This window comes from Pimephales promelas, chromosome 13, assembly GCF_988280905.1.
Source record: "Pimephales promelas chromosome 13, fPimPro1.hap1.1, whole genome shotgun sequence".
NCBI lineage: Eukaryota > Metazoa > Chordata > Actinopteri > Cypriniformes > Leuciscidae > Pimephales > Pimephales promelas.
Window position 1 is genome coordinate 23,434,358 of NC_142781.1, and position 125,624 is coordinate 23,559,981.

The 125,624-nt window shown below is 38.5% G+C and overlaps 1 protein-coding gene and 1 long non-coding RNA gene across 2 annotated transcripts in view; both read right to left on the reverse strand.

The window, feature by feature from the left end:
* Positions 1–639, reverse strand: part of sox11b (SRY-box transcription factor 11b) — a 2,689-nt gene extending 2,050 nt beyond the window's left edge. Inside the window, exon 1 of the mRNA XM_039692792.2 lies at positions 1–639. This exon is cut by the window's left edge and continues 2,050 nt beyond it. Coding sequence (XP_039548726.1) covers positions 1–547 — 547 coding nt within the window. The 5' untranslated portion in view covers positions 548–639.
* A 14,456-nt stretch (positions 640–15,095) lies between these two features.
* LOC148976849 (uncharacterized) lies at positions 15,096–94,747 on the reverse strand. The gene is made up of 3 exons (XR_016146041.1): positions 94,674–94,747; positions 45,843–45,966; positions 15,096–16,192 (listed from the first exon to the last, which is right to left on the reverse strand). It is a non-coding gene; the product is annotated as an uncharacterized LOC148976849 (long non-coding RNA).
* Positions 94,748–125,624: the final 30,877 nt, after the last annotated feature.

Sequence of the window (125,624 nt, forward strand, 5' to 3'; positions counted from 1 at the left end):
TAGACTTGGTCACTTTTAAGTTTGTGAAAACATAGTTGAATCTGCAGTCTTGAGAAGAAGCTCTCGCTGTAACGTTCCCCGGTTTACTCGGCTTGAGCTTTGCGCACTTCTTCCCCGCAGCTTTGACACTTTTGCTGATCTTCTCCGGCGAATGCACCGCTGGTTTCGAAGAACTGTCGAGCTTTGGTTTTTTCTTCGGTCTGTATTTGTAGTCGGGGTAGTCAGCCATGTGTTGGAGCCGGAGCCGCTCGGCTTCGCGGATAAAGGGAATCTTTTCACTGTCCTTCAGCATTTTCCACCGCTTTCCTAGCCTTTTGGAGATCTCAGCATTGTGCATGTCCGGAGACTGTTCCATGATTTTTCTCCTCTCGATCTTTGACCACACCATAAAGGCATTCATGGGTCGTTTAATGTGGCCGGTGGCTGTCTTGCACCAGTCCGGTTTCGGTGGCACAGGGCTGCACGCCATCAGTTCGTTCTCCTCGCTGTCTGTGGTCTCTCGCGACATGCTGCTCTCCGTCTCGAGGTGCTCCGTCTGCTGCACCATGTTCAAAGATACTTTTCCCCCTTGATAGACTCACAGCTGCCGCACTCTGACCAAACCTCTTTTCAAAGTTACCGACTGCCTTCTTAACTAGTTCGTAGCTTTCTCATATCGATTGCGTCACGTATAATTATCCAATAGCGGGCCGCGGCTCCTCCCACAAGCCTAGACATTAACCCTTGCGATGGTGTCTAAGTGGTGCCTTCACAGCCAAATGACAGGTTTTTCTGGCACCATAATGTCATGTTTACTAATCTAAAACAAATTTAAATCTGTGGTTTAATCAATCAAAAAAAATATTAAGTGACCGTATTTATACTCATTACAAAATGAGTTATGATTTAAAGAAAAATGAACGATTTAAAATAATTGAATGCTCCATCAGTTGCCTTTTTTATTATGATTATGATTTTGGTAGCCAATATAAAAGTGCCTTCAAAAACTGGCCAGATCAAGGTATATTACTATGCACACACTGGATTCGGACATGCCTTGTTGCCATCCTACCTCCATACAGCCCAATATTTCATTTGTGCGCACGCCTGTGGGTGGGATTTTCATTACGTGTGCGAGACAGGCATATTGAATGAACACCAGTCCGTTCAGGGTGAGACACCAGGGGACAGAGATAACGTGAGAGGATCAACATTTAGTGTATCTGTTGAAAAATCAGTGCATGTCCTTGCCATGCACTATTTAGGCATTAAGCTACCTATACAATGCCTGTAACTTATATAGAACAATAATAAACTGAAAACTTGAATCTTATCATATAAAGATGAGATGAGGATCTGCAGTGTCAGTCCTGTTAACACATCACTAAACGGTGTTTCAAAGTTTCACAGACACAATCAATTTAAGACCACTAATCAGAGATGGAAAAAACATAAATACTTAATTTAGTTTTTTATAATGCAATAAACAAATGTGACTAACAATTTTTTTAAAGGGGTCTGGATCCCTTCATAAGCCCCCCACGGTTTAAACACTGCATTTAATGATTGGAAATCGGCCTAAATACACTACAGTTCAAACCTCAGGATCTGTACGATTTTTTTTCTCCTCTTTGTTCTTTGGAGAATCTGCTGGTGTCCTGCACACTACTCAACATTCACGCCGAATTCATTGATTCACATCTTGACAATGTAATGTCAGTGTTGGTGTTGACTCTACCCCCCTGTCCCACTTCCTCTATAATATGCAAGGAAAATGTATGTAGGTTACTTTAAAGCCTGCTCATAATAGAATAATGATGTTATATCTTGACCTACATATTTACCTTGCATATTTCTGTTTTATAATATGATGCGTCCAGACAGCAGACAGGAGAGGGAGTGCAAAGATTTGCTGTGTCAAGGAGGTGAGCAACTCTCTCTCTCTCTCTGTCTGTAGACCACCTTAGCCACAGCTCTGGCTGACAGCCAGCTCCGTCTCTGATAAACCTCTCTACCGTTCTCTCATTTCTCCTTCCCCTAGAGGGCAATCATTTACCCCTTTGAAACAGTCCTGCCCTGCCCCCACACATCACTTCCTCCCCCACCTCAGGCTCATGCAGTGACACATTAGAAATGCAGTGAGGGGATTTTGCTGGGCAGTTTTGCATTGAGATATTGAGATATAGCCTGAGATTAATTTTCACAGGCAGCGTCTCCTACAGACCAGACCACCCCCTTCCCTCCTGTCCCGTCACATCTTCCCGCTGAGACTGGTTGCTTTCGAGGGCTGCCTGGCACAAGCCACATGTCTTTCCAACTCTGAGCCATGGATCATACTATTCTGCTGCCTTTTCAGCTATACTTTGTCTAATTTAAATCTGACAATGTCACCTAAAATCACCAAAGTTTGACATGCTGATCTAAAGGAACAAAATGAGCGTATTGTGCACTTTATCTATTGAGCAAACCATAATTTCCAGTTGTCCCTTGTTTTCTTTAAAGGTGCAATGTGTAAAAACGTTGAGTATATATTACGTAACAGAAATGCAATATGACATCCATAACAGTGGTGTATAAAGAACTTACTTAATAAACAGTCATGTTTTTATTACCTTAGAACAAGACTTTATATCTACATAACCGCGGGCACCACCGTCTATGAAGGTCGACATATTGTGACGTCATGTTTCTACCGTAGCCGACAGCGCTACAGAGCGTGTTTCTTCACTACCTTGAAAGAAAAGCAGCAGAAAGCTAGAAGCTAGCCATAAACACCGTGAGTAATGACTTTTCCCTTGTCAGTGGTGTAAAATATGTAGTTGGATTGTTTCATGTAACTTAGTTCTTGTCCCTCGCTTTGTTATGGCTTTGCTATGTGGGGATAAATGTGCTGGTTACGTTCGTGAGTAGGGTTGGGTGTCGTTTGAATTTGAACGATTCTGATTCTGATTCCTTGTTTCGATTCCGATTCTTTTAAGAGGCAGGGTCAAAAAAGTTTAGCTAACCTTGCTAACCAACGGCCTTTCTGAAGGAAATACTCCTTCTGTAAAAATACTCCTTTTGTCACAAATTTTGCATTTTGCTGAGATTTCGTTATTTTTAGAAAAGCGAAGCCACACTTTGGATCGCCGACGTAAGGTACTCATGGTCAACTCGCGTGGTTATGCCAACACTTCCGGTAGACGCTTCTTCGTTGGTGTTGTTCAGCGGTTTCTTCTTCCGCTCGGCGGACTGTGAATATTGAAACTAGGAATCGAAATTTTAACTTTTGAACGATTCCGGGAAAATCAAAAGTTAGTCTCGGTTCCAATCGATACTCGATTCTCGATACCCAACCCTATTCGTGAGACAGCTGATTAGTACTCTTGTCATTGACCGTAAAACAGTATGTTATTGGAATCCACCAACCCGTCGATGGCGGTCGACAAGTCGATCTTGGAAGCATTTTAAGTCGATCGCGAAGAGTTTTAAAAATCAGAGAAAAAAGCCTATTGTAGTAAATGGTGTCAAGGGGATGCGGAGGCGTGTGCGCTGCTACAATCACGTCATGCACGCTTCTTGCTCTATTATGGGTTTGCTATGTGGGGAGAAATGTGCTGGTTACGTTTGTGAGACAATTAGCTTATTACTATTATTATATTATATATTAAGACCCTTTATCCTCACCTGACTATGGCTTTGTAAACTTTATCCATGATGTGGTTTATAATGGACTGTGGTACAGAAACAGTGAAAATGTAACACACTCTTGGCTTACTCTGGCTATGTGAGCCCATTCTCATCCTTTGATCTCATCCATATAGGTGATGACATATGAGATTTCGTCGAAATACTACGAAAATGGCACCCTTTAGCGTCAATATAACCCGCAGAACCCAAGGCGTCATACAGGTGACTGGCATCCTTTAGCGTCAATATGAGATGCAGACCCTACCCCAGACCTAAACCTACCCATAACAGTGCATGTTATATTGACGCTAAAGGGGGCCGTGTGCGTAGTATTTAGACCGAAATGTCATATGGCGTCACCTATATGACACCAAAGGATGAGAATTTGTTGGCTATTCTCTGCTGTCTCAGACGACGATAAGTTTGTCCAGTTCTAGCCACCGTTCTTCGAAAGGCAGGGGTGAGCAGTGGGCTGAAAAACTCGCAACCGAACTGCTAGATGTCGCTAAAAAATACACACTAAAATCTAGGTTACAGTGAGGCACTTACAATGAAAGTGAATGGAGACAATCCGTTAATCTAAAAATACTTTTTCAAAAGTATAACCGCAAGATGTATAGAAAATGCGTGTTAACATGATTTAATGTAGAAATAACTTGCTAACCTTTTCTGTGTAGAGTTATTTCTAATACAACATCTCTCTCGCCATAACGCAACACAATAAAACCCTTAAACTATACTGTAAAAATTATTTAAACAGCTTTGTAACTCAAATAATATACACATTTTAACAGAGGAATTAATGTAAGTGCTTTTATAAAATGATATGCTTCACATAACAGCTTTTATATCCTCTAATAACTGGCCTTATTCACTTTACATGTCAGTGTCTCAAACCTCGATTTTTGCATGAAAAATGAGAGATGAGACAAAATTGTTTAATTTTTTTTAAACAACATTATGTCACAAATAGTGTTGACTAAGTATAACCTGAAACATTCCTTTAAATATAAAGCCAAGAATATTTAAGAATTCCAATTGAATTCTTTATAATAGCACCCTCCCGCTCTCAGAGCAGTGCATTACAGCATATTAGATGAGGCTTGTACAGTGGTAAAAGGGACTTGGCTGTAAGAAGAGGTGAACAGAAGGTGATAGAGAGACAGAGAAGAGCACACCAGACAGGAATGACTCATCACCTCCATGGCGTTTATCTTCCTTAGACTAGAAGCTGCCACTCACCCGCTAGAGAAGTGCTAAAGCCTTGGATCGATAGACAGTCCTGACTAGGAGCTATCTGATATTGAAGATGCAGGAACGTTATACCCTCTGAATGGCCCCTGGATGGGTCTGTTCAATATGCCTTCAATCTCAACACCACACAAAAGGCCACAGTCAGATTAGGTGACTGCAGGGTTGGAGGGACACTTGCAATGGGTGGAGCACCACATTCACATAAACGAGTTAACAAGCCTAGCATCCTGGCACTTGATTGGGGATGCAATGGCTAGCTTTGGTCTTAGGGGCCGTAGCTTACCTAACGGCTGCCGTTAGATGTGTGAACTGCAAGCACTGTTAAGTAGGCGTGGAAACGGACTGTTGTCATTGTTTTGCAACACTTTTTTTTCTTTGTCTTGTAAAGCTGTGTAGGTTGGTTGGAAATATTCTAAATACACTATTTGGTCAGATACTTTTAATAATACAAATATACTTCTGTTTAGAAAGGATACATTCAATTGCTCAAAAGTGACTGTAAAATATTTATGTTACAAACATTTTTATTTCAAATAAAAGCTTTTGAACTGTCTATTCATCAAAGAGTCCTGGAAAATGTATCATGGTTTCTTCAAAAATACTAAGCAGCACAACTGTTTTTGAAGGATCATGTGATACTGAAGACGTGAGTAGTAATATCTTACAATATTACTGTTTTTACTGTATTATTTATCAAATAAATGCAGTGAGCTATCACCAGAAATCTTACCAACCCCAATTTTTTTTGAACAGCACTGTACATTTCACCAAATTCACTGTATTTGAACCATATTTTTTCATCCAAAATACACTCAAATAGGATGACTTTCAAGGTACCCTCTTCCGATAGCTATATTTTCATGTACCGGTACTCATCTTTAAACAATACATAATACTGTATGTCACTATAAAATCAATATTTACCTATAGTTAACAGCATATCTTACTATTTCTGTTATTAATAAATGTTTCACAGAATCACTCTTGCAGACCCTGGTTCAAACCCTCCTGGTTAAACAATTCTCTGTTGATTTATAAACTAACCAGATCCACAAATGCTATAAGAAATGATTTTCAAAGACGTTTAGTGGAAACCTTTTGTCTCATTTAGAATTTCCTCAAGTCCATACCTCGACCATGCATGATATTTTGATCTAATTCTGTCATTTTCAAAACACCTCCCCATTCTCTAGTGAAAATACCACCGTCGCTGTGATTTGGGGAGAGTAAAGGATTTTGTTATCAGTCTTAGATAAGAAGCCTCTGAAGTGGAATACATACTGTAATGCAATTGACCCCATGTCTCCACACTTTCAAGGTCTGATGCTTGGCAGGCTGGAGTGACTTCACAAGAAGATAAACAGAGAATACTCAACACGCTGGTGTGTGTGCTTGTGTTTGACGTTGTCAATGCAGCAAATGCAATGGCAGATTACACTCAGCACCATAACCTTGCTCTCGTATTCTTACAAAAACATCTCCATGTGAATTGGAGGTGGCTGTTGAAGTTATTTACAGGATTTCGCAACACTCTCTTCAATGCCTCTGTGTCAAAATGATGAAAGTAGTGAGGTAAACAAGATAAATGGCAAAACAACTTAGAATTCTCAAGTTACACTACTACTGACTTTGAAAAGTTGCTTGCTCAATTTATGTTAAAAACCTGCCTGTTTATGGCTTTATATTGTCAAGCAGCATGAAATCAGGCAGTCGTTGACAATGCGCAAAGAATGTGCAAAATACGTTCAAAGTCAAACTAGTTGGTGAAGGAAAACCAAACGAATACCAAATCTAAATAAGCTCACCAATCAAACCGTTGATAAACCATCCCTGAAAGCAGCATAAAGCTGATCAAGTATGTACGGTGCACTTGTTTGCTGCTTTTTGCAGTAATAGTAAACATGTATTCAGAGGTTCTCGTGGGGCCCTGACCCACTATAATGAGAGTGTGTTTAGTCTGAAGGCCAGGCCCTGTGTTGATGGATTGCACTGCCTGAGGGAGAGTTTTTTTTTTCTTTCTTGACACCACAGGAAGGCTCGGCAAGGTGCAGGGTGGACATAGATTTCTGTGTGTCTGTGTGCCCTTTTCAAACTATCGATTACTGGAGCCAATTTCATGTCATAGCTACAGGCCTCATGCATATGTGGTGGCAAAGGGCAAGATGAAAGGCATCAATCAGAAAATGTTGCTTTATTATCTAGGTACATGCAAGGTGTATAAATAATAAACATTGTGTTGATCAGTTTTTGTTGTGCCTCGAAACATTTTTATTAAATCCAAATCATTACCTGAGTTGCACTGTTAAATTGTGATGAGATAATGTTTGACCTAGTTTTACAGATTTACAAGGACTGGAATCAGTCCAGGCCTTTGTCAGAATCAGAAGTACAATCTTGCTTTTAACCCAGCAGCCATTCTTAGTGCAACAAGAGCTGAGCTGCTTTCCTATGTGTTATGTGAAACTATTCTAAAGGGATAGTTCACCCAAAAATTACATTTATGTCACCCATGTCGTCCATGGAACACAAGAAGAGACATTTTAAAGACTGCTTTCCATTCAATTACAAGGCACACATAGCTTTTAAGTTGAAAAAGCTATGCAAAAACACCATAAAAGGGGTCCGTGACTTTGTTGTTGACTGAAAATCACATGTATGTTTTACAAGATTAATTCTATTTCAGTCTTTCCGCTTCAAAATTCGATGTTTAATTCACTGTTACTGTTTTTTTTTTGTACTTGTGAAATTTACTAGCAATTTCTGAGTGAAAATTGACTCCCGGTATATATACACCATTTTTTAGTGAAGAGATTAGAGAGAAAAATAAATACATTAGAGCCGAGAATGTTAAACCAAATCCTTATATAAAGTAGTTTATATGCTGTAGCACAAACACACACTATTTATATTACATGTAGGTGTGAGAAACGGTTAAACCCTCCCTGTGAATTGGTCGATATAGTTCACAAAACTCTGTATTACTGTATATAAATCTGTATTACAGTAGCAGATGTTAACCGCCACTTGGGCTAAAGATTATCAGTGAATAACGACTTTTGACTTTAGAAATTTCAGTATGTTTCTCACATGAATTCAGAATGTTTTTCATATCCTTCAGAAGACTTGGCATATTGTTCACAAGTTAAAACGATGCTTTCAGGTGCGTTTGCATTGTTTTTTTCGAAGCTTAGAGGCTTCAGTCTCTATTCATTGCAAATGCATCGAAAATAAAGGCCAGCAGTCTTTTGTGTTACACAGAAGAAAGTAAGCCAGACAGGTTTGGCACGACATGAGGTGAACTATTCCTTGAAGAGAAGTTCAGCTCAAACAAGGTTTCAAGTAGTTAAGAAATGTTTTCTTCCTTAATGCTCGACACTTCTGTCTGTGAAATTTTACAGTGCAGCCTTGAAACTCCAGCTGTTTCCGAAAACCACCGAATTAGTAAGCTGTCACTGGTTTATTCGCAAACTGCTCACAGCTACTTGAAAATTGAACTTCTCCTTTCCTCTGCAAGCCTCTTCAGAGCACTTCATCCTGAGGGCAGACTAATTTAAAGGTAAGTAGAGGATGTCATCAATTGTGAACAAATAAGACAAAGGTGAGGAGGGGCTGGGGTTGAGGGGTGCATGACAGCACTGGAGATGGGTAGGGGAAAAAAAATACTAAGATAACGATCACGACTCCTGGATAAAAGAAGCTATTATTTCACAGCAGTTCATCTCGTGTTGACATTCCAGTTAATTACCTGGTGCGGTGGGAGAGAGGTGTGCTGAGCCCGAGCATGACAAACACAGAAAGGCTAAAGTTGAGGTTGCAGGTGGGCTTATTCAGAACAACCTGCACGTAACAAGATCCACAGCTTGCACTTTATCTGAGGCACCACGTCAACATCCATTAAGAGCACTCACACTCCCTCGCCGTTTAATGAACGGTGAGACGCCACACGAATGAGTACTGGGTGGGGAAGGGGGGCAAATACTGCTGTTGAAATGCGGTATTTAACAAAATTGGAGTGAATTGTGAAGAGCCCTTTCCTTGCGTTTTTTTGTTTTGTTTTTTTTTTTAACACCAAGGGAGTTGTGCTCCCTATGGCTGTTGAAGTGAATAACGTGATGATTACAAAGCCCTTTTTCGATTACAAAGCAGCACATAAATGCAGTCTTAAAGTGATGTGAATTTCACACTCAATTATACACACAACTATCACTGTGGTCTGTTGATTTTTAAACACATTTTACTTTAAAGTCAACATGAGTAGCACTTCCACACTGTTTTACATAATGTTACATTAAATGTTCATTAAAATAGACTTAATTTCGTCAGGACTTGATTGGGTAGTTAAAAGTGGGCAAAATCAAGCCTGAATAAACACAATTTTCTAAAAAGCAAAATAGCTAATTGGCTATGGGTTAACAAGTAAAGGGAGGTCAGCAGGAAGGGAACGTAGTTTCTGAGGACATTATTTCTGGAATAACATACTCCAGAGATTCATTCATCATTCTATTTTTAGACCAGGATTAAGAAAGAAAACAGGGCTACATGTGATTTCATTTTGACTTTAACTATAGACTAAACTCTCTCAGGTCTAAACGGTTAATAGGCATGACTACTAAACTATGACTGATCTTTTTAAACTTGGAAAAGACCTCATGTCCTCAGAGTCCCTTACAGTCCTCTAGGCAAGTACACATCATTCAACGAGATGCTGTGTGTGAGTGTGCAGTTTTGTTTCTCTAAGCACCCCCACATCCAAAAAGCCATGCTCCCATCAACTGGCCCTAATGAGCCTGAAACAACCCTGATGAACCTGACTGAGACACGGCTCTGGGGTGTCGGGTGGCTGACTGCTGCAAACCTAGCCAAGCACAGAGAATTAAGATGCTCTTTGGTCTTCTTTTATGAGATTTGACTAAAATTTTGTGTCAATGTTTTTTTTTAGTGTATATAAAATAGTTGAATATGTACACTACTGCTCAAAAGTTTATTTATTTTTTTTATTCAGTAAAGGTAATTATGGATAATTATAATTATAACGGTAAAATATTTCTATTTAAAATAAATTATTTGAAATTTCTAATCAAAGATATTAGAAAGCCAAGCACGGTTTCCAACATTGATGATAATATTAAATATTTCTTGAGCACAAAATCAGCATATGAAAAGATTTCTGAAGGATCATGTGACACTGAAGACTGGAGTAATGGTGTGATGCTGAAAAATTCAGCTTTGCCATTTACTTGATATATATTAAAATAGAGTTATTACTGTATTTCATGTCAGATAAATGCAGCTTTGGTGAGCATAAGAGACTTCTTTAAAAAAATGCAAATAAAATGAACCCCAAACTTTTGAACTGTTATTAGTTTGTCTCATAAAAGACATAAAATGTAGAGTTCTACCTCATAGAAAACGTAAATATAAAAAGCCATCTTGACAGCAATAATTTTAATCATTTTTGTCCTCATCACTGCCTCAGAATTCAGACATTTAGACATTTGCAATAATAATGTTTATCCTCAAGATCAAATCAAGTTTGCATATGTTACTTCCACAATTATAATTAAATAATAGTTCGTTTGGCATTTCCAGATAAAGGAATATAAATATCGGTCTGGTGGTAGATATTCTATGCATGACCTTAAAATATGCACATATAGATCGCTATTTTCCACCTCTCCATATCAAAGATCTTCCTTTGCCTTTTAAGTGTCTTCCCCCTCTATATTCTACAAATGTCAGTCATTCTGTCTTATCACATAATCTCAACAGCCTCACATTTATTTATGAGGAAAGGAGGTTCTGCCAGAATGACATAGCAAGTCAATGTCAAGAAATGAAATACAGTATATAGTTCCACGCTGATGCTCAGAATATCAAGTGTTTCTAGAATTACATAGCCCACTTTTTCTGAAACATTATACTATGTTGTGGAATAGCAAAGATCTTATATTTATACGACTTTTTAGTAGGCCCTTAATCTTATTTCCTGTTTCCTAGTCTTTTTTTTTTTTTTTTAAACTGTATTTTCAATATACCTCAACAGATGTTCTTGAATGAAAAAGCCTGTCTAAGAGCTAAATTGGCCCCAGTTGGTCATGACTGCTTACTCTGTTTTATTTGTGAAGTGAATTCAATTCTCAGCAAAAGAAACTCCTTTTCATTTTCAAAAACACAACACATGCAATAGGCAATAAAATACTGTGCATTCATACAGCCTGCATCCACTCTAAACCTTTGATTTCCTTCCATTTTGGAAACAGCGTTCAATATGTCTTTATTCTTTTCAGAACATACAGTATACTCTAAGAAACATGTTTTTTCCCCACTGTGAACACAGTGTTATTTTAAGGTGTGAAGATAGTAGTATTCCCTCACAACTATTGACACAAAGCCCACACATCAATGATGAATGGCTGCTATTATAAGGCAAAGCTCCTGCTAGCCTCAGTACAGGCAGAGAGGCAGGGATTAATCTAGCCCATTACATTTGGGGGAGGGGAGGGGAGGTGGGCACATTGACTCTGACTAGCCATACTGAAGACTCCTGAAGCTCTAGGGCCCCATTTACACCGGATTTAACATCCATTTTTGGACAGAGGTCAAAAAATGTTTGTGCTGCTATTTTATGTTTTATCAACATGTTTTAACACAATGATCTATGCACTCTTGAAATCCCCTTCTCAAGTGGTCATAGTATGGCATTTGAGTCACATGGTAATACCAGGTGTGAATGGTCTGTCTCACCTGCATGATGACTTGTGAACGGCTCAAGGTCCCAATATACTTCAAGCAAAATTAAAGAATGAACTGGTGTTCGTTTTAGAAGTTCGAAACAGTTTGCCAAAGCGAACTTTCCAGAGTTTGCTTCGGCTTGCAAACATCTTAATTGGTCAATGATGATTACATAATAGGTGTGTGCAGAGGCTCGGCCCTCTTTGATTACATAATAGGTAGGTGTGCGCTTTTCAAATTAAAAGAGGCACTGACACTGTTTATTCATGTTTAATTGTCTGTTCATGTTTAATACTGTAAAGCTGCTAGCTTTTAAATAAGCTATTTTATTGCATAAGGTGCTGTTTTAATAAATGTGACGTGACTTTACTAAAGTGCCGATTTGGTAAAAACATATAACAATGTGGATGATTATGCTTTATAACTGGTGTTTTTTCAAAACTGTCAGTATTGTCAAGTATTAAACTGTCAAGTATTTTCGAACTTTATTTTACCCTTACCTAACGAAAAGAACTTCGCCATAAGTATATCGGGGCTTTCACCTGAGACTTATGCTAAAAACAGGTATAAACAGGGCCTAGATGTTTCTGGTCTTGCCCTTTAAAAAATACTGGGCACCTATGTTTACAGCTTAGATACATACTTTATTTTACATTTTCAAAGATTTTGGGTGAATATACAGAATTGGGTTTTCTATGTTAGATGAACAAGTTTACTATTAAAATATATTTTCAATTATTTAAATGTTATCATACATTTTATAAAAATAGGCCTACATAAAATATATAACTTGTTACATTTACAAATTTCACAAAATACTGAAAAATATTTTAAATAATTTATATTAAATTATTTAAATGTAATTCATTCTATTTATAAAAAATATATACAATATAAAAATGTGTGAAATTATCTAAAGTATAAAAATGGTCATGCGGAAACAAAAACTATTCTGAAATGTCAAAGCTGTAACAAATTTCACAAAATAATATATATATATATATATATATATATATATATAATTATTTATTTTTCATTTGTTTACATTTTATTAAAAACAAAAGGAAAAAGAACTGTATATTCAGAAATGTCAGTGATGGAAAATTGGGGCCACATTTTCTAAACAGGGTAAATTAGTGTGAGAGCACATTTCAATAAAAGCACAGAGTGGAAAGTTCTGAGCGTGATCTACTGATGATGCACAAATTAAAGGACAAAGACGCAGCCGTATCATTTCCATAATGACCTCAAATACCAGTATGGACTACTGCAATAGTAAATCACCTTGCATGATTAATTTAAATACTTTCCTGCCATACATTTTGCTTCTGAAAGGATAACTCCTACAATAGGTCAGCTGAAAAAAAATAAAAAGTTAATCCTAACAGTAGTTTATTAACGCCAAAAGAGGGTTTTCACTGGAGCAAGCTGTTAATAAATCTGGCCCTTAAAATGCAACTAAAAGTCTTATATAACAGCATGTCATTGTGGTTGTTGTGGTGATGACCCTGCACCACAATACGTTAAGCTATCATTTCATTCCACATATCTGATCTTATGCTTGTAAAATCAGTTGCGTGTCAAGTGATCTTGCTATGTGGAAAAAAAGCTGACATGATGACAGATTGAGTGTCTAATAGCGGCGGAGAAGAGATAGATGGGGATCTTGCATGTTCGTCTGAAGCACACCAGTAATTTCCCCAGGTCATTTACACTTACATGTGAACATTTCATGCACACAGAAAGACAGGGGGAAGGGCTTTATAATTTCTGAAGAGTGTAAAATGTGTGAGGTTGTTAGAGAGATAGAATGGTACAATATTCAGTGACTCATTTTATTCACTAATCTATTAGTGCCAATTAATTCCCGGCACCAACTTGGGCGCAGTTTCTTAATTTATTATACTGGAGATGTAAAGTGCGGCAGAAGGAGAGATGTAGAAGAAATGGCTTGTGGTTTAAGAAAAAGTAGCTTGACTGAACAATAAACATATTCCTGGAGATCTAGTATCTGTGCACTACTTCTCCAGTATGGCATGACCAAACACTCTTCCAGTTCCAGAACAATTCCCAAGGCCTGTCCATCAGTAAAACTATCAATAAGTCATTCCTGTAATGCAGCACCTTTTGAACTCTGTAACATTAAAAATGAATGTTTGTGTTGGTCTTGTCAATTGCAGTTAACCCTTATTAAGTATTGCTTGATTATTTACAGGATGGCAATAACAAGCTTTAGTAATGTTTGAGCTCTTTATTTTCAGCCTGTTGACAGATAATTTTCTTTTTAAATTTTTATATTACCATTAATATTGAACAGGATGGATAACAAAATGGCAACAGCATAAAAATCACCTCCATGTCCCCATGTGTATTTTAAGATATACAATAGGGGCAATGAAAATGTACTGCATAACAGGATGGACCCTGATATATTTTATCTATGAGCAGTTTAGTGATGAATGGGTTCAGGCTTTATACACTGTGCCCTCGGAGACAGACAAAGGGCAGATACTGACATTCTCATCTACGTCATACTCCTGGCAACCTGTTATTATTTATGGAGATTATTAATAGCATGCCTTTGAAGATGAAAAAGCAGAAGAGCCCTTGCCGATCACGTCTCGGTTGTTTGGAAGTTCAGATTGAAAGCGCAAAAAAGAGTTGTGCTTTTCTCATGGCAGCCACTCAGTTTTGATAGCTGAAATTTGCAAGCGTGGTCGTGAGAGTCTGGTTTATGGCTACATCCTGTATTCAGATTTACACTTCAGAGAATCCAAAATGTAGTGGAAAGAAAGAGGAGCGAAAGCGCAACCGAGAGGGGGTCTTTTCAAGGTGAACTCCTTCAACGGCTGTTGAGAGCAGCGGTTGGACAATATTCAAAAGCTTTTTTTGGTGTAGGCCTATGCTAAAACAGTTAACCGTCTGCTGGGCTCACTGCCTGAAAACTGTCCCAATAAAAATCATTCCTTCATGCCAGGTCATGCTGGGCTCAAACATCCTTCTTGCCCCAGCGAGTTGTTGCAGAAAGGTACGATGAAATGACCAGCGAGGTTTTTATAGTGGAACATCAACTGTTATGTGAAAGGAGATTCTCAGGCACATATCTGAGATTCTCAGTTTATTTTTAGGATTAGATTTTTTTTTACTAAAATCTAAAATGTAAACTAAAGTGAATCATACATTATGATGTACAGTATTGCTAAATGCTATATTTAACAGTGTTATTAAATTATTAGAGTTTTAAAGATGAAATTTTATGGAAAAGTTTGAAAAAGAGCATGCTTTATACAGTGTCCAACATCAGTGGTTATATGTCCGATGTTAAAAAAACTCTAATAATAGCAATAACAATGCAAATATTTTTTAAATTTGTATATACTTTTCTATTTGAAACACACACACACACACACCGGTATGCATTTGTGGAGTTTAAAATAGATTTTGGGCAATATTGTAAAATATAAAAATAAAAATATTTATAAAAAATGGCAAAAAATGAGGTAAAATAACTAAAGCGCATTGAAAAGGCAGTTTATTTTGAAATAAGCATATTGCCATATGGGTTTTAGAAATGCATGTCATCCATGTGAGAGATCACACTTAATGATATTGATTTATAATTTCAGAAAGATATGTCAGTGTAATACAGTCTATGTTGTAACTTGTACTTGTATCCAGTGCAACACACACCTTTCCTCCATGTATCTGAACACCTCCAGCTGCTGATATGTATTTAATATCCCCTGTTCCTTTGGCATAATACATTCCAGTTGTGCACCCTTCCTTCCAGGGCTGCAGGCCTGTCTCCTATTTTATTTTTTCCATTCTCCACTAGAAGGATGTGGGCGATGATTTATAGAGCATGTCCAATTGGTTTCTGTATACCAGCACAGGGCAGGGTGTCACAAGTGTGTTGGTACAGTAGGTCAAAATCCAATAAGGAACGAGGTGGGGATGACCGATATGGGCATAAGCCAACTTTGCCAAAAAGTTTTTTTTGTGTTTTTTTTGTTGAGGAAATCAAGTTCCCCATCAAAGAGTGTTTTATGCAGGGGCCCTGTACTGAAGGATTTTCAGCCTAATTACCATGGAGGCTGGGCAGCCCAGCGTCAGATACCAGGAAAAGAGGCAGTGAAACATAAGACGTTTCAGGCTACGAGACGTGCTCTCTCTGCTACGGGCTTGTTATAAAACCCCCTTTCTCTCTTTGATACCCTTAAAAAAAATGAGACTGCTTGCCTTTGGCAAATGAAAGTGTACTGGCACAAAAAGAATCTGTGTGTCCTTTTTCTGAGATAATAGAGACATAAGAAACAGTCTTTTCACTTGAGAGAGCCCTGCATTAAGCAGTCTTTGGGATGGAGAGCAGGGATTTCTGTCGGTGAAGTGAATGGGGGTTAGCACAGCTGCTGAGGGCTTGGATCTGGTACCATGCTGGCTGCCTATTTGAAGAGGGCTGCAGCTTAACAGGGCCTTCTAATACCTTCATTGTTCGTCATGCAGGGGTGCAGACCTCGAGTGCCAGGCTGAGGTGAAGAGCTCCACAGCTGCACCCAGTCTGGGAAGAGAGAATGGCGATGTTTCGATTTTGTTGGGAATTGATTATAATAAATGAGTATAATAAATCCAAATGCAAGTTTTAGTACTTACATTAGTGGTACAACAACTATGACATAATATGAAAAATCTTCAATCATTTATGGGACTGAAGCACTCAAGCGTCAAAAAAATGTTTAAAACCTCAGCCCCCATTCATTTTAATGAGTAAATGTCTTCTTTTGTGTGTGTAAAATACATCCATAGTTTGGAATGACATGAGTAAATTATGACAGAATTTCAATTTCCAAATACGAATGGACATTTTTTTAATAGGCTACATAATTCCCTTATTCTAAAAAATGTTGGGTTGTTTCAACCCATGTTTGGGGTCGGGGTTAGAATAAGTTGACATGTAGTTGCAAAGTTACTTCAATGGTCAGTACAATGTCTGTTAGGGGACCATCACAATAAAGAGTGTCAAAATACTATTGGGTGAACTGGCAGTGGGCCAGATCACACAGACCAAAACAAAACCCGACTGACAACACGGAACGTGTAAAATAATAAGTAAAATAACTGGCTGTAGAAGTGTTCATGTTTGCTAAATATCTGCAAACATATTATGGTAATTTTTTGCTAAAGTAAAAAGGTTACATACAGCACCTTTAAGCTCACTTTGATCAACTCCTAATGAGTGCTGAGTAATTCCTCTAAAATGGAATGTACCGACAGCAGGCGCCACCTAGCTGCGATAATAATAACAATAATATTGTTCAATAATATGAACTTGATCAACTTAAAATAGGTGTCATTTGAAAGCTTAGAGTCTGAAATTTACAATGAATGTAGCCAATTTGATAAACTCCTAAGTAGTGCTGAGTAATTTGCTGATAAATACAAAAAAATATCTTCATAATCGATGAAGTACTTTTTGTACTATATGTACTACATACTGCAAGATGTAAATACATCATACAGCTCAGATAGTCATGTGTCATATGTCATTTGAAAGGTTTCAATGAGTAGAATACCACAAGAATAACTTCTTTGGGCTTTTTACTAAACTTGAGTAAGATTTTGTACAAGAAGCCCTTCAAGAGACCCATATGTAAATCATGGATGCTTCATTTAAGACGCATTTCCACTTCCCACGCATTTTAAAAGGAGTCCCAACTCAACACATAATCCATCACTCAGAACTATAGGCGATTTTCCTCAAGGAGTTCTAACACACACAAAAATCCACAGAAACACGTAGCCAAGCAAGGTAGCTTAGACTTGGCCTTTTCACTCGTATCTTCATGAAACATATATCGATTATGAAAAATGGCACATCATTATTTACAGCAGGAGCTCATAATTAAAAAGAACCCAAACTCAATCTATTCCATCAATCAGATCTAAAGATATTCCTCATGGCGTTCCAACACAAATGCACCTAGCCAACATATGCACCTAGCCAAGTATATACTGGTGAAGAGCTCACGTTGGTTTTTCGCTTATAACTACAAGAAACAGGCACAGATCATAGAATATTGCACAACATTATTTTCAGCAGACTCTCATGATTAAAAAGAGCCCAAACTCAGCATAATCCATTGCATTTCATCATCGCGAGATATACCTCACGTCTTTACTTTCATTTTTGTATTTGTTTATTTATTATTAAAATTATTGAACATTCACCGGTTCCCGCCTCCATCTTCCCATAACATCTGAACCTTGTTACATAGTCGATCCTGTAAACAAACAAAATACTATGCCCCGAATAGACTGAGGTGAAGCATACTGAACTATAAAACAACACGGGTAACGCAAAAGGAAACGAAGGTTCAGAGGAAACAGAGTCTTTCTTTTTTCAGAGAAAAGGGTCAAATTAAAACTAAAACCCGACAGAACAGAATAAGCCCTTTAGTGGCCAAATAAACAGACCACTGCTTAAAAATATCACAAGGCAACCTGAATTCAAAGCAATTCCCCACAAAGGAGTGTGTTTCATTAATTGTTCATTGCTAGGGTTAAGGTACCAGTAAACTGCATGCAAACATTAAAATCATTTTATAGAAAGTTCAGACCAGACAGCTGCATTCAGCTCCCCCCCTGTAATCTGAACTTATCCAACAACTGTGATGCTAGACGGTGGAGAAGCGGTCATGAGAATAATAGGTCTATTGATCTCTGTTGTGTGTGAATGTCCCTCCTATTGACTTCACCCTTGCAATAGCACTAATCTGGATCACAATAGGATCCCAATGCAAATTCTAAGCACTGTTAAATGTCCAGGCCAGAAGGGAGTGCTCAGTTCACTGCATCCAGCATCACTGACCCATACAGCAGAGTCTGGGCAGAATGCAAATACTATCAGATTCTATTTTGGGCAAGACTTGGGTGGATCAGAGTTGGAGATTGAATCTGGCCTCGGGTCATGTGGCTGCATGGTTCTACAGTAACCCAAACAAACATGGTGGAGAGGCTTCCTGGAGTGAATGAAAAGGAAAGAGAGCGTGGGTGTAGTCGATTCATCAGAGAATCAGAGTTGCAGCAATTAAACACTTTGTTTTTAGTTGTCTATGGACCTAATAAATGTACTATTATTGAAAAGTTATCGACTTTTTACTATATTTATACTATAAAAAGATAACTATTTTATCTTTTGTCAAAAAGTTTTCCCAACCCCTGATTTAAGAAGTGTGTGTTTGAACTGACACATTAGAGTCATTTGTAAGGGACATTGGTTGCGCTCAAGGGGTTTGATTCACTGAGAATAACAAGTTCATAAGATTCATTTATTTGGGAGTCATACTACAGCCATTTTGACGCATGTTCTTGATTCAATAAAAAGATTGTTTTATTTACAGCGTGCGTCTCCCTCAGATTGTAAACAAAGCTCAGGGCGCACCAGATTACACGTCAGCAGTGTCTTACGTCATCAGCATCACTGGACGCGGAAGACAACAGAACCGGGAGACAATACAATGCTGAATAAAGTCGTAGTTATTTCGATGCTTCAAACTAACCCACTGATGTCACATGATAAAGTCTTTATTTCCTTTCTGGACAAGGACAATATACTGTGTATACATTTTCAATGGAGGGACAGAAAACTCTTGGACTAAATCTAAAATATCTTAAACTGTGTTTCCGAAGATTGGAACGACATGAGGGTGAGTCATTAATGACATAAATTTCATTTTTGGGTGAACTAACCCTTTAATCCAGTAATCAGCCATGCTGTCCGTTTCACATTGTAGATCTGTTAGAAATACAAAAAGACTGTGACTGTGATGCTTGATTTACCAAATTTATCCTAAGTCAAGTTTATACCACCGTATTTAACCGGAGCAAAGCCCTCTGAGCAGCAATTTAGAGCCAATGTCAACCAGGTGAGGGCTGCACTGGATTCCATTTTAGTTATCACCTCAAGCACCCTTCCCTCAGCATTCAGCTTTGACTGGAGCATTGTTAAACAACATTAAATCAGGTAGACAAGCGAGACAATTTCATTATGTGTCTAGATGGAGGTGGCAGACAAAAGTGAAGGCGGAGATGAGATCTACTCGATGTAATGCAAATGCAGAATGGGGACCAGCTCAGCAGGGGTACAAGAGGGAGTATATCTGTAGTATGTGTTTGGAAATACGGTGCAGAAAATGAATTTTCTCCATGTGGGTGATGATGGATTTACCAGTGAAATGTAAAATTAGATGCAACAAGGAGGAACAGATATTCTAATATATTTATTTATATAGAATGGGTGAATATATATATATATATATATATATATATATATATATATATACAGTATATATACTGTATATATATATACTGTATACACACACACTATTCTATATAAAAGTATAGGTGCAACAAGAAGGAAAATTGTATTTTATTTTAAATAGGCCTAGGCATATAAATGTTGTAAAATATATAATGTTATATAAAAGCAAAAAGCTCCCCAGGATCATTCCTATCAGTGATTTGACCACATGTTTCCCACATGTTTTAAGCTTAAAGATCATATTACAGCTAAACATCCTATCAGGTGTGAATATTGTTATGTAGCTGTCAGTTCAGCGAGAGCGTTACAGACAACATCCTATAAAACAAGCTTTAAAACCCCAGTCATCAGAAGCTTAACCACTGTCTGGACTTGCAATTAAAATCCAGCTAATAAATATCATCAGCTCTGGAGAGGGATTATGAACCAGATCTAGTTTCGGCCCAGAGTTATAGGAGGACCTAGTTTTTACAGCGTTGCTTAAATTGCTCTTTGATTTTATGAAGCAGCTTTGACACGGTCACATCTGGAGAAGGGTATGCGTAGAAGAACTTGCTGCTTCGTCTCAACTCCCTTATATATCTTATAATGGGAAGCTAACAGGAAGTAACATTCTACACAAATGCACATTAAACATAAACACCCTCACCATATCATTCATGGACAATTTCTTACATTTCCGCTTTCTTTTTCTTTCTATCCTCCATGTTTCTTTCCTTAAGTCTCTCGGCTGCCCCCTGAGGTCACTATAATTGGACCCTCATTTCCTGAGCATGAATCGTCTGACTTCATATGATGGTCTCAGTTCTCCTTGTGGCCTCGTAATGTTCAAATAGGAACCAAATGCAAATAGCTAAAGAGCCATGACCATCAGATAAAAGTTCATGGCGACAGACAGAGACCTGGAAAAGAAAGTTTAGGAGCCACTACATGGTTGTTCAAGTGTGTTTTGAAATAGCATCAACAAATCTGAACGTTTTACCCATTTGACCTAGAACACTGAGAGCTAGCTGGCACTTATCCCCTTATATTTTGCATACTGATAACCTAAAAATAGCTCTGAATCTCTTGCATAAACAGTTGTTCCTATTGCTGGCATGTCTTTTGACACTCATACCAAAGGTAGACTACAGTTCCTATATATAGTATACAATAAAATAATTCATTTGACGAGCCTCTGCATAATGCAAATATGTTACAGTGTAAATGTTGGGTCAGGTGCCTTGAACTCTCTATTCACATTCCTGATTTTGTTGATAACAAACCAGTTAATTTTGTTTTGACTGCTTGCATTTGAACAGGCTCTAGTTTGGCAACAATAGATCTTTCCCTCCAGCCACTGTGTTTGCTTTTCCAAAATTAGCATATGACGAAAATAGTTTAACAAGGCTGCAAGACTCCCACAGTTATCTCAGGAAATGAAATAATCACTTGATTCTGAAATCAGATAACTTTGGAGTTGAGCAAATAGGCCAGTATAATGGTCAGATTGTTGTTGTTTTTTTCAGACACTTTTAAGATCAATTGTTGTGTTTCAAACTCTTTTCCTGTTTTGGTATGACTACATTTTGTTAAAGGGTTACTTCACCCAAAACTAAAATCACTATCATCATTTACTCACAATCATGTTGCTCATGGGCGACAGCCCATAAATCTTTAATGTGAATGATTAACATGCTGGTATTATAAAATGGTGCCTTGCAAACATGACAATATGCTTTCGTCTGAAGGGAGTGTTCGGTAGGCAGGCCCTAAGGCATGGAAAGGAGAACCAGTGCCTTGTTCCCTGTTCTCAGGGAACATAGGTTACAGTCGTAAGTCATTCCCTTTCGAAAGGGAACTTGCACTGTGTTGAATGACGCTTTGGGGAATGATATACCCATGAATGATATGTTGGCAGATACAGGCAGAGTATGGGTTCTTCCATGTCCTCTCGAGCTCAGTAAGATATCGGGAAGAAATGAAAGGCTCACCTGAGCTGGTGGTTCTATGACAGGAGAAAAAACGCTCTCATCACGAGTGATTGTGATTTTGATTGTGATTTCAGACACCTATCATGCCTGAGGCGTTCCCCAAAGCGTCTTTTGACGCAGTGCGAGTTCCCTTTTGAAATGGAACAGGGACATTTTTCTAAATATATTTTGGGTTTCACAGAAGAAAGTCATGCAAGATTAGAACAACACGAGAATGAGTAAATTATGATAAATTTGTCCTTAAAATAAAATAGCCCTTTAAAATTTTCTTGTCAGATGACCAAAATAATGGACGTGAATGATCTCACAGTCCCTGTATTGTGCTTCAGTCGTATTTTCCTATAGATCTGTCAACTTGTATGCTGAAACTGGATGCAAGGAACATTGACACAATTTTAGACTGTATATGATAGCCACCACAATGATCATTTGCATAATGTTTATGCATAATTTTCCTCATCCAATATAAAATAAGCATGTTCTATTCAACATTTGTCTAGCCTGAAATATTCACTTGATTTTTTTTTTCCATTTGAAATTAATAATTTTATTCAGCTAAGACTCATTAAATTGATCAAACGTGACTTTTTCATTGTTTCAGGATAATCAGCATATTAGATTGATTTCTTAAGGATCATATGACACTGAAGACTTGAGTAATGATGCTGAAAATTCAGCTTTGACATCAAATTACACATGTAATGACATTTCACAAAATTACTGTTTTTAGTTTATTTATTTTTACCAAATAAATTCAGCCTTGGAGAGCATAAGAGATTTCTGACAAAAAAAAAAAAAGTAATAGAAAAGGTTAAAAAAAAATCTCGCAACCTTAATGTTTGAATGGTAGGCCTAGTGTATATTTAATTACTCGTACTTAGTGAGGCTGGCAGTGTCGTGATAGTTGTCCTGAACAGGTGTTCTATCTCTCTTGTCTTTACCCTCATCCTAAAAGCCCTCATGTCTGTCCAGCTAAGGATCCATCAGCACTTCCTCTAAGCTGATATCATGCCTGTCATCACCTGAATCTCCACCGAGACTCTTCCTGTAACAGACCTGCATATCGCCACACAAACACACAGAATGACTACCCAAAACAGAGGGGGCAGTTCAAAAACTGTCATTTCACTTCCCGTAAAACAGCACAGGCTGTTTTAAAAAACTCAGCATGTTTGAACATCAACAGGCAACTGTAAAATAAGCATAAAATACCCTTTAAAAGTCATTAGAGAGACATTACAGTCTGAGGGGCGGCGTGTCTTTGATGCCCGTGATTATTAGTGTGCAGTAAAGCCCAGAAGAAGGGGTTAGGTTAGGTTCATGTCTGGGATGCAGGTGATTTAGTTTCTCCCAGTAGGAAGCCTCTGGCTCTCTGACATGTTTTGTGTGACCTTCCATGGGCCAGAGTATCATTAATTACTTGCTGAACTTTTACAGGACGGATCAAAGGTGGAATGGAATTGAACTGACATGCGTTTGGGGTTTGTTATAAGTGTGTTAGAACTAGAGGTTGGATTAGCTATAAAAAAAAAAAAAAAAAAAAATCTCACCACATGTGTTGATGCCAAATTTAGTTGTTTTTCAGTTTTAAGTGCCCATCCAACTGTTTTGGGGAGGTTTTAGCTGTGCAGATATAACAATTCAGTTGAGTGAGGGAAAGCGAGAGAGGCTTTGCAAAAATCCACACCTCAGGCCAGCCATCTGTTACTGAAGCGGGGGGGAAAAGAAAAGAGGTTTGTTCTGACCAGTCACCCCTCTTCTGTTTTCACACTCTGTCTATCAGAATGTATCTACTATTAACAGCTGGCCATTACCTCAGGCTAGGGTTCTGCTTCGTTAAACATCTGGATCTTGCTTCAGGGGGTTAAGATGTTTTGTGGGCCTCATATTAGGCACTTGAACCTACTAGGTGTGTAATCTCATTTATTGTATTTAATTTTTAGCCAATAAATAGGACTTTTAATAAATGTTGTAGGTAAGAGTAAATGAACAAATCATATTTAAAAGTTTGTGCAATATGTATTGTGTTGTGTTCCTTTAAACCCAGTAAAATGATCATCAATGCAGCATTATTTTAATAAAATAATAAATCTTTACATAAAATGTGTAAATTTTACATTTTTTTTAGAGCAAGTCTACAGAATCTAACAGTTCCACTAAAATATTTACTTTACTTAAAGTAAAGAAATTACTATAAAATATCTACTAATAGTGCCACTCAGTTAAAAGAAAATAAATAAAATATAATCATTATTTTCTGCAGATTCTTTCTGTAGGAAAACTGTCCTGCCGTGCATTTCCTGAAACCATCATTAGCCAACTGGTCGCAAGTTCTGTCGTTATCAGCATAGTTCAAAGAGTCTGTGTTTCCCAAAACCATTGTTCCAACGAACATTCGCAAACAGCATCGCACATTTGTGTGGTTGGAACTGGAGCTTTCGAACTGTGGTAAGAATTAATTAGATCTCAAACAGTTTCATTAAAACAAATTATTACTCCTCCACGTGCGTGACGTCATTAACCAATGTCATTTGAACACCACTTTGTGACAATATGGTTTCGGGAAACATTCGTGACTAGCTAGCTGATTTCTTCAACGATGCATCGTACTATGGTAGTTAAGCAGCGAGTTATGTCGTTGTATGGGAAACGCACCCCAGTCTAGCACTTGTTAATTACCAGTCATTTGCATGTTGAGGCAAAAGTAGGCCAGAAGTTACATAACAATATGTCATGAGTTACTCCAATGAGCACTTCATATATTATTTAGAGTCAGAGAGGAATATCACCCATTAATATAAACCAGGGATTTGCATTTTCAATGTGTATAAAATAATTTGGGTTTAAATACTTGCAAATGATCCATTTATTCCATCTACCATCACAGCAATCATATAGTTGTGTTGTTTTACAGAAGCGGACTTTGAAAGCAATGGTGTTCCCACAACTTCATAAATAAACTGGCCCCGAGGAACAGTGTGAATGTGTATAATCAGTAGGATTGTGCTTAAAAATGCTGATGACTGTCTTTTCTATATATTTGCCCATATAGAAGCACAATGTAGTAGAAAGAGTGGAGAACAGAAGGGTTGGGTGGGGGATTGAACCTTGGCTATCCTAGAAGCCTTCCGGGGTGCATTCATTTGCAAAACACTCAGGGAATGGCTCATCCATTTCACCCTGGCCTCTTGCAGACCCCCCACTGGAGAGATGGTATCTTGTCACCTTAATAATGGCTGTGCATACAAAAAGTGGCTTGGGCTCCGCTGGTGCTTCAATTCAGTTCTGAAGGAGGGGGCATAGATAAACACCTAGAGAATGACTTGAATGATAGCACCAAAGGCCAAAGCTTTGCCTTGGGATTCACTTATCTGAATGGTAATAAGAAATGCAAACAGAACTGAGAGCACAAATAAAATCAGGCACCGTCTTCATTGCTCATGTGGAAAAAGAAATAGGAGCAGGTGGATAGAAGGGTCTTAAACCTTTGGAAGTCTAGTCAAGTCAAATCACTTTAAGCGCTTATACAATACAGATGGTTTCAAAGCAGCTTCACACAGGAACATAACAGATTAATTGATGAAATTGCCATCAAATAGGAAAAATTCAAATTCTGCTGCCAATAAAGTGTTATTATTTAGTTTATTCAGTTCAGTTCAATAATAATGTAACGCGCATCAATTATGAATCAAGTTCAATTCAGCTGGTATAAGCAGCTCTACACAAAACAAGTGTTGTTCGTTATTCAGCTTGAGTCAATTCAACGAGTTCAATGTGTCAATTTTGCATAATGAATCAAATACGAAACAAGTTCAATTCAGTGCTGTGTGTCAGTGCAGTCAAATCAATAATATGCTGAATATTAAGTGTCTTTTAATCCCCATCTGCATGTGACAGGAATGGGGACCAGATTTATGATTCTAGGCTGCATCAGAAAGTCATCAATCGAACATTTTAAATCCAGCTCCTTCTGCTTTACCACTACGACTCTCACAGAAACGACGTATCAAAGCTGGTCTCCAGAAAGTCCTGGGACACGAGCTGCGTCCACATGTGGCCACTCTGATTCTGACTGGTTTGATTGGCCTCCTGCCTTCTTGAAAGCTCGCTGGATCAATTTGTAAGCAGGCAGGAAACACCCCTGAGGAAATCAAGTTTGGACTAATGAAATCCACGGCTATCAAAGGCCTCCCCGCTGCTCAGATACATGCATACACAATTGGGGAAAAGAGCAGCTGCTGCAGGTGACAGATAAACCATATATGCATTCAGCATTTTCAAACCTGACTTGTCAGTCCTTCATAGACACACACATATCCACTTAATTACTGAAAGATATAAATATTTAATATCAATTCAGTGAGCAGCATGCTTAGTCATATCTCGTGAAACAGGCGAGGGAACTCCACGCATTTTGCCAAACGAACAATCGATGTTGGCCCCGTGAGCAGAGGGGTCCCGGTGAGCACTATCCCAGCATGCACTCAGGCACACACCACACTGACTGAACTGTGTTAAACCTATCCCTGAGCCATCCAACCAAAGCCTTTTAAATCTGAACAGAACAGAAGATGTGTGTTGTATGAGGAGTTAGAAATGAATCAGTTTATTCTGGAAGGATGCATTAAATTGATCAAAAGTGACAGTAAAAACATTTACAATGTTACAAGTCAAGTCACCTTTATTTATGTAGTACATTGAATAGATTGTTTCAAAGCAGCTTTACAAGGATAAACAGGACAATAATGATTTAATGATGGAACCAGAGATCATTTTCGGATAAAACAAAACAAAAACATTGTCATTGTTCAGCTCAGTTCAGGTCAGTTCAGTGTTGATTTAGTTCCGCTCAATAACAGTGTAAAAAAACTGTTCCTGAGTTTGCTTTAATAAAGAAAGTGTCATTTCTACTTTCATCTTCATTGAACCACCCCGTGACATCTATTTCTAGCAGAAAATATTTATATTTAAAAAAAAATGCTGTTCTTTTGAACTTTCTATTCATAAAAAACGCAGGAAAACACGGCTGTTTACACGGAAACGATTCTGAAGAGAAAACGCAAAAGTGGCGTTGCGTTATCACTTTTTATTCTGCGTTTAGACAAGCGTTTTGGGTGGGAAATTCTGTGTGCATATGGTCACGCAAAAGTGTGTGAAATGCAATGTAGTATGCACTCCAGGTGGCTAGGTGGCAATGGTTAGCACTGCCACACAACAACACCAAGTCCGCGCGCCTGCGTACAACCTTCACTGTCAAGCAGACTTTTGCGTTTTTACCCTTTACACGGGAACACGACGGTGGAGCGTTTTTAAGATTTCCACTCTGGAGGGTGGTTTCAGTTTTTTTGCGTTTTTAAGGCCGAAAAACGTTGTCTCCGTGTAGACGAAAGGCACATCCGATAAAATATTTTTTCGTTTTCACCCGCGAGCGTTATCGTGTAAACAGGGCCTAAGTAGCACAACGGTTTTCAACATTGATAATCATAAGAACTCTTTCTTGAGCACCACCGAGAGTAAAGAAAATGCTTTTTTAAAATGTAATAATTTTTTTATTGTAATAATATCTCATAATATTACTGTTTTACTGTATTTTGATCATATAAATGCAGTGAACATGGAAGACTTCCAACACAAGTGTCTGTCTAGCAAATGTAATGCAATTGTATTTTCTAGCTGTAAACAACTAAACACATACTCATAACAGTAGTTGCCAATTATTTTGACTTCAGAGTTACTCCAGGTGGCTAAGCACACAAACATAAACTCACAACCTGATCCTGACTCTGATTAAAACAGTTTTGAGGCACTTTAGGCGGTTTAATTTTATATAGCACATGAAAATGCGATGCTTTTTTATCTTTATGCAATATTTATGTTATCTTACTGAAAATATAAAACAATTTCTAATGACAAACTAACAGTGCTTTTCCTGCTTTCAATTAAGTAAAGGTGTGTATATCAGCATATGACCTTGGAGTGTGAAAATAACCATTCAGAATAGTGAATAAGTATGTGGCAAGTTGACAAATAATATCAAGAACACATCATATTTTTCTTTACAAATGCATAAAATGAGTTTTGGATAAACAACATCACGGGCGGATCATCTCGTACATCATCTGAAGAGAAATGATTAGGGAAACAGCCAATACCTGCACACATCAGAGCTCAAGCTACGATAAGAGCATCACTCCTTCACAACAGTTCTGCGCTCTGCTCTTTGATTTGATTCGGAAACGGTTCCTTATTGAAGATATGATCAAATGCGGATTTATTTAGCTTTCTCTCCTCAAGCCGTAGAGACAAATCCCACTGCACATCATGCAAATGGAACCCTACAAATGCTTGCACAATTCTTCCTTAGCTTATCTGCTGTGAAGCAGGCCAGGCCAGTCTTATCCACTACTATATACATTCAATATTTATGGAGAGAAACGGCCACAACCAATGTTTTCTTTTTTTACTTTCAGTTTCTGATAAAACAATGAGACAGACCATGAAGCTCTCATCAAAGTCTGTTTTATCAAGAGAGACCACTGACCAATTGAGTGAGTTGACCCCTATTGCCCTGGATTTATAACCTTATGAATACAAATTCGGGATACAGTCACGGTCTCTCAGCACACCACCTGAATTCTTCATGCCAGATTCCCTTTAAATAATCGTAACATGTTCACTATGGCTTTAGACCACCAGGTTCAGATCTTTTCAGTTACAAAACCTCAACCAAGAACAAATGGTATAGTGAGAAATCTTCATGCATCTGGGTTCAGGTGTTTCCATATACATGTATATGAACCATCTGCAAAGGCCCGCCTCCCTCATAGACCACAGACCTGCTTAAAAGAAACCGGATATGTTGTAAGAAATACTGAACAATATCCCCCTCCTTGAACACAATCACAGTTCTGGGAGCCAGACTAGCTCTTCTCAATGACAACTACTGAAGTCCTGCCCAGGCAGATACGGCATGTGTGTGAGAGAGTAAAACACTGAAAAAGAATTGAATAAAGAGAGAGAACGTGTGAGATAGAGGCTTGGTTTGTACGATCGTGTAAAACATAAACCATTATACAACTACATTTTTTTTTGTTTGTTTGTTTGTTTTATGTTATTCGTTTGAAAAATACTGTAAAACATATACCCTACATTTTGGGATGACCTATGTGAATGAAACCATTTCTAAACATTCATTGCGAATGATTCACTGCCCTTAATTCCCTGTCATTATTTCCATTAAAGCGAATTTCCATAATGTCCGATTCACAAACAATTGACTCTAAGCGGTTCTTTTTAAAAAACCAGGACAACAAGGTTATTAAAAATATTCACAACACAATGTTGTTGCATAAATTAATGACTCAAATTCCAAAAACAATAAATAAACAAGTCATTGGATATTGTTTAGTAGACTTGCTGCAGTAGTCGGTGTTAAGGCTCTGATATACTGATGGCGAAGTTCTTTTCATTCTTTGTTAAGGGGTAAAACGAAGTTCAATATGTGTAACCAGCTGTTAATGTTAGTGAACATCTGATGCCTCCCACACTGCTAAGATCTGCGTTTAGATGAATATGTAAATATGTGCGGCACGCTTTCCTCTCAATAACAAAATTGAGAAAACAGCAAGAATTCATAAAGCATAATAAAAGCATCTGATCGTGATGAAGAGCAATGCGAACGTGTTCGCACAAACTCTGCAATTCGGCACTCTAGTAAAGTCATGTTACGTTTATTTATTTATCATTTTATACAGTAGATTGCTTAAAATCAAGCAGCTTTACCGTATTAAACATGAGAAACAGTATCAGTGTCTTGTTTCATCAAAAGTGCAACTTCATTTTCTACTACCGGACCAATGTACGCAGAGTCGCAGCAGAAGTCAGATTTCACTTATAACGTGAAGAGAGTAGAAAAGATGACTGATAAGATGATGGCAGAGGATCAAGATTAGCCTAACTGGGTTTTATAGGGATCTATAAACAAGTTTATAAAAATAAACATTTTATTATAATTATATTATCAAATTATAATATAATTTTAATCCGAGTTTCCCAAACTGGGGGATCGTAAGGGAGCTGCAGTGGGTTTGTAAGTTGATAAAAAGCTAATAAGCCATAAAAATGCCAAATTAAAATAAACTATTTCAAAATAAAAGTACCAAAATAAAAATAAAAATCTTAAAAATAGTAGAAATATTTTATTGTTTATAAGTCATATCAACCAACATCAGAGAACCAATATGTGAAAGTGTTGTTAAATTTTAACCTAAAATCTCAGTGGGCACTTCAAGTAAATATTTTAAAGCAAAGGGGTTAGGCTGACAAAATATTTTCCATGTATACTTTATGACCTAGTTTTTCGATTTGATCAATAACGTAAACCAATGCCAACGCTGTTTGTTTATAGTAGCCAGTTGGTTCAATGCTATTTCGATTTTTATTATTTACATAAGATATTTACATTTTACAGGAGCACATAACTTTCGCCCGTAAAGGTAATGGGAGTGAAATTTCCGGACAACATGCACTACGCAGTTTAGCCTGGCCCAACTAACCAATCTGAGCCCATTGCCTGTTTCTGAGGGAGTGGTTTCATAGAATCAGGAAGTCAACCGGTCGTTCAAAAGACAGAGGAGAAAGCGGCTTACAATAAAGGTGAAATTCATGAAAAATAAGGCTTAAAAAAAACACGAAGACATGTTATATTGCACCCGATAAACACAATCACAAAAATTTGCTCCAAAATCAGTGCAGAAAATGTGAAAAACAGTCCACCCGGGCCTAGTCATGGCCCAGAGAGCTCTTTCTCTCCGTCTCTGCAGGGGACCCGTGGCTGACTTACGGAGCATTGATTTCCATCATCCCCCACAGCAGAAGGCTCAGGTCACATCCCAGCCTGCCCGAGCAAGATAACAGCAAATAAAGTGAGAGCAAGTCGCCAGAAAAAAAGAAAAAAAAAAGAAAACCTGTGATATTGCCTCAAATTGACCAGTTCCAAAGCTGTGTGTGTGTTTGTGGATGAACAGTGTCTGCGGAGAACACTGTGTAGTCTTTTTTCTCCTACTTATGTAGAGCTATGTTGTTTGTCTACATCTTCCCAAACATATGAGCTCTCTCTCTCTGAGGCATTCCATCTGATTATGAGTACTTTGCAATCTGCGACAGTTTGATTGATGCTCTACCTCCATGAGCGGAATTTTGAGCAGCGCCTCCTTGGAGCAACCCGTTATGTGTCTGCAAGCCAGTAACCTTGAATTTATGTTACCACGGCAACAGAGCTGGTCATGCATTATGGATTATCATTGAAATTCTACACCACCTACCTAACATAATAATGGGGGCTTGGGACTTAATCAAATCAGCTATTCTGTGTGAGTGCATGTGCCTTTGAGTGATTGTATATCATATTATTGGTATATGAATCTATTTTTACTTATGTTTGTGTTAGCAACACATTTTTTGTGTCTGTTTAAATGTATATATGCTGACAGTCTTTCCATATAATACACAGATGAAGTGTGGATTGAGAAACCGGTTTATACTTTGCACCAAAGAGTCTAAAACTATGACCTACCCTATAAAGAGGATCCTTTGAAAGAGTACATTTGGATTTTTTAAACAGTCGCTTATGTGCTCCATGTAAAAAAGAAAGAAAAACGAAACAAAAACATACTGTACAGTATGAGTGCAACACACATCCGGTCCATTCAGCACACAGCAAATTCTAGCACATATTCTGAGTCTCATCATTGTCTCAATGCAGAGTTTATAGCCCTTGCTATTCCCAGATTTGTACAATACCATATAATGTAACATCACCATAAGGGCCTCTTTACACTCCATGATCCTAGAAACATATGAAAACTGGAAACTGGAAAAGACAATACAATGCTGAACATACATTTTAAATGGCAGGACAGAAAGCTCTCAGACTAAATCTAAAATATCTCAAACTTTACCTACAAAGAATGCTAGTACACAATGTGGTGGTGATGACACTGAGGGAATTTATCACTTTCTGGAAAAAACAAAACAAAAACAAATTCTCCTGTGATTTATGTCCACTGTTGCACGTTATATGAATCACAGGAAAGTGTGAAGATAGTTTTTAGGAGTTTATTTCCATAATGTCAAAAGTGTTCATAGGTAAATAAACACTCAACTGACAGTGATCTTCACTGTATTTCCTGAAGAAAATAATAGTGTAGTACGTTCTCAGTAAAATACCAGAGATGCTGAGTCACTGAATTTAACAAGGGTCAATTTGGCCATGATATAAATGCAGATTCATACAACTTAATACGTTCACTCCATCCGTGCTTAAAGGCTGTAATTACTTTAATGTACCGTATTGAGTAACGTACAGCAGGCTTAATCTTCCTCTGCCAGGCCTAAATTAACACTGTGAATCAATGTAAGAAGAACAGCGGTTCTTTGCTGTCTCTCTGTGAAGGCTCCTCTATTGTTCATGTCACACTATTGACAATGAATCAAGCAGCGAGGTTCATTACGGAGGCACGGAGACAAAAGACGGAGGTGTTATAACTTCATAATTAAGAACTGGAAGCCATCTGACAGCATGGGATGACGTAACCCCACGAAACCCGAAGCTGTGCAGTCTATGATTTATAGCACATGTAACAAATTGCAACACAGAATTTACATAAGACATGAAGAGTCGCAGGGACACCGTCCATTTACACCTTTAATTAATCACAGTATATTTAAAGTAGCTATTGTTCTGGTCTGATAGAAGTGCACCCTTTATAGCAATTGTCAATACAGTAACTGCTTAATGACAAATAAAATATTAATGTGCAAAGACAATGTGAAAGATAACGACTACAATAATGACAGCTGAGGTTTGGGAGGGAGTGCGTGGGACTTTGATGCCTGATTAAGCAACTATATCAGTCCCTGTCTCTCGCCTGTCATGAGACGCTCTCTTAGATTCCATTATAAACACAGTGTGGGAAGATAAGGCCAGATCTGCCGGGAGAGCCATTCTGTGTAAAAACACACCAGGCTTTGGTCAAGGAACAGGCAAACAAACTTGTTTATCCTATATAATTAAAATATGATAATGTGTCATTTCAACTGAATATATATTTATAATTAAAGACAAATATAGATGATGTCAAATAGACATTTTTTATTTAAAAGCAGAAGACTTTTAGGACTTGGACTGCTATGTTGTGTATGTTTAATTACCACCTGTCAGTCATTTGGTTTGTCTTTCTGTTGTTCAGTCCCTTGTTAGTTATTGTCTTATGTAAAGTGTTGTGTTAATCCCGTGTTTATCATTAAACTTCCTAAAAATGCCTATCCGTGCATGTTGCTTGTCCAGAAATGCTACAAAAACAAAGGATACAGTAACATAAAGGTTAGCTTTGATGCTATGCTATAGATGACGATGCTTTCATTAACCTGGCAATTGAAAGAGCAGTAATTGATTTTAAATATTAAATTTGAAAAATGAAAATGGGAAGATTCTATATTTTTATTCAATAAATAAGTAAATAAAAAGCTGAGAAACCAGCTAAATACATTATCATTTAGATTAGTATATAGATTTGAGATTTCTTTAAAATAATATTAATAATCTTTTTTTTCTTTTAACATTTATATAATTATTCAATAGGGAATTAGAAGACCTATATCCTGCTGAAAAAGAAAAATCAGCCTATGGTGGTTTGCTATGCTAGTTAATATGGTCTCCCAACCTGGTCAAGCTGACACCCAGACCCCTTTAAAATAGTCTAACTGCCCTGGAAAGCTTTACACTCTTAAAAATAAAGTTTACAAAATTGGGTTTCACAGCGATGCCATTGAAGAACCATTATGGATTACCACAAGAATCTTTCAATTAACAGTTCTTAAAGGAACCTTTTTTCCCCTTAGTGTTTCATTATACCCTCTTAAGGCCCTTGTACACTGCCTCCGAAACTTTCGTCCATCGTATCGGGTTTGATTTTCTGCGTTTTTGCATCCGTGGCAAGCAGTTTGAATGGTGTTTTGACAATTCAGAGCCACTGAATCACGAATACAAAAAAAAAAACGCATATGAAAATTCCGGACTCAGTGTGCAAGGGCCTTCTTCATTAGCATCTGGTTCCATGAAGGACCTATAACATCCATAGAACCTTTCCACTAGACATAAGGTTCTTTAGATTTAAATAATCTTCACACTAAGAAATATATATATATATATATATATATATATATATATATATATATATATATATAAAGAACGTACATACAGCATGCATACATATGCAGTGTGTATATATATATATATAAAATGTCACTGACATCTGTATATAAACTTGGAACTAATGTTTAAAGGTTTGTTGGGGAACCCATTATAGTTTTTCTATTCAGGTTTCAGAAGAAAAGCTGTGTGTTTCCAAACTATAGTTTCAGTGAAACTTGCTATTTACTTCCACACAAATGAACGAGACATTACCATTCAGAAGATATCTGCAAGCATCTGTGTGTAGTAGTTTTTTTTTTATTTTGAATCACCATTTTGAACCAGACGTACTCTTCTGAGTTTCCATCTAATTGTCAGGGGGAAAAAACACAGCGAGACAGAACGACAAAAAAGCAGTGATTCGCATTTTCTGTCAAACACTGGGTGCTGTGCAAATTAAAAATTGCTTGGTCAAATGAGCTGCTCTGTCTGACTGAGGGCTACACAATTGGTGGTGACAGGTCCCGAGCAGAACATGTCAGAGCAGTAATGGCGCTAAGGTAACCAGATGGCTGGTGATGGATTTGGCTGTCTGAATCTATTCCTACAGCCCAACCGCGCTAACTACACGTTGGACTGCTGCATATTCCCCCATAATTAGCTGCACATTTCGTCTTGGCTCCTACATGACATTCAGAAAAACACCGTGCAACGGTGCTGATAGAATATTTTGGAGGTGCAAATTAAGGTTCTGACATGTCATCTCCGAGACGGGGAAAAAGATGCTGCAGTGCAGCGAAATGGTTTTAAACAGAAAGGTTCTTATTTACATACTGTGCGTACACAGCGACATAAAAAAAAATAAAGTCAATTCCAGGTTTGTCAGAGTTAAATTGGAAATTCCATCTGTATCATTTAAGACTTGTACTGATGAGTTTGAACAGATGAGAGCAGAATGCACAAGAATAAAGTGCATTACGAATGAAAGTTCAATTGAAAACATGCACATCTCTTAACTCCATTTGGGTTCTGCTTTTTACATTTTAACCACACATATAGCTATAATTTATTTGGAATGAACGTCCCAATTGATATTACACTATACTAAACTATTAGTTCTATCTATATAAATAATTAAATCACACTGATATAATAACAGTGGAAGATGCAGCACAAAAATATAATGTCAGAATCTTGGTTACACTGTTTTTAAAGGTCTATTCTATTTTTAATTAATTAATCAAAAATGTTTCAATTTAATTGAAACCTATACATTTTTAACATTTTTTAATCTTAACATAAACACATTAAAAGAAATGTCGCATTTACCTGTGCCCTGTAATATATCAAGGCAAAAAAAAAAAAAAAAAAAAAAATCAAATTTTTACTTGCCCTGTCAAAGTTTTTGTTGTTTTTAACCCATGTAACCTTGTAAGCAATGCTTTAAGATTTTCAGGTAGGATATATACAGAAATTGAATAAAGTTATCAAACACTTCACTGTATCCTCAAATCTTAAATTAAATATGGATAAATCCTTATTAAAGCTATAAAAGTTATTCAGTCAAGAGCACTGAGTAATTTTTTCTACTTCTTTTGTCAGAAGGTTTATTAAGCTGCTGTCACTTTAAGACCTGCCGCACATGACGCAGATCTGACACATCGCATCCCAAATCTTGAAGTTTTTTTAAGACTCCATTTATTGAATTGCGCTTTACACATTGCATTCACTTGTCTTATTGCGCTTGAATGTTTAAAAGCATTTGTATGAATAAAAGTGTGATCATATAATGTAATACAAGCCAAAGGATGACAGAAAAAGAATGCTGTGTTAAATATTTTTAACGTGTTAAACTGAAAAAAATGTCTGACAATAAATATTTGCATATATTGTTTAAGTTTTCTAATAAAATTGTAAGAATTTGATAGCTGAGACATGTTTCGTTTCAAAACAAAGTACAAAGCTTATTAGTATTTATTGAATGGGGGGCACGGCACACTTTTTTTTTTCATGCATCAACTGAAAACAGCATAGACTAAAAGACTGATTCTTGGGACATTGGTTCATCAAAATGAGACTTGATTAAAATTGAGAAATCAATATTTTTAAACCAGCTTCCATAGGGAGGGGTGAGAGGAGAGGAGAGGAGAGGAGAGGAGAGGTCACACATTAATGCTCTGATATTCTTCTTGTCTGGCTGTGGGGTGATTGATGACCGCAGGTTCGAAGCGGTCTGAGATTTTCTCCAGCATAGCCAAAGACCCTTGAGAAGGTGGGGAAAAGGTCTGTATAGGAATGAGATTAAGGTCGACCACGAAAAGCCAAGACTTGACATAATGGTCTGGTTGATGTTCAAAGTCTAGTCTTGAATGACAAGGCAGAACACAGATTAAACCAACCTGGTTAGTTGGTCTATTTTGCTGGTTTTAGCTAGGCCCTTGTCAGCTGTCAACCAGGCAGATAGGCCATCTACAATACCTGAAGACCAGCTTATCTTAAACCAACAAACAACCTAAGGCTGTTTTAGTTACTTTTACCCCAGCATATAACAAAAAAAGTGAGCATGAACTGAAAAACCCAAGTAGAAATTGCCATGATCTAATAGGCTGTCATGCATGATTGATCTAATGGTGTTAGTATACTCATTCAATGACGTAAGCGTGTAGCAGTGCTCCTTTGACCCCACCTCTTCCATCTGCAGGGTCTCTTGGGGAAACATGGGCACTTGTAAAGAGCTTCAGCCTGTGGGAACCAACAGTCTCTGTCCCCGCTGGGTCTGTGAATTCTCTTGTGTAAAAAACACATTGGGCTGTTTGCATGTTTGGGTGCCACAAGTGAGTGGTGCCAGCAAAATATGTCTCATACAGCATAAAACCTGCAGGAAAAGGTTCTTTATAAATTTGGAAATTAAAAAAAATACCACTTGTATTATATCTGTATAACTTGTATCATGACTCAAATTGAATCTGCAGGAGACCACAGCCGCCTTGGAGTTCTCATGCAGTGATCCATCTCAGTGGTGTGTCTAGAAGGGGGGCACAGGGTGGCCCCCCGGTAAAGCAACAATAAAGAAGAATGAACTTTGTTCTATTGTGAGAGATTGGTTGATTGGTTAATATTTTGATCGTTTCCACGTGAAAAAAATAGAATCGCAACAAACGGGGGCTAGTCCGGGATTCTGACTGCAATATTTTGTCATTACACATTCTACAGGACTAGTTGTAACACATAACTAGCAGCTGTTTTGTATTTAGTTACAAAATACATTATATTGTCATACACTCTGACATATAACGATTCTTTATTGACATTTATGATTCAATGAGGAACCAATGCACAAAAGGTAAAATGAATCAAATGTTCTTTAGGGAACTCAAAATGGTTCTTCAATGAAATGGCTGCAAAAACAGTTTTGGAACCTTTAAGGTGTACATGTTTCAAACAAATAACCATCCTGATGGATCCTGTCAGATGATCCATGATCTGCCTCACTAGTCTGAAACAATCAAACAGCTAATGCAATTAGCATGGGAATTATATTTAGAGAGTGAACTACAAATGTTGAAGTAATGCCGTTTCACTACTGTGATTTCAAGGGCCCTGGTATAGTGAAGTTTAGAGCTGTCTGTATTTCAGGATAATTTACTATGTATGAGTGTATTTTGGCACCAGGCTATTTGTTGAACATGATGTTCCCATTATTTATGCAGGCGTTCCAAACAGAGTGCACTGGCAGAGTGTTGAAAATGCCCTGGCATCACAGGCCTTCATTAATCGGTCACATCAAACCCACAGAGTACTAAAAATACATCCTCAGCATGTCATGGCAGATGAGAAGCCAAATGGAAGCGCTTAATCATAGAAAAGTTTTCTTGGCCATTTTCATGACTGTGAATACAGTCGCACTTGCTTTTTCGGTTCATAAAACCGCAGTGGTCAAAAAACATTTTGTTTGAATTTAGCAGTCATTTGTGACACATTAATGAGATTAATGCCATTTTGTCCCAGATTTTTCATGAAAACTCTGCTTATATTGATAACATGAGTATATTGGGAGAAAATGGGCAGATATGGTGCACCATTATCTTGTAATAAATGTCGTCCATAAATGTCATGCTTTGTTTTAGGTTAAACAAAACATGATGTAATATCTATTTTTAAGATATAACTAAGTAATAAAATTGATCCTTCATTAAGCCCCGTCTCCTTTTGGTTACTGCTACTAATTCAGACAAACTTTACAGAACATTTAATAGAGATTAACTGGAAAAGAATGGAATCAATTGTAAAACTGCAAGTTTATCATTTTATCAGCCATTTATATTTAAAATTTAATTCACACCTTGCAAAAAATAAGGACACTTTAGCTTATATATTAAAAAGAGTAGGCTACTTATGTTTTTGGACACATATATTTATTGCAATTAAATGAAAATGTATGTGTAAAAGTTTACTATGTGTTAGGAAACCATCATAAAAGTGTACACTATTTAAGTACAATTAAGCAGCCTTTTATTTCATTAATATTATATTATCTGCAAGTATTTAAGTAATTAAGCACACTTTATTTTCGCAAGGGACAGCGTGAACTTGTTAAGAATTATTGAAAAATAAATACTACTTGTATTATGACTGGATACACTGAATCAGTATACATGGCTCAAATTGAAACTTTATCATATTTTGGATAGATTTAAACACATTTTGAAAATTATCCAAACACACAGATTTTTCTTATTAAAAATAGAGGATGGCAACAGCTTAGAAAGAACTGATCAATAACCTTTTTAAGGCCAGGCTCAGTGAAGTATAGAGTAAATTTAGATATGTGACCACCATACTAAAATGAGATAGTATGTGCTGATAATATAAGTTGAGTGAAGCATATCTAAATGTACTGTTATTACCTGAAATATATTGTCATTCCACATTCTACAGGACTAGTTGTAGCCAATAACTTGCAGCTGTTTTGTATTTAAGTACAAATTACATCATATGCGTATAAATGCAAATCACAAAGCCCACTTAAAAGCTTATGTTTCTCAGATTTTCCTAGTTTTTGCACACAATTCTATCTACGTGAGGCAGCTGGGAAACCCTGCCGTCAATTAGCCCTGGCAATGTTGGCCTCTGGCCTGCCTGAGGAACGAGGCTGTGCAGGTCGTATGTATCTGCTGTGTGACAGGAGCCTGGCAGTGAGGAGGATCAGTTGGCAGAGACAGTTGGCATGGCAGTGGCACAATCCCCTCTTGGCTGTCTGGTGTTGTCTGTGTGCCAACTCTTAGCTCTGCCCCAGAGACACCCAGAGGAGACAACCGTCCCAGAGCTTGCTATACAGCTAATGGAGAAACATAACCGATAGCCATCTTTCTGAAGGGAATCGGTTCTATCCTTCAGAGATCAGGGAGGCGGGGTAATTTGATCCATAGATAGTGATCTGCAACAGCCATGGCAAAACGAACATTACTCAAATGTACTGTATATGTTAAGCCTGGCTCGTACTGGCTAAAGAAAATTGGCATAATTTCAAACATTATCAAGTTGGCTGTTGGATAGAGAATGACAAGAAACTGATATGTTCACACTGCCCAAACAATCCAAAGGGTTTAACACATGGATCCAACAAAATCTGATGTTAAGCCGGGTGCACACTGTACGCTTTATAAGTTCTTCACGACTGTTGCTTGTCAGACTTTACGAACACGATCCCCGTTATAAGCCATGTCACACCGTAGGAACCTCAATTGCCAGTAATGTCATACTGTACGGCAGTCAAGACAGAGTCAAAACTCATGCACGCAAGTTGTGGAGCAAGCGGTTTGTCACTAATTGCGCTATCAGGTTCGGCACTCCAATTGCTTTTTGATTTGACGGTTGTGGTAGGAAAAGCCACATTACAGGACTGTGTGTCAGGACTTCTGACACTGCCAGAATGTAGGTAAAAATTTGATCATAACGATCATTAATCAACTTTCGGCTAAACTAGCGATAAAAGACTTCAGATTTTGGACTATGGTAAGAGGAGTCTTTTAAGATTCACAAAATTTGTCTAAGACGGGCAAATCATGGCCAAAATCGAATAGTATTCAGCCACTTTTGTAAGGGATGCATAGATGTGCAGTTTGTAATGGAAGTATACATTATATACATTTACATTTAGTCATTTAGCAGACGCTTTTATCCAAAGCGACTTACAACTGAAGATTAAACCAAGCGAGTCATCATGAAGAGGCAAAAACAACACAAGAAGTGCTCAAAATACAAAGTTCAGACATTGCTCGAGTAGCATAAGCCAGATAAGCAAGGATTTAAAGGAACATGATTATTCTTATATACAGTATATGTATATGTATCAGAAATGGATTGTCAAAAAAGAAAACAAGAGTCAAGATGCAGATGACAAAATGGATAAAGATCTGAATGCTAGCTTGCAGTTAATTGTAAAAAGGTGGTGGGTTTAAATTATTTGAATAATTGGAAAAGTCTGGCATACATAACCAGAGAGAAGTCTGTCATTTCACAGGAAGATCGAGTTGTGATATTTTGATTGAAAAATTTTTGTTTGTTTTTTCAAAAATAAAACTTATGAGATTAATATTAGATATTCAGAATACAATGGCATCAAATTTGAATATCAAAACATGCAAGTAGAGCATGGCTAAATGATCAAGACGAGTAAGCACACATTTGTACGTATGTACAGAGTGACCCACCCCTTGCTTTGCGACACACGACACTTTTCTTTTGCTTTTTAAGAAGAAAAGAGGGTGGATGCAGAGCAAGCAGCAACCGAGGGAGAGCGAGAGAAAGAGAAAACCACAAAGCGTCCTTTATCTGTCTCTGGATTGTACAAACACTGCTTGCCCCCACAGAGGCTCCACTCCTCTAGGGTGTGGTTAACCTCTCCGGGTTACCCACCGACCGACTCTCTAATAAGCATCTCACAAAAGCCTGGACTGTCCAAAGGGGGGGAGAAGAAAGAGAGAGAGAGGGAGAACAGGGAAAAGAGCTTAAGGGAGGGGTAGAGGGGCAGATGCCAGACACAGAGAGAGGAGCAGATGGGGCTTGATGAATCCTGAAAGGAAGGAATTGAAACCCGCTGAAGTTGCCAAAGCGGCCAGCCACAATTATCGCTGTGCCTTTGGGTTCATTGTCAATTAGAGTGGCGGTTGCGCCGAGCAGCAGCTGTGGCAGATGGCGGGCTTCCAGGAGGAGGAGGAGGAGGAGGAGAAGAAGGCAGGGAGAGGAGATGGGACCCGGGCCATCCCCCTCGAGGCACTCACTCCCTCGCACTCTTTTTCTCTGATAACATAGTGCTGAGTTTGAAGGCCTGTAGGCCTCATATCACAGTTACAACTTCTCTCGGCCTCCCCTCGAGACTGAAAACTCACTCCCTTTGCCTAGCACCTGCTGGGCAGCATTGCTGGGTCATAGAAAGACTCATATTTAAAATATGCAAGCTACAGTTTTCACCACTGCAGCATTTTACAGTAGCTTATGTAGTGGCATTCATGTTCTACACAGTGCAAGCAAGCACACAATGTGATAAAACCAGCTACTGGATTAAAGGGACAGTTCACCCTTAACAAGTACAATTATGTCATTATTAACACACTCTTAATCTGTATGCTTTTATTTTAAGGAAAAATTTGAAGAGTCTTCATAAGGCACTTTAAATAAAGATGAAATGGCTTAGTGCACGTAATTTGAAATAAAGAAATAAATATATCAATAACTGTGAGTCAGTAAGATAAAAACTGGTTTATGAATTAATCTAAACTGGATCAAATGGTTCACTGATGTGAATCAAAATGAATCATGTGGTTCATTAAATTGAATTAAACTGGATCAGGTTTACTGTAAGAACAGTCAATTTCAAGAGTCAATTTCAAGAGTTTGACTCAAAATGACAGCTAGAAATTATAATTGAATAACTTAAAATGTTGATTCGTTCCTCATAAAAATCGTATGGCTCTAGAATGGTTGGAACATTGCACACGAGTCATTTGACCACTTTTATGTCTATTTTCAAGCTTGGAGATGTGGTCATAATGATTTGTGAAAGAGGAAGAAAAACAGGGGAGATTTTGTGTTCCACATGAAATTAAAAAAAAAAATAACAGCATGCTGTCTGGAGAAAAAAAAACATAGGATGAGTAAAAAAAGAGAGGAAGCTTTAGTTTGGGTTTGGGAACTACTTCTTTAAAAAAAAAAAAAAAAGGCCAGGCAGGCATATATCCTTGTGCTTATGGGTTAAACAAGCTCAATTTGTACTTATAAACTGTAACAACAGGAATACAAAATCTATATTTGTAAAATTGCTGAAGATATTACATTTCTGCTTGATTACCTCCCATGAGTTTTTCAGGAACATCACAATATTGTTATTATTCGTGAAGCGGGTGTTGTCTTGGACACAGAGAATTGCTGAGACACTTTTCACAGCCAGGCACAAACTTCCAATTCCGTTATCTATAAATATACCCTTCTTAACAGCAGATGCAGCCATTTAAATATTTTCCAGCGAAATGTCTCGGTCCCGCAGCACCAGCACCAGATTGTTTTTTTCCTGCAGAATGGTGAGGTGGAGGGCGGTGGACTAAGGAGCTTGTATTGTGTTGGGGTGAAATAAGGTTGAATCAGCTGAATTGGTAATGCATTGAATCAGCTTTGCTCTGCAGTGAGTCCTACTGTTGGGATTTGAGTCTTGACTCCCACAGAGTGAATGCTGAAGCACTGGTGCTCTCCCCTATAACCCTGCCACCTCTATGCTCTATAGCTGTTATTCATCACACACTCTGCATGTGTGTGCGTGTGTGTGTGTGTTTGTGTGGGAGAGAGAGAGAAAGCACAAGAGAGTATGTGCAGATTTGTTGATATACCATGTTAAGGCCAGGGCTGTGAATCAATTAAAAATGAGAATTAATTGCATGACATGCCAATGAATTGATCAAACAGACCACATATATACTATTGTTTAAAAGTTTGGGGTCAGTACACTTTAAAAAAAAAAGAAAAAGAAATCAATACTTATATACAGCAAGGATGCATTAAATTAACAGAGACGGTAAACATGTATAATGTTACACAATATATCTATTGTAAATAAATTCTGTTCTTTTGAACTTTCCATTTATCATAGAATACGGAATAAAAATAGCACAGTTTTCACAGAAATATTAATGAACACAACTGTTTTCAACATTAATAATAATATGAAATGTTTCTTATTATTATTAGCACCAAATCAGAATATTAGAATGATTTCTGAAGGATCATGTGACTGAAGTAATGATGATGAAAATTCAGCTTTCCCATTCCAAGAATACATTTAAAAAATATATAAAATATAAGATTAAATATAAAAAAATATATATTCACAACATTACTGTTTTTACTGTATTGTTTGATCAAATAAATGCAGCCTTGGTGAGTTTAAGAATTAAACATTAAAAAAAAAAAAATCCAACAGGTAGTTCAACAGCATATCAATACTGGCTAAGACAAGCCACCAAATAAACATTTATTCAAAGACTGCCTTATTGTGGTTGTCAAAAGCATTGAATGGAATGTTTTATTTCAATAACATTAAATAAGCTTACAACTGGCCTCCAGTCTACAGCTATCGGTCAGTTTTCTGAACCAGGTACAGAAAGTACTGAGATATTTTTGAATTGTTGGACGTCGTACAAGTGACAAGTTTAAAACTTTGAAATGCGCACTTCCAGACCGCTGCATACTGTTTCATTCTGTTGAGCAGAAACATGTTTTTTTGAAGCTGAACTTCTATTAACTTTACACGGTGTTGTAAAACGCTTAAGACAAGATCACAATCATCAAATGCATTTTTATAGTGCATGTTTACATAGAAAAATAATTTTAAAAAACACAAAAACACGTCTGGTATGATCCAGCCCTTAGGAGGCATAATTTATTGCCTTCATTTTAAAATATGCTTAATAGTACAAGTTAGCTGTTTGTATCTAATCACTGTATGTTTAGATGTCTTTAAATCAGTGTATGCAGTTAAAAGCACAGGCTCCCACTCAGCTGGCGTTAAGCCCCTCACTCTGTCTGTGGGCCCTCGGCCCCTGCCTGCAGATGGGAGTGTGCCCTGCTGCTGCTCAAGCCTGCAGGGGCCCATACAAACACATGCACACCCTCCACTCCAAGTTTCCACAGTGACGCCTGCACGGCGCTCCCCCCTCACCTCTCTCCCCGTCCCCTGCTTTGTCGTGCTTTTTCTTTGGGAGCAGGGCAGCTGATGGAGGGGAGGGTGTGGGTGACGGAGCAGCACTAAGGCTGGGTGGGGGTCAAACCCTCCATCTGCTCAAGAGAAGCTCACAGGTCATGGCTCACAACAATGGCCATTAGCAATGCTGACAGGAGGGTCAGGAGGCCTCATCGCCATGGAGACCGGGGCAATGTGGGCCGAGGGGTCTCGCTTTAGCCACTGCTATGACTGGACTCTTTTCATTAGCACAAGAAAGTGAGGTGTAAACTTTTCTAGGGACTTCTGTCTGAATGTCCGCTTCCTACAACCAGATGGCTAAAACAAGTTTAGTTTAGGATCCAAGTTTAAAGTCCATGTGTGCTAATGAAGAGAAATCATATGGACAGTTTGATAGCTTATTATTATTGATGGTGCAAATGTTTGTCTGTTATATATGTGATGATTGAGGCTTTGGTTTTGAATAAAGCCATAAACAAACACAACACCAGCGGTTCTAAATGGTTTTGCTTCAGGACATATTTTAGTTCTGGACACTGAGTGACAAATAGGACAAACAGGAATATTGACAATTTGGGTATTTAAATGTCTCTTGAGAATCTATGGATGTTATGCTCTTAAAGGGTAACTAAACCCCTGGTCAGAGCCTGACTCCACCCACTGGCAATATTTGAAAAATGCTGAAAAAGTGGGCAGACCCCAGGGGAGATAGAGGGGACGAAATAGATGCTAAAACACTCTATCCTGATCGTTTTCAATACTCGCAATTTCAACTGCTGACTCCCTACAGTGGTTTTGACGACACAAGCTGGTTTTTATACTGCCAAGGGCATAGCTCGCGTGGTGAGCTGAAACCTGCATACGTCACGAAGTGCGGAACATCCAATAGGAAAATTCAACTGCAGTAGCCACCGTTCAACCTGAAGAGGGCAGCACTAAATTTAAATCACACAACTAAATGTTAATGGTGAAAATGTTCCATGAATGATGTTCTATTCATTCTTGAAGAACGTTTATTCATAGCTTTTGGAGAACCTTGCCACAATGTTCCCTGATAGCTGCTATGATAGTGGTTGAAGTTGAACTGAAACTGTCTTTAGAAGACATATTGTGATAATGCCTGTTATAGCACCCCTTGTGTCAAAGGCAGACAATGCCATGCAAGAAACGGTGCTTGTGTCTGAGTCAGTGTCACATACTTAATATAGTACTACTTGTGAAAAGTATATACAAGTATATAAATATACAGTATAAGTATATATATATATATATATAAACTGTGTAGGTGTTACACAGAGATTGAATAAAAGTGTAAAATAAAGCATTTGGAGCAAAGGAGCAAAGTACTACTAGTGCTTGGGTCATAGTGTTGGTTGCAAAGGGTGATCACATGACCCTGGCTATACCAAAACACATTCAAACACAGGATGGGACCCACAATCTGTGCTCGCTCGGGGAAACATGACAACATCAAATTATAAGGATTTGATCTACCTCCCATTGTCCAGATCCACGCTGACAGATGTTTCAATAGACTCGGGGCGGTTTTACAGGATTCAAATCACCAGGACCACATATGCTGCTTTATCCCACAGGATCCGAAAAACACCGATGTAGCCTAGAAATTCAGATCACAGATTCAAAAAGAGAAAACAACATCAACAACTAAGAACACTGATTGCCTCTTCTAATTTCTGCAGCAGACGAGTACATTTATACACCAGCCCACCCCTGCATGCTGTGTGTCTGTGAGCTATCATTCCAAATAAGTCAAAGTCAATCTCATCAGACATTTTTTTTTCTTTTTCTTTTTCAGTTTCCCTGCAGTAATTAGGTTCATGAGGAGTTCATTAAACAAAAGAGGCATTAATCTTGCACGTTGCCTGTGTTTGTTTGTTTGTTTGTCCCTCCAGACTGTTTGTCTAGCTACAGACAGTTTGTTTACTGGGACACTCCGAGGAGCTCGTCCACACTCGTTTTCTTCGTCTTCTTGCACATAAATATGAATTTTCTGGCTGATTGCACTGTAAATGAGTACAGAGTTGAGTCTATCACCTCGTCAGAAAGTAAATTCTCCTACTGCTCTCTCTCTCTCTTTATCACCTTGTAAAAGTGTGCAAAAAACACATTCCCTCTTTCTCTCCCGATGCCTCCCTGGTTTCTCTCCCCGAAGTGAGAACTTATCTGCCCACTGGAGTTGAATGGCTGGCAGCTTGCAGTGAGATAGAGCCTGTTCCTACAGGACTTAATCGCTCAGACATAGAGAGAGTGAGTTGCTGTGGAGGTATCGATTTGCAGAGGAAAGCAGAAATCCAGCTACTCCAGATAGCACGGAGCTCAGGGAGAACTCGCTGTTGCACAAGACAACAGGCCACTGACCTATTTTAAAAGCTACTTGCTGGGAGCACTTAAAACTATGGGGCAGAAAACAGCTTTATGGCCTGCGCTTTTGTGCCAAAGTCGATTGCTGCAAGTGTGCATTATGTTGGCAACAGAGAATTTAGTTTTAGTTTAGTTTACCTTCTACATTTTATACAATGAATTTAACAAGGTAACACTTTACAAAAAGGTTCAATTGTTAAAATTAGTTTACTAGATTAGCCTTATTAATGCAAATAATAAGGCATTTATCTAATATAATGTTAATTTGAAAAGTTCAAGTTCTATCTGTTAACATAATTTAAAGGGATACTTCACCTCTGGAAAGTTGAATACGTGTATTTAAAGTGGGTCATTCATGTAGAAGAAATGTGAAATCATTTTAAAATTTGGAGCTTTCTAGACTGAGAAAAGCCAGAAAATGTATTTTTGGCTTATGTGGATGAAAGACAACAACTCCCAGAATGCACTTGCTTCGCTGGCCTAATAGGCCACGCCTACCGGTAACAGAGCGCAGTAGTTAAACAACAAGTCTAGGCTACTAGTGATGAGTCTGCCCCAAAATGTCCGGGATTCGGCTTTTGCGTTCTACAGTCGCCATTCATTATATTTACTGTGGCGAGCAGCACGGGGCTAGGGCTGCGGGAGAACGGCACAAGTCCGGTGGCGTGATTACTGATGAGCGACACCTGTGAGACGTGAATATGGTGTAGTTAGATTGAAACAAAAGCTGTACATGTAAACAATGCATGGCGACTGCAGAAAGCAAAAGCTGAACCCCGGACATCGACGGCTGGACACGTCCGGGAAAAAGAGGATGGTAACCCCTACTACTCCGCTTTCTCCACAGAACAAGAGCCCGTTAGCTTAGCTTCCAAAAAAAGATGGCTGACAGTATGTGTACATTCTGTGAGTGAGATCCCACCCTCTATGGGCGGGTTGAAAACATGCGGGACAACCCCTACTACTGACTGTTACAGTCTTTAGCCTGACGATTGATGACGATTTTTGCGTCATCTGAGGATTTTTTCCAGACAAAAAATACATAATCTCTCGGGGGATATGAGGGTGGAAAGTGCGGTAATTCGAAAATACTACAGATTTTCTACTAATACATAGCTTAATGCTAAAAGGACTTGAGCTGACATGAACTAAGAATGAATGGTTGAATTTTTATTAACTAACTGTGACATAGATTAATAAACACAAGGCTTTTTTTGTTGCTCATTATTAGTTAAATTTAGTTATGCATGAACATAATGGGACCTTATTGTATATTACCAATATAATATAATATAATATAATATCTAATACAATATTTTTATATTTTATATACTTTATAATATTTTAAATATTTTAAAAACAGAATTAATATGCTGTTTCTGTTATCTGTAATTCTCACATTTGAGCCTCAGTGAGAATGTGTTAATGATTTGTGTTGACTTAATAAAGTGCCCTTCACAGAAGCCATTGTCCAGATTATCTGCTTTTTGAGGGGGATTGTCTTCTTTTGCATGTGCCATAGTCTGACATTATCCAATGACTCCAAGCTCTTGCTCACTGCAGATTGGAAGATATAAACTAATTGCAAAATAACAAAAGGTACACGGCAGGGCAATTCATTGACCAATAATTCACTCCAAACATTCAATTAACGTGGGCTGAACATCGCGGCCTTGCCGAAGGATTGTTGCTTCTTTGTTTTTTTTACTTGTATCTTCTGTTTGATTTTGTATTGATTATATCCTAGAACTGACTATTTAAGTTTTTAATTATCCATTTAGATGCAGAAAGCATGAAGATACTCAAAAGATACCAAAACAAAACCTAAGGCGTAGCTGATCTCTGACTTCAACAAAGCTTTTAAACCTTTTTTTTTTTTTTTTTTTTTTGCTTTCTCTTGGCCATAGCATGCAGCTTTGCCAACTCTTCTGCAGTAGGATGGAACCTGGGCAGGGTCATGGTTTGGTAATGATGAAGCTTCAGAAGCCCTGCTAAGTGCTATAGGCTTCTTAACCTGATTACAGAGCTCATGCACACTGCCAGAGAGAGGAATATTCATTAGGGACCCACTGAGAGAGCTGATAAAACAGCAGACAGCTGCACCGCCGCGTCTGCACCCTCGCTACGTGCGTGAAATGCAGACATTAGCATGTGAAAGAAACAGCCTTCCTGGGCCCCTTAGCAATAACGCTAGGCTTTAGACTGCCGCTTATTCGCCCATTGCTCCGTTACAACATCTTTTTGCCAGTCCTCCAGTCAGAGTAAATTATCTACTTTTTAAGCTACGCCCTGAAATTGAAGAGGTCAGGGTAAGTGTGCAGTCTTTAAGACCCATAAATCTGTCCTACGATTGTTTTCGGTTTGATGTAACAGGATCCTTTCACTTTTCCTGTGATCAGCAATTGCATAAAGGGTACTTTCCAGTTTCATTTTTTTATTTTTGCAATAATTATAGGTTTCTAATTTATTTATGATCTTCTTTGACAATTACACTTAGTAATATAATACTTAATATATATTTTTTATAATGTACAATGATTAAAGAAAAATTGAATCCATGAAAAAAATTTGGAAAACAATTGTTTTAAGTTAAATAATAAAATTGAAATACCATTTGATTTTATATAAAGATCAAAACTAAATGGTATTTAAACTATAAAACAAAAAAAATACATTAAATATAAACGTGCATTTTAGATCTCTGTTACCACAAAGGTAGGTGCATGTAGTAAAGGCTTTTTGCGGTAGGCTGGGACTCTATGGGCTGTTGATATTGCATTAATCATGCTGTTCTCTCGTGCCAGTTTGTGTGGCATGTCAACTATCATACATTTAGAGCAGCACCATGCTTGAGTTCTCTTCCTAACGCATCCGTAAATGTCATAAAACATCAATTATGTCTGCCTGCTGCAAGAGGGTTCTTGACATTTCACGCAATTTTGAGTTCCAGGCGGAATCCATGACACCAGCTCCATTTTCAGTTTGTCTGCCATATTGCTTAGACTGGGTCTTTTTCTGCTTGTCTCAAAAAGATATAAAGAGACAGAAACCTTATCAAATTGATACATAAATCGTGCTCTTAGCTGTGCAGATGTGGGGAGCTATATAGCAAGTCCTATGAGTATGAATCCGATTATCTGTCATGAATCATGATTGTGGTTCTGTTCTGATAGATTTTTTTGTTTGTTTGTTTCTTTTTTGCACCAATGTTGTTTCCTTAAAATCAATAGCAAAGGCTCAGTTAATTTAATGATGGTACACAGAAAATATGTTAATTTGGTCCTGTCACTCAAAAAGTCAATGACATTAGAATTCAAGGGGAGGAGACCGCAAAAAAAGAAGCAAATCCTACCCAATTTATAACAGTTATATTTTACTTACCAAATCTGTCTAGAATCTTGAAATTTGTATAGATCGATGTCTAGCCAAGACCCCTTTCAGCGCTCTTGTATTTTGTCTTCAGATATGTATTTCCAAAGCATGAAGGTAAGATCTTACAAATGTAGCGCTAGTTTTAACATCTTCCCTGTCTACTTTAAATTGTTATGAAATCCGGTTTAAACATTACAATGCTCGTGATAGCTTTATGAAATCCGCTTTAAACATTACAATGCTCGTGATAACTTTCCTTAAGTCTACAATAAGTAAATCCACTTTAAAATAATTTAATTTGTCCCTTCAGTCCATAATCATAGGTGGATTAACCATGTGCCAAGTGCCCAGGGGCACCACACAAATATACTGTATATTTTTTTTAAAACAAGCAGTTCATTCCTTGGCATATCAGAACATTCTAAATTCCCTGAATGTTTCGTTGAAAGTTTATTATTCTGGGAGTGTGCTTTGTGGTGTCGCGTTTTTTTTTTTTTTTTTTGCGTTCTTTCAATCTAAATGAAATTGCCTCGCAACGTGCCACAATGGCACGAGTGTGAATCCACTACAGTCTCAGTCTTGCACTTTCACGTTGTAAAACTTGAAGTGAAACATTTGTTTATTATATTATGCCTGTGACAGTTGGGTTCACTAGGTCTAAAATGTTTGCATACTTGCAGCAGGTGATGTTTAACATTTGGGTTTACAAGTTATAGGCCTAATTTATCATTTAAAGGGTACATTGCAAAAAGTGGTTACCTGATTGATGTAACCTTCTGTTGTCAGAAAAGTTTATTAATATGAATTACTTTTGAGTATTGTAAAATAATAATTATAATAGCTGAATGTATTTTCTCTGTAAATTGAATGTAAATTCACATGAAACTAAACACCCGACATCAGACATAAGTTAGATTTTGGTTGGAAATGAAAATTGGGTTGAGCTCAGAACCTAACGTTAGACTGACTATAGGTGTCAGAGCCCAGGGGCACCAAAGAGTCTTAATCTGCCACCCACTGTCTACACTCACATATTCGCTCACAGTTACCACAGTGATTCTTGTACAGTATTCAGCCTTTTTGTCATAAATAAGTTGTTCCAGTAATGGAGACACCAGTACAACATTAATTACTTTATGCCAATAGCTTGCAAACCAACAAAACCAAACCTCTGGTTAATCTGTCAGGTCACCAAAGGGCCATTATGTGCATTTTCTATTGTCACGCTTTATTCTTTACCCCAAATGGCAGTAAGCCACTTAAACAGACAGCTGATCCAGCATTTGAGGAATTCATGAATAAGCTAACCAGAAGTCCAGTAGGGTTTTGAAGAGGCTTACTGCCAAGAGTATTCCTTTCCATCTTTAGATATCTTAAAATAGCTCAGAATCTCAGTGAGTTAACATTTTTTTAACACACTAAAGTTGCACAGATATTAAGTCATGTCTGCCATATCATGCATAAAAGCAAACCTCGCAAAGCACTCAAAACAATAAAGCAGAACATTCGTAAGCAAAATTTGGCATATTGATTAAAAAAAACTTTTGAATGTTTGTTACCTTTCGGGTTGACTGAATACAGACATAATTGAGATCTATACAATTATTAAATTGGGAAGGTTTGACTCCATTAAGGAACCCTACATTATGTATAATACCAGTCAAAAGTATAGGGCCTGTAAGATTCATTAATGTTTTTAATAAAGTATTTTATCCCCAAGGGTGCATTTATTTGATCAAAAATACAGCAAACCAATATTTGAAATTTTATTACAATTTAAACTCATTATATATATTTATATATAAATGTAATTTCTTCCTGTGATGATTTTCAGTAAATCATAATTTTATTACTCCAGTCTTCCTCCAGTGTCATATAATCCAGTGTCACATAATCCTTCAAAAATCATTCTAATATGCCAATTCGAAAAACATTTTTTTTTTATTATCAATGTTGAAAATGGTTTCATATTTTTGTGGAAACTTTGATACTTTTTTTTAGTGATGAATAGAAAGTTAATTTATTTGAAATGACATCTTTTGTGACTTTATATTTGTCTACTACTGTCAAGTTTGATAAATTTAAAGTGCATAATGAATAAAAGTATTAATTTCTTAAAAAAAAATATTACTGACCACAAACTTTAGAGCACTTTAATGTATAATTACAGAAATTAATTCAGCTAATCACCTGTGGAGCTGTTTCTGCAGTTCTGTGAAGTCGTTCTAAGTGGTACATCAGCATACACTCAATGGATTAATTGGGAAACCAGCAGTACTTGAATCATCAACTGTTATTTAACATAGAAAGTTGGCAAAAAAAGGTGTAAATCCATAATGATGGTGACCCAGTCAGAGGTTTGAGATTTAGCATTGGTTAATATTCCACAGGTCAAAATACATGAAATTGTGAAAAATAATATACCACAGTCACAGGCATTCCTATCTGAACAAGGTAAGATTTCTCAAAAGATCCTTTACCCAGAAAACGGCAGGTATTCTGCTCCCTAAATGTTTGTGAGAACAGGATTAAAATTACAAAGCACATCTAGACAGTGCTGTGTAAATGTGTAATAATGGATTACTTTGTTAACTTCAAGTTTTGTCATGGAACCAGTTATTTTGTGTAATTTTGTGTAACCAGTAATTTATTGGGATTTCTGTAAGCTAAAACATTAACAAACAAACAAAGAACTGTTCAGAGTATGTTTCTAATTAAAGCCCAGTACATTACTGCTTCTGTTCTTCCTGCTCTATTGACTAGGGCAGGAAACTGACCTATGACCGAATACCCTAATCGAATGAAAAGAGAAGAAAGACACAGGGGGACATGAGACAGTGGCGAAGAGTGATGGAGATGAAGAGAGAAAGCTAGGAAATGAGAAAGGAAAAAGAGAATGTGAGCACTGAAAGAAAAGAGTGGGTACTGGTCGTAAGGTTTAACTGGGCCAGAGCGAGGGGCGATAGGGGAGGTTGAGTGACAACTCAGTGATGGATTGTGGTCTGAATCACTGCTTATGCCCTCTTCACACTCACTCTAGCTCACAGCGCTCGGACAGCCGTCCATCGCTCTCTTTGTAAACATACAGTCAGTCTTATACTCAGGGGTCAGGACCAAGACTGGAGAGAACCACAATCATTTTGCCCCTTTATTTCACTCTTACTCTCTCTATTTCTTTGTTCACCATTCATAATCTCTTAAATCATAAACAACATGCTAATATTGGAACACTAGCAGCACTGCAGTTGGTTTGAGACAGTTAATAGAAGGGTCAATAACAAATAATCGTAAAAGAAAAGGGAAAAATAGAAAAGTTCTTAGATCTTGAATGGATATTTTACACCTTAAATGCATGTGTGCATCTTAATCATATATTAAAATTATATATACACATATATACACATGTTCATCATTGAAGATGTGTATTAGGCTATGTTTACACGGAAACGATTCTGAAGAGAAAACGCAAAAGTGGCGTTGCGTCATCACTTTTTATTCTGCATTTAGACGAGCGTTTTGTGTGGGAAATCCGCGTGCAAATGGTGATGCAAAAGTGTGTGAAATTCAATGTAGTATGCACTTCAGGCGGCTAGGAGTGCATACTACAACAACACCAAGTCCACGCGCCTGCGTACAACCTTCACTTTCAAGCAGACTTTTGCGTTTTTACCATTTACACGGGGGCGCGGCGGTGGAGCGTTTTTTTAAGATTTCCACTCTGGAGGGTGGTTTCACTTTTTTGCATTTTTAAGCCCCCAAAACGCAGTCGGCGTGTAAACGAAAGGCACATCCGATAAAATATTTTTACGTTTTCACCCGCGAGCATTTTTGTGTAAACAGGGCCTTAGTCACTGTACATATGAATAAATCAACAGATCCAGACCAAAAAACACACAGTGAAAAATATTTTTCGAAGATTTAAATAAAAGATTGAGAAATAGTTTTTATGTAAACATTTTATATTTAATTCCATGTGTTACTTGCCTTTCCTTTATAATTGTACGTGCAATTTATAATCATTTTTTTTTTCAAAGGTCCATTGCGCAAGTCTCTGAGTTTTTGCAGAAATATACCCCCTCTGGCAACAAGCGAAACTGCAACCAGAAGTGTGCACGCTCATAACCATCAGCATTAGCCTCACAAATCTTTTGTTACAGTTATAATGTCTTCAGAGGTAATAAAGTTATAAATCTGCAAGTCATTTTAAATATATGAAAGGAAAGGCATTTGAGTAAATGATGCACTTATGTGTGAGGGGAGAAAACTTGGTTTTTGTTTTCATCTATCTAACTGTTTTATGTGCTTACTGTATCCACTTATGATTGTATTATTGTAAAAAAACACGTTCATGAACAATATAAGTTACTTTGTATAGGATCGTCTCACAAGACAAAAGTTTTATTTTCTTTGTCTTACGTGGAGTTTGCGTTGGGGTTTGGAATGAACTACAAGCCGGTCTCTTTGAATCCATCTTCTACTTTTGACGAAAGTTGACTAAAGTTTTGTCGCTCGAGTTGTCTTCGCTGATACGGAGAATGGCGGCGAATACACAAACCTCCGAATACACAAAGTCCAGAATTCCTCTTATTTATTTTACTGTACAGGATTATAGAGGCAATCGCAGTGATCAGAGAAGGGCTCATTCAGCCCATCAGGCAATTGTTTAAGCATGTATGGGTTAGAAAAAAAAACGGGTAGTTTTAACATGAAATGTTGCGCACTGCACCTTTAAGGTGATGTTACATGTTACTACATGTACTTACTTTAGTAATAACAGTAAATTATGCATAATTACAAGTGACTAACCCTAAACCAAACCCTAACCATAACTCTATAACTACATGTAGTTAATTTATATTACTCAGTACTAAACTAAAGGGTAACCCTTTTTTATACACCAATTATGTTTCAGTGCATCATTATGTCACTGGCCTGTAATTTGGTCACACTGTACAACAAAACCCTAAAACAGTTAGCCCTAAACCAGATTCTTTACAAACAAACTCTTTAAAGCTGCATTTTTCTCTCTTTTAAACACCTTTGTTGTACTACACAACAAAGATCTACTGTATAATGTATTCTTTTTTGTGTGTGTGACTTATCTGCATTTTCAATTGCTTTTCAAACATAATTAAAGCCAGCACTCATTCTAATTATTTAGGACGGGCATGTCTTTACAATTTTATCATTTCTTCCACCACAGATTCTTCCCTATCATTAGCATATTTTCATTAACCTTGGAGAATGAATAATTTACAAGTCTCCGAAAGATGAGTTGTGCTGCTTTTGGGAGCGGATTTGCGAAGCCAAGCTTTCTTATTGTCTGGTACAGTAAGACAGGCCTCAGAGATGACAGGAATAATTATCCGCACCTGAAGCGACTCTACCCACACACGCAGAGGAGGTGGCTGGAGGTGATGTGAGGTGCTGCAACCTGAAACCTGAGCTGATGGGAGACTCCCCAAGCCCCCCCGCCCCTTGCTTCCCTTTGCTCTCTGAGGAGGCGGAGAGTGGCGTGAACCGAGTCAGGGAGGGGAGGGGGGGGGGGGGTCCTCATTAGTACAGTACTGCTGGTAGTACAGTGGGGATGTCAGGGCGCTCAAGTTACCTCATCAGACCCCAGGGCACTCAAACTGGAAACAAAGGCTTGAGACTGGGAGGGTCTGCACAAAATCTTATAAGCAGAAGTGTATTTGGGTTAAAAAAAAGCTGCTGTGCTTTTCTTACTATGACCAAATGTACATTTACAGTCAGACGAACTGTTTTTTTTTTTTTTATAGCAAGCACTTTTACTGAGCATATGGGTTAAAAGCAGGGTGTGAAAACACACAAGTTGTTTATTCACTCAGCACGCTCCTTAGGGGTTCTCCCTGTGAATAGGTGGAAAGAGAGAGAGAGTTACCGTACCCCTTAGATGCTAAATTTCATGGCTTTAAAATCATTTAACGTTGCAGCTGTCACATCAGATTATTGATACGCTTGGATTCGCTTTTATCCTCCTCCTCCTTCGGATTCTCCCCCATACAATGTCAATATATTTCTGCTGGGCAATTTATTACTTTTATTCTAGCTCTGTGTACATTTCAGCTGCTAAAAGAGAGAAAATAGCACGCCATACATTAGTGTCATCCTTAATCCATCTTAAACGGAATCTATTTGAAGATAAACCAGAAAACAGGAGCCATACAAACGTAATGAACCTCCATGCGGCTTCCTGGGGAATACATCCAATCTTATATTTTTCTGAGAACCCCCATCTCCCTCCCACACCTTTATTAGCATGCATGGAGCACAGCAAGAGCTTCAACTCTAGGGAGGAGCTCCAAAATTCATTTTCCCTCTTCTTTCTTTTCATTTTTTTTTGGTTTTGTTTGATGAAGCTCATAGAGGAATAAAAACAACTAAAAGTCTCTTTCAATCTGACTGCCGGCACTTGGAGAAGCACAGTTGAATATTAAAGTTTGGAAAAGGAGCAAACATCCTCTCTTAGGTGTTTACAGCAACAAATGACAAGTAGTTTCCGACTTTGCTTTGATTTATTGCATAATTTCACCTGGAATTATTCAATTATGCAATGAAATTCATCTTTATACTGAACAGTTCTGTTTTCCAAATTCACACGTCCTGCTACAAAATACTATTTTCTAAACGGTTTCATTTTGTATATGCAAATGAGGCTGGTAATTAACAGTGCAAGTGTCAGAGACTTGGCAGTGTGGTGTGATGTGATCTATTATGCTCTCCACACAGAAAAAGATTATGAATTCATAAATAACATCACATACAAGGTAATTAGTCTATAGTGGAGAAACCAGCAAAAAAAATATATAATAAAATAAATAAATAAACCCAGATAAACATCATCACTGCAGTAATTGCATTTTGAGACCCATTTTCTATTAGGATCTCTCCAGCGTGCCTTTAAGCTATCCAGAATTACAGTGTGCCCGAATAAATATTGTATAACAGTTCTAGCTGTCTAATGTGGTCGTCTGTGGTGAGATTGCATCATCCACACAGGTGCACAATGTGATTACGTGACTGTTTATTTAGATGCTAATGTACACTGACAACACTGCACTGAAATATAGTTTCTAAACTGCAACACGGTTTCAGGGTTACAATATAACAAAGCGTGGAGAAGAAATTCAGATTCAAGGGATTTGAGGAAAGAGAGGAAGTGTGCTTCTTAAACCTCGACAGGACAGGTTTGAGAAGCACTGTCTTAGTGTGATGTTGATAGGGCTAATCATGTGAGTCTGCATCATGATACAGATAACAGACGAATGACTCATCCACACCTCAGAGTCCAGCCCCTGTCTGTGGCTTCATATTCCATCAGGCTGTGATCTCTGAGGACTTTACAAGATGCTTTTAGCCTCATCTACAGCTGAAGATGGCATACACTCTCTTTCAAGCACACACAGGAAGCTCCAACGTCCGTGTTGGGCAGATATTATGGTACTCAAGTCTAAAATATGAAAGTGGCCAAAACAAAATAAATTCACAATGAACTTATATCATTAATTGATGCATTGTATCACACAAATAATTCATTAATTGGCAACATTTTACAATAAGGTTCCATTTGTTAACATTATTATCTAGTTCTGGCATGAAGCTCTAGAAGGGCGCAGATAAAATATCAGATAATCAACTATTATTTATTAATGTTCATTTATATATATACAGTATATATATATATATATATATATATATTATTTTGATGGTCTACTTTACCAGTAATAATTATAAGTCTGTAACTCCTAACTCCTAGTATGCAAAGTAGCTGCAAACGTTATTTTTGTTCTATAGTGGATTATCAAAATAAAGTGTTACCAATTATTTAAAATGTTTAAAACCTTATTGTACAGTTTTACCAATTAAAATAAGATATGGGCAAATAATTAGCATTTTATTAGCTGACCAAACTAATCTATTTATCATATACATTATAGAAAATTATCATGGGTATGACCCCTATAGGATCATGTATTTAGCTGGATGAGTTTGATCAGGGTTGGGGCTGAACTTTGCAGAAAGTAGATATCTGGAAACATGGGCACCCCTGCTATAGACTGACTAATTCAGGAAGCATTAATATGTGCAAGTAGAGTAGGCTATCATTTGATGAAAAGTTTAGAAGGTGTACTAATGAGCAGACAAACAAGTTCTCTTACTGACAGCTAAAATCCAGTTAGGAGATTGACTGCAAGAAGACTAACTGAACAAAGTATCACTTTTCTAGTTGTTACGCCTTTCCACTGAATTAAACATCAGAGCCAATTAAGGCTTTTAGATCTTACCAATATTTGCATTTCAGACTGAATAAAATAGATTAAAATAGAAATAAATTACTTAGCACAAACCTATCCTGACCTTCCTAACACACCTTCCAGTCACAATTAACTGATTCTCAGATATGAGCGTCTTTATGAAAAATATGCAGATATCAAAGGCACTGTGCAGTCTCAATCAAAATAATTATCAAGCTTTTCATGTTGAACGTGTCTCCTCAGAGTGATGCTTCTAAGGCATCGAGATAAATTGTGGGGTTAATAGCAAGTTAAGACTAGAAATTTTATTAATGACCAAAGTTGTTCAAAGCCTTTTTTTATACCAGGCCTGGAAATAAATCAGTTATTTATTCTACCACTGAGATTCCTGCTCCTTTACAAAATTATTAATCGCACATCAGGCACTAAATCAAACCTCGATGAATAAACTCTCATGGGTCAACTGCATGTAAATAAAATTCTCTCAGTTTGTAGTGTAGATCATCTCAACGATAGGAGCAGATTTAGCTAAAGATTTCTATTGAGAGAAGGATATGCATCTGTCGTCTTTTCAGATTGACCCCATAAGGCCGCTACTAATTGGTGATCTAAGAGGCAAAGCCACAAGCAAAGCATAACAAAAGCAGGGATTATGAATGATATACACCAGCTCACTGGATAGAGGCTTGTCATTGAGATAATAAATCTGAAAGTGATTCTGAATGCATTATTCACCCTCAGAGATATAACAGAAGCTCACAAGTCTCCCTAACTCACCCATATTGCGTCTGAAAATTATTTTCCTGCCTGAAACTCATTCCCCCGCACGCTCTGAGTTACGGATTGCATTATATTTGTTATTCTAGAGGAGCTCTGATGGTGGGTTTGGGGGCTGTTTGTCAGTGTGCTGGTACAGTGTGTGATACTGAACTTGTTTGATTATACTAAGGGGTAAATACCGGCTGCGGTATAGATATATGAGGAGAGTGAGTTGTAATGCAATAAACTGTGGGTCCAAAGAAACATAGATGTGTGCAACAAATGTTTCTAAATGCTGATTTTAAGCACAAGAAACATGTCTTATTATTATCATCCCCTAGTAAAAAATATATACTAAAATGTATTTGAAATACGTTTATTTTATGCTAAGTGTAGGCCTATTAAAAATATATTTACATACAGTATGTACAACAAATGCATTTACACATTTATGTACTTAATATAAATAACCTGCAATTGTACTTTTGGCATACTAAACTGGTATACTTAAAGTCTGCTTAACTGGAATTACAAATTTTGTACTTACTTAGTGTACTTTAGTTATCTGGAAATAGTCCTAAAGTTCAACTAAAGATACGTATTGTGCTATCTAAGTACAGTATTGTGAGACTGTGCTAAAGTGGAACTATTGCAAGTAGGTACAAATATAGTATAATATATTTAAATATATTGCATTTAAAGACTTAGGCCTATATTATACAAAGATCATTTGGGTCAAATGATCTTTGTATAATATAGGCCTAAGTCTTTAAATAAACATAATCAGTTTTAATGAAAAAATCACTGATAAACATAATCAGTTTTAATGAAAAAAATAATTTATTAGAACGGATTAGAACCCAGAACCTCTGGCACGCTTGGCAAAAGTTCTACCCCTGGACCATTTACATTCACGTTCAACACAAATATAAAGGCGTAATTGAACGACCACATAAACCTAAATCAATAATTATTTAAATCGATTAAAGGACATCGTAATGTTATTGTACATATCTGTTTTATGATTTAGCATTGTGTCAGGGCTGGTGCAACTTAAGAAGAGTAATAAAAATAACTGGCCCACTCATGTTCTTAATACAGCTGAAGTCGACGTTTTTGGGAGTGGAATCTCCGCATGAGTTATTCAATACATTATTTTTATTTTTAAAATAATTTATTAAATGCAAATTGCATGGAGAGGGGGGCACAGGCACTCGGTAGGTGGGCCCGGCCCCCTAAGGCCCGCCCATAGCGCCGGGTATGCCCTTAGTTATAGTGATATAGTTATAGTGACACATTCTAAGGTTTAATATTAAGAAATGTGCATTATGCAGTAAAGAAGTACTCCAAATAAGGTTTAATTATGTGTGTAATATATTTTAGAGTATTATCTCTCTCTCTCTCTCTCTATATATATATATATATATATATATTATAAAGGAGCAGGATAAATACAAATATGTATATAAATGAATAATTATGAAAATAATAATTAATAATATATTAATAATAATTAAGATTTTTGTTTTTAAAATAAAAATATACCCTTTTTATGCAACTCAATTAAAAAAATATATATATTTATTTTACTTTTTAAATGCATCTTGTGTTAAAGATTTTTCCTGTAAGACAATTTGTTTTTGCAGTTTACTTTACAAAAGTAAAAAAGAAAGAAAAAAACAACAACATTGTATTACTATGGTAAATGTCTAAAAAAAAAAAAAACAGTGATACCGTGGTACATTTTTGTAGGTGAACCATGCAACCAAACATCCAGAAACTTCCAGATAGTTCTTATTCCTAGCACACAAGACCACACTGAACACCCTCACAGCTTAAGAAACTGTCTGTATTTCTTATTCAGCTGGTTTGGATGTGCTGTAAAGGTCAGTCCTCCTCTCCACTCTGTGGGTTCTGAGAGTGAGCAGACCATGTTCCACGGCATGACATTTAACGCATCTTCCTGCATGCACCATCTCCCACAACCTATCCATCAGCACGCTACATTAATGAAGGTGGCCTTCATGTCCCCATCACAGGCATAAAACATCGCCTCAGAGCCTGCATTTGAATATGGAAAATAAATATTGGTTTTATTATCAGCATAATTGTTATTTATGAACTGCCGAGCATTCCTGCATGAGAAGATGTAGAGATGAAGGAAGAGCTGTTACGCTGTGGTGATAATGCCGTTCAGGGTGTACAATGACAGCAGTAGATCAATAGGTCATGCGGGTCTTAAGGCTCTTGGGATGGATAAGAGAGCCAGTCATAACTCCTTTTGTAATGATGCTAGATCCTTTTGTCCAGATGTGTTGTCCTGTTTATCCTTTCTTTAAAGGCAAAGTCAAAAGAAACCTTTGGGCTGTAAATAATGCAGTGTTTGATGATAACTGTTAAATACTCTTGTTTGAAACCCTTCCTTAAAGAGAACCGATACATTTTTTCATTAAAAATCATGAACACTCTAAAAAATGGTTGGACAAAAACAACCATTGGGTCAAAAATTTCCCAATTTTAAAAATATAACCCAATGGCTGATTTTGTCCATATTTTTACCCAAATTTGGGTTAAAAAGCCCCTGCCTTTTTAAGTGAGTGAAAATTGAAATACAATATTTCCTCAGTTCGTGATGTCAGTAGATTTGTTGCAAAGCATTGTTGTTGTTTTTCGAAGAAATTTCTAAAATGAACACATACATAATTTAATAAATAAAATTCAATTTAAATAGTACATTGTGTTTAATTTGTCGTTTAATGAGATTTAATATGTGTTGCTGGCGAGAATTTTCACACAAAGAAATACATAGGTCCGACAATGATACACATGCACTTTAATGTGTGGTCAAGTGGCAGAACTTTTACCAAGCGTGTGAGAGGTTCAGGGTTCTAATCCACACTCGTATAGTTTTTTTTTTCTCATTAAAACCGATTTTGTTTATCAGTGGATGTATATCAAGCAGGGACACTTTGTGTGCATTTTACTCTGTGATTTCACTGGAACGAATAGAGAGTCTCCGCAACGGATGAAAGTGTGCGTCCTTGTGAAGACAAGAGAACAAGAGAACACTGTATCTGCGCCACTCAACGAGTCAACATGTGAGAGTCTAAACATGTGAGACTGAGACACTGCAAATCAGGTGATGTTTTGGTTGTAAATCAATGATGTCCCCTGTCAATAGGCAATAGTAAGATGGCCACTCAAACACTTCCGGTTTTTGATGGCAGTTTAGAACGCAATGAGCTATCCAGTCATTATACAGATCAGTGGTTCAAATACATTCGACCACAAGAGCGTTTTCGACTACTTCTGGAAGTGGTCAAAAGTGGACAAGCTCAAAACATTTTAGACCCCGTTTACACCTGTATTGTTGCCTGATTGACCAAAACGCATCTTAATACCAGGTGTAAACAGGGCCACTGAATCTTACTGAACTAAAAAATGAAACTGAACTGATGCCAAAAGCTACAAAAAGAGTGTCTTTTCCCTAGTTGGTGTAAAGGAGAAAGGGTGATAGCTACTTTGATTTCTGGGCAGGAAAATTCAGCTCCTGATGAGGCGTTAAGCTTCTCTGTTCAGGAGTGATTTATTTTAATGGGCAGCTGGGGACGTGATTGCACACAGCTAGGGTGTGGGTCAGTGCTTCTGCAAATGAGAGCTGAAATCGGGCATATTCACGCCACTTGAGTTCACGAACAGCACCAATCCTCCTTGAAGTAAATGAACACTGATCTCTAAACAGCTTTTTGGTAAAACTATCGGCAGAGACTGCGATCACTGTGTCAGACACAATTGACGACATTTAACGTGACTAGGGATCAAGTCTAGTGGTGCTTTACAGCAGTTTCTTCAGAGACCTGACGGAGAGCCTGGGGGTGATGTCACAAATAGGCAACTCAATCGCATAGTCAGCTCCATGTGTGTATAAGTCATTCCTAGTCAACGAGATACTCTAGTGGTGAAGTTGATGGCAGAAGAAGCAGGTGTGATTCTTTAGATAATGACTTCAGTGTATAAAAATATAAAACAATATAACAGTCAAATCCAATTTGTGGCTCAAATATACTGTATAACATATAAACACAATTCTTCAATCCAATAGGCAAAGATAAAAGAACATAATAATCACATTCCACCCACGAGGTGAAAGTTTATATGAAAGGCGCCGCAGTCTAGGACAGGCACTTCGGCATTCTACACCATGCCATCGATCTGTCATTGCCATCATTTCCTGCCTTAACAAGCAGAGGCAGTGTTCCAGGTTATTTATGTAACCCCCATTGGGAGAAGACCTATTGATTTATTTACTCAGCTCAAACCAAGGATGCATTCCGTGCTCCGCTCCTGCCGGAGAACACAGGTAGGTGGTGGAACACGATTTATGGAATGCCCTTTGAAATGAGGTTTGAATAATTTTTAATCTCATTTGTAGGGGGGGGCAATATCTCTCACATAGAGCATGAGACAGGATCTGATTCTGATGACTGTCTATCTGAGCTCTTCTTTCAGAATTTCAGTAGACGGAAGTGACCATGAGTGACCTGATGGGGATTGATTTAGCTACTGATTTAAAAATTAACCTTAGATAGAGAGAGATAAAAAGGGAGTGCAAGAAGGGAAGATAAAGAGTGAATTATACAGAGCAGAGGAAGGAAAATGAGAGTAAATGTACAGTTATAGTTTGAAAATAGGCTGTGACATAAAACACTGAATGAATAGACAGAGACAGACAGACAGAGAGAGAGAGAGAGTCCTGACCCTATTGTTTCAGAGACAACATATAAAAAGTTTTAAAAACTAGGATCAGCAATGTGAATTTAAAAAATGCACCAAACATGTTTAAACACACACACACAAACATGAAAAATGAATAAAATATAAACATGATATCGTCAAAAACAATAAGAGAAATGTAAAGGATAGATATAGAGAAAACCTTTGAAAATTTTGAGAGAAACTTTTGAGATTACTATTATTATTATGTTTCCAAACTTTCCATCATTTTTAATGAAATGATGATGAAAGGTTCAAAAACTAAAGGTTAATTTAACATGCACAAATTATGTGTTTTTTTTTAAATGTTGTTAGAGCTGCATTAATCATTAAAAGATTGTGTTCTCCATTCAGACACCCACACAATCTCATTCTTAAATGAAAATGATTCGCCTCTGTGTATATAGGGCTGGGTATCGATTCACATTTCAATTTCGATTCGATTTCGATTCACAAGCTCTCAGTTCGATTCGATTTCGATTCTCGATTCGATTTCGATTCTCGATTCAATTTTCGATTTTGATTCCTGATTTGATTCTCGATTCGACTATAATGAAGATGTAATATAAATCCTATATTTATAAAAAAAGAACAGTGGACATAAGTTTACTAGTGGTTAATTAATACAAGGAAATTAAGAGCCATAAACCTGTATATAAAACTCTTTTTATTTACTAAATGCATACAAAGAATAAACAGGATTTTGATGCAATATACAAAAAAAGTCAGAACAGTTGCACAGCTTGATCAAACAGTATCATGTTATTTTATGTTTAAGATAGATAGATAAATATATAAATATTATACATTTTTTTTACATTGATCTTATCTAAATGGTAATGCAATTTTTTGTTTATTTTTGTTTTAAGAGTTTATGTATGGAAGCTTGATTTCAATCTTTGAATTAAATTGAAAAAAGTAGCACAAATAAATACAATAGAATAAAGACACAAATTAAGAGACATGTTGGGGTAGTTTTTTGGGTATGTCAGAAATACTACAGAAACTGAATAAAGTAATCCAATGTAAAATAACACTGGATAGTCTTTTTAGTCCAGACTGAATTAAATACAAAGGCTATTAATTCTGATTGCTTACAATTAATACTATATTCTGTTGTTATGACAACAGAATTAATGACTGACACAAATGGCTGCGTTCACTTTAAGAACTAGTGCGCGAATCCATTACTGTTCATCATTAACTTTCATTAACTTTCTGTTACACGCGTTGAATGCTAATTTAAGACATTACCGACTGTCTTTACGAGGTTACTCACCAAGACCAGAGTTTTGACATAATGTCGTGTGTTTTAACTGTTAAAGTGATATAATCCAGGGATAAAACTTTTGTTTCTGGCAAGCCGTTTGTGAGGCAGATTTAGGCTGTAACGTTACTGTGCACGCAGTGAAAGACATCTCTGAGAGTGCGCGAGCACGGGATAGTTTAACATTGCTTGTAAAACTTAAAAAGACGTGAAAATGATAAACGTTAGTTACGATCATAGGTTACGATGTGATGCTGGCCCGATTGTTAAGTGAATATTCTGTCATGTCCCGACTCCTAAACGCGTGTGTGTATCGACAGCTGCAGCGCTTGCCTAGTGCAGAGAGACGAGAAGATGCAGCACCGCGTCCGCGAGCCCTTTATATGGAAAAAATCGATTCGTGGCCGTTGAGAATCGATTTTGAATCGAACACATTTTAAAAAACGATTAATCGAAAAATCGATTTTTTTGCCCAGCCCTATCTGTATATTAAACTCTCTAAAAAAAACTTTTTTTTAAATCCCTCCAGAACATTTAAATCTGAGTTGGACCTGCCACTAACCCAGAGCGAGAGAGCAATAGTCCGAAACAGCTAAACAAACAGCTTTTTCAACCACCCAGTTTAGTTATCTCTGAGTAACAAATAATCATATTCTCACAGAAGTACTGGGATAAAAGATAATAGTTTGGATAAAAAACACTGCTAGCTACAGAAGCGATCATAATAGATCTAATCACCTTTTGAAAGTAACTTTGCACTTCAAATAACGATTGTGGCAATTGCATCATTACACCACCAGCTGATGACAAGTGACTGTTAAAAATGTGTCACTGAATCATTCATTAAAGAGATTAGTTCAAAAACCCTGATTTATGAGTGACTTATTGAATCATTTATTCACACAGAGTTTTTTTTAAAAGACCCCCTGTGGTAAAAATCAAGTTTCATTTATTTGACCAGGTGGATACATAAATTGCATATAGCCTATACATAAATGTATTACCACCGGAAGACATTTTGACAATTTTTCTGACAGAAAGTTTAAAATCTTTACTTTAAACCACCTTCACAAAATGGAAAAGCCACCCGTTTTATAGAATGACTCTGTATTTAATTGTGCTAAGATGAACGGCCACAGTGACAATCTTTGATGGATCAGGGGCACGAAGAGGAGCAGAGAGATGACTGTGAAAAAGCTGTAATTCAATAAGCCAATTTTCAGGGCCCGGCCCCTGCAGAGGTGTCAGGCTGTGAGGAGAGAAAGAGAGAGAGAGACTGCACATGTCTGCCCATTCCATTTTCTCTATGTAAGATGCCACATCTAGGCCTTAAGGACAGACAGTGTGTCAGAACAGGTGCGTCCACATCTGGATCCTCAATGCACATGAGTAGCTGATGCATAATGTGCCCATGGCCAATTCCAATGTGTCAATGACAGGATTTCAGATAAAAATTTACATGCACACATATGAGGTAAAGTGTTGATAATGGAAACAGGTTCTTCCAATGTCTTCCAATTTCCAATAACAGAAACTGTGGGCCAGACATAAAGAAAGAATAAATAACATAGTTTCAGACAAAGACATTGCTGACCTCTGAGTCATGACCTGGTTAAATGCTCAGCCAAATCCAGACTCCTAAATCTCTCTTAAAACTATGCAAAGAGATTAAACATTCATCATAAACTCCCTGCCAACCAAGCCATGAAGCCAACCAAGTCTTATTGGCAAATATTTTGGCATGTAGGTTTTTTCCTTCTTTTTCTTCCTCTCAGCACTACAGTGAATGAAATAGTAGTCATTTTTCCCCCCACAAATGTCATTGAGGATCAGTCCCATTCCTTGGCATCTATCGAATCACCACAAGACAGCGGAAAACGTGACCATCCCAGATGGCACAAGCAACCTAAGCAGAGAGTGTAGCAGCAACCGAATGCAACCATGATGAATCACTAAGGTGACACCACCTGACAGAAATATGACATCATAGAGTCATAAACTGCTTTAAACATCCTCCAGAAAATCTTGCAACTAAACCAGCATGTGAGTGACTGTCTGTCCTTCCAATTATGCACACAGCAGTGCTCAGATAATGAAGGACACAAGAGTAATTTGTCTGAGAGGGGCCTATAAACACACTTTACAGCAAGTTTCTGTCCATTTAAGAAAAAAGGTATTACTGAGAGTAATGACAGTACATAAAACAACTGTCCAGGTCACTTGAATGCAATAATATACAGTGTGCTCCCAAATTTGGACATGCCCTGGGTTATGGACAGTGTCGGCATGAATTTTTATCTTTTTTTGTGATGAGTTTATATTGACTTTACATGCATCCATTTACAAGGGAAAACACCAACTATAAAAACATATTGTTTTAAAAATAATAAAAAAACAAATATTTATCACTCGAACTATGTTATTGGTCTGCTGAGTATTAACATTAGAAAAGCATACATAAAGAAACATAATCTTTAAAAAAGAAACCAAGTTTAATCAAGTAATCGGGCATCACAGCTTCCAATATGCAATGTCTGACTGTAACATGGATATACTGTTATTATTATGTAAGCAAATTATTAAAAGTAAATAATTATTGTTGTAACAGAGTTAAGTTACATATAAAGATGGATTTATTCCAAGAATAATGATTAAGGATTTATGCTTATATTGTCTAAAACCCCACTAGCAGTTTCCAAACTTTTTAAAGGGTGTTGTAATGCCCTTTTTATAAGATATAAAATAAATCTCCGATTTCCAGAGTGGCTTTGTGAAGTTTTACTTCAAAATACTGATATTTTTTTTATAATTTGTTACTTTTTGAGGGTGAGCAAAAAAACACCGTTTTGTGTCTGTCCCTTTAAATACAATTGAGCTGCTACTCACAGAGGGAGTTGCAACAACTTGTGTCCTTAGCAGCTTTGATTACCTCACACAGGCATGCACTGAAAATTTCTAAAACGTTTTGCCTTTTACAGTATGTTCAAACTGGAGTGCGAAAGATAGAGAGACTCCATCAAGAAGTGACAACATGTAGACAACATTTCTGAATGGTTAGTTGATGCATTTATGTAGCTTATGAGTAGTTATCTTCTAGTCATTGATTAGCATATTCCGTCTTGATGATCTAATAATCGTGTTCTGGGGGCGGGGTTTATGTACATTTTAGAGTTTGTGATGTCACTAACCCAAGAGGAATGTTGTGTAGTCCCTACTAGCCGTTTGTTGTAGTCCTTAAAAAGCAATTTCTTTAAAATAAAATATCTCCCTTTGCTTTGAACTTTGAGCGTCGTAACTTTGCAGATGTTGTTTATGCTCAAGCAGCAACAACTAAAGTTATAAAAGTTAAATCATAATCAACCACCCCTTTAAAGGAACTATATATTATACTCGATACCATACAAAAGTTATTACTTTTATTCAGCATGGATGCATTAAAAGGTTTAAAATTGACAGTAAACACATTTAGAGTGTTACGAAAGATTTCTATTCCACATAAATGTTGTTGTTTGAAATTCTCTATTCATTAAAAACTCTTAAAAAATGTTTTTATCACAGTTTCCTCAAAATATTAAGCATCACAGCTGTTTACAACATTGATATGTTTCTTGAGAACCAAATAAAGGCAAATAATAATTGCATGTGTGATGAGTCAAGACAGAAATAATCTTGACATTTTAAAATATCAAAATAGAAAATAATTATTTGAAATTGTAATAATATTTCACAATATTAATGTTTGTATTTTTGATCAAAAAATGATCTCTGGCTCCAAACTTTTGAACGGTAGTGTAGATCTGTTTGATATTATCATAATATCATCATATTCAGATGATTTGTTTTTCCCGATGCCTCCTCCGAAAAACACCCATGTAAGTGCAAATTATTGAAGCAGTTATATTACATAACAAGCACTTAAGTTCAAGTATTCCAAAGAGAATAGACAATTGCATTTTGACTGATTCATTAAGGCATCTGCATGAGTTTCTGCAGGACATGTAGAATCAGAAAATCAACATGAATTAACAGTGATGCTTCAGAGACCCGAGGCTCGAAATCTGTCTCATCGTTTGACAGAGAAGAACCTTGCCTATATCACTTAGCATTAACTAGGATCCCATCTACACAGAGATGTAGTTCATGCTGTTTTAAGGTGATTCTTAGAAGACGTCCACACTGCCATGAAAGGGTTTCCTTATAGAGCAAGTGTCAAAAACGGTTTGCCACAAAAGCATGAACTTTCAGCACGCATCGGGCATGGCCTCAACATCACAGGGTGATCAGGAGTGAGAGCTGTCATAACATGTTCTCCAGTCATCTCTCCAGTGATTGTCAACTAACTGCATCTCTGCTAGTCCTATAACCACCTGAAGACCATTCACTTCACACAAACACAAGATTCCTAACATACAAAGCCCTCGGGTCTAAAACAGACCTAAAGTAGACCTAACGTGAAGCATAGCGAAAAGATATAAGCATGCAAAACATGACATGCTGTTATTAAAGTGTACAACACTCCCATCACATGCATCACTATAGAAATTGTCACTTAGAAAGAAACTATGCTTTTGTCAAACAGAACCATTGCACATTATAAATTTCACTATCAGCAATGACACATGGACATTCTGCTGAAGGTTTAATGGTCACCTTTCATTCGCCGGAAGCCGCACAAACGTCTCGGTTACGTATGTAACCCTCGTTCCCTGAGTAGGGAACGGAGACGTTACGTCAGAAGTGACGGAGATTGGGGGATTTCGCATAGAAAGCCAATCCTCTTCGAGTATTAAAACACGAGCCAATGGCATGCAATGCCTTGGGGCTGCGGAAATTTGCATAGCGTACTCCGCCCTACTCCGTGAGTATAAAAGGAGGAAGTGAACGCAACCGCAGTATGTCTTCGCTGAGGAGCCAAGACTGAACTCGGCCTCTACCCAGCGATACAGCAGAAGTGGCAGGGAGACGTAACGTCTCCGTTCCCTACTCAGGGAACGAGGGTTACATACGTAACCGAGACGTTCCCTTTCGTAGTCACTTCGAGTTACGTCAGAAGTGACGGAGATTGGGGGTCTGTGCCATCACGCCAACTTCAGGCTGTCTTCCAGTGCCCTGCGAAAGTCTAACCCCCGAGCCTTACCTGTTTTCCTTAGGGGATCCGACTTAGACACAGGATTACCAAGGTACACTGGGAAACATATCCCGAAGGGGACATGCTACCAGCTGCCTACCGAAGGGAGGACTTACGAATACACATATGGCCACATAGGAACACATATGGAATCACTGGAGCACCAACCGCAGGTGGCTACTAATTTCAGCTCCAGGGGTGGCAGATGGCTTGCCAAGGGAAGACACATGCTCAGAGAGGCTTACAGTGGATAATACACATGAGACGGTTACCAAGGGGGAACCGTACGCATGGAGGCACCTAGCCAGCATCCAGAGCCACAGCAGTGGTGCCCGCATCGTCGGTGCTGGAGGACTCAAGGCTTCAATGGAAGAACTGAGGAAATATCGCACTTATCCAGTCCGGGGAGTGGAGTGGCGAGCAAGCGAAGACACCTGAGCGGATCCAGAACTGGCCGAAACGAGTACGTGAGAGGATACCGGCTCAATTCGCAGATTATAGAATCTGGCGAAGGTGTTGGGTGTCGCCCAGCCTGCAGCTCTGCAGATGTCTGTTAGCGAGGCACCGTGCGCTAAAGCCCAAGAGGAGGCCACACTCCGAGTGGAATGGGCCGTCACACCAAGGGGGCACGGAAGGCCTTGCTGCTGGTAAGACAAAGCAATGGCATCCACAATCCAGTGGGACAGCCGTTGCTTTGAGAGAGCCCTTCCCTTCTGGCTCCCTCCATGACAGACAAAGAGCTGGTCTGAGGTCCTGAAACACTGCGTTCTGTCGACATAGGTGCGGAGAGCACGTACCGGACAGAGCAGTGCCAAGGCTGGGTCTGCCTCCTCCGGGGGCAGCGCTTGCAGGTTCACCACCTGGTCCCGGAAGGGAGTGGTGGGAACCTTGGGCACATAACCAGGCCGGGGTCTCAGGATCACGTGAGAGTAAGCCGGCCCGAACTCCAGGCACGCTTCGTCAACGGAGAATGCGTGCAGGTCCCCCACCCTCTTGATGGAGGCCAATGCAACCAGGAGTGCTGTCTTCATGGACAGAAACTTTAACTCTACCGATTGCAAAGGCTCAAAGGGATGCCTCTGCAGAGCAATTAAAACTACCGAGAGGTCCCAAGAGGGTACGAGGGGAGGACGAGGCGGATGCAGCCTCCTCGCTCCCCTCAGGAACCTGATGACCAGGTCGTGCTTCCCTAAGGACTTACCTTCCACTGCTTCATGAGAAGCGGCAATGGCCGCGACGTAAACCTTAAGGGTGGAGGGCGACAGCCTGCGCTCCAACCCTTCTTGCAGGAAGGAAAGCACGACACTGATCGAACATCTCCGGGGGTCTTCTCCGCGAGAAGAGCACCAATTGACGAAGAGGTTCCACTTCAACGCATAAAGGTGTCTCGTGGACGACGCTCTTGCGGAAGTGATGGTTGCCGCCACCGCAGGTGGCAGCGAACTCAAACCTGCCTCGTCCCGTCCAGGAGCCACACGTGCAGCCTCCAAAGATCGGGACGAGGGTGCCACAGAGTGCCCCGTCTCTGAGAGAGTAGGTCTTGTCTCAGAGGAATAGGCCAAGGAGGTGCTGTCGCGAGGAGCATGAGATCGGAGAACCACGTCTTGGTGGGCCAGTAGGGGGCTACCAGCAAGACCTGCTCCTCGTCCTCCTTGATCTTGCACAACACCCGTGCAAGGAGGCTCACTGGGGGAAACGCATACTTGCGTGGGCCCCGTGGCCAGCTGTGCGCCAGCGCATCCGAGCCGAGAGTGCCGCGGGTCAGAGAATAAAACTGGGCGCAGTGGGACGAGTCCCGAGAGGCGAACAGGTCTATCTGTGCCTCCCCGAACTCGTCCCAAATCAGCTGGACCGACTGGGGATGGAGTCGCCACTTGCCGGAGAGGGGACGGACCCGGGACAGCTCGTCGGCCGCCCAGTTCCGGTCTCCAGGAATGTACACTGCACGAAGGGACCTCAGGTGCTTCTGACTCCATATCAAGAGGTGGCGGGCGAGCTGCGACAACTGGCGTGAGCGTAGACCCCCCTGGTGGTTGATGTACGCTACTGCCGTAGTGTTGTCTGAGCGGACAAGCACATGCTGGCCCTTGAGTAACGCTCGGAAGCGGTGTAGGGCGAGCCGTACTGCCAACAGCTCGAGGCAATTGATGTGCATGAGGCGCTGGGCTCCTGTCCAGGAACCGGCGGCTGCATGCCCATTGCACATGGCACCCCAACCCGTGGTAGATGCATCCGTGGAGACAACGAGATGCCTGGAAACTCGCTGAATAGGGACGCCGGTCCGTAAGAAGCTGAGGTTCGACCACGGGAAGAAGGTTCGCCGGCATGCCGGAGTCACTGGGACTCGGAGCGAGCCGCGATGCCATGCCCACCTCGGGACTCGATCGCGAAGCCACAGCTGAAGCGGTCTCATATGAAGCAACCCGAGCGGCGTTGCCGCGGCCGCGGATGCCATATGCCCCAGGAGCCTCTGAAATAGTTTCAGTGGAACCGCACTCTTGCCCTCGAACTGACGAAGACAAGTCAGCAGTGAGTGCGCGCGCTCGTTCGTGAGCTGCGCGGACATGGCGACCGAGTCTATCTCCACGCCGAGAAAAGAGATCCTCTGCACGGGGCAAAGTTTGCTCTTTTCCTGGTTGACCCGAAGGCCCAGACGGGCTAGGTGCCGGAGCACCAGGTCTCTGTGTTCGCAAAGCTGAGCTCGAGAGTGTGCTAGTATCAGCCAGTCGTCGAGATAGTTCAGGATGCGAACCCCGTGTTCGCGAAGGGGAACAAGGGCTGCCTCGACGATCTTCGTGAAGACGCGAGGGGACAGAGCTAACCCGAATGGGAGAACGGCGTACTGATATGCCTGGCCCTCGAAGGCAAACCGAAGAAACGGTCTGTGTCGAGGTAAAATGGACACATGGAAGTACGCGTCCTTCAGGTCGATCGCTGCAAACCAATCCTGATACCGAACACATTCGAAAATGCGTTTGGCCGTGAGCATTTTGAACGGTAGTCGATGGAGAGAACGGTTCAAAATGCGCAGGTCCAGGATCGGTCGTAACCCACCGGTCTTTTTGGGGACAATGAAGTAGGGGCTGTAAAACCCGGACCTCACCTCGGCTGGAGGGACCGTCTCGATTGCACCCTTCGCCAGCAAGGTCGCAATCTCCGCTCTCAAGACTGGGGCATTGCCACCGACCATCGTGGAGCGAACTCCCGTGAAGCGGGGAGGAGACCGTGCGAACTGAATCGCGTAGCCGAGTCTGATCGTTCTGATGACCCAGCGGGATATCCCAGGAAGCGCTAGCCAGGCTTCCAGGAAATGAGCCAACGGGGTCATGCGAACCACAGACGTCCCCCCGGAGGGGCAGCGGTGCGGGTCGACTGGCACGCGTGCAGGAGTTACCCCGCTCGGATGCGTCGAAGCCCGCTCTCCGACAGAAGGGACCAGGGAAAGCGGAGCGTTCCACGGGGGTCTGTTCTGCCGGGGGTCTGGCGACAGAGGGGGAAGGGATTGGTGTAGCCCTGGGACGACACACGCACCCTTCCGCGCCCTCAGAGACAGAGAGGAGTGTGTGGGCTGACGCACGGGGGCATCGAGCGCACCCACTCCAGTCTGTGAGCTCAGTGAGGATGTCAAGTCTTTCTTTAACCAGTTCAGGGTGCTGCCCACCCGTGGGTGAGCAGCGGGGAGCTGAGAACAAAAGATTCTCCCCCGGCCCTCCACCGGGGGAAGGAGGGGGCCTGCTACCGCCTCCTGGGAAAGACTCGAGATCGTCACTGAGCGGCCCGTGTCAGGATCTTCGCTTGGCCTGGCGTTTAGCGGGGCGAGCGGCCTGAGGGGGCTGTGACGCCGGCCTGCGGCCTCCTCGACGCCGGGGCCCGGGTGAAGGCTGCTGCTGGGGCCGGGCGGGAGGGAGGGGAGCCGCAGGGGGGCGTCCTCGGCGGCGAGCAGAGGGAGGCACCTGCGCCGATGACTGGGTGGAGGCAGCAGCTGGTCGCCGGGGCAGGATGTGTTTGATGGCCTCCGTCTGCTTCTGAGCGGTGGAGAACTGCTGGGCGAAGTCCTCGACCGCACCGCCGAAAAGGCCAACCTGGGAGAGCGGAGCGTCGAGCAGACGAGTCCGCTCAGCGCTCCGCGTATCTGCCAGGTTGAGCCAGAGATGGCGCTCCTGAACCACCGAAGTGGCCATCACCTGACCGACGGCGCGAGCGGCCACTTTCGTTGCCCGGAGAGCAAGGTCAGTGGCGGACCGCAATTCCTTAAATGCCGTCGAGTCAGTCCCGCCCTCGTGCATGTCTCTGAGCACCTTCGCTTGGAAGACCTGCAAAGTGCTCATGGCATGCAAAGCGGAGGCCGCCTGTCCCGCCGCTCTATAGGCTCGCGCCGCCATAGCAGACGAGAACCCACAGGCTTTGGATGGGTGCTTAGGAGGACCACGGGTGGAGGCGCTCTGTGGACACAGCTGCATCGCAACAGAGCGCTCCACCGGGGGCATCCCAGTGTACCCACGGGCGGCCCCACCGTCGAGGGGGGGAAAGGCGGGGGAGAGATCGCGCTCTCGAGTGGACAAAGGAGCCCCCCAAGAGCGCGATAACTCCGCATGCAGCTCGGGGAAAAAAGGTATCGGAGTTGGCCGTGGCCTTGCGGCGGCAGCTTTGTCCAGATACCAGTTATCCATCCGCGAGAGATCGGGGCAGGATGGAGGTTTCCATTCTAGCCCGATACTCCCAGCGGCTCGAGACAGCATGGCCGTCAGCTCGGGATCTGACACGGGCAACGCTGGCACTCCCGAAGGGGGCAACGCAGCCGCATCTTCCTCTCCCGAGGACTCACCTAGTGATGCAGTGATAGACATCACATCATCATCTGGAGCGCTGCTAGAAGCAGCCGGCGCCGCCGAAGAGACAGCCGACTGAATCGAGCTGGCGCTCGCTGGCTCACGCACTGAGGCGGGAGGTGTGGCCCGAGGAATCGTCGGGGCTCTATCCCACACCGTCACCGTTAGATCGCCGGGTCCCCGGGTCGACGGGCCCCCTTTCGTGAAGGAAGCCGATCGAGTAGGGGGGACCGGGGCTCTCACTCTAGTGAGATCATTGAGCCTCGACCTCAGTGTGGAGATGGTCATGCTCCCACAGAAGGAACATGAGTCATCCACGAACGCTGCTGCTGCATGCTGAATGCCCAGGCATACAAAGCAGCGTTCGTGACCATCAGATGATGACAGAAATCTACCACATCCAGAAGGGCACGGGCGAACCATCTTTAAAAAGACGTGCCGCGTGCAGCTCTTTCACTTTCACTTTTAGAGAAAGGAGAAATTCACTCTTTCAGCGCTGAAGCTACCAGGGAGAAGTGCAAAGTCTGGCAGACCACTGCTCAGATCGCAGGCAATGCAAAATCTCGCTGGGTACCGCCGTCACACCAACACTGAAGAGGACGCTCGTTCTCGAAGAGTCTTGAATCAGCTTTTAGGAGTGAAGAGGTTCTCTTGGCTCCGAAGCGAAAACATACTGCGGTTGCGTTCACTTCCTCCTTTTATACTCACGGAGTAGGGCGGAGTACGCTATGCAAATTTCCGCAGCCCCAAGGCATTGCATGCCATTGGCTCGTGTTTTAATACTCGAAGAGGATTGGCTTTCTATGCGAAATCCCCCAATCTCCGTCACTTCTGACGTAACTCGAAGTGACTACGAAAGGGAACCATTGGTACGGGGCGTGCAGACCAGCAACAGAAAGCAATAAAAAGTGCCCTCGGCTCACTCAACATGATGCATGTCAGACAAGCACAAATGCCAGTTACTGTTGCTCCCCACCACCTTTGTCACTAATAAAACGTGTCTCCTCATATTTCTTCAAATAAATAAATTTCCTGCTGACCTTTTTCAAATTAATGAGGCTGTATAAAATACCACTTAATCTGCCATTTTCAAGTTTTATTACAGGCTATAATATATCTTTGATTGCAGCAGCTGTTGGTATTGTGTGGTTATGAATGCTGATGAGCAGCGTGTATATATAAAAAAAGATATAAAACTTTATGGGTTTAAGCATTGAGGAGGTTATTCTGGATTTGAGGCACAGTTTCATGCCAGGAGGGCTCTGAAACTATGCAATTATTTGAGAAGAATTAAATATTCACATAAATAAAACAATCTAGTTGAATAACAGAGATGATGATCCTTAAACAAGGACAAATATTTTATAACTAAATCAACTTGCTTGACAGTCCATGCGTGAAAAAGACAAAGGGTTAATTGATGGTTACGATATCCCATTATCTCATGCTATTATTTGTTATTACTATAAATCTTATATGCATTTCCTCACATAAAATAGAGAGATTTCAGTGATCTGAAACAAAACACTATTAAATGTTAGTATTCTGTCCCGTTTAAGAAACGGTTGTGAAATTAGTCAGTTAGGTAAAAGCAAAAACAGCCATAGGTCTGTTGGCTGCAAACAATGTAATTTGCGGTAAGTAAGATAAATGAGTCGGCACACAACACTTCACTAAGTAAAACAATTAATTACAATTAATCACACTGGACGGATCTCAAGTGTAGCCTGTGATAGGCTTGTCTGTTTGATGCATTGCCTTTATGAGGGCCAGTGGCTACATTTCAATCCACTGCAAAGTAGCTGAGTTATTAAAATCAATCCATCTATGTATCTAGTCATAATGGCATCCTGCATAATGACTGGTACAAAGACAGAAGCCAAAAGGAAAGTTGCTCGATATTTCAAAGTGATTGCGCTTTCGCTGATTGCCTCTGCGTGCACATACATATCATCTGAAGATCTAACAAGAGAGCCGTAAATAGAGAAACAAACAGACAGAAATTCACACACATTAAATCATATTATATTATTGATAAGGACAATGGCTGTTATTTACTTTCATGCCAAATAAAAATTGGGGGGCACATTTTGGGGATTAAAGGTAAAATATGAGATTGTTTCGCCACCAGGGGTCGCTAACCTCTTACAATAACAAAGGCGTATTTTAATGACATATATTCCACATTAAGCGGAATTATGGATCTTGTCGTCAAGCTGATGGATCTTTTAAGGATGAGTGAATACATTGATGTTTTTAACATGACTGTGGTATGAAGCAGGGCGCGATTGCTAGACGTATACCAGCGCCACACGCAACGCAAGTCCCGCGGATATAATTAGGTATGTGGACATATCAATAAATAGCGGCCGCCATTTTGTTCCAAATCTCTGTGCCGGATTTTTCCTCAATAACTCTGAGCGGGTCTCCTCAAATTTGCTGTTTCCATTGACTCGCTGTGGGAATCTTTGAATATTTTTAGCCAATTACATCATTAGGGTTTTCAACTGCACATTTGTTTTCAATTTTTTCTAGTCAGGCTGCATTTTCCTCCTGAACAGCGGAAGACGGAAGAATTCAACTGTCAAGAAATTATTTTCACCCACTTTGGACACTTCTCAGAGGAAGGTGGACATAAAGAACATATGTTTGTGGTGTGCTGTACAAAATTTTAACTCCCCCACTTTTTTATAACTACCGACACTGAACGTTACCATTAGAACGTTACCATTAGAAGAGCTGTCAAAATGCTGCGCGTCGTGTCCACTCAACTATTGTGTGGTCTCCTCCACTTTCTTTCCTTCACCGGCATTAGTATTGTTAACTCTGTATACTTACACAACTGGAAATGGCATGAATCAACCAAAATCCATCTTTTAAATTAAGGATATATAATTTACTGCCAAAGGTGGAAACACAACAAGCAAAAAACACACCGGCTTTTTTCTTTATTTGTCTCTTTTTTTGTATAGAATTTTGCTACTTTTTTCAATTTAATTAAAAGATTGAAATCAAGCTTACTAGTGTTGTGTAAACACAACAAAATTAATAAACGAGATAAACGTAATGAGAAAAAAAATAATTTCTATATCGTCATAAATATCATTATCGCAAATATTCTTTAAATATTGTGATACAATTTTGAGGCTATATTGCCCACCCCTAGTTAAAATCAAGTTTTAACACGTTAGATCCAAATAACTATAACTGTCACACTAATATCTATTGTTTTAACCTTAGAAATGAGACAATAATAGTCGCTGATTAGTGATTACTGAACTATAAAATGTTGTCTTTCTTCATACTTGACATAGGCTATTTACTTTTTTTAAGGGGGTCCCCAGGTCTTTCCACATAAGCTATCCATTTGTCTATTTGTTGAGAGATTTGTCCACATACCCAGTATAAAGAAATAAGGACATTTAATACCGAACTACAGGCTCAGAATTACTCACACAAGTCAGTTTATTAGACAAATTAAACTTGAGGTAACGGTAACGCAGCGCTGTTTCACTCAACAGTTTCACTATCACACGTTAAACGGCATTTGTGTGTGTTGAATGTTGTTATTTTTAGGTTGTTTGTTGGCTCTATGAGACTAAGCTAGATTAACATTAGAGAATAACATACAGGTCATTATTCTAACTTTTCATCATGTTGAACTATATAACATTGATTAGTTTTTATATAACGTTACATTGATTTGCTCACCTGTTTGCTCAAGTAACATGTAACACTAGCGTCTCTGTCGAGTCGAAGTTAAGATGTTGATCTTCGTTCTAGTTCTCGTTGTCTCAAAGTCTGCTTGCCATGGTCCATAATGTTTGAACAAAATCCTGCTAGGGACGCTCACACTGTTGAGCACGCATAACGGGCATAACCGACCCAGTTGTCCACGTCTATCGCCATGGTTACTGTTGCAGTTCGAGGTCAAACCTTGCGGAAACCGGGGGTAACGCGGATATGACGTCATAGAACTTTCTCACAATAACCGGAATGACGTAATCGTTGTAGGAGCGGAGCTCGTGTCAACCGTCAACACATCAGTAAAACATACCCGGGGAAGAGAAAATTGATCAGAGAGTCTTCACAACTTCGAAAAAATGTCCAGTTGTTGATGATTTTGTAAAATGCTGTGGTGATGCTTGTCTGCAGCTGATGTATCTAAGACCAAAGATATGACTATTTGATTTCAGAACTGAAGCTCATTCTTCCCAATATAACGTTACGTTAATTAAAGGTGAGAAGGTGGAGTGTGTGGAAAGTTATAAATATTTAGGGACTATTATTTACAATAAACTGCATTTTGATATGAATACCAAAAAGAAGTCTGTCAGTTTTATTGAACAGTTATGGTCTTAGGTAAGTGACCTTTTTTTGCACTGCTCTTGCTATAGAAGTATCAAAGATGAAGTGAAGAACAATTTATACAAATATAAATTTATCCCTCGTACAATCAGACTGTTAAATACTCAGAATGGTATATATTAATATTTTAAATTATAGCCTACTGTTTTGCGTTCTTATTTATCTTGTTTTATATTGTGGTGTATATTTTTACATGTTTATTACGCTGCATACAAAATGCCCAGGATCTTAATAAAGTTGAACATGAACTGGTGTGTTAGATCATTTATTTTTTGGACAAAAAAAAAAAAACATGCGAAACTCTCTGGGAAAAGAGAATAGCCTACATGCGTATCCAGTAGCGGGTTAGTGAATGATGACATGAGAAGTAGAAAAGATCAAAGATTAAAGAATCCCGTTGAACTTCATCAAGGGAACGGAGGAAAGGAATGAAAATGACAGATATGGCTGCTTTTGGGAATAACAAAAGACTGGTGCTCAACAACTCTTACTTGTTGCTTATGCTATTTGTTCTGACTGGAGCGGAAGAAGATTATCACGACAATTGCGTATTTCCGGTCACAAATAGAGTGCCGAAGTAACGACGTCACTCTGTAGGCCAAAACGTGGAAGTGAGTTAGCAGTTTAGCACTCCTGGTACCCTCGCTCTAAAGCCTATGGGATTTTTGAATGGGTTTTTGAATGGGTTCTAAATCACCTGAAATAAGGTCTGTGGTGAACAAAGCCTCTAAATATTTTCACGTTTTGATCTATGACAAAAAACACACAGTTATAACCTGCTTGTGGTTTTTTAAATTTATTGTGTTTTTTAAAATCTGGCTTCAAAATGTATACATTTTGGATTAACTTGTAAAGATTATCATGATAGACAAAACGTGTGTGGGTCACAACTCAACACAGATCTTGTTAAACACAGATCTTATTTTTTTGCGATTTTCCAAAAGTCTATGGGGAAAATGCATTGCTTTTCGACCAAGGGAACCCATGTGCCGCTAGCTTCCGAGTTGTCCTACAAGTGACGTCATCACTTCGGCACTCTATACGGAAGTTGTGAGAAAGGTCTATTGACTGGCGACTCCTCACACGCCCCGTTTCCTTGGTTAAATATCACAATTTTCTCACGATTTACAAATAGTTGGAAACATTTGGGATATGTAATCAACTAAACAAAATATATAACATTGGCCTAGTGGTTTTTGGATATTTTACTGCAAAAATCCTGCATATTGTACCTTTAACTATCACAGTTGTTGAAATATTGAGTGACTCATGGATTCTTGTCCTTTCTTTGTGCAGTCACTTGAGATGTTTATAGATGTATTTTACAGTGCAATCACACATGGGATTTTGTTGCACCTGTTGGGGCTGTAATTCCCTTTCTTAACATGGCTGACTGAGGATTCACTCAATATCTAAAGCTCATTGATATGACAAAAACCATCTCATCCCTGCCACTCTCAGACAAGACGGCGACCTCTGGATCTCTTGGCTCAGTTGCTAGTGATGAGCCTGAGGATGGAGAGAGGAATACAGATTCAACTAACGGATTTCTCTCTCAACTTGGATTAATTCTGTGAAAAGCTTAAGGCCCTAAACTGGACTGTCACTCTGTGATTATTAAAAGATATACAGCAATGATCTGCATTTAGGTGACAGTATAAAGTATTTAGCTTGGTCATCTAGTATTGTCAGTGACGAGTGTCACATAATTTGAGATTGAATTTGATCAAAAATACAGTAAAAACAGTAATATTGTAGGTCTAATATATAACAATTTTTACAATTTACACCTTGTGATTCAAGGTTTACAATTTTGAATCACATAAAATTTCAGTAATTATATTCAGAATAATGTTTACGATTTATTATGTCAGGTAAATGTATCATGCAAATTTCATAATCTATTCAAAGATAATTGTTTTTTGCCGGGAAACAGGCTTCAAGAGATCACATTGAAAATCTGGGAGTCGAATAATACCTGAAAATAGGTTTATTTTTAGTTACAAATCAAATGCTACGACATTCTGAAATAAATTTTTTAACTCAACTTTTCACCTGATGATAATATAATATGAAATGGAAAAAGAACCATTCAGTTACGCTCCTCACATGGCAACTACTCAGAAAAGTATAGCTGTCATGAATAACTCAGATACAATGCTGTGAAATATCCCTATTAACCTTTAAAAACTGTCTTTAAGAACTCAAGATTACAGATGTGCTCAGTCTTTCCACTCTTGTATGAATCATTGATGACACAGCATCAGCACTTTATCGCACAATAGAATTATTCTCAACTGTGACTGTGAATTTAGGTCAATCAGTTGAGGTGATGTCATTCAATAGAGTTCAGAATACCATGATGTCATTATCGACTTCCAGGAAGCATTTTAGCACCAGCATATCTAAAACGAATTTTGGTGCTCCCAGAGTGCACTACAGGTGAATAGGCGGAAACCAATTTACTTTCTCCTTCTGGTAAACCTGGTGATGTCACATTTAAAGAGCTTTCGTGAGACTTGCAGTCTATAGATTATAGTTTGTGCACTCTGACCAGCCTGCCAATGTGTCATGCTTATTTAAAGAGCTTTTCTCAAAACAACTAGCAGATTACTGCCCTAATTGATGGAGAGTGTCATCATCACAGAAAGTGTAATAATCCTAAGTAGGATCTTATCTATTGACTCTGTCAGCATTTATCTTAGCATTTCGTCATTGGAATGGGAAATAAATTACAAGAACCAATATAGAAGACTTCAATGTAGATTACACAAACTTGGTTAGACACACTCCTTCGAGACCTGGGGACATCACATACTGATTTAATTTCATCCCATGCCATGTAACTGGTGATGTCACCTAAACTGGTGATTTCACCTTATCTAATACTTTTGAAAATGTGTTGGGATTTTAAAGAATGGCAGCATTTCTAAAAAGTCTCAAGTAGCCTAGATTTAAGAACTTCCCAATCTTTTTTTATACCCCACAAACCCATAACCTCTTGACTGACACCAAAACAGATCGACGCCTACTTCAACACGGCCGTTTTAGCCCCGTCCAACGATTCACGCATAGCTAAATAACATAGGCCTACCTCGTGATGACAAATCGGATCAAGGCACCGAGCAATACAAAATATTGTGCAGTACCTGGTTGTGGAAGAAGACAGTCGCTGCATAAGCTTCCTCTGGATTCCAATAGGACTGCATGGATAAACTTTATTTTTAATGACCTTCCAGCTGATGAGGGTAAAACATTGTCCATCTGTTCGCTTCATTTCACTGAGGATTGTTTTGTAAACAAGACTGGATTTGCAGATCAATTAAGAGTAAAGAACGGCGCTGTGCCATCTATATTGGATCTGACAGGAATGGTGCAACACATAGACTCTGGGTCGAACATGTATGGGCGAATCATTCTGGTTGCCATTTTACAGCATTGGACATTTTCAAAACAATTTCCCACAAGTGCATCGACGGGTGAGTTGAAACTCATTATAATATGCAAAACTGTTATCGACTCACAGCAGTGGGCATTTACTTCCAAGTCTTCATTGCGACACGCCCATAAAAACCGAGCGTTTTTCAGTTAGGCTCAAAACAAGGGTACACAATAGCCTATTACTTATTCAATTTGATGTTTTTGAATGCAAAAACCAAGCAAACATCATACGTTGACCTCAGACAACAATATAATAAAATTTAAAAAGCCAGTTCATGACCCCTTCAAGACACCCATTGAGAAAAATAATACTATGGAAGTCATTGGGTGTCAACTGTCTGGTTACCAACATTCTTTAAAATAACTTATTTTGTTCAACAAAAGAAAGAAACTCACAAAGGTTAGCAACAACATGATTTTGAGTAAATGACGACAAAACTTTCATTTTTGGGTGAACTATCCCTTTAAAAAAAAGAAACTGAATATTTAAAGCTATAGTTACAAAAAAATACAATTTTCTGACAGCCCTTTTTTAAAGGCTTAAAGCAAAATTAATAAATGTACAAGTATTCCCGGAAATTAATTACTCCGTAAGAGTTGGATAAGAAGTTCTGATACCTGGTTGGTTTATCTTCCCTTGAAACCCTTAGTTTGTGGGGCTCCATCTGCTGTTCAAAGATTGCACAATCTCTCTAACAGACTCCATTGTACACTACTGCAATATGTCTTTGAATGCAGAGTTAGACACTCTCCCTTTAGGAATGAACAAAGCTGAAGGTGGGTGAAAGATATAAAAATAACACCACACCAAATCAAACATCATAGACATCTTTACTGGGCCTAAACATAACTGACATACAAAGTCTGAAAATTCAAGTCGAAAGCCCTGAGAGCTGTAGGAAAGTAGACTGTGATAGGTCATCGAAACAAGATGAATAGGAACATGTCTCACTCTGATCCCTAGACAGCTATAATGTTCTAAAAGACCTATCACTATTGATTCCCTCAGGCCTTTGTGGAACAGAAACGGTGTACCTCTTGGCCAGATCAAAAGAGGTCAGGTGGAGCTGAACCTTATGAACACATTTCACCCTTCAGATGGACACATAATCCAACACGATCAATTTATGAGCAGCGACAAAAAATGATCCATTTACCCGATGTTGACACTGAACATACATCAATTAAGAAAGACACAGCAGATCTTAAATACCTAAAAGTTACACCACAGAAGATTGCTTACTAAATTGTTTGAAAAAGCATTATTGTACAAGCACATTTGTGTGTAAATCGTGCAGAGGCACTTTTATGCCACTACGGTCAAGTCAAGGCAAGTCACATTTATTTATATAACGCTTTTTACAATAGAAATTTTTTGAAAGCTGCTTTACAACAGAAAACGCAAAAAAGTTGGTTTCCAGAAGAAAATAGTGTCACAGCTCAGCTTAATTAAAGGAGTAGTTCACTTTTGAAAAAAAAAACTTTTGCTGAATAATTTACTCACCCCCATGTCATCCAAGATGTCCATGTCATTCTTTCTTCAGTCGAAAGGAAATTAAGGTTTTTGATGAAAACATTCCAGCATTTTTCTCCATATAATGCACTTCAGTGGGAACCAAATGGTTCAAGGTCCAAAAGACACTTTCAGTACAAACTGCAAACTGTTCAAAGGGCTTTAAACGATTCCAGATGATGAATAAGGGTCTCATCAAGCGAAACGATTGCTCATTTAATAAATAAATAACAAAGTTTAAGTTTTATAAGCTCAATTGCTCGTCTTGCTCTGTTCTGTGATGCACGTTTGTGACTCTCCTGTTTAAACTCGTTCATCAAAATGAACAAATCTTTATGAACGAGAATGAATGAGTGAAGCAAAATGAACGAGTCATTTGGTTCATTCAACAAACGAAACGAACGAATTGACTCGGAAAAAGATTCGTTCATTTTGATGAATGAGTTCGAACAGGAGAGTCACGACCGTGCATCAAAAATGTTTTCATCAGAAACCTTAATTTCTTTTCGACTGAAGAAAGAAAGACATGGACATCTTGGATGACATGGGGGTGAGTAAATTATCAGGAGTTCACACAGGAGTTCCAGGACAACAGATGACATGGTCCACATCCTCACTATCAACCAGGACAACAGGTCTGGTTCTCGACGAAGAATATCAAACTAAAGCTTCCAAGTAGGAAGCTCAGTCCAAGGTATGTTGGCATTTTCAAGATTCTTAAGAGAATAAGTGAGGTCAATTACAAATTAGAGAGCTTCCTACTAACTACTGCATCTCTCCCTCATTCCATGTTTAACTTCTTAAACCGGTCCATCCAAATGCTGACCCTGGCCATGAAAGCCCTGAACCACCACCTCCATTGGACATTGATGGAACTCCTGCTTATCAAGTCAATGAGTAACTAGACTCAAGATGAGGAGAGGGTCGGCTCCAATATCTGGTGAACTGGGAGGGTTATGGACCCGAGGAGAGATCGTGGGTAGCCGCCCAGGACATTTTAGATCTGTCTCTCATCAAGAAATTTCATCGAGCCAGGCCTGAACGACCAGCACCACGACCACGGGTACGGCCACGTTCCAGAAGTTGCTCCTAGAGGGAGGGGTTCTGTAATGCCGAACCAGCAGAGTACTGACACATTTGAGAAGTATTGCCAGTTTACCTGCCTTACCAGGCGTCTTGACCATTCTCCATTGCCTGTCTACCTGTGTATAATCTTGCCTGATTCTCTGTTTCACGACCCCTGGATTATCCCTGTGTTTTGGCTGGCTGTTTGGACTGATGTTTTTGCTTAGACCCCTTGCCTGCCTACTCCCAAACTTCTTTTGGATTTCCACACTGGATGTTAACCTATCTGACTGCTACTTTGGTTTTTATCTTTAATAAACTTCCACACATGGATTTTCACTCTGCCTCTGCATCCTCATTACAACCACAAACTTGAACACTACACAATACATTGTGACGATCCTCAAAATATCTTTTGATCCAAAAGATGAAGGTGAGTAAATGGCAGCATTTTATTTTGGGCAAACTATCCATTTAATTAAATTCTAAAAATAAATCTGAAAAGTTGAGATCTGTAATCTTGCCCACATTACTTAAAGGTGGAATACCTAAGATTTAGATGCCGCTAGAGGGCGATACATTCAAAACAACAACACCGGCTTTGCTTGATGACGACGTGGAGAAACGCGGAATGATGGGAACTGTTGTTTTCAACTCCACCGTGGATAAATCAGTCAGACGGGAATCGAAAATTAGCTGTCATGGATGAGGTAAAGTTCGATTTCTATAAATGTTGCGTTTAATGACCTGCTTGTTTTTCATTAAACTGAAATAACCGCAAGAAAAGTCAGGTTTAAAAGTAAATTAGTTATCACAGTAGATGTTACTGTACGAGTCACTGGACGAAGTGACTTATTTTTGTCTCAAATCGTTGCTAATGGATCCTGACTTCGCCCTATGCTGCAATATGCATTTAGTTTTGCATTCATTTACAGAAATTAGCTGCTTGAATAACAATAGCTGATGTTATTAGATTTTTCAGGTGAGATTCAATTCATTCAGTGAATGGATGCTCTGAGGTAAAGTTTTCAGAATGCAGACTCAGCAACGATTGTATTTAATTGTACAGTACAATCATAACATAGAACAGACATTATCTTCATTTCATGTCATTAAACATAACAATATTTCTGGCCATACACTGATGAGAAAGTGCCCGTCCGGTGTTCGATAACGTTACTGTGGAGTTGTCCTAAACGTGGCGCGGCGCTTCTCGTCCGGTGTACGACCCCCTTTACAGCCAACAGTTCACATTCCGAGAATAAACGAAAAAAAATAATTGTGCTCCATTCCATAACAAATGTGCGAAACAAGCTGACGTTTGTTGCTTGATAGACACTAACGCACAACTACAACTTCCGCATTTGTCCAGGACTACACGTATTACGAGCGGAAACCGAGGTAACGTGGATATGACGCAATTGACTGGCGACTCCCAGCTCACCCCTGCTCACACGCCCCGTTTCCTTGGTTAAAATATAAATTTTCTCGCGATTTAAACATTTTTTGAAACATTTGGAATATTGTAAGTTATCATCTTAACTAAATATATAACACTGGCCTTGTGATTTTGGGATATTTTAATGCAAAAATCTTAGGTATTCCTCCTTTAATGTTTCTCAGCATCTCTTGATTAAAATTAAACACACACACTTTACCTTCATCTGTCTTCTTCTCAATAATAGGGCACAGAGATGCATCCCAATACATCTATTCAATCTACCCCTGGACTTAGATCAATACAGAGGCCTCACTGCACTTAGCCGATTTCTCTTCATTCATTACATCAATTCATCAGCAAACCACATGCTCCTGATGCTCCAGTTATCACGATAAACATTGCTTATGCTCAGTACTGTATATTCACATTGCAAACACTGGAAAAGCAATTCAAGTTCTTTATTTTTTTTTAAGAGATTTTTTTTCTTCACTTTTCTGGTTGGAAATGATTATTGTAATAATTTTGAAAGCATAAATTGCAAATGTAGGACAGAAAAAACATGTATTGGATCATCAACAACATTACAAACATCTCTGGCTTCCTAATGGTATTGGCCAGCATTTAAATATTGATTTCCCTATTGATCACATATGTCTGCAGCCTGCTTGACATTAACACAAAAGCAACGTGCAAGGTGCATATTGATATGTGCTGTCTGAAGGTTGACAGGATGGTGCATTTTAGCATACCAACAAATAATGTGATTAAAAACTAGGGCCGTCATTTAAACGAGTTATTAACGGCATTACTATGGAATAGCCTTCCTGATATTGTTCGAGGCTCAGACTCGCTGTCCCAGTTTAAAACTAGATTAAAGACGCATCTCTTTAGCCAAGCATTCACATAATGCTTACCTTTTTATGCTACTGTTGAATCAGATCGAATGCATTTACATTATGAACAGCAACTATGCTTTTCTGCTTTTCGGAGGTAAATGGCATTCGTCAGTTCCAGTTTGTAGAGTGCTGGAGGACTTTAGTGCAAAATTAAAAAAAAAAAAAAGTAGTATCTATTTGTTTAGTAGTATCAATTCAAATAGATACTACTTTTTTATTTTCTACGACACTACTACGATTTTATATTTTATACAATTGGCTAATTATCATACAGTACAAAGCCAGTGTTAAATTAACTGTATCTTTTTTTTTTCTTGGACAATTTTCCCAGTGAAAACAGTATGAACTTTTTTGTTGGCAAGACTTTAAGGTATTTACACTGAAACCGACATTCAAAAATAAATCTACCTGGAGAAATAGTCTTGAGTAAAAGAGACTATTTACTCCCCTCTATTTACGTTTGTTTATGAGAGAGTTTGCAAATGAGAAATGAATGTGGGGAGGCATTTCCTTTATATGTTTGACATATTGTTAGGTAAACGTCACTGTAATGCAAATTACGAGATTGGCTTGCGACAAGCTGTAATTGATAGAAATCCCTCATGCTTGCATGTATGTGGTAGACCTCTCAGTCTTGCTTTTCAGTCCCTGCATGCAGAGAGCTCATATTTCCTGCTGTGACGGCTCTTTTTCATCAGCTCTCTGAATTGTTTAGGCTCCTCTTTTCTTGCATGGCTCTCTGCCAACACCCCGGCACACCTGGGTAATCCTGCATGGCACCGGAGCCCTGTTGGGACTACAGAAGAACACATTATCCAACCCGGGCTAAGACAGATAAGTGTCTGTGAGTGGCAACTGCGGACGTGGGGGGAAATGAATGGCAGAGCAGTGGGGAGGAAACTGGCGGGAATACTGATGAAGTTTGAGGGAAATTCAAGAGCCCTGTAAAAGATGTAATGCATAGACTACAGTATTACGGAGAGAAGATTGTGTTTGTATAGATCACGCTTTGTCTACAAGGCTTTGAGCCGGAGTGCTGGAGGTCTTTAGTGTAAAATTCAGGTATTTGGGATTGGAAGGTAATCTCAGACATATGTGATGTTGTTAGTTTCTGTCTCAGGGGTCTAGTTTCTTGATCTCTTTAACCCTTAAAAGAGCTGATAAGAACTCCTGATTGGATTTCTTGGAAATGCAAGATCTTCATAGAAGCTTTTCCAAAACTACCTTTCCAATTTAGAAGTCCTGGTATTGTCTTTCACTGACAGTTCCACTGTAACTCTTGCTCACCCTTCTAACACCATTTGAACATTCATTAACAGCTCAGTAAGGTCTCCAGAAGAAACAACCCCTGCTGCTTGCATAAAGATGTAGAAAAGCCTGCAAAAGGCTTTTCGTTTGCATTCACAGACGGATGACTTGCAGCAGCACTTGATACAGTAGCACATCACACAAAGATTCTGCAGGGCACCCAGATTATGAATCCATTTTTAATTACCAAAAACGGAGCCCCTGCTGGGGCACTGGAGCTCATGGAAGTTCACTTCGTTTGATGTTTCTATTACAGACTCACTTTCCTGCTTGATTTTCAAGTAACGCTCATTGAGATGTCATGAGCTTCCAGAAATACAATGCAGGCTACACATAAAAGCATCTCCTAAAATGGAGCGGTTTCCACATTTTTGGGACAATCTGTTGCTGGATTATAACTTGTAGCCTGTCTTATTATTTGTAGTTGCATTTTCTATTAACAGGTCTACGTTACTTAAAAGTTGCCTGCTGTAGCCAACATTAGTGTTGATATAGTGTTGTTTATAGCTTGTTGTTTATAACTAGACTTGGTCTGTTAGAGTCTTTGTGTGTGTTACAACCACAACCTTTCTTCTCAACCACAATGGCATTTCACCTGCTTCAACTTGGAGAGCACATGAAGTTCTATAGTGGTTTGAATTTAAATTGCTGCCATCCTTTATATTTACATAAGAACATAACGCTGTTATGGAGGGGCGGGACATTTCCCGAACACATCCACACATTTGCTATAGGCCAGCTAACCAATTTCAGCACATTTCGTATTTTGGAAGGAGGGGCTTCATCGAAAAACATGCGTTCGGACCATAAACTGTAAACCAGAAAAAAGAAAAAGAAAAGAAAAAAATCAGACAGACTGGGAAGGGAGGAGCTGTAATAAGGTAAAATATGTGAAAAATAAAGTTTTTTTTGAACAATCAAGCATGAAAGCACATTCTAGTAGTAGGCCTATATATTTATACTTTCTGAAATGGAGCAACAAAACAGCAATCAGTATTTTAAAGTTCAGTCAGAGTACAGTATATTGGTGTATTAAGTCGGAAATCAGCCCGCTTCCATTTCAAATTTCCTCCATTTCTCAAATATCATTATGCAAGGACATCTGTGAGTGAGGAGAAACATTTAATATGTGGCTGTCTTCCCCATTTGCCGTGTAAAGTTTAATGAGAGGCTCTAGGGTTGGCACTGCATGAATTATGTATACATTATTCTATTTTAAAGCCCACACCAGGCATCTATCTTTCGGATGGACCGGAACCAATGTGATGGACTGGTTGAAAATGAAGGGCCCGGGGCAGATGTGCCAGAGACATCACAGAGAAACGCATTACAAGGAGAGAGAGAGTGTGTGTGTGTGTGTGTGTGTGTGTGTGTGTGTGTGTGTTGTTTATGTTGCTAGGTCCCTAGAGAACTTTATATAAAAAATACATATAGGTACAAGGGTTTATCCCTCAGGACCTACCAGAGGAAATACAAAGATGAGAGAGAGGAGGAAAAACAGAGGTAAACTTAGAAAGTTATAAAAAGATAGAGGATAGATGCAGCAGGAATGGACGGATCTTGAAGCATCAATACTTCAGATCTGAATGCTGCCACTGCTGAATCTTCAGTGCCTCAGAAGTAACTGCTGAATCTAATTTTCAGTGCTTAGGCAAAAGAAATCATATTATCCACAAGTTGATTGTGAATTTGCAGTCTATATTGAATGTGAAACAATAAAAAAGATTGTGTGCCTATAATAATGCAAACATGAACAAATTACTCTTATGAACTGGTTCATTTAAGTGAATAAAAAACATACATTACGACCAGTGTAGTCCAACTGCCAAAACAAACGACTCCTAACCATTCTTTTATTGAATAGTTCTATAAGACGAGAGAAAATATCTTTCAAATGTAATTGGATAATGGATGGATTTGAAACATACCAAAACGAAAACAGAAACAGAATTGAACCAAATCAAATGAATAGCTTGTGAATTGAATTGAATCAAAGAATCTGTCTCGATACCCAGCCCTCTCCAAATAAATGCATATGCTTGAAATGTTCAATTGAACTGTTTAAAAATAGATGCTTAGGGCCTCTAAAAGTTAATATTAATAGCTTTTTAAAGTCAAATGGATATAACTACAATGGAATCAGCCTTGATAGTACTTGATATCTGATTAAAAAAAAATAAGCCACAGAGGGAAGCAAAAAGCAGTAATGAAGCGTTTTGAGTGACTATGATAACGTGTCTCTCTTTGCACAGATGGGTTCAGCTGGAGTCTGCTTTGCCTGGGGGAACCTCGGTGGGCAAATCCTAAATCACATATGTCCCCTCAGGCTCATCTTGCTGTTTGCCTCCAGACACCACAGCATTAAGAAATTTTGAATAAGAACTTGAATAATAATCTCTCTCGCAGACACATACGAATGCCACGTCATGAATATTTCTTCATGGTGGAACAGAGATCCTTAAACAGTTTGTTCAACTCTGTATACACATGACATGATCAATACTATTAAGGCATAAATGCCAAGGTCAATGGCAAGGGGACACAGGGTCCTCATGGTTGTCATAGAGACCTTCCTCGGTCACCATAGTTACCTGGCCCTGTCTTAACTGACCTCCTGTGTCTCATCAATTTAGTGACCCAAAGACATGACTCAGATTGTATATTAGTCGATCTGTTCTGTGCGATCAATAACAATGCCACGGCTGAACTCCTCTTCATTTAATCAAAGACCAAGACTGTTCCATCATTTGTGAATGATACTGCTCATTACATTTGTCTCTGCATCAAGGATGGGCTGGCCATGGGGAGCGCTGGGGCTTTTCCCAGTGGGATGGCCTACTTCTGGGACAGCTGCTGAAACCAAATTCAGATGTGAAATAAATAAACAAACACACAAAGATTTTACAGGCAGAAGAGGTTTAGAAATCACAAGGCTACCTGCTTGCCATGGTCCAAAATGTGTGAACAAAACAACAACAGAGTGAGCGTACCGCTATGGCAGTACGAGCGGAAACGCGGATATGACGCATTTGACTGGCGACTCCTCACCCCTGCTCAAACGCCCCGGTTCCTTGGTTAAAATCGCAATTGTCTCACGATTTTAGTTGGATATTGTAAGTAATCAATTAAACAAAATATATAACACTGGCCTAGTGGTTTTTGGATATTTTACTGCAAGATTCTTACATAGTGCACCTTTATCCCTATAATGCTGGCGCAAAATAAAACAGCCATTTCACAACAATTATAAAGAGTCTGTGCGCTATTAAAAGCATATTAAGAGGTAGATTAATTCAGGAACGAGTACCATTGAAGGCCTAGGTGTGAAATGCTTCACCAGCTACTGGATTTATTGTTTCTTTGCCATATTAAAACGTGTATTGAACTATTAATATTATGAAAACTCAAAATATTATGAAATTCAATATACACTATTGTTCAAAAGTTTGAGGTCATTAAGATTTATATATATATATATATATATATATATATAAGTCTTTAAGAAGACTCAAGCTCACCAAGGCTGTATATATTTGACTGTTAAATATTTAACATATGAATGGAGAAACATTTTAACTATCTGAACCAGACAAAATGTAGCCCTCTGTGTTTGCCAGTGTCACATGACCATATCTCCCTGTGTGGTTGTGTCTGGAGCTGAGGTCAAAGGTCACGTGAGAGAGAAATCTGAATAAGAGATATGAGGGAGTCCGAGATAGCTTGAGGAGAAAGAGGGAGGTATTTCTCACAAAGGCCCAGTTTGTTAGTTGTTCATGATGGAAAGAAAGAAAGAAAGAAAGAAAGAAAGAAAGAAAGAAAGAAAGAAAGAAAGAAAGAAAGAAAGAAAGAAAGAAAGAAAGAAAGAAAGAAAGAAAGAAAGAAAGAAAGAAAGAAAGAAAGAAAGAAAGAAAGAAAGAAAGAAAGAGATTTTGTTCATTATATGCTCTGCGAACACACATCTGCACTAACAACGTATCAGCAGGATGACAAATATTATCTTACAAAATGTAACATAACCAACTCATAAGGCCATGACAGCACAGGTCTGGAATTTAGCTTAAGATGTAAAAGGTCACATGTGCACACATAAAATAATGACAGAGAAACTCTTTCTCATTCACTCAAACAGGATTTTACAGTCTTAACAAACATGGCTACAGGGGCGCCCTGTGTTCCCCTCTATTCTGCAACATCAGAACTTAAATTAAATCAGATCAGGCTAAGCTGAGCTGGAGGAAAAGCCCAAAACCAAATCATCTCAGCACTCCAATCCAAGTCATTCAGCTCAATGCCGAACGCAGATCGCCAACAGTTCTTCTGGCAAGCAAACTATCTGAAAAGCCCATTCCATGCTTCTAGCAATGTGAGTAAAAAAAGGGAGTGGACAAAAGATTACAGCCTTTTCAATTGACTATTTTCTCTGATTTTATCATTACAAACAAAACTCCTAAAAAGATTTAATCTAAAATTAAATTAAAAAATCATGAATTTTAAAATAATAAATAATAAAAAAAACATTATAATCATTAATCATTATATAATAATTAAATATAAGGAACTAAATAAAGAAATAAAAATACTCTATATTTCATGTCCATTTATTTATTTATTTGGTAAGTATAGATGTAAACTAAATGAGATTACAGACAGCCAGATGGTCATTATTGCAAAATAAACCCAACAATTTGTTGTCCCTATGAGCTTAATGGGAATTATTTATCAGTAATGACCGACTGACTGTACATTATCACATAGACAGAAATAAAGTGGCACACTTCCAACAATGCAAAAAACATCCAAAATGCGCACACACACACACACACACACACACACACACGCACACACACACACACACACACACTCTCTTAAATCTTACATTAAACCACGTAAAATTACCCATGTTATCTCCATGAATGAAAGTTAGAAATCTGGGTCTTTTATAAAGTGAATTATAGATAAAATGCTGTTTATATATATATATATATATATATATATATATATATAAATTTAAAATATATCATAAATCCTCCTAAAACTGCACAAATGCTGGAGTAAAAACATTAATAAACAGTACAATTACATTTGTAAAAAAATAATAATAATTAAAAAAAAAGAAAGAAAAAACGTTTATTCTGTTACAAAATTAAATATTATTGTCTGGGGTCCCAAAGACAACTAGTGTGGACACAAATGAAGATAATCAGAGGGTTAAAACTATCTTTGTATGATTCAGCATGTATATTTTAAAATATTCCGTGCCTCTTGTCTATAATAATCATTGGATTCTTTTAAGTTCCTACATTTACCCACCCAGAACCGACTATTCTATTATTAACTCTAGGGGTATCATATGTTGCTCCGCACCTCAAGCATACGTACTTGCATTTCAAACACACAGTAAGGCAACACACCCAGAGCACTGGAGTCTCAGATCGCTTTATGAGAGACAGTTAACCTTCCACAGCCTATATGCCTGTGACAGCTGTCAGCTTTGAAAAGACACCAACCTTTCATTTCACACAAGGGAGAGCCAGTGAGCTTCTCTTTGCAGGCTTCATGTGGAGGACACTCCAGCAGCCCCTGCATTATAAGAACAGAGTGGTTTCACATTAGCCCACTGACTCTGAGGGCATGAACCGAACCGATGGAATATTAAACAAATGAAAGAGAGACAGGGCAGGATGCATGTGTTCGTTTCTATAGCCCTGCAGGTTTGAATTTGTACTTCCAACACATGATGGGCCTTTTACTCTGCTTCAATAAAAAGACTGTCATATTTAATAAAATATAACAAGATCAAAAAGCATGTTTATTTTTTAAAGAATAACTTTTCAAAAAAAAAAACTATATATGAAGAGTTCAGATGCAAAAGCCTCTAAGTGCCATTTGAAATTTTCTTCTAAAATGATCATTTTTATCAAGCTTGTATATTTAAGTTCAGTAATTTCACTTAAATGGCAATTGTCATTTAAGTGAAATTACTGAACTTAAATATACAAGCTTGATAAAAATGGTCATTTTAGAAGAAAATTTCAAATGGCATTTAGAGGCTTTTGCATCTGAACTCTTCATATATATATATATTAGGGCTGTCAAACGATAAATCGCGATTAATCGCATCAAAAATAAAGTTTATGTTTACATAAAATATGTGGGTGCACTGTGTATAATCATTTTGTGTATATATATAAATACACACACACATGCATGTATATTTAAGAAAAAAAATGTTATTTATATTTAAAATATTGATATTTATATATAATATAAATCTATATACAGTATATACATGAAAATAATTCTTAACTATATTTATATATATATAAAATAATTATATAACAGTGCACCCATATATTTTGTAAACACAAACTTTTATTTTGGATGCGATTAATGGCGATTAATCATTTGACAGCCCTAATATTTGTGTGAGACTAAATGCCACTGATATGATCCCAAATAGTCAACTTATTAAGCATTCTAATCATAATATGTTTAGTAATTATTTATTTGGTGCTTTCAAGAAATTCCTTATTTCAAAAACATTCTTTGTGCGTTCAATAGCACCTCCCGTATGCTCATGTAAAGTTAATGCTTCAAACACTCGCAATGCAGCCACCAGAGACCTGTGCATTTGACAGAGAAATCTCTCCCCTTCCTTCTTTTATTAAAGTCTGCATGCATAACATCTACACTCAGGATGCATCCTTCCCCCTCTCCATATCTGTGTTCCCCCCCATGCCTCCTCACATATTCTTTTAATCTCTGCTTGGTGCTGTTATAATTGTTCTCTGTTCCTTTCATGATTTGTAACTAAGACCCTGAACGATTGGAACACAGATGAGTCCAGTGACAGCTCACACTGAGATCCAAACCTCGTATGTCTGGTGTGGTTGATGTGTCTAGGTAAAACACTGATGATGAAAGACTTGAAACTTTTGAGTGATGTACAGTATGTCCTCGTCTGCCATGACTTGAATGGCATCAGGTAACTAGTCACCCCATTTACACTACTGTCCTTTTACTTAATTTGAATTTTCGGTCTGTTTTCATTGTATGCAGCCACACTTTTTTTTTTTCTTCACAATTTAACACATACTGTATTACGCACACAACACAATCACAGAAAACACCAAGGAGAATACCGCTAAGTATATCGACAAGACACATACAAAAAAAAAAAAAGAGAGAGAGAGAGAAGAATCTACGCAGTCTGCGGGTTATCCAATATTCCATTTTAGTTTATTATTTTAGTCTCTATATAATTTAGTACTAAGGCCCATGAGTTGATTGGAACTCTTGCAGTCTTGAATGCTGTTTTTTTTTTTTTGTAATTTCTTCAATGGGCAACAAATCTATTATCTGCTACAGCCATTGACCCAATGTGGGTTCTGACTGGGAATTCATGCTGTAAGTATACATAATTTAGCAAAATGCAAAAACATCGTAAACACACATTTTCTTACAAAGGAAACTTATTTTGGACCAAAATTAAACTTTCTAAAATATATTCTGATGTAGATTTCATGTGTGGTCGCGGCCATCAAGCCCCTGCATCTACTGATATGTTTTGGTCTTATCCATCTCTACACAAATATTGGTCTCTGATCTTTAATTTCGGTACTCTCTCTCTCTCTCTTTTACTTAATATGCCCAAATATAAGACTGATTTTGTAGCTTTTGTCAATCTTCTGGCAAGACACCTAATTTGAATAAAATGGAAATTGCCTACACCTCCTACAATTTCTCTCTGGATTAATGATACCTTTCATTTCATCAAAGTAGAAAAAAACAATGAAAGGATCTTCTGACAACTTCTATTAGATTTGGGGTTCTTTCCTAGACTGTAGGAAAGTGAAATGGTTTTAAACGCCTGTCTATATGTCTCTGGCAGTAAAGAATCTTCTTACATGTGTTATTAACCTATATGTTTTTGGATGACCAAGCTTTACTGGGCTTCTTATTATATATATATACACACAATATTATGAGTATTGATAACGATCAATAATACAGGATAGAGTATTTTATTTTAGCATCAATATGATTTATAGTTATTTAGAGTATTTTGTGTAGCCTAGTTAGTTAGTTTGTTAGTTAGTTAGTCTAACTGCCTACAGAGAGCGCGCGCTAGTGACTTCAACTCGACAAAACTCATCAGGCGCCGATCGCGATGCAGGAGTTAAGACCGCAGTTTGAGCCAGCGGCTCGAATAGAGTGCCGAATTTATGACGTCACTTTGTAGGCCAAAATGTGGAAGTGAGTTAGCATTTTAGCACTTCTGGATCCCTCGCTCTAAAATGTAAGGGTTACATCTGGTCTAACAGGTCTGTGTTTGCTGTACAGCTGTCATTCATAATGTCTGTGACATCTTATGTGCTGATAAACCTCTCTGACTCCTCATTTATTTAATGCTGCTTAAACACATGATACCTGCAGGTGTCTGCTCAGATCCTCATGCCAAGGCATGAATACCAAAGTCCTTCTGGTTATATGATTCATTCTGTGTACATGTTAAAACAGCCACACAAGCACACAATTTAAAACACAAACATTCAGTTACTGTGTTTTGGGGAGTTTTACCATTCCAAATTAAAGTCAAGTTGCCCAGTCTGCCCCCTATTGGCTCTCACATTGAACTGCAACTCACACTATAGTTCTCAAGAAGGATTTTGATAGACAGCTCCCAGACAGGTAAGTACATCCGCTGAGACCACAAAGCTGATGATAAGAGAAGCATTCAGAGCTCCAGAACCTCAGCAGTGTGGGAACCGCTCACTCAATCTCAAGCTAAAGAGGCTATCTTATCAAAACAATGTTTCTTAGTCAGAACAGGATGATAAAGGCAGTCCGCCTTTATCATCCTGTTCTTACTAAGTAACATTGGTGGGAAGGAGTGAAACATGTCTGTTATACATCTAATGAGCAGGTAAATTGACTATGGACCCCCTTGACATTTCCAGAAATCTCAGAAGCGCAAGACAAGTCATCATAGTTGGGTAAATTATAGGTGAATGAAAACTACAAAAAATATATAACATTGTTGTGTTCCCAATGCAAAATAAAAAAATAAAAATCCATAATAGTGTTTCTATGAAAAAAAGAGGGGGAAATGTATTACATTGATCAGAAGAGAGAAAAATGCCAACTTTTCTGTCACTCTCATTGTATTAAGAAACACTCAGTTTACACCCATGTGTAGTTTATTCCCCTTGTTAGTTTTCCCAAAGGAAAATTTGTATTGTGGCAAAAAAATGTGTCAGTTGTGTCTTGTCTTTGGCACATAAACTAAAGCATTTGTGCCAACAACAACAAAAAAGAGCATCATGGTATCACCATATATATATATATATATATATATGTGTGTGTGTGTGCAGTTGCACGTATTGCAATCATCAGATGAGCTGTGATTCAGAGGAGGGCCAACGGCAGGTGCGGGAAGTATAGAAACAAGCACACACACGTACAAGGTGAGGGAGGGGTGTTTAATGGGACCTCTACGGAGGCAGAAGGGAACATCTGTGGTCATTAGACTGCATACAAAAGGAGCCCCCCTTATTCAAACAGTCTCGGGGCCTCTTTGGACGCCCAGGCTCTGAAGCGTACCCTCCTAATTCAAGGCTTTCAGCAGCAATCATCATTAACATTTCAGTATGCGTGTGTTTTGTGTTCACCCCCAACCATCACATAGAAAGTGAAATAGGTGGCACACTAAAGAGTCTTTTAGTGATTTGGTGGTTCGTCAAGTGCAATTATTGATCATAAATTATGCAAAGTCTGTGCCAGGATCTTTAACAACTGTGCTAAAATTCAGAATAAATGATCCTTGTGATCTAAAAAAACAAAACAAAAAAAAACCCTTTTTAATCTATGTAGTATTACGCTTTAATGCTTGTAATTAGTTTCATAAATGCTGCCAATGTAAAAAAAAATGCTTAAGTGATATATTTATTTATTATATATATATTTTTTTTTAATTACTGCACTTCAATGTCCAGAGTGTGTAGTAAAAGGCTTGATTAGAATGAATTGACTAGATTAAATGGTATTTTATTATTTTTGGTTAAAAATATTAGCCGTATCCATATTTATCAGAGAAGCCTTACCTCTCCCCAGCACAAATATGGCCATGTATGACATGACAGATTTAAACATCAATTGTAGGGTATTTATTAAAGTTTGCAGATATCATACAGCAGATGACACAGTGGGGCTTCTAAGGACACTATCACATAAACAGAGACTTTATGAGTTTTTTAATCGCAGAGGTATTGAAGAGTTATATTGCAATGGAATGGATTTTGGATATCACGTCTCATAAAGGTTCTAATATACACACTTTTGCATAACATTTACATGCCAGTAATGCTTTTCAGCAGTTAATGGCATTTTCTTTTTCCTGGTGCAGTTACATCCTTTCAGAGACAATCCCTCTACAATTCAAGCAATGCCGAGCAGAGTCGCTTTGCGTGCTGGGACTGATGATTGTCTCTTTCAAATTCATGTGTGGCCTTTCTTAAATCTAATTACTGCTTTGTGCCTTAGAAAAGCTTAGCGACTTTCTGGGAACCGGTTGCAGGTCTGGTGCAAGGGAAATATGAATATGTCTCAAATTAAATTCTGATATTTGTGAGCGGCAGCTATGATCACTGACACATGGATATTAGCCCTGTACATGCTGGCATGCAAATGAGGCCACAGACATTAGCCCATGCTTGAGGAGGTACAATCAGTTATTATCAGCTCAATCAAGCACAGAGCTTTAGCATTTATAATGACCCACACGCCACCAGTGTAATGCAAAATGGGGCATATTTTAGCTTGATGGAAGAAGAGGGAGGAATAACTGAAATATCTTTGTCTCGGTTTGGTTTTGTATAACTTTTCCTATTGTACAAAATCTAAGCCTGTTTATTCCTCGTGTTTTTTTTGGGGGCCTGAGCTCAAAAATATGCAAAAATAGACTTAATAATGGATAGTTCATCCAAAATGGATAATCAAATAATAATCAAATATTCTAGAAAAAAAACAAAGTAGCACGTTTTCCACAAAAAAAAATATTAAACAGCACAACAATGTTATTATCAATGTTGGTTTCAACAAAGCGACAGCTTGAAAAACAAAAATGTTGATGGCCTTGCACCCAGCTGTCTTTCTTCAATGAAGATTTAAAGTGAAACAGATAAAAAGAAGTTATATTGCTAGACAGCCTTCACACCTGTCATTTAGCATCACACTTGCTCCTATTATCTCTCAGAATGTTCTGACGCTGGCTTCTGCATGTCTGGTGGCTTCTAAAAGCACCTCAATCATTCATATGAAAGTAATAGGGGGTGGACAAAATAACTAAAATGACGCATAAAAAGCTTCTAACTTTGAACCAACAAAATATTATACAGCTGCTGAGTGAGTCATTATTTGTTAATTAGTAGTATGTGTCAAAGATGCCTGACAAGACATGAATATGCAAGGAGAGCAAATTGCAGGTGCACTGAAAAAAAAAGAGAAAGGGAAAAACCTTAAAAAATGACAGCATATGGTTTATCATGGACAGACAATTTAGGTCTTTAAAAGAAAATATCATCTATATTGGAAAAAGTACAGACTGTATGCATGCACCAGGCTGGGGGTTGGGGCCTTGGTATGATGTTAAAAGAGCAAAATTCGAGAGCATGTAGATGTGAATTTGAGAATTTGTACAATAAATATTCATATTTGTACGCTAAAATGTACTCAACAGAAAATGTTGCGATTTTCTAGGCTGATATGCAGGGAACTATACTCTCATTCCTGCGTAATAATCAAGAAACTTCACTGCCGTACCATGAGTGCAGCAGGCGCGATGACTACACAAACTTAGTCCCGGTCACGTTGGAAGCTGGGCACTATTTTCAGACGCTGCGTCATAACATTACGCCTGCTGCACTCATGGTACGGCGGTGAAGTTTCCTGATTATACGCAGGAATGAGAGTATAGTTCCTTGTCATTTCAGCCTAGAAAATCGCAACTTTACATTTTCCGTCTGTCATAATGCATGATGTAACTATAGAAGAGTCAAGTTTTAAATAGGAAAAATATCGAAACACTTTGGTTATTTTTTGGGGAGAAATGCTAATGGTCTTGTGCACTTCAATGATGTATGCTAAGCTATGCTAAAAGTGGTACCGTCAGAACCGAAGATCGGCTGAATGGATTCAAAAAAGGTAAAACTCAACAGTTTAACTCTGAGGGAGTTGTAAAATGAGCGTATTTCCAAAAAAAAAGTGGAGGATAATTTAAGGATAATTTTTGGCTTCAATATCTCATGGAAAAGAGGTTTTCCCCAGTGTAAGATATCACACAGCACTCATTCCCTTTTCTAGAGAGAACCGAGGTTACGTTAAACCGAGTTCGTTTTGCATCTAATATATCGTGAAAAAAGTAGCAAAAGTCAAGGCACAAAATTTAAATTGCATTGACAGATTGGAGAAGTTGCAAGTGCCTACTTGAGGTTGTACTGCAAGTGTGAATCTAAGAATAATTGCAAATATATGTTACAAGTTTGTGTCTGTCAAATTAGACAGGGGGCCCTGCTTAGAATATCTGTACACTATCTGCACACTACTGTTCAAAAGTTTGAGGTTGGCAATATTTTTTCATATGCTCACCAAGGCTGCATTTACTTGATCAAAAATAGTACAATTGTACAAAAACTGTAGGATTGTGAAATATTACAATTTAAAATAACTGTCCTCTGTTTTAATATATTTCAAAATGTAATTTATTCCTGTGATAGCAAAGATGATTTTTCAGCAGCCTTCACAGTCTTCAGTGTCACACAATCTGAAATCATATTCATATGCTGATTTGGTGCTCAAGAAACTTTTTTTTTTACTATTATCAGTGTTGAAAACATCTATTTATTTAAAATAAAAAATCATTTGCAACAATATAAAGTTTTTACAGTCACTTTCGATCCATTTAGCGCATCCTTGCAGAATAAAAGTCAAGTATTTAAAGAATTTTAAAATGACACAAACTGACACAAACTGTTGTGTGTGTACTGTACAGTATATAACGTGACAAAGAAAATCATCTATACTACCAGACATAAATGCAGATGTGTCTGTCTACATCTGATCAAATCACACTAGAGCAACTTAATGCCAGATATAAACAGAAAATGTGTCCTCAACCACTTCAAGATTTCAGCAAACTTTTAAGGAGCCGTACCGGCACACACATTGAGCCACTCAGTCTCTGTTGAAGTGTCACATGTAACTGTCTATTAACTATTAATGGGGGTAACAACTGTCACTGAAATGACTGAAATAAGAGCCACTCCTCTTCACTAATCACGTTCAAGATGTCAGTAGTCTGCGGCGAGGGTCAGAGGTTAGATATGCCATTCGGCCAAGCCGATCCGGAGCAATTATGAGCAGCCTGCTTTAACCGTGTGACCCATGTGAGCCCACAGGACAGCTGGTATATATTGGTAATAAGTTAAAGCCATCATTTCTGTAAGCAGAGGAGAAATGATGGGACATAATTGACACGGCACCACTCCAAATGCCTCCGGCATGGCCCCAGTGAGGGGTCTGCCTAGGTTCGTGGGTAATGGCGTGAGGGAACATGCTCAGGCCTAACCAGACGTCCACAGACACAGAGGGCCAGTCCAATCTATTTCAATCAGGGTGGAATGTTTCACTTTTTATTACTTTTTCAATTCTCTCATTCCGATCAGCCTGGCCCAGATAACAGTACTATTAGCCCCTTAGATCAATGTGTTTTTATTTTCCCTGCCCCTCTTCCCCCTAATGCAACCCCCTCCCTCGACCCGTATTGGGTATCGGAAAACCAAATTACTTTATCTCTTCTCCCTTGGGAAGGCTGCCAAGGAAAAGTTGATTTGCAGCAGCGCAATGGCACTCCTTATCCTCTCATCTTCACCACCCTCTTTCTCTCTCTCTCTCTCTTTTCATCTCTCTTTTTCTTTTTGTCTGGAAGAAGGAGCCAATCAAAGTGCAATGAAAGAGGAAGAGGAAAAAAGATGAAGACAAAAAAATAATTAGAGTTCTGGCTGATGAGCGCAAGAGGAAACCCACGGCTGAGTAGGGAATCGCAGATAGACATGGACTCGATGCCCCCCCTCTACGCTGCAACCAGCACCGCTTCACTTTATCTTCCAGAATTACAGCCATTTATCAGTCTGTGCAGAAAACTGTCAGCCCATTACACGCTCTCGCATGCAGGCGGAGGGGGGCGTCCCGTCAGAAGTGCTCCTAATGGCTGCGGCAAGTGGCCCTGACTGAGGGTCACAGAGGACATTCATTAGAAAACTGTAACTTGGCTAATCGCAGCTCACTTAACACCACATCATGGATGAGTGCCTGCCAATGGCACAAAAAGAGCTCCATTGTGTTGTCTGGTTTAGGTAAACAGTGCAAACGCACACCAAGGATAATGACTGACAGTTCTGGGGGAGACACAGAGCACTTGCAGAGAGACAATTGCGAGTCCTACTGATTCCTTATCTACTCCACCACAGCTATTATCCTACAAGTTCAATCAGGGTCCCTCATCATAATAGAAGAAACTAGGTCTCGCTTGTAGCCCACGTTTACATGGTTATCTTTGCCTGTTGTTGTGAAACAAGGCCTTGTGCAGTAGCAGTGTGTTGGAGGTAAACATGATCAGGCAGGTTTAATGAGAGCTCTGGCAGGAGAGCAGGGTTTTCAGTTTAATCTCCCTTTTTTCAAAAGTTTAGCCTTAGTTTACACTGCAGGGGAAATCTACTTTTTCTTAAATTACATTTTTTAATTTATTAACTTGCAGATTGCAGTTGATTTTGCAAAAACCTCCATGTTGGATATCAAAATGAAGATGTTGTTTATAGATTTACCATGTGCATGCAGTGGATGTTTGATTATTGGGGGCAGCATCTAAATTTGAACACATTCATTGCATACAACGTTGTAAAAAACAAAAAAAACAAGCAACAGAACAGTTATTTTTTAATGGAAAAAGACTTTAGCTGAGCACCTCATCTGACTTGGTGCATACGAATTATACACAGTGTAGCCTACTACTGTAAACACACTCACAAAGCTTGCCCTGTCCCTGGCTTCTTCTGATTAGTCCACTGTTTTGAAACTGTCCTTTATGAGCTGCTCAGGGTTACCAAGTTTGCTGTTTTCCTGTGGAATTGGGCTACTTTTAAACTGTTGCTGTGGGTTCATTTTTATTCCCCCATGGATTAAAGGAGAACTCCGGTCAATTGTTTTTCCGGTCAATTGCTCATTTTTTGTACATTTGGAGTGCTGTCAGTATAGACAAAAACGACAAAAATCAGTGTTGCCTACACTGTGTCATTGTCTTTTTAAAATTCGCACCCTGTTGACTTCTAGACCTGCTTTTAGCCTCTTAACATCCTTGATTTGTCATTACGAGTGCACATGTGAGCAGTGTTATTAAGAGTTACCACGGACAATCTGACTGCAGTAGATGTGAAAGATATCAATAAAAATGATGTTAATTCAGCCAGCTCACACACCTCTATTTGCTTCCTGTTTTCAGTCGAAGCCCACAGTAGTCGATTGTCGATCTCACGTGCGCGATCATTTGTGAATATTATCTCAAACCTCCTCCGTGTGTTCAACATCTGATTCGGATGAAATATCAATTTGAGCTGATAATCTCAGAGCACCACACAGTGGTAGGTTTGAAATGATATTCACCAATGATCACGCGCGTGAACTTGACAATCGACTACTGTGGGCTTCGGCCGAAAACAGGAAGCAAATCTTGCTTCCTGAAGCCGATCGTGCGCGTGTTTACGACGAAAAAACAGCACAGTGGAATGCAAAAACGAGTTCTATGTGAACCTAGCATGTTTAGGCCAGGAAAAAATAAATAAATTAACATACAGCGCAGCAGAATGCAAAAATGAGTTCCCTGGTCAAGCTTAGAGTACAAATGCTTATTAGGGAGCAATTGATAAATTAATAGGGATGATTGATTCATTGATAGTGCAAAGAGCTTGCCTGCTTATCTTCATCTGTGTTTGGATCAAAAATCATTTGGCTTGGCAACAGTAAATGGAGGTGTATGGATCCACCTGTTCCATTAAATTAGTTCTTCCCTTCCTCCAGGTGACCCGTCATTGTCAATATTACCAATGCAGACCACTCACCTCAGTCTGACTAAATAGTGTTTGACTTTGCGACTTTAAGCGCTATAATTGAGTTCATTTCACAGTTAACCTTTTTAGGAAGAAGAACCATGGACCTTATTTGCAAGTATTGATTGCATCACATGCTAAACAGTCTCTAACATATCTGAACCTGGTCTTCCTTCAAGCCATCTCCATATCTCTAAGGGGTGTGAGGCCTCTCTATAATCTGCATTAGAAAACATTTGGATAATGCTATTTAAGCTGTACTCCATTTTTCTCACACTAGGGAAAATTTCGGTTTTCACATTCTTATAAAAAAAAATCTATTAGTTTTGCTGCATTTCATTCAACTCTGAAAAGCTGGAATGTTTTGTGGAAAAGTGCAAATAAATGGCTCTTGGATATTCTTGCAGAAGTCCAAAACTCAAATGTTGCAGATTGTGGGTGTATGATTGGAGATGAACTATAGTTTAATACAAAACAATCCATTTTAAATGACTAAAATACCTAAAAAAAGTCAAAGTTACATCATTACACAATAAAACCTAACCTAGCCACATTGGAAATATGTGCCTCTACCTACATTTCTGCAAAACACACACAGTTAATTGACGTTTCCAGCTGATATAAATATAGGCTAGGCAGTAAAATTCAAATAACATTTATATATTTTCACATGTAATAATTACATGGGCAGATTAATCGATTATTCATTGATCTGATTAGTTTCACTTTGAAAGTGTCGCAAAACGTAATATCATTTTGCAGAAATATTGCTACAGAACTGTTTAGCAAAGCTGTAGTGAACATAAGTGCAAATTATCTTCCCTGCATATGCTTAACAGATACTAACATTTATTTATCCTCCACAATTTGGCTGTTGGGAGACTGTTGGTTGAACACCCCCAAAGCTAACTTTGTTGACATATAACTAAAAGTAACACAACTTAATGATGTCACTTCCTGTCTGCAGTTAAGCTAATTAATCGTTGTTTTTTATTTAAACGATTTTCCTGTGCTTAATTTATCTGCACACTGAAACTACATGCGTTTTCTGTTTGTATAGCCTTTAGGCAAAAAATAAATAAATAAATAAAAGTCGAGTGACATTCCCAATGACTGGTAAAGGAATGTTCCTCCTTGCACCAATCATGGTTACTGTCTTTAGCCTTTTACATGCTAATGACTTTAGCATATCCTAAAACACTCTGTAAATCTTCAGTTTGAGAATGGTGGGCAGCTTAAAGAAAGGCCATGTATGAAATGAGATCTCCACAAAGAGCCCCTTAACAAGGACTTCAATTAGAGAAGGCCAATTTATCAGGGCTGGAATGACGAGCCAGAGGAACCAGCATGGCACAAAGCCCTGCTGAGACTGCAGTCTCATTATACCCCTGCAGCCCATGGGCTAAATCTACCACTCCACATTCAACCCCTGCGCTCTTGCAAACAGACATATGTAGCGATCCGTTTCACAGGGCCTCTTCAGTTAGACTGGCTGATTATTCCAGAAGATTTAACAGGGCTCTGTAATGGTGGCAAACACACTTGACACTGGGCCTACATGTTTGGGTTGGCGACCGTAGGCTTATTATGCTTATCACGCAGACAGACTTGTCTATTCTGGATCAATGCTGTCTGATTATTAACTTGAGTACATATTATTTAACATAGCTCAAAGTGAAAAGTACCATTGAACGTGCTATAACTCCACTTTGTGCCAGAATATCTCTGTAGGTTTTAAGACCTGTGCTCAATTTCCTCTCCCAGGCACTGATCCAGAACCATATAAATAATGGTAGATATGAATAACAAGCACTCCATCAAATGAAACAATAGAAAGCATTGAAGGTTGAAAAACAATGAATGCGAATAAATACTGGCTGCTGCATTGATTTGTTCTTCTAAGTTGTTTTGTTTGATTGCCTGGCTGTTTCTTTTCAATGAAAGCAATGTAATAAGATAAGCCGTAATGTGTCCAGCATCAGGTCTGCTGACAAGGCCCATCTGCACCTTGTTCATGTATCAAATGCTTGACTACTCATCAGTTTGTGGATTTGTATTTCTATGAAAATCAATAACCTCAGACTAATGGGTTACCCTATCTACAGAACAAATTGCAAATGTTACAGGTCTTATATGATGGCCCTTTTGCCATGGGACCACTAAGGTCATTATCTTTGCCTGCATCAAAAGTATTTAATACATATGCTTACACACACACACACACACACACACATACACACACAAAAAACAACATGTTTTTCACATGCAGCAGTGAGCAGCAGTCAATAAATAAACATAATTAACAGCTTAATAGTTCCATTGCATCAGAACATGATGTGTACAAAATGGCAATTTTACTCGTAGCTTTGCAAAAAGTCTTCCAACAGCCAAACTGTGGAATGATGCATTTAATAAGATAAAATTGAAAACATCTCAGATAACAGGCCTTGACTAGGTATTAATCAACAATACTAAACATTTATTTAAATGTAGAGTATTGTTCAAATTTAGTAGTTTTTAAAATGTAATTCATTTTACCACTGAAAAAAGCATAGTTTAATTAAACGTTGTCATAAAAACAACCAGACAGTTACAAAGTTACAAAGTCTCACGATAGTGTATCTGTTTGATTCGCTAAAAAACGCTGATTCAGTCATTCATTTGGGAATTGGACTACCCTAGATGTTCTGTATGTGCTTGATTCAATAAAAGAAGTTTTTAGTTTGGGAATCAGACAACACTGATAAGTTTCCCTCAGTAGCAATTTGCAAGTTGTAACTATTTTACATATTTGGTTGGTAATTCATAAAATCCAATTCATACATTTTCATACGATCTGCTTATGCCCCACTGAGTTAGGTTTAGGGGTGGACCTTCATGCTTAAGTTTTTCCAAAAAATGTGTGCCGTTTTCATACGAATGACATGGTAAAAATTTATACGTATGAATTTTCTAACGAGATCAGGTTGGCGTATCCAACTATTTCTTCATCTGAAAAAGTTGTGACTCCATCGGCAGCATGAATGCATCCTCAAAAACTGCCATTAGGTTATTGTATTAAAAACTGATTCTGATATGAATCTGTTGTGCTGTATAGGTACAAACAACAATCTCTCTTACTGTATTTTCATATGTCACAAAGGACACCGCCTGCTATCCTTGGCTAGAATGTCAACTTTGCTCGTTTTGAAATGGATAAGTACGAGCATGGCAGAGCATATCAAATGAGCAAACAAAAACAAACACTGAAATTGTGTGTGTTGGCATGTGCGATACGTCCTGCAATCATACATGCTTTGCTCTGGCAGCCCATAAGACGCTCCACATATGGACTTGACAGCTTAGCGCTTTCTCTCCCACTGTTCAGCGGGTGACTGTTAGCTACCTGTCTGCTGGTGCTAATTAGCCATCTCTTCCTATCACCCAGATGCCTTCAGGAAGTATCACACATGTACACAGACATGTGGTGTACAACAGCCAAGGGAATGGCAGTTGCAAAGTAAAGGATTCAATTCATGCCATTTGGTACTTTTGGGACGGCATGCAAAAAAAAAAAAAAAAAAAAGAATTCTCCGGGCTTTAAGAGCTTTACTTTACAATGTTTGGATTTCTGCAAAGCCATTACACATGTCATTAACTATATTTTTTGTTTCTAAAGTTGTACCTCAACTCTGCCCCCAAAATAACACTGTCTGGACTCAGAATTAAAGAATTTGTTTGGGTTCTTCTACTTGGAATTCTTTATCACAGAATTTATGGCCATGATCAATAATGCACAGACATAATATCTGAGAATAACAGCTTGTACTTGCTTCTGTTCTGTCTACAAGAACAGATTTGGCTGTATGCTGTCAGATAAAATGTTCAAAATTGATTCAACAGAAAAAGCTTTCAGAGAATGCTTCAATGAGTATAGTCTGAAAAGTTTAGACATGCTCTTTGGTTAGGAGTTAATAGAATGTCTTTTTTTTCTGGGTGAATGTACTCTATGACCCTGCGCTCAAACACAGAGCTGCCCGCTCTTCAAGAGATCTGAAAGAAAAACAGACAGAAACTTCAGAAACAGAGGATGATCCTCAGAAAAGTCTAAATTCATCCTTTTCTGTTTTGTTCAGTAGTGCTGTGAACAGTTGTAACCTGTTGAATAAATCATGTGGCAAAAAAAGTGAAGCACTTTTTTTTTCAGCGAATAACATTTCAATTTTTTCGACACACAAAGCTATCATATTTACGTTTATGCATCTGGCAGACACTTTTATCCAAAGCAAATTATATTGCATTCAAGGTAGGCCTACACATTTTTTCAGCTCATGTATTTCCTAGGAATGGGCTTTATGCACAGCTGCACTACTTTCCTGTCTGCCATTATTGGCCAAATTGATTAATTCAGGTGTGTCTGATTATTGTTGCCGTGACTACTGAGGTCAAGCACACCTGAATTAATCAATTTGGCCAATAATGACAGACAGGAAACAAGGAGCTGGCTTAAGTTCAGGAAGTAGTGCAGCTGTGCATGAAACCCATTGAAACCATGACTATGGGTTGCTAGTGCCAAGCTCTTGATTCCACCAGCTCTATTCACTCTTCCCGCTCATTCACTTACTCCTTCCACTTGTTCATTATCACCGGTGTTCTGATCTACCTTTATCTGATCTACCTTTACCTTTACCTTTACTTTTCTACCTTCCGTCTACAACCCCTTCCATGCGATCTTCTATCTGCATCTGCAACAGAGACTCCTATTATCCATCAACTAAGTTCCCATCTGACTATCATCTGTTTAAACATCTCCGTCTGCTTTTGCAAAACCTGTTAATAAACATTGTTACACTTACCACCTGTCTGACTCCTGTTCCATCTGTGACAGCTCTATAGGCTACGTGCACAAGCATAGTTTTGAACTTCAGCTTTTGTCAGAAGTCGGCATATCAGTTTCCGGTCTACGACTGTTCATCCGCATCCACTAATAAACAAACAAGATGAGTGCTGCTGTTGTACGAAAAAAAGACTTTTTAAACACATCTAAGTTTCTTAGAACTGTAGGTGGATATAACGTCCGTTTCACACCCGTTTGCAGTGTGTGTTGCGGTGCAGGAGTTTTAATTTAAGTTTATATTTAAGTTATTTGCGATTTTAATATAGTAAATATTTGACCACTTGCTTGAGCAACTTATAATAGCCCTAACTTACCTTGTTTAAATTGAGTTTAAACCTGCATACAAAGAATCGCAATGCTGACACAACTTTTGGTTTTAAAAAAATAAGTTGCAGCATAACTTCTGGATTTTAAATAAAAATAAAAAGTATGTGTTTGTGGTACAGCCGCGGAGTTATTCACAGCAAACGCATCATAATATGTGAAAGCACTAGCACGCGTTGCTCCTGCACCGCAACACACACTGCAAACGGGTGTGAAACGGACGTCAGATCCACCTACAGTTCTAAGAAACTTAGATGTGTTTAAGAACTCTTTTTTTTTCATACAACAGCAGCACTCATCTTGTTTGTTTATTAGTGGATTAATATTCACTGAAGCTTTAAAAATGTAAAACTTAAACAAATCCTTTTTTTAAATTGCAAAAATCTGGAAATTATACAGCTAAAATGTAAAAATGGATAAATTTTGACAAACCGTATATGATACAAAGCATTATTGTTTGGTTTGTAATTTTTACAACACATTCCTAATACTTTCAAGACCATTACAAGTCATTTTTGTTATCAGTAGAATTTGCAACAGCAGTGCTCAATACATTACAGTTTCAGTTTGTTAGGCATACAAATTGGATGTATGAGATCGACGAATTTTTAGTGGCAATGCAGCAGTGTCCTGAAAGGAAGAATGACTGTTCTGTCAACTGGACCAAATCTGACTGTTCATCCTTTCTGTTGACCCCTAGCTGAAACATAATCACTTGTTATTCAATACACCAACAAGAATCTATATATCCAGCAACCTACTCAAGAAAAACTTTAAATCAAAGACAGTCAGATCATCATAAACTATAAATTATGTTGTGCCTTGGGCAAGAATGTGTCCTAGTCTCATCATCCCAACAGTAATTCTCCAATAACTCTTGTGCTGTTAGTTTATTGCTGAGTGTTTTATGTGCTATAACGGGTGGAAAATTTGATTTCAGATGCTGATAGTGATGATGTGGTCATCATGTAATTTACTAATAACACCAGCTAATAATTCACACCCCACATTGCAAAAAAGAAAAAAACCTTTAGGTGTTATAAATCCAGTATTACAGAGCAGTGGGTGTGTGTGTGTTTGTTTTGGAGAACAATTTATGAGATTAAAACATAAACCACAGATATGCTGTACACTGGCTGTAATACATTTGTGCATCTCTCTCCTATAAACGCTGATCTAGTAAAACCCCATTGTTATTTTCCGTCAGAGAGGATGCAGGTTGATATTGGCTCTCCGCTGCTGTAGTTGACCCTGCGCCCTGCGTTTTGCTGAGAGAGGTGAAGATTTGACACTCAGCGGGTTATACTGTAACACCCCTGCTGCTCCTCTCCCCTTGGCCTGCCTCACAAACCTCTGCATCTGCTTTTTAAAGCAGCGGCTTCAGGACTCAAACATATGGTGCTGCAGTGCAATCAGCCTCCTTCCCTTTCTGCAACTCAAAGTAAAAAATAAAGCTAGCTGTTATTGCTGGTGTCTAACGTTATCACTGCAGCCTTAGTGAAAAACCTTCTCATGGAGCTTGAAGACTACACATATTCAATGTGATGACATTTTTTTCCACGTTAAAATTCTTTCTCCTATTCCATCTTAATGAGAGACATTTCGAGGTCAGTAAGATACTGTTACTCTTATTCAGCAAGGATTCATTACATTAATCAAAGTGTAGTAAAGACATTTGAAATATTAACATTGATAATAATAAATGGATATTAAAATGTTTTTTGAAGGACAGTGAAGTAATGGTTGCTGTAAATTCAGCTTTCCCATCACAGGAATAAATTTCATTATAAAATATATTAAAAGTTCTTTTAAATTGTAAAAATATTTCACAATGTTACTTTTTTTTACTGTTTTTTGTAGCCCTTTATTTTACAGTTCCACTCCCCATGTTCATACTATGTACCTCTTATAGGAATAACAATAACTAGGTCCTAACACCTACCCCTAAACCTAACCTTCACTCAGTTACCTAATATTACCCAGGTAAGTACACTGTAAATACACATAAGTACACGTGCTGTAAAATAAAGTGCAACCATATTTTTTATCAAATACATGCAACATTGGAGCACATACAGTAAGAGACTTGTTCCCATTACATCTAACCAAACTCATGGCTTTGAATTCTGGATAGTTTAGGATAATAACTTGCAGTTGGACAGAATTGATTCAATAGATAAAAATCTATGTACATAAGCATAGTCAATTCACCTTTAATCAATAGGTTCAGTCTTGAGTGACTGGAGGCCGATTTTTGAGCATGCCACCCGATCTGATCCAGAGAAAGTCAAACCCCTATTTATGCTAACTCAGCCTCTGACCACAGTATTAGCCGCCCCCATTCTTGACATGATGTGGTGTGGCCTTGTACTTAACATGTTAATTGCTATTACATTTTCCAATGGCTCAGTGAATTGTTCCCTGAGTGTGGTCACTGACATCTTGACCTATTGTAAATTTCATGGTGATGTATTGGGATCGTCCGGCGGTCGTTTCTATCGTCATAATAGTAAAGCTCTGCGGTGAGACCTCATGAATATTTCAGAAGCCCAATTAAACTATTGCTGACCCCAAAGAGCTTCAGAGCCCCTATGGAGCCAGGTAACATCAGGACAGTGTGGGCCGTTTGTAGCTATCATCTAACTTCCACCAACCCTAAGCCAGCTTTTCCTCAGCTTGAGCGTTTTAGTGGTCATCAACTTATCAAATGAAGAAGCAATATCTTTGTTGAGGCTCACATACCCATTGTTTGTGAGGGTAATGTGATGAAAATGCAAAACAGAAACTGTATAATATTTCCATTGTTCATGGAACATGACTTCTGCTATTCTCTGACGTCTGTTTTCATTGTTTAAAGATGAAAGGAATGATTTCCATTCCATAATGGAATTTAAATTCAAATGTCAACAGCAATTTCTCCTGCTGCACGCCCATATTTCTGCCGCTCGGAAAGTTTGGGTGCCCTTGCTTGACTTTGCACCTCCAGCTGTGTGTTTTTTTTTTTTGTTGTTGTTTTTTTTTTTGCATTTTCATCTCTTTAGTTTGCATCTTGTTCAGTTCTTCCATCACAGAGATCTACAAGCATTGAATTAAACAGCAGGCTGTCTCTGTCGAAGGGAACTTTGAATAAATGGGGACACCATGTTGGCTGAATTAAACTCTCAGTGATTTTGGTATAATTTCACTGTTTCACCTTAAGCTCCATGTGGATTTCTTTTCCAAGCGAAATCACCTTCCTGCATACAGATGTCCGAAGTAGATATGAGTCTCCGAAAGGGGTCACATGGAAATGATGGACATTTGACACACCAGGTCAAAATAAGCTGTGCATGTGAGGGTGTTTCTTCAACTGCTGGCATTTTATCTCCATATTTCTCACAAATTTCGACTTCTTCTTTTGTATTTTTTAGTATTAAACTGGAAATCTCTCTTCTTATTTTTTCTCTTTTCCAAAGGTCTTTCCAAAACTGTCCCTCATTTTTACCCATAAAAACCACAATTTTACCCTTAATCTTTTTTTTCTCTCCAAAAGTTAGTGTACTTAAGATACAAAAACAGAAAAATAGTATAGCAGAACATTTTGTATAATTTTGTCAAATTGTACAAAAGTTTGAATATTATTTACACTACCGTTCAAAAGATTTGGGTTAGTAAGATTTTTTTTTTTTTAAGAAATAAATACTTTTGTCTGCAAGAAAGCATTAAATTGAACAAAAGTGACAAAGATTACAAAGATTTCAAATAAAAGTGCTGTTCTTTTTAACTTTCTATTAATCAAAAACTAGAAAAAAAAATATTACTGTTACCAAAAGAAAAACTATAAATCATCAACATTGATAATAAAAATAAACATTTCTTGAGCACCAAATCAGTATATTGAATGAATGATATCTAAAGGATCATGTGACACTGAAAATTGAAGTAATGACTGCTGAAAATTCATTACAGGAATATATTACATTTTGAAATAAATTAGAAGGGAAAACAGTTGTTTTAAATTGTATAATATTTCACAATATTACTGTTTCTGCTGCATTTTGATCAAATCAATGCAGTCTTGGTGAGCATAAAGACTTCATTCAAAAGATTCACAAAATCTTACCGACCAAACATCTTTGAACAGTAGTGTAAATGTGTGTATTTTGGATACATAAAATGCTAACAATGAAATGAGTGGGTTTATTTTCCAAAAGTGCTCAGTTGAAGAAACACCCAAACTGAAACATGACTGTTGCCATCCTGTTCATCAGATGCTCTTTTATTTTGAGCTGATGACTGAAGTATGGATGAAGAGGTTCACACTCTTAAACAGGTCACACGCAATCTTTCTCTGCACTCATTTCTCTCCTTTTTTCTTTATTCGCTTGATGTTATGCTGATGAGAGTTCGCTCCCTGTGATGGCCCATTTGACCAAATTTCTCCTGTGAGGGTCATCGGAAATTTGATTCAGCGTCCCCGAGGGAAATAAGAATGGCAGAAGGAGGCTGGCCAGGCCCAGGTTATAGAGCCACTTGGGAGGGGGGAAAGAAGGAAAGTGGGGTGGTTTCCCATCAGGCAAAGCAATAACCTCACCTCCTTTAGGCGAGAAATAATATCGCCACAGGACCAAATAAAACTGAGAAGCTTCACATCAGCACCACTTTGAAAGCCCACTGACTTAAACAGTCGCAAAGAACAAATGCTTTTGGCATTTATGAGCCGCTGTCATACAACGGGCATCAGTAATTCCACAGAAAATATTTCCCCCGGCCGTGTTGCTAAACTCTCCAGTTGCCTCTTCCACCACACTGTACAGCAACAGCTGCTCCATTAAAAAAACAATGTAGTAGTCCTAGACAGAATTCCTGCAAATAATGCAGTTGTATATGACTTAACGTCAGATATTGTACAAACAACACTTATGTGACAGTTATATTATCTTAAGTGCCTGCAGGTAGCAGTGTACACCCAGACTGACCCCAAAACACTGATAATATTTTATAGCCCATTATATCACCGTTCTAATGTGTCTCAGTCTTCACTACATTGTGATAAAATGCATCAATGTATTAAAAACAGACTTTACTGCCTCTCTGCACAAAATCTTATTTAGTAATTTATGCTGCATGGCAATTAGTTTGTAACTCTGTTTTTCTCTTACATTAGGTGATATTAGAGATTTATGATGTGATAAAAGTTTGACTTATTGGCCGTGTTTAATTATTATTCATGTAGAGACACAGGCAGGACAGAATTTACAGCATCTGTACAGAGCAGTCAGTGGCTTGAGGTAATTTGTGAGGTGGATACAGGCGATTAACGCACTCTTCTCTAGCTTTATTTTAACTTCATCATACCCCTTTTTCACTTTTTTGTTCATGTTTTGAAAATGTATTTTATTTTATTTTTTACAAAAATTATTAAGTAAGCACCTTTATGCCATAACATGCTGTCAATAAGAAGTTGTGGGCTAATTAATAAAACTAATAGCAATTAATTAATGTGTAAAGAAAGGAAGAATGAATGAATGAATGAATGAATGAATGAATGAATGAATGAATGAATGAATGAATGAATGAATGTCAGACAGACAGACAGACAGACAGACAGACAGACAGATAGACAGATAGACAGATAGATAGATAGATAGATAGATAGATAGATAGATAGATAGATAGATAGATAGATAGATAGATAGATAGATAGATAGATAGATAGATAGATAGATACTGTTGCAACCCGGTATCACGACAAGACGTAAAATAATCACGTTGGTCCACTTTGGAAAACATGTGGATGTCACGGTTTAACCCCCTCAAACATTGCGTTAACACGTTCCAGTGGAGAGATACCCGGATGTTGACCTATTCTACACGCAATCGCCTCTGCCATAACGACCTATTGGTTTTCATTACAGTAAACCGAGAAAAATTGAATTTTGTTTTATTGACGATGACTGAGAAATGTTCTATTATTTAAAATGCAAAAAACATGTATTATTTTCAAGGTGAAAATGATCTTTGCCTTGATCCACGCCGAAAAAAAAGTCTAATGCCACGTTTTTAATGAAGTAGCCTAAAGGTTGCAATGTTGACACTCGCGCTAGCCTGGCTGCGCCCGCCTACGCACTTCCGCTCAATTTCATTTTCCTTCAGTACTGCACAGTTCTCTGTACAAATGAAATGTATGTACGAGAGTCTGGTAGAACCAGGCTACACTCGCGCAGCCTCTCGAGCAGAAATCAACACAAATGAGCGCAGCACACACACACACACACACACACACACACACTCAGTTAACAACATACTGCCTATAAAAATGTAAATGTGGAGTTTTTATATTTTTAACATAGGTCTATGTTAAGCAACCTCGTTTATTTTTCCTGAACACCATCACGATTAAAAATGTGACAATGTTAAAGTTAATGTTACCAGTTAACGTAAACAGTTAAAGTTAAATCACTTACATTTTAGATGCAATGTCTGTTTTTGTTCTGTTTCAGCAGTGAAAATAGTTCCAAACAAAAACCACAGCACAACCACGGCGCATGTCCCAGGAACACTCAACCTGTTTCATTACTGAATGATTCAGCATTTTGAACGAATCAATTGAGTCAAAGATTCAATGACCCATTCATAAACATCTGTCTCATTCTTGAATGAATCAGCCGTTTGAACGAATCGTTTGAATTGATGAATTAATGACTCATTCATTGAGACGGTCGCCTGCCGCCACCTACTGGAGATTTAGACGATATGTTTAAAAGTAGTATAATTATTTCCAACGTTTCTCATATGTAAATTTAAATCAATTTCATAACATTATTTTATGCAATTGTAATTTTTCAGTGTAAATGATTTAATTTGATCAGCCCCTAGGAAAAGGAAGTTTTTTACTCGTACAAGTGAATGACAGATTTACTTGTCTGAAGGACAAGCATATGAAAAGGCTTAATGCCTCCCTATATTGGAATGTCATCAGGAGACACACATACACCAGTGGCCCTTACCTGGTGACCACGTCGTGGTCCACCAGAATTTATTGTTTAGGCTACCAACACTTCTTTTTTTACCACTACACCACACGTTTTGCAAAGTGGACCAACGTGATTATTTCACGTCTTTGCCGGGTTGCATCCAGGTATCTCTCCACTGGAACGTGTAAGTTTCACGTTTGACTGGGTTAAACCGTGACATCTACACGTTTTCCAAAGTGGACCAACGTGATTATTTCACGTCTTGTCGTGATACCGGGTCGCGACACCAGGTTGCACTGTTACATACATTCACCAATGCTGCATTTATTTGATCAAGAATAGCCTACTGTAAAAACAGTAATATTGTGAAATATTGTTACAATTTAAAAATAGATGTTTTCTATTTCAATATATTTTGAAGTGTATTCCTATGATGACAAAGCTGAATTTTCAGCATCATTACCCCAGTCTCATAATCCTTCAGAAATCATGCTAAAATGCTGATTTGCTCCTCAAGAAACATTTCATTATCAATATTGAAAACAGTTGTTCTGCTTATAATTTTTGTGAAACTTTGATGTTTTTACAGGATTCTTTGAAAGTTCAAAAGAACATAGCCTTTATTACAACTGCCTTTAATGTCACTTTTGATCAACTTAATGTTTCTTACTGAATAAAAGTATTAATTTCTTTAAAAAAGTACTAAACCAGTGTGTGTGTGTGTGTGTGTGTGTGTGTGTGTGTGTGTGTGTGTGTGTGTGTGTGTGTGTGTGTGTGTGTGCGTGTGTGTGTGTGTGTGTTTTATCACAAAGCATCTGATGTAAACATTAAATGTAAAAGGAGCAGAGAGGCAGTCAATTATACAAATCAATAAATTTGACTATTGCCAGAAAATACATTGTCCAAATGTACATGGTCAACAGTAAAAACGGCAGATGTAAGAAGATGCTACCTTAAATACAGTCATCTTTGGTCTGATACCTTTAAAGCTGTACGACTGTTGCTTGTCAGACTGTACTACAAACATGATCCCCACTGTAAGCCGACACAATGTGGGATCTCAGTTGTCATTAATGTCAGGCACGCAGAAAGATTCATCCGGAGTATCACATCATAAATCCATGACACGTTCAGTGTAGTTATGTGAGTTGCATTTACATGTGGAATAGAATTGGTGGCTATCAAACAAAAACAATCTCTAGCGTTGATTTTTCTTGAAAAGAAAACTGGAAAGATGATGGGGTTTGTTGATTGCGCCATCAGGTTCAGCGGTCCTATTATTTTTTGATTAGACGGTTGTTGTAGAAGTACACTAGGACTGTGCTTCAAATCTTCTGACAGTGTTAAAATTTCGTCAGATGTAAAATTTGATCACAATGGTCATTAATAGGTGGTGAAAGTCAAAGACTTCAGATTTTGCCCAAGGAATCTTTTAGGATTCACAACATTTGTCTCAGCAGAATTGTACAGCGTGAACCTGGCTTAATTCTCTGTCAGCAAAGAGACTAGACTGTCTGAATCCACTATCCAGTCCTCAGCACTGATTAAAGTACCTTGAACACATAAACAGAAAAATACAGGTCCATAATGCTTATGTCAGATTACTATTAAAAACGGTCTCACTACTGCCCTCTTATGGAGACCACAGAGAAAGTGGGGCATCGCACATGCTTCTGTGTTTACTGAACCACTGCTCTGACCTCACACTTTCTCCTCCTGGAAGCTGAAAAGCAGGTCACTTCTGTTTAACCCCGGGGCCACTGTACTGTCGCCTCAGCCATTCAGCCAACTGATCAGCCACACTGACATAGCTTTCATAAATAATGTAGGCCGTGCTGGGAAGAAGCTCCGTCAGGTTTTCAGCCTGGCCTGGTCGCTCAGGTGGAAGACGAAAACCTTGTGACGCCGTGGACACTTAGATCTGAGAATGACATTTGCAGAAACAGAGTGAGGGAAGCTGAGGACAGGGAAGGAAGAAAGGAAGGCAGAGAGGGAAAATGACAGCATGATGGAGAGGGAACAAAAAGTGGGCAAAGTGAAAGGAGAAATGGTGGTAAAAAGAAGGGGGAGGGAAACTGAACTGGTATGGAGGCTGATTTAGCTCCTATTGAAGTGTTCCAGTGGTGCTCGGGGTTAAAGAGCAAAGTGTGATGGATTCGATCTCATTAAAATGGGAAAGTGAGGCTTTAATTTCATGCGCATGTTCCATCTTTATTAATGTCAAAAGCAGCAGGTAGTCAATTGCATTAGGCCTTCGATCACTGCCTGTGCATGCCCCAATGACAAATATCAAGCCAGGGCATTGCTCTGAAGGAGATCATTGTGAGTATCACTGGAACAAATTACTAACACATCATCTGGTCAGACCAGAGACACGTAGAGAAATCAAGAGAACAGCATGGGATTTAGGCACGTCGAAACAAAATCATTTAAAATGAAAATTCTGTCATTCTTTACTCACCCTCATGTCGTTTTAAATCTGTATGACTTCCTGAGATGTTTGAAAATATTTTGAAATATTATTACAATTTAAAATAATTGTTTTGCTATTTAAAATATTATAAAATGTAATTTATTCCTGTGATGGCACTCCACAGCATATTTTGTGATATCATAAAAGTATAATTAATTACTAACCCCACACATTTGAACAGTCAGCTATCTTTTCATTTATTTATTTTTTTTTAAATAACCAATTTTAACATAATCATTATATGATCAGTTTATTTGTTCATTTGCAGTGAAGATGATAGATCTTGTCCTTCCAGAGGTGAGGCACCTTCAGATGCCCTGCCTAGCTATTGTTTTATGTAAAGTACGAGGTGAAGATGGTAGAGAAGTGCCTATGCAGCCACTCTGCTGGAACATTGAGACTGCTTCTCATTGAGATGTAGCTGGACTGTTAAATCCACATGCTTTACAGCACTTGTCAGTTCGATTGATGGCTACGCATTCACTTCTGCAGGTGAGAAGAGGGGTAAAGCCTGAATTTTACGCACATATTTAATAACGTTGGTCACAAATCATCGGCAGGAACATGCATCACAGTATCCCAAAGAAATTGAGGCAAAATCTGATGTTAGAGAAACAAGCAGCAGTCATCCGAACAAACCCATTTCCCATACCACTAATGCCGTTCAGAGTATGAAAATGGTGTTTCAGAAGTGTCAGTGTTTTCTCTTTCTCCTAGATCTCTCCGATGCGTCTCCATCACAAGCCAGAAACATATTGACTGACTAATATTACATAGTGTTTTTCTAGGCATCAAACTTTACTCAAAGTATATTTTTTTTCTTGTAATATATATTGTACCCAAATATTTGTGATATAAAAACACACTGAAAATAAAGTTAACAGTGGATTGGTAACTTACTGTAAGCATTAAATGTAAAATTGGAAACCTTGGAGCTAGACTGGAGTGATCAAGACTGAGAACACACACCATAAAAACATTGTGTTTACAAAGATAAAATCAACTAAAATATGTTATAAAATATGATGATGTGTTACAGTAAGAGAAATTTTGACCTTAATGCTCCATGACAAATATATACATCTATTAAAAAAAATAAAATAAAAAGCTAAAAAGGTAAATAAATAATGTTGTATTCATCTTAGACAAATATACAGATAGATAGATAGATAGATAGATAGATAGATAGATAGATAGATAGATAGATAGATAGATAGATAGATAGATAGATAGATAGATAGATAGATAGATAGATAGATAGATAGATAGATAGATCCTTCCTTCTTGTTCCATGAGATCATCAGCAAGCAAACCAGTAAAAGAAATGACAATGGAGTGAGATGGAAAAAGAAAGAGACAAAATAATCCTGCAGAAGGTGGATTTGTGCGGATTCTGCCAGCTAGAAGGCAGTTCTTGGAGGATGGCATCCCAGGGGAGTCTCTGTCAACTTCTAACACATACCTCATTGATAAAGCACCGCCATAAAGGCTTCATAAATATGTATTATATTAGATACAGCTGCAGCCTATGACATTCTGCTCCATTCCAGGTCTCTGGTTTGAATGATTGCATGTCTTGTTTTAGAAGCTGATTCCACAAACCTTGATGTGTTTTTAAAATTGGGCTTTATCACAAATAATAGATTTCTTTCAGATATTTTAACTGATCAAATATTGCTTTTGGGATATTTCAAATCAAATTTTGATTGTTTTTACATAACTTTATGGTCTTTTAAAGGGAGACCAGGTGACATGCCTGTAGGCTACATCAGAACTATATCACACACTGTAATTGCTCTAATTTTGCAGCTATTTAGTCCCTCTGGAATACCTGACAAACCTGACCTCCTGCTTCACGACACTATACAGAAAACTCATAGAGAGAGGTCAGAGGTCAGGTCCAAGCTCAGGGTTGACCAAGCAGTGAGAGCTGAGTTTGTGCAGCTGCCGTCTTGCCTGAACTGGTTTTTATCAAACCCATGACCTTTTCCCTTGCAGAGCCACGGAGCAATGCTGAATGGCTGGGCCACCTTTGAGACTATAAAAAGACAAAAAAACAATCCACATTTATTAGTGAGCTATTAAAACATGCAAAGTGCAAGCAAAAAAAAAAGAACATTCTGTCATCATTTGTTCCAAACCTGCACGACATGCTTTCTTATGAAGTTATTTCTAGCACAAGATTTTCAGTGAACATTCTGAACAATGACTTAGATCCCAGTCTGTTCCTTATACAAACCTACAACCAAAACAACAGTTGTTCTCATCCAATCCTCAAAAGATCACATTAAAATTTACAGAAAGTAAAATGACTTTGATTGTCTTGTCAAGGTGCATCTGTCCCTGTCCTCAGGCATGAGAAGGATGCTATTGTTGCATAAGCCCAACAGAAAACCTTCTACCCCCGGCTCTGATCAAGTTCCAATAATGGATATATGTGTTTGAGTTCTCTCTGTAAGAGATGGTCTAAGGTTTATAGAGGACCATTGACTGGAGAACAATACTAGAGCTCACTTCTCTATCTCTGCTGGTAAAAGTAGCTGCACTCTAGCCATGGTGGGCCCCTGAAGAGGGTCTCTGGAGAGTTACTCAGTGTTTGGACACCTGTTTGCATTTGCTTTTCCCTACTGAGTGAGAAAAAGGGGAGTATTGTGACTGGCCACCCACAAGGCAGACTGAAAAATATCTACCACGCAAAGCAGAAGTGCCCCCTGTTTGATTATTGTGGTTTTGATCAACCTGAGCGCTCTACTACAACTATGTAGCATGCATTGACATAAAAAGTCAACTTTTTTTTTTTTTCTTTTTAGAAATTTGTTTGTTGAGAGCCACAGCTGCAGCTGGAACCCAATGTTGTTCAGTTCACTGGGAAATGTATTCAAATGTGGAAGAGATCAATACACTTATGCTCAAAGTAAGCGTTCTTAATTATTGGACGTGACAGAGGAAGTATTGAATTTCTCCTGTTCTGTTGACCCAACACACTGCACTGACATTCTGGGGGGGGACCGGGCTTCACTATCAGCCTGCCGTGTGTGTGAGTGTGTGAGATGATGAGAGATGGTAGAGTCACTGCTATTTAATCCCTGAGAGCATTCATTGTCAATACAGAGGACTCTGGCAAGCATTTCAGTAATTTTACAACAGAGCACGTGTTTATTCTTTCTCTTTCCTACTCATGGAGCCTGAATTAAAATCTAGATGGTTCTAACTGAACTCTATTGTCGCATTTCAAGGCCAAGCATTTAAAATAACAAAAAAGCATTTTGTGATGATGTCAGAGTGGTGCCATCTCTAATTACAAGCTGTGTTTCAAAAACTAGTGAGCTGACGAAGAGATGGTAATTTAAGACACATTTCCTCAAGTCCAAATTTAAATTTCCTGATGAAAAGATAAAAAGTGAGATATGTTGATCGAAGCTATAAACTTCGGTAAAGAATGTCAAAATTGTCTTGTCTATAAACAATGCAAGAACAATAACACCCTGAGTTTATTCCAGTTAATGAGGAAATCCGTTTACACTTTCCAAAAATAGACTCACTATTGACTCTTTCTTTGATTCAAAGAAGCTGATAAGCATGTGTCCAGTCATCATTCTTCTAACTAATCTAACTCTGACCTCTGTCCATGTGTTCACTCTCACCTTGTCTTTCCACCCCAGTCTAAAGACCTCTTCAGAGAAACTGTGCGCTATCTTTAGCAGCCTACACAATACAGTCTCCTTCCCATGAGAAAGCCCCCGCAACTGATACCAGAGCCCCTCAGCATTGTCCTCACGTTCACTTCAGACTCTGATTTACAACCTGTGTCAGGTAGCCAAAGCTCTAAATCCGCATCCTGCGTGGGGAGTCGGCGGAGGAACGCTGCTGATTTAGGGTCTGGGGAGAAAGGCTACGAGCGTGGATATTGGTGGCATGAATGTGATCCATCCTATTGTTATCTATGAAAGTTCCTATAGTGCGCTGCAAATGTCAAATGAGCTAACTGTTTCCATTTCAGGAGTCAGTCATAAAATATAAGTAGGCCTACTGGCTCAAAGTCCTCTTAAATATAGCAATCTTTTGGACAGATTATATTACCTTTGCACAATTTTTCATATACATATACATAATTGTCATTAATTACTCACCTTCATGTCATTCCAAACCTGTGAGACTTTCGTTCAGCGAGTACTTTGTTAGGGCAAAAAAACTAAACACGCTAAATTATGTGTATTTGCGCAAACAAATTTGTACTCTTTACAAAATGACGCTTCATAAAAAGCACTGGAGTCACATGGATTACTTTAATGATGTCTTTGCTACCTTTCTGGGGCTTGAAAGGGGCCAAAGCTCTTGGATTTCATTAAAAATATCTTCATTAGTGTTCCAAAGATGAACGAAACTGCCATTAATAATAAATAAACATATAAAATATATACAATAAAAAAAAAACAAAGAAAGGTGCAATGTCCCAATGTCCAAATGTTCCAAAATTCATTAATGTGTGCCTTATTCTGCAGAAACTAAATCCTTGGCATGCCCCACCGCATTTAACTGTGAACAAACAGATTATTTGTTGAAAACAAATTTCCTGCTACAGGAAAGCTAAATCAGTAGCACTCAGGCCTCTGCTAACATTGATATTGCCTGACCTTGTACCTAAACACCTGTTATCATCAAACAGAGATAATGCAAGTCTGCACTTCCTTCAGGGGTCAAGACCTCTGATAATGTTTTATGACCATCACCACTCCTCTCAGTGATTGGTATAATTGATAGGGAACATTTCATAGATCTCACAACAAATGAAGCATATTGAGCTCTAGTAGGAATGTGCTTTTAGCACACAATCATACACACATACACATGGACATATGCTTTGCCTCCTGTGAGTTGAGCTACAAACTGAGAGAGCACACCAATACCCAGAGAGCAGTGAGGTTGTGACCATAACTGTCAGCAGCTAATAAATGTGTGAAACTGTGGCCTCTAATTTTCTCAATGACATGAAATAATGGGCAAAGCGTTCCCTTCTGTGAAACACTGTAATGTACCATTCATGGCTTCCAGTGTAAACCATTAGCACGACAGGCAAACTACGCATGCTCAAATGTCTTCAGATAAATGGAGCTGTTCGGCCCTCACATCATACGTGATTATAGGACAACTATGTCACTTTTCCAGTTTTTTCACAGGCAAAATTAATTTATCCTCAGGGAAATATTGGCGTTAGCTTGCAATGCTGTCAGTTATTGGGTAGTTGACATGACTTGTGAAGCAGTGGCAGCAGTACTGCAGTGTGACATGATTCACACTTGACCAAGGTGACCAGAATTCCGAAATGAAAACTGGAGATATTTCTGTTGTGCATGCTGTCAATATATCATTGAAATTACTAGTGTTTAGTATAAACTGTGAACGAAAATATATTTTCATCCCACTCTAAACTGTAGTTAGACACGCAACTCTGAACCGTAGACTGTTTAGAGAATCTCACAGCACCCTTCTTCTCCTAAAACTAACAATCATTGACTTGTAGTTTTGAGACTTGCATTTTTTACAGCATTTTTTATTGTAATTCATATATAATTATTATGCATACAGTTGTTGCACTTTATGTATGGGTGAACTTGGGGACAAGACGCCCAACATTCAACCTAAAATAGTCATATAACCATTACAATAACTCC